This window comes from Dendrobates tinctorius, unplaced genomic scaffold (assembly GCF_039654945.1).
Source record: "Dendrobates tinctorius isolate UK_male_01 unplaced genomic scaffold, ASM3965494v1 ptg000160l, whole genome shotgun sequence".
NCBI lineage: Eukaryota > Metazoa > Chordata > Amphibia > Anura > Dendrobatidae > Dendrobates > Dendrobates tinctorius.
Window position 1 is genome coordinate 1 of NW_027361827.1, and position 144,179 is coordinate 144,179.

The following is a 144,179-nucleotide window of genomic DNA, read 5'->3' on the forward strand; positions in this document are numbered from 1 at the left end:
TCTCTCTTTCTCTCTCTTTCTCTTTCTCTCTCTTTCTCTTTCTCTCTCTCTCTCTCTCTTTCTCTCTCTTTCTCTTTCTCTCTCTCTCTCTCTCTTTCTCTCTCTTTCTCTTTCTCTCTCTCTCTCTTTCTCTCTCTCTTTCTCTTTCTCTTTCTTTCTCTCTTTCTCTCTTTCTTTCTCTCTTTCTTTCTCTCTTCTCTTTCTCTCTCTTTCTCTCTCTCTTTCTCTCTCTCTTTCTCTCTCTCTTTCTCTCTTTCTCTCTCTCTCTCTTTCTCTCTTTCTCTCTCTCTTTCTCTCTTTCTCTCTCTCTCTCTCTCCTTCCTTTTCCAGGCACGGTTTCCTTTAAATTCTACCTTATCCGGATCCATCAAAACAACGGTCCGGTGCCACCCGTTTCTTTCAATCCGCCAACGGATCCGTTTTCCGCCATTTTAGCAGATTTAGACTGACCTAAAAATGGATGTGTGAAACAGGCCTTACTGGGGGTGGTGGCTGCGGTGTAGCGGGGACCCAGGGTCCCTGCTGTAGGAAGCAGGAGTGGATTGATGCCGCAGGCTGGGATGAGGGGGTGTTTCTGATGTGCAGCGCGTTGCTGCGGGTGTCAGGTGCTGCTGCACGGGTGTCTGGCGGTGCTTCCATATGCTGCTGCTCGTGTCTCTGGTGCTGCAGGGGTGTCCAGCGGTGCTACCTGTGTCTCAGGTGCTACTGCGTGTTTCTCCGGTTCCGCTGATGCTCTGCTGACATTTTGGGAAAGGCCAGAGCTCCTGCAGTTCCATGGTTTCCTGTGCGGTGGACTCTGGGGAAAATGGCTGCCTGGGAGAGGCGCATGCGCAGATGGAGATCTCGGCACCAAGATCTCGGGAGATGAGATTGAATTGCTGAGATCTCATTTCCCGAGATCTTGGTGCCGAGATATCCATCTGCTCATGCGTCGGCCCCCAGCGGCCATTTTTCTGGAGTCGACCGCACAGGAAATCATGGAACTGCGGTGGCTCTGGCCTTTTACAAAGTGTCGGCAGCGCCCCCGCGGCACCAGAGACACCTGCAGCAGCAGCACCGGACACTCCCGCATCGCCAAAACACCCCCTCATCCCAGTCTGTGGCCTGCAACAACGGTTTCGGTAAGGTATATCCACATTATAAGACACACCCCCATTCCCCCCCCCCCCCCCCCCCAAAATCCCTGTAGAAAAAGAGAAAAAATCGAGAATGCAAAAAAATAAATTGCGCACTCCTGAAAGGGGTTAGCGGAGATGTGATCATTTGCATTTACTATGTAATCTATTGTAGGATTATTTGCTGTGCGAGGACTGGGGAGTTTTTTATCCGATACCTATGGATCTTCTCATAAACTTATACCACGAGCATCTGTTACATCTACTGGGAAATAAGGACACAGAGGGATCTGTGCAGGTAACTGATCTTCACGTTGTTACGTCTCCTGCAGATAGTTTTCTTTTAGGAGCTTGTAGGGCAGTGTGAGAGCAATGGTAACCTTTCCCTCTTGTGATTTGTCTTTACAGCTGCTGAAGAGAGTTGAGGACCACAATCTCCGTTTATCCATCACAGAGCAAGCACTGCAGCAGAATCCGGGCATATTCGCCAGTCATTTCTTATCAGAGTACTTGATGGCCCATTTTTCAGATAATCTCCTGGAGATGCGTTGTAATGAGATTAGGAATATATTCTTGGGATCTCAGGTAAAGTGATTAGTGTAAAAACGGGAGACTGCTCTATTTTCCCACGACTCTTTGGCCACTGGTTGGGAGCTTGAAGAACCTCCTTGGCTGACGCTTCCTGGCTTCTCTTCTGTCATCATTGCCACATGATACATATGTAACGTTACACCAGGTTGAAGAATCAACAGGATATGTGGGTGCTGTCATTATAGAGGACAGTTTTCAGGGCTTCCATTCAGCGGCCAATAGATTGGGTCCAGTGAACTGATTATCACCTCTACTGACTAATTAATGGGATATATGCACAATCCCGGAAAAATGTTACGTTTTGGTCCACAATCTGGACCTTCTTTAGTCAAAACGGGTTAGTCCCATCACTGATTGGCAGCTTGCTGACAATGTCCACAGGAAGCTGCCAGTCAGGTGTGGGTAGGGCTATACACTTAGGCATGTACTCCCCCTTTGATGCGGGCTCCGGCTTTCAGCATGCACCTTTTCCGGCACATAAGAACTGATCTGATAAGCCGTTATGTGCCCCTGACAGACACTAGTGCAATTTCTGACAGCGGCATGTAACACAAGTTCACAGGAAGCGGGTAACATACCATGCCCATCTATGCCACTGTCACATGATCGCGGGGTGCAAAGGGTCCAAAGACCCGTGTGCTTGTGATTGCAGATTCAGCATCAGGAAACAGGGTGTAAGTTCACCCTGCTTTCCCATATCAGGCGGCTGAGTGAGCAATGTGGTAGTGTCCACATCGCAACTCTCAGGACCGCAGGCAGGACATTTCCCCTATCACCCTCGGGTGCTATGGGCTGATGACGGTGGCCGGTCCTAGCCAGTTCACCTCCTCACCCTTCTCCCGGGACAGGGCTGAGAGGAAGACGACGGTCACCAGCGGTTACATTCCTCCTTCCAGCAAGAAATGGCGCCATCTTCTGCACTATAGGGATATGGTGCGGGTACAGAAGACTTTTCATCTTCGCCACGACAGCACCCACTGAGAGAGGGGATCCGCCCCAGGAACAGGAAACCTACAGAGAGATAAATGGGGCGGTCCCCCTCGCTCCCTCAGTTTGGTTTCCTGTTCCTAGGAAGGAACCCGCAGAAGAGGATACCTGGTCTGGTAGCCGCCTGCGTGCATAATATGAGCAGCAGGGGCCCCAGGACTGGAGGCAGCGTCGGGCGGAGAGGTGATGTTTCCCCCCCCCCCATAGCTGGTAATGCGGGTGAGGCCGGGGGTAAGAAGGTGCCAAGGCTCACTGAGGGGACAGGGGCGTATACCCCCCCCCCAGGAAGGGGACGAACGCATTACACAATGCCATTAGGCATATCAGGGACCCCCCTCCCCCCGAGGGAAGCAGAAGAGCCTGAGCGTTTGTGCCAGGCAGCGCTACCGGAGGTCATACCTGGAGGGGTTAACGTGTGGGCCCGTGGTGTCACTGTCGGGGCCGCTGCATCAGCGCTTCCAGCGGCGCTCCCAGGCAGGCAACCCGGAAGTAAGGGTATGGAGGCCTTCCGGGATCAGTGCAGGAGGCGGCGCTCGCGGGAGAATGCCCGCGCATGCGCAGAAGGGGCTAAAAAAAAAAAATTGGAGGATGAAAAAAAAAAGTGGAAAGGCTATAAAAAGAAGCCACGGAGGCAGCGCCAGTGCGCAGTCATGTCATCCATAGATGACCCAGCTTCGCTCCCGCTAAGTCAGCCAGTGGAATCCCCACATGGCAGCAGACAAAGCGGTGCTACAAGGAGAAGCAGCAGCACCAGAAGAAGTGGAAGCTCCAGGAAGGAATCTAGCGGACCTTCCAGGCAAGTTGAGCCCCTGGAGAAAAAACGGAAGGAGAAGAAATCATCCCACGCCTCGCCTCAGCCTGAGGCGCGGACCCCGCAGCCGGTAGTTTGCTGACGAGACTCACGGGTGAGTGTTTTTAGTCAGAATAAATAGCTGATGGCCTTCTTTTTTCTGGTCCATACCCCCCTTTTTTAGGCCAAAAGAACAGAGAAGGCGAAAAATAGAGAGTGTGCCTTATGTTCTCAGCCCCTCCCAGACGGCCACCCTAAAAGATTATGCCAAGCGTGTATTGAGGAGGCCTTACAGGAGGAATCCTCACGGAAGAAAGAGGATATCCGAGCGATAATTAGGGAAGAGCTACGGGCCTTGGGCAGCTCCAGTAGTCTGGGGGGTCACTCCTCCGTGAGACAGATAAGTTCACCGAGAGGAGGAGCTTCGCCGGCGTCAAAGTCGCCGTCAGAATCCGGGGAACTAGACTCTGATAGATCCCAGGAATACCCTTCCTCAGAGGACGAGGAGCAGGTGTGTTTCCCTACGGACAGCGTCAGTAACTTAGTTAAGTCTGTCCGAAATACCATGGGGCTACCAGAGAGTAAGGACCCCAAGACTCCACAAGACATAATGTTTGCAGGCATTTCCCGTAGAAAGGTCCGAGCATTCCCAGTGGTCCCAGCTATAAAAAAGCTGGTGAAAAGGGAGTGGGAAAAACAGGGGCAGAGAACCTTCCTCCCCTTAACGTCAAAGCGTAAATATCCATTTGACAATGAGGAATTGACAGCTTGGTCGAGAGCCCCCAAAGTGGATGCGGCGGTGGCCTCTACCTCTCGTAGATCCTCCCTGCCAGTAGAGGATTCAGGAACTTTGGCTGACTCATTAGATCGTAAGACCGATATACTCCTTAAACGATCCTGGGAAGCATGTACGGCAGCTTTTAAGCCCGCAATAGCAGCCACGTGCACAGCAAGATCAATGTTGGTATGGCTGAATGACCTAGAGGACAATATGAAAAACGGAGTGGCCAGGAATAAACTCCTGTCCTCTATGCCCCTCATTAAAGGAGCAGCGGCCTTCCTCTCCGATTCCTCAGCGGACTCTCTCCGTTTATCGGCTAGAGCAGCAGGGCTAACCAATGCGGGCCGGCGGGCCTTATGGTTGAAGGGGTGGAAAGGGGACACGCAGACAAAAACTAAACTGTGTGCTATACCCTGCCAGGGTAAGTACCTATTTGGCACGGAACTGGACGAGATTTTAACAAAAGCGGGAGAGAGAAAAAAAGGTTTTCCTAACCCGTATATTCCCTTTAATAGTAGGTCCTACAGAAAGCCGCCGTTTGGCAAAAAGACTTTAAACCCCAGGATTGCTGGGGAAATAAGGACCCCAAACAGAGGGGCAATCTATTTGGGAAGCGTCCCTTCAGAGGAGACAGGTTCCGCTAATACCAGTACACCGGTAGGTGGCAGACTACTGGAATTCAGCCACCAATGGGGGAAGGTAACATCGAACCCATGGGCCATTGATATCGTCTCATCGGGCCTAAAACTAGAATTTGTTCGGCATCCACCGAACTTCTTCCTATTGACTTCCATGAAGTCCCAGATACAGCAGGAAGCACTGGAGATGGAGATTGCAGTATTACTAACTAAACAGGTCCTCATAGAGGTCCCAGAGGACGAAGAAGGAATGGGCTTTTATTCTCCTCTATTTTTAGTCCCAAAACCAGATGGCTCTTTTAGGACCATAATAAATTTAAAGAAGCTTAATACCTTCTTAAGGCTGAGGCCATTTAAGATGGAGTCAATAAATTCTGCAATAAAACTTTTGTTTCCCAGGTGTTACATGGCAGTCTTGGACCTAAAGGATGCCTATTACCATCTACCCATATACCGAGAGCACCAGAAGTTCCTGCGGGTAGCGGTTTGGTTCAAGGGTCGGATTCAGCATTTCCAGTTTGTGGCAATGCCATTCGGGCTATCCATGGCTCCTCGGGTATTTACCAAATTGATGCTGGAAGTGATGTCGTATGTAAGGCTGAATGACACACTAGTGGTCCTTTACTTGGACGACCTGCTCGTAGTAGGGAATTCTGTTTCTCAGTGCAAAACAAGAATGGCTAAGATTATCTCATCCCTACAAACGCTAGGGTGGCTAATCAACTGGGAGAAGTCCAGACTAGAACCAGTTACCTGTCAGAGGTTCCTAGGCCTGCAAGTAGATTCTGTAAGTCAGAAGTGGTTTCTACCAGACGCTAAAGCAGTGGCCATAATCAAGATACAGAATACTACAGGAAGACCCGTAATATCATTGAGACAGGGTATGTCCTTGCTGGGGTCCCTGATATCGTGCATCCCAGCGGTGCAATGGGCCCAGTTCCACTCTAGAACACTACAGTGGGCTATTCTGCAGGAAACAGAGAGACTGCAGGGGTGGTTGGAAGGGAGGATGTCCCTATCGCCAGAAGTTGTTAAATCCCTAAAGTGGTGGTTAAATCCTACCAATTTGTCTAAGGGAGTGCAATGGTGGGTAACTCCCTCCAAGGTGCTCACCACGGATGCTAGCCCCTTGGGTTGGGGGGCCCACCTGGAGGAGCACATGATACAAGGCCAGTGGCGTAAACATGAGATAGAAACCTCCTCTAATGTAAAGGAGCTAAAAGCAATTTACTATGTGATATCTCAATTTCTCCCGCAGTTAAGAGGAACCCACGTGAGAATCCAGACAGACAATACCACCGCAGTGGCCTATATAAACCGACAGGGAGGTACGCGGTCGGGACCGTTGATGTCTATCGCGGAAGAGATCCTAGAGATAGCCGAGGTACATCTTCACTCCTTGTCGGCACTCCACATAAGAGGAGTAGACAACTCTCAAGCAGACTATCTCAGTCGCCAGGTCCTATATCAGGGCGAGTGGGTCCTCAGCAGGCACGTCTTCGAGACAGTAGCGACAGAATGGGGCAGACCAGAGATAGACCTGTTTGCCACCAGAGCCAACAGACGCGTAAAGAAGTTCGCTTCGCTCTACAGGTCAGACAACCCAGACATTCTAAATGCCCTCCAAGCACCCTGGGCATTCAGGCTAGCCTATGCCTTCCCTCCAATGGTTCTACTTCCAACAGTAGTCAGGAAAATAAGACAAGAGAGGGCGAGGGTCATCTTGATAGCCCCGTTTTGGCCCAAAAGGCCGTGGTTTTCATGGCTGAGAGCCATGTCAATAACCGACCCGTGGATCCTGCCGCTGCACCAGGATCTTCTCTCGCAGGGACCCTGCTACCATCCACAGGCCAAATCCCTACACCTAGCGGCCTGGAATTTGAAAGGGAACTATTGAAGCAGAAGGGCTTTTCGGAAAACCTGATTAATACCCTGCTACAAAGTAGGAAAGAGTCTACTACAAGAATATACGCTAAGGTGTGGAGAAAATTCCTGGCCTTTCACCCAGCAGAACTAGCCGGTGAAGTACCCATTACGCCCATCTTAGAGTTTCTTCAAAGAGGCCGAGAATTGGGCCTTTCAGTTAATACTCTAAAGGTCCATATATCGGCCCTAGGAGCCCTATTTAACTATAACGTGGCAGCAAATAGATGGGTAAACCGTTTTGTTTCAGCTTGTCAACGATCAGAACCGGTGCATATTCCTCGGCTTCCGGCATGGAACCTTACTCTGGTTTTGGATGCCTTTACTCAGGCCCCGTTTGAGCCCATAAAGTCGGCATCAGTGAAGTGCCTCTCATTGAAAACTGCTACACTAGTAGCTTTAGTATCAGCTAGAAGAGTAAGTGATCTTCATGCTCTATCAGTAGACCCTCCGTTCCTGTCAATAACACGAGACAGACTGATTTTGAAGACAGACCCGTCCTACCTTCCCAAACGGGCAACTAAATTTCATAGGTCTCAGGAGATATGCCTACCTTCCTTCTATGAGAACCCGTCAAACCAGGACGAGGTGAAATATCACACCTTAGATGTGAGGAGAGCTGTACTAGCCTACCTTGATAGGACCAGTCCCTGGAGGCAGAGTAGGTCTCTTTTTGTCTCCTTCCAGGGCAACAGAAAGGGGTCTGGAGTTACAACAGGCACATTATCCAGGTGGATTAGAGATGCGATCACAATGGCATATTTGGCAAAAGGAGAAGACCCTCCGCTGGGGATTAAGGCACACTCTACCAGAGCCATATCATCCTCCTGGGCCGAGAGAGCAAACGTCCCAATTGAACAAATATGTAAGGCTGCAACCTGGTTTTCTCCATCTACCTTCTATAGTCACTATAGACTAGATTTGTCCTCTACAGAGGATTTGACCTTTGGTAGATCGGTCCTTAACACGGTGTGCCCTCCCAAGTGATTATCTCTGTAAATCTCTCAGTGGGTGCTGTCGTGGCGAAGAGGAAAAACCGGATTACTTACCGGTAATACTCTCTTGTAGAGTCCACGACAGCACCCGCTCACTTCCCTCCCGTAAAAAAATTTTTCACACATGGGTCTCCTTTGGTGGTGGAGATTGTAATTAGAATTTAATATATGATTAAACTTAGCGAATGTAAAGGCTATAGGGGTAAGATATATGAATCGCCCAAACAAAATGACTAAAACATGTATGGCGGTTCCTCCGTTGTTCTCGGTAATACAAACTGAGGGAGCGAGGGTGACCGCCCCATTTATCTCTCTGTAGGTTTCCTGTTCCTGGGGCGGATCCCCTCTCTCAGTGGGTGCTGTCGTGGACTCTACAAAAGAGTATTACCGGTAAGTAATCCGGTTTTCGCGCCCAGCGGCCTGCTCTCTATTCGTGGGCCCCTACGGTCACCATCCTCAGGGACATCAGGTAAGCTGTCTGAATGTCCCCTACAGCCCCGCATTCACCTGGACCTATGCTGACCCCCTCAGTACCGCAGCGTGACACAGGCATCTAGTAGCAGTCACTGGGGGAGCTTGGCCCCTGTTTGAGTCTTCCACCCTGCGTTCTGTTCACATGGCAGTTTTCAGGACTGGCTCCTATAATAGCCGGTTTGAATTTCCCGCCCCCTTGTCCCCCGGGCGCGCGTCTCCCCTGCCATCGCTCTGCTCTGAGGGAGTTCACCGGTGTTTCTTCTCGGCGGGCAGCAGTTACCTTCTTTCATATGTCTGCAGCATCGCGCGCGCCGGGTACGCCGTCCGACATTAGCCTCAGGGGGAGAAGCGCTTTAACTTTCACTTTCACTTTGGCAAAGCTTCTTCCTCCTCTCTGCGCGCGCTTTATTCGCGCCTTTTTCAGCCCATCACGGGGCTGCTTTCTCTTCAGCGCCATCAGTCTCTCCCTCTAGCCGCGCCCCCCCTCTGTCTTCATCCAATCACGCGGCTCAGCCGTTAAGCTCCGCCCACCGCTAGCGTTTTTCTGGCATTTCTGAGATCACTTTCTCTCCCTTCTCCGGATCTCTTCTTGGGGGACACAAGGTGTTTGCTCCGCATCTGAACCTCGGTAGGCTCAGCACTGCTATAGTTTGACGCTAGCTTAGCTTCCCACGGCAGTTCCCTGTTAGCTTAGTGCTACTGCCGCATAGACTTATGCCCAACTCTGCAAGGGCTCTCTGTTCCAGACCCACCGCTATTCACTACGCCTGCGCGCGCTGTAAAAAGAAGTGGGCATCAGGTCAGTCATCTCCTTTCTGCCCGTCTTGCTGCCCTTCCGCCATGTCTGCCCCCCCCCCCCCCCCCCAGGAGCACTCCGAGTCCCGAAATGAGAGCACGCCACCCTCTAAGTGGGCCGTTGCAATATCTCAGTCAGTCTCTGATTTGACTAAAGTCTCTCAGTCTCTGGTCCAGGTCTTAGAACGGTTACCTCAGCTATCTACAGCCACCTGTGCGCCGATCGCCCCTCACAGTGAGTCGCCTGCACCCGACCGCGACCTTCAAGCAGACAGGCCAGGTAGAGATTCTAGGAAGTGGGCTCTGTCTGGCTCTTCTTCCAGCTCGCAAGGTTCTTCTGCTTCACCCAGGCTACGCTCCTCGTCTCCCTCATCAGCAGACCATAGGTCAGACGATGATTCCCAATCCGGATCTGACTCAGAGGCGGACAACATGGCTAGAACTCGGGACATGGTAGATAGTCTCATATCAGCTATCTTCCAAACTCTCAAAATAAAGGAAGATAAGGCACCTCCTCAGGAATGCTCTGTCTCTTTTAAGCGAGCGAGGCCTCCCCCTCGAACCTTTCCTAATCACAAGGAGTTCGACACCTCCTTAACCAATCACTGTGAACACCCTGAGAAACGTTTTTCAGGCCGCAAGTACTTAGATGTGCTATATCCCTTCGAGGCGGATCTAGTCACGAAATGGACCAAAGCTCCTGAGGTACATCCTCCAGTTTCCCATCTTTCCTCTAAGACTGTTCTATCCCTCCCGGACGGAGCTTCGCTTAAAGATCCGATGGACAGGCAAATAGAATCTCTGGCTAAGTCAATTTTTGAGGCATCCTGCGCCTCCCTCTATCCTATTTTCGCCTCCGCCTGGGTGGCCAAGGTTATTTCAGCTTGGGGAAAAATTCTTCTCAAGGGCATCTTAGCGGCAGCACCTCAGGACGAGCTGGCAGATTTGGCAGATCAAATTAATCATTCAGGTAAATACCTTTTGGCCGCCTCCTTGGACGCGGCTGGGTGTGTAGCAAGAGCTAGCAGCATCATAGTAGCCATACGCCGCATCCTTTGGTTGAAGTCGTGGAGTGCGGACACCACCTCTAAAAAGTCGCTCACCAACCTGGCTTTTTACGGCTCTAGGCTCTTTGGCGCCAAGCTGGATCAGATAATTTCGGATGCCACTGGTGGTAAAAGTACCTCTCTTCCTCAGTCCCGGCCTAGAAGGTTTTTCAACAAAAAGGCTGCTCGGCCGTTTAGGTCCTTTCGCCTCTTCGCTTCCACAGAAGGTTCATCCCAGCAGGACCAGCCCTCCGCTTCCAGGGACCGGAGGAAACCATCATATAAACCCGCTCCCCGCTGGAGGTCAAGAGACCAGCCCACCAGGTCTTCAGGCTCCTGGTCCGGCAGATTTTCCTCTAAGTGACGGGTCACCCCCACCTGGAAATTCTTCCAGGGTGGGAGGCAGACTTTCCTTTTTCAAGGACGCTTGGCTGTCTGTTGTCGACGACACTTGGGTCAGGGAAATCACCACTTCCGGTTACAAAATCGAATTTTCTTCCCTCACAAATAGTTGCTTCTTCCTGTCTCGACCCCCAAGACAGCGGTCCCAGATTCCAGGGTTCCTTCAGGCCGTCTCCTCCCTTCTTTCCGCCGGGGTTGTCGTCCCCGTTCCTTCAAACGAGCGGTTTTCATGGTTCTACTCAAATCTCTTCGTAGTCCCGAAAAAAGACGGCTCTCTTCGTCCAATTTTGGTTCTCAAGTTGCTCAACCGCCATGTGAGGGTCCTCCACTTCAAGATGGAGTCCCTGCGCTCGGTAATAGCCTCGATGGAACCCGGAGAGTTCCTCTGCTCTGTCGACATACAGGATGCCTACCTCCACATCCCTATTTGTCTGCAACATAAGAGATTCCTCCGCTTTGCGATTCAGGACAATCACTATCAGTTCGCGGTCCTTCCCTTCGGCCTGGCCTTCGCTCCCCGTGTCTTTACGAAAGTAATGGCAACAGTCATGGCCATCCTTCGATCCAGGGGGATTCTCATCATCCCTTATCTGGACGATCTCCTGATCAAGGGCTCATCCCCCAAGACTGTCTTCAAAGTCTTCAGATAACCCTGGATGCTCTCGGATGGATAGTCAACAAGCAGAAGTCCATCCTGCACCCTACCCAGCGTCTGACCGGGCATGGAATTCGACACGAATGTAGCCCGGGTGTTTCTACCGAGGGACAAGTTTTCAACCCTTTGCAAGGGAATCCGATCCCTAAAACGCTCGAGGATCATGCCCCTTCGGTCCTGCATGAGGGTCCTGGGGAAGATGATAGCTTCCATGGAAGCAGTGCCTTTCGCACAATTTCACTCTCGCCCTCTCCAGCTGTTCCTCCTTTCAGTCTGGGACAAGACTTCGTTTTCTCTGGACCGCCCCATTCTCCTTCCGCTCAGAGTCAGACAATCGCTGACTTGGTGGACTTTGCCGGCGTCAGTCCTTTCTTCTGCCTCAGTGGCAAGTCATCACCACCGATGCCAGTCTCCTGGGATGGGGGGCGGTTTACCATCGGAAAACGGCCCAAGGGAGCTGGAACGCCCAGGAGGCTCTTCTTCCCATCAACCTTCTGGAGATCAGAGCAATCTTCCTTGCTCTCCTTCGTTGGCAGCCTCTCCTCGTAGGCAAACCAGTCCGCATTCAGGCAGACAACGCCACGGCCGTGGCGTACATAAACCACCAGGGCGGTACTCACAGCAGGCAGGTAATGTCTGAAGTGGCAAGGATACTGCGTGGGGCAGAGCGTTACGTTCCGGCGATCTCCGCCATTCACATTCCAGGGGTGGAGAATTGGGCAGCCGACTTCTTAAGTCGCCAGGGTCTAGCGTCAGGCTAATGGTCCCTTCATCCCACAGTCTTCAATCAGATATGCCAGCGTTGGGGCACCCCGAACGTCGATCTCATGGCATCTCGGATGAACAACAAAGTTCCTCTTTGTAGCCAGGTCCAGGGATCCTCTAGCCGTCGGTTGCGACGCCCTGGTAATTCCGTGGTCCCAGTTCCAACTGCCTTACCTGTTTCCTCCCCTTGCCCTAATCCCAAGGGTGGTCAAAAAGATAACGTCAGAGGGCATCCCAGTCATTCTGGTGGCTCCAGACTGGCCAAGACGTCCTTGGTACGTGGAGTTGGTGAACATGCTCGCGGACATCCCCTGGAGGCTTCCAGACCGTCCAGATCTTCTCTCACAAGGCCCCCTTACCACCAGAATTCTCAGTCTCTGAGTTTAATGGCATGGCCGTTGAGGCCGCAATTCTGAGAGAATCAGGGTTTTCCAGCCGGGTCATTCAAACCATGATCAAGAGCTAGGAAGCCAGCCTCCTCCCGCATTTACCATAGGTACTGGAAGGCATTTTTCCGTTGGTGTGATGATAACGATGTTTTTCCATTGTCGTTCTCCATTCCATCCATACTTGGCTTCCTCCAGTCCGGTTTGGATGCGGGCCTGTCTCTCAGTACCCTCAAAGGTCAGGTGTCTGCCCTGGCAATCCTCTTCCAGAAGGATCTGGCTTCCTTACCGCAGGTGAAGACTTTTCTCCAAGGAGTCGCCCATGTGGCTCCTCCTCATCATTCTCCGATAGATCCGTGGGATCTCGTTCTTGGCGCTCTCCAAAAGGCGCCGTTCGAACCAATCTATGACATTCCTCTGTCCCTTCTCTCATGGAAGGTGGCTTTTCTAATCGCCATTACATCCACCAGGAGTGTTTCTGAGCTGGCGGCTTTATCCTGTCGTTCCCCATACCTAATCCTCCACCAAGATAAGGTCGTTCTCAGGCCAGTTCCTTCCTTCCTTCCAAAGGTGGTATCCCCCTTTCACATTAACGAAGATATCGTCCTTCCATCATTTTGTCCTGCGCCTGCTCATCCTCTGGAAAAGTCGCTCCACAAACTGGATGTAGTGAGAGCCTTGTGTGTCTACCTTGCCAGGACCGCTTCTTTTCGCCAATCCGATTCCCTGCTTGTCATCTCTGAAGGTCGCCGGAAAGGGCTTCCGGCATCCAAATCCACGATTGCTCGCTGGATTCGTTCTACCATTCTGAAGGCCTACCGACTTCAGGAAAAACGGCCCCCTCCGGGAGTGAGAGCCCACTCCACCCGGGCCGTAGTGGCTTCTTGGGCTTTGCGACACCAGGCTTCGGCCTTACAACTTTGCAGAGCTGCGACCTGGTCGTCTTTGCACACCTTTGCGAGGTTCTATAGGGTTCATACCCAGGCCTCGTCTGATGCAGCTCTTGGTAGGAAGGTTCTGCAGGCGGCGGTAGCACATCGACCGACATGAGCCCTTCCTTCTTTCGTTCCTTTATGGCTGTTCCCATCCTCGGGACTGCTTTAGAATGTCCCATGGTAATCTGTGTCCACCCAATAAGGCGATAAAAAAAGAGGGATTTTGGGTTCTTACCGTAAAATCTCTTTCTTGGAGCCTTCATTGGGGGACACAGCACCCTCCCTGTTTAAGTTGTACCGTGTTGGGTCTTCGAGTCCCTTGTTGGGTTAGTACATATGTTGATATTTTTTGGTTGCTTCTCCTACTACTTTCTCACCAACTGAGGTACTTGGTGCCTGTCGGTGGGTGTATACTCCCGGGGAGGAGCTAAGTTTTTTGTTTTGCATAGTGTCAGCCTCCTAGCAGCAGCAGCATGCACCTATGGTAATCTGTGTCCCCCAATGAAGGCTCCAAGAAAAAGATTTTACGGTAAGAACCCAAAATCCCTCTTTTGCCCTATTCAGAATAAAAAAAATTAAAAAAAATATATACGTTTGGTATCGCTGGGTTCGGAATCGCCCGATCTATCATAACATAAAGTAAATTAATCCGATCAGTAAACTGCGTAACGAGAAAAAAATCAAAACTCCAGAATTACGTTTTTATTTTGGTCACCGCAACATTGGAATAAAATGAAATAGCAGGAGATCAAAACATATCTATCCCAAATTGGTAGAAATAAAAGGCACCACGGCATGGAAAAATAAGACCTCACCAGATTCTGAAAAATGGAGATGCTACAAGTCTCGGATAATGGTGTGTTTTTGTTTTTTTTGTTTTTTTAACAAACATTATTTTATTTTTTTCACTGCCTAAATTAAAAAGAATATTTAGAATTGAGAGTCCTCAGTGGTTGATACCTTTTAATGGCAAACTGAAAAGATGGTAACAAATTGCAAGCTTTCGAGACTACGCAGGTCTCTTCATCAGGCTGGACCTGCGTAGTCTCGAAAGCTTGCAATTTATTACCGTCTTTTCAGTTAGCCATTAAAAGGTATCAACCACTGAGGACTCTCAATTCTAAATATTCTTCTATCTACTGGCTAACACGGTACAAAGATATATATCTTTCCTGTAAATTGAAAAGAACCTTTTATATGTTTGGTATCTGTGAACTCGTAATGACCTGGGAAATCATAATGTCTGGTCAGTTTTAGCATATAGTGAACATAGGGGGAAAAAAAAATTGTGGAATTGCACTTTGTTTTTGCAATTTAATCGCATCTTTCCCTGTTTTCCAGTGCACGATATAGTAAAATCAATGCTGCTGTTCAAAAGTGCAACTTGTCCTGCAAAAAGCAAGCCCTCACTTATCATTATTGACAGAAAAATAAAAGGTTTTGGCTTTGGGGAAAAAGGGAGGGAAAAGCGAAAACTGAAAATCCCAAGGTCGTGAAGGGGTTAGCCCTAGGACAACCAACAATTAACAGTACAAAGTGAATGATCCCCTCCCTGTATTCTTCTGGCTGATAGGGATTAAAGCTCAATAATGTTTTTTTTTTTTTTTTTTCCCTGGGAAAATCCATTTAAACCAAATATCCAGCTTCTAAAACCATGGCATTTGTAGGTCCAGCACAGTTGTAAATGTTGATTGTAGCTGCTCTTAACTCTGTTGCCTAATATGACTTCTTAAAGGCTAACCACTTTCTTTCAGGTATTACTGGCACTTCCTGAGTTGGCTCATTCGGACTATGAACATCTCATGTCCAGCCCGTTACTGATAGTCGAGCAGTTGCTAATGAACATGAAGATAGAGTGGGTATCGGTTGCCATAAAGACCTTGCAGCAGCTTCTTATTGAGCCAGATTTCACCTTTTCAGTTGAAGATGTGGACACGTTGCTGTGCACTTATGCTAGCAAAGCCTTAGACATCCCGTTCTCTTTCAGAGAAAAACGCACTGGTTAGTTTCTACTTTTGTGAATCATTTGGGAACCCGCTGGGATAAATTATCCTGATGATATACAGTGGCTTGTATTAAGTATTAACCCTCACTTTACATTTTTTGTGTTTTGCTACTGTACAACCTGGAATTTCATATATTTTTTGAGGGTTTGTATCAATTCATGTAAAGAAAATGCCTACAATTGAGAACATTTTGTTTTATTTTTATTGTGAAGCAATAAACAAGTAGGATAAATTTACTGAAAACTTCAGTGTGTATAACTATTCACCCCCTAAACTCAGTACTTTGTAGAGCCTCCTTTTGTGGAAATTACAGCTGCAAGTCACTTTAAATAAGTGTCTATGTTGCTTTCCACATCTTGCCATTGGGATTTTTGCCCATTCATCAAGGCAAAACTGCTCCAGCTCCTTCAAGTTAGAAAGGTTCCTCTGTAACAGCAATCTTCAAGTGTGACCACAGATTCTCAATTGGTTTAAGTTCTGGGCTTTGACTAGGTCACTCCAAAACATTTACAGGTTTCCCCTTAAACCACTCAAGTGTTGCTTTAGCAATATGCTTTGGGTCATTGTCTTATTGGAAGGTGAACCCAGACTCAAATCACTGACAGACTGAAACAAGTTTTGCTCAAATATGTCCCTGTATTTCACACCATCCATTGGCCTTGTATCTGCTGCCAAAAAAAATCTCCACAGCATGATGCTGCCACCACCATGGTTCACTTTGGGGATGGTGTTCTTGGGGTGATGAGCTGTGTTGGTTTTTGCCGTTTTCCTTGTTGGCCAAAATTAAATTTTGGTCTTATTTGACCTCTGCACCTTCCTCCATATGTTTGGGGAGTCTCTCACATGCCAAAACTCAAGACAAGCTTTACATTTTTTTGTGTAAGTAAACACTTTTTCTAGCCACTCTTTCATAAAAGCCATCTCTATGGAGTGTACAGCTTGTGGTTGTATTCACAGATACTCGATTCTGTGCTTGGGAACTCTGCAGCTCCTTCAGCATTACCTTTTGTCTCTGTGTTGCCTCTCCAATTAATGCTCTTCTTGCCCGGGCTAAGCGTTTTGGGGGCGCAATCTCTTAGCAGGTTTGTTGTGTTACCTTGTTCTTTCCATTTGATAATAATGGATTTGATGGTGCTCCTTGGGATCATCAGAGATTGGGATTTTTTTTTATAGCCCAACCCTGACTTGTACTTCTCAACAACTTTATCCCTGACTTGTTTGGGGATCCCCTTGGTCTTCATGGTGGTGTTTGGAGATCCCCTCAGTCTTCATGGTGGTGTTTGGAGATCCCCTCGGTCTTTTATGTTGGTGATTGGAGATCTCCTCCGTCTTCGTGGTGTATTGTGACCAGAGCAGGGCAGTATTGCAAGTGGTACTTGAGGCAAAAAACAGTGTGTTTTGTTATCCTTTTTGGACTCCTTAGATGGAGACCTAGTGTACCCTTGAAAGTTATAGAGAAAGTGTATAGCATGTGCTGAGAAGGGGTTAAGCTCTCAGCTCCAGAGGATTTAGCTTACCCAGGTCCTGCTCGTGTCCCCAGGGAAGGTGTCTGTGTCCTCACTCCATGCAGCGCTTCTGTCAGCGCTGCTGTTCTGTGTGTCCCTGCTGTCAGTAAGCAGGCTCCCCAATCCTGCTCTGAGGTGTAGGAAAATGGCCGCCGAGAGCAGAAGGGGGCCTCTCGTTTAGGACGAGAAGTGCCAGAAGCATGGGTGGTGCCAAGCAAATCGCAGCCTAGGCCTACTGGAAGCCGGGGACTAAATTTATGAAGCCTGTCGGAAATGAACGCAGGCAGGGGCGCAAACCGATAGGGCCCAAAAACGGTGTAAAACACCGCTGGACACCAGGACACCACCCCCCTTCCCCCAAGGACAAGGACCCCTTCTGCATCTGGGTGGTGCCAGCCGCAGTCATACTCACAGACCAGGTGATGTAGCAGAGCTGGAGCTGCGGTGTTGCTGGTCATTGAACGCCCCCTCAATCCACCATCCCCTTAGCCAGGGGGGAGGAGAGGGACTTTTTGCCTCCTTCCATCATCCTCTTTCAATCAGTGGTGATGCAATGGGGGCTGCACGGACACCATGGTGGGGGCCTCTCTATATCCTTGGAACAGGGCACGTTGTCCGGCTATAGGCCTGGCTCCAGGAGAGGATACATAGGGGTGACTCCATGTGCTCGCCTGCTGCTGGTATCTGGGGTATGCTGGGGAGATCGGGACCGTGAAGGAACCGTCGCCCCTAAAGTGAGCTCAGGCATGACCCAGTCGCAGGAGAGGGTACGGGGAGGCGACACTCCGCGTTCTCGCCTGTTGATGATTCGGGGGAGATCGGACCCTTGAAAGGATCTGTCGCTTCCTTCATTCAGTTACAAAATAAAAATTTACAGAAAAATCAAAAGGGAAAATAAAAAAGTTGGGATCTGAAGCCAAAACCAAGTGCCTCCTACAGACACTAAGCAATAACTGGTTCAATTTGATCCAGCAGGAGGGTGTATACTGCAGAGAAAGAGTTAATCTTTCTGTGTTCACTTAGTGTCCTCCTAGTGGCAGCAGCATAACACCCATGGTCCTGTGTCCCCCAATGAGGCATAGGAGAAACTTATTTTCCACCATAATTTGCAAAATTAATCTTGTCTTGCCAAATCAGACAAGGTGATTTTCTAGATTTTTCTCATTTTGACTCATAGTTGTGTTATGATGTCAATTATAGGCCTCTCTCATCTTTTTAAGTGGGAAAACTTGCACAATTGCATGCCTACTACATACCTTTTTCCCCCACTGGTATGCACATGCCAACTTTTTAGTTATTTAAGCCCATAAATGTGATTTATTCCTATATTTTTCTCACTTCACCAACTTAGACTATTTTGTGCTGATGCATTACACACAAATCGGATTACAGAAATATTTACACACAGGATGTAATGTAACAAAATAGCTAAAAAGCCAAGAGAGGGTGAATACTTTCGCAAGCCACTGCAAGTATGGCGGCATACTGGACACGAGCATGTCTGGCGCTAGTTGTACAACTGTGTATTTTATATCTGGCATCTTCTAGGTTTACCTTTCCGTTGCCAATTTGTTCTTTCAATTTTTTCAGTCTCACTTTGTTTTTTTTTATGTTTTAAGCTAAAATATAGAATACCAGGTTGCACCTTTTTTGTTTTCAGGCTTCTCTTCCCTCTGTTAAATTGATTGCATCATGTAGAAAATCCATTATCCATCATACTATTATTGAATTTCGACAAGTCTTTTCTTCCAAATTCTCATTTATAGGCCAACACATTTTACTAGTCAGGTAAATTCACACTTGGAAAAAATTTGATGCAGAAGTTACCATTAATCTGGAAGGAGCTTCAAGGAATGATTCATTTAAATGAAAGAAACTGATTTTCTTGCTGCTATCTTGATGATGTCTTGGAGATCCATAAACAAACTGACGCCCATTGCAGACAGCCATCCTAAAGGGAAATTGTCATCTGACAGACTCTTTTAGTAAAGGACCTCCATAAGCGATTGTTATTGTAACATCTCCCATACGAAATGGCCCAAGAGCTTCCCAAGCTTGACAAAGTATGCACCAATCTGCCGTGGTCTCATTTTACCCGCAAAACTAACTGAATATTCAGATTTATGGAGCTCTGCTTGCCCAAAAAGTTTTCCTTCCTTGAGCAAGGTTACTCTTAAAATTCCTGTTCTCTGCTGAAGCCAGGCCAGCTGCGATTATTGAGCTGCATTGTCGTGATCTTTGGCACAGAACATGTTAAAACTGTCGGTGGATTTGCATGATAACATGTGAGCAGGTTTGTAGAAGTTTGTGTAGGAAATGCTCCATGTAACCCTAACCAAGGAACTGTGTCTACACCATTCAGAACTTGTCATGTTCAGCCTTACAGAAAATTGTATTTTTATTCTTGGCGTAAAATCTCTTTTTCAATGAATACACTTGAGGAAACTCCACCATGGTATAGGCCCCACCACTGAGGCTTACATTAGGTAGAAAAATATTGTTGTTTCTGCACCGTGATGCTATGCTATCTCTTTTGAATGATCATCTCTTCGCTGCTCAGTTTTAGGCCAAAAGCAGTAAGAGTGAGAAAACAAAATATGTAACAAGTAACAAGCATTAACCAACATGACCTAAACCCAGGGAAGACAACTCTGCTGAAAAGCAATCTCAATTGACCTGAGGAAGAAACATAGACAACATGGTGGCTTTTGTGTGTCCCCCCCCAATGTATTCAATGGAAGAGGGATTTCACTAAAAGTACAAAAATTATTTTTTCTTGTTAATAGCATTTGGTTATACAGCACCATGGGATGTCCTACAGTTGTCCCAAAGGGTGGGCAGTAACAAAGACCCACCTAGAATATTTTCAGTTCGCAGCACCTTATAACCCGCACTGGCTTTGAGAGAGGCATTGGCAGTGTTGCTGACCTTACGGATAAATGCCTTAGAACTTAACATCTGAAAGACCACAACCGCCCTTGTGAATAAGTAAAAGTGAGAAGAAGCGGCTCCACCCATGGAGCTGTGAATTTCCTTGCAGACCAAAGTCACTAGAAAAACTTAAAAATACACTGCACCCTGTCGGGGGGGGGGGGGGGGGGTCACAAAACGAGAGCCTGAAAGTTTAATGGCTTCTTTAACTGATAAAATAACTGACAAGCCATGCTCAAACCAGGCTGTGGTGAGAGCTCTCCGAAAGTGGAAAGGAGAACAGAAGAGAAGCATCATGTTATATACGGAATATGAAAAGAACTACCCTTTGGGAAAGAAGGCTTCTTATAACGGTAGATAACCCTGCCTCGATTGAGAACAAGGAACGGAAATCTTCAGAAGAGTGCATGTAACTTGGAGGTCCCGTTAATAGCAGTGGTCCTCACTAGATGGCGACCCACCAGGAAGGAAGTCTGTTAAAGACATTGCAAAGCAACTCGAAGGGAGAATATCAAGCACAAACATAAAAGGATAAGGTTCTAATGTTCCAAAAGGCACTGATAATAAGGTACACTGGTGTCAACCCCTGAATAAATACACAACCTTGAAATTGAGAATCTTGGCTTTCACAGTCACTAAGGATGGGTAGAATCATGGACCCTGAAAATTAGATTAAAAAGGAGAGGTGGAGGCCGCGGAGCACCGGCAATCAAATGAACCAGGTTGGAATACAAGGCTCGGCAATGTCAGTCTGGAGCCAACAGGATCACTAGAATGCCCTCCACAGAACATGAGAGAGAAAGGGGAAGGGAAGAGACCTGAGTTGGAAAATTCTCCCAATGAAATGACCAGTGTGCACCACAAATGATTGCGGGCCTAGGGGGACTGACAGCTAATCTGTATGCTTGAGACTGAGAAGAGACACAAATTGAGGCATGTTGGGAACCCTCCACCAAAATGAAAAAAAGGGCGGAAGGTTACCAAAAACCTGGAAACTACACACAAGTGCGGAAGCCTGGTGACTACAGACATGTCAACAGGAACTTTGCACCTCACCATGTATTTGACAGCCTAGATGAGTTTGGGGGGAAGGGGGGAGCAAGATGGATAGGGCTAGAAAATAAGGAATCCCCCCCCCCCATTCAAGGTAATTGAAATGAAGCTTGACTTTACCTGTATCCATCTCAATCAGTCGACACCTGCCTATTGTAGGGAAGGGCAAGTCAGTTGTGTTGTAGCGGTTTCAACGCCCAAAGTCAGATTATCAGATCACCAGTGAAAGACCAGGCCCACCAAATAACAAGCGCTCGGAAAAAAGAATGCACACTTGTGAGCAAAACAATTCTGTTAATTATTCTGTGACTACATTGTCTGTAAATGGTATAAGAAGCAATTCTCATTTAGATATTTGCACCCACTGCCCCCTCTGTAAACAGGTCATAATGAACACAGTTTATCATGTACCCATAACTCCGTTTTTTGCAGAACCTCAAAACATTGCATATGATGTAAGAAAGTACTGGATCAAGTATGAAACCTTGAATACCAGACTATAAGGCTAGTTAAAAGGGTTGTCCGGGCTTTTCACATAATCTCAGTGCATATCTGGGCTGCAGAATTGTGACAATAAGTAATTTACTTTATGTCACCAGTTTGCACGTTTTTCTAGATATTCTGAACAAAACGTCTAAGGGGGGGTGTTATGGCATTGAAATGAGAACTGGTCGTTTCCTCCTACTCTACTAAAAACATGCCGTCTGTAGCAACAACCCCACCCTCCATAGCTACAGGCCCTCCCCGTCCACATAAAGAAGGCCTCCTCACACAGTAACAAATCCTCCCCGCCACGCCATTCCCCCCCTCCCTGCCGCTCCATTCTCCCCCCACCAAGATGTGGAAGAGAGGTAAAACATTAACCCTTCTATACCAGTTGACAGGAGCTCTTTTGACATGTCTGATGGTAGAACCCCACCTTATGAGAACCGTACAGGTTTAGAACAAGATGCGGATAACTGATTTCACTGACCCAAGTCATAAAGACAGAATTGATTGTAAGATAGAACAAGCATAGAATTGGGAATATGTGGTGATCTCTAAAGCAAAGACCAGGATTAACATGAGAAGGCAGATTTGACATCCTCTCATCTTGGACACTTTAGAGTGAAGGAAGAAGCACTAGCTTGTGGACAGAAAAACATGCAACTCATGAGGATGCCAAGGTGAATGCTAGTAATTCCTTGCTTCGGAATGGTCTCTATATGTGGCCACTACCAGTAGATCGTTGAGATAGACTGTGTTCAGCATATGTGGTATTTAAGTGGAGAATTCTCTTGTGATAGGGACTCTAGGAGTTTTGGCGAGACTGAGGTCAACAAATCTGGCATTGAGTACTGTCCACAGGGAATAGAACAGTGTTTATTTCATGAGAGTTATCAGACGGTAACAAGTCACTCTTCCTGAAGCGCAGCTACCAATACAGTTCTGTATGAAAACTTCTTAACTGTAGCGATCTGTCGAGCCAGCAAGGCCGCCCTTGAGGACATGGATAGATTGGAAGAAATGTGGATGGTCCAGTTGAGTCCTCTGAATAAAAGAGGTAAATAATCTGCTTCAGAGTGTAACCCACATATACTACTTCTCAGACACAGGCTCTGTACTGTCCACAGGCTCTGTCCAAATCTCTCTCCAGGAGGAAAAACTTCCATTCTTAAACTATTTTGAGAGTAAGGCTCTAGTGGGGGTAAAAAACCTGTTGCTGAGGATATCCTCCAGGTGAAGGTCAAAGCTGTTCCGCATGAGAATGCTATGCGAGTCCGTTAGGCTAGAAGGAACTAAAGGACTCTCTTGTCATTCCTGATAGAAATAGATTAATGGAAAGAAACAAGAAAATTCTGGATGGCTGAGAAAATTGATGGTTTTATTATGGCATTTTAACTAATCTGAAGACTTTGTTGAATGTATGGTCCAAGATCTTCGACAAACGAAGCAGCAACTAACAGTCTATTTAGCGATTTTAATTGGCAGCTACTCATGCAGACTCCTAGGAAGTCTCGTAGAGTAGCAAAATTTTGTTGAGAGGTTGAAGAAATTGGGCCACAGTATAGCTGACACACCTGGTAAATAGAAAACCTACCTGTCTTAAGCAGCAGCAAAAATGGGTGTAATTTGTTGTCCGCCACTATGAAATCCGCTTTGAGTAGTGTCAATCTACTTATCCAGTGCGTCACCAAGGGATGCTGCATCAGATAGTAGCAAAGTAGTAGCTCTGGATGATTACTAAGGAATTGGTTCCTCCACAGAGGAAGAAAAGGATCTCTGAGCTTTTTAGAGGCGCTGCATGCTCCTGCTGTTAGCAGTTCAGGGAAGCCTGTGATTAGGAAAGTACATTTGCGGCAATCTACTTGGCCAGCCGAAAGCACAACTGTAGCAATCTACTTACTCACTTCAGGATTCCATGTTGGATAAAGAAAAGGTTGTGACTCTAGTGCACCCCTGAGGAACCATTGGAGGAGGACATGCTTCTCAGAAGCCTCCTATTTCTTTGGCAAGCAGGACAAAATTAAGAAAAAACACCAAGTGCCATCATTGTCAACCATTCTAGACGGTGAGGATGACTCAACGTTAGCGAGGAAAGTATACTTCACTGTCCCTCATTAAGATTTAGCATGCTGGGGGACAGCTTGGCATACTAATAGTGATAAATCCTTCTTCCTCCTGAAAATCAACGTTCGGGACATTATAATGATGCTGCCTCTCTCTGAAGTGACGAGATGATCGTGGGGCCAGGTTAACAGCAGTTGTGGCCAAGTCCCCGCAGAAGCTTGGAACTTCAGTAGACCCTGTTCACATTCGAGACTGCTGGGGGGTATCTAAAAGAATGTTTAAGATTTTGTGACTGGCAATAGTGGCAAGGGAACCCATACAAAAGAAGAAAGTTCTTTAGAAATAATCGTTATCAGCTTCAGAGAAGCGGTGTACTGGAACACTGGAGCAGAGGATTTCCGAGGATTAATATAAAGGAAGCAGAAAACCTAAAACTGAATGCTACCCACAGATCGACTACACATAAAATTTCCACTGTGGAAATTAGAGGGGAGGATGTTGGAATACTCACCTGTCCTTTACCGGAGGGCACTCCAGTGTCACTACCTTTTTGTGGCCTCACGCAGTAGTGGAGATACTGGGATGTTTTACTAATGTGGTGCTCCCCCTGTGGCCTTTCTGGACTATAAAAGAAGAGAAGTAGGGGAAATTGGCACCACCTCACAAAATGAAAGTATAGTGCAAAAATGCAGCAGACCTGATGCAGGCCTATTAAAGAAACTAGACAAAAACTGAGATGTCTAGTGTTTAAGAGGTTATAGCCCGCCATGCAGAGCCAACACTTAATTTTTTTCCTGCCTAGTGGCTGGGCCTATACCATGCTTCTGCATCTCCAATGCTATGAACGAGAAAGAAACATTTATCTGGCCGATTTCCTGTATTACTCCATTCACGTAGCTGTAGCAGGTGGTAGCATTTGCATTGATAAATTGAATTCATTTCTCCAGATTCTGTGAGTCGAGTTCCAGAAAGCAGCAGTCAGCCTGCAGATCCAGAACAAGTAATGCTACCCTCCACTGCGGAGCTGACTAATTCACCTTATGTGGGTAAGAATTTTGGCATTTAATTGATGGTACTTTAAAGGAAATATTTCACCTTGTAAAAGGCTATTTAGCTGCTGTGCTGTTAAATTGCAGGTAAATAAGGTTACAATGCTGACTGGCCACCATTATAAAAGAGCAGCTACTGGGAGAAATTAACTCCCTCCTGAGACTCGCCAGCTTTCAGTCATGGGGGTGATACAGGAAGCGGTTATTGTCATCCCTCACAGCACTGATCGCTACACTGTTATTGGCGTCTGTAAGCATGTCGCAACATTTTTATTTGGCAGCTTGTAGTGCATGGCACATGTGCTTATCAAACTGTCAAAGTGTTGGGGTGTACATACAGCTGCCGTTCACACAGTATTGTGAGCAATTCTGCGAGTGACAATAAGCCCTCTCTGCATCGCCCCATGACTGAAAGCTGGCAGTGCCCGGGAGGGAATAAGTTAATTTTCAGCAGTGTAACGCTTTTTAACATTATATCTGCAGGTAAATAGTGTTTTCTAAGGTGACAGGTTCCCTTTAAGGTCCCCTTACACATTAGGCTAACGTTGAACAAAACCACTGTTTTCGATGGGTTTGACAGACGTTAGCCTAATGTTCATATAGGGCCCCGACAGATCATTGTCGGGGGAGATAAAGATTCGGCATCTCTGTTTTTGAACTGCCTAATCTTTTGTTCCCTGAGGATGTCTGGCGGCTATGCTCTCGTAAAAAACACAGGAGCACTGTGCAGAACGGGTGTTCCTGGGGATAGCAAGGTAAGAGAACTGCCAGTCGAATGATCGACCAAACCATCGTTAGGCCGGCAGCTGTCTAAAGTGTATGGAGGAGGCTTTAGTTTGCAGTCATTGCATAGGTTTGTGCATTTTTACGTGAAGATGCTTTTTAGGCTCAGGGCACGCTAACATTTCTGGCTCAGTATTTCACGGTCCAAGTATCTGACATTTATCATTGTCCTTTCGGGTTCAGATCGATCTCGGTTGCAGTCTCCAGCAGGTCATCCGGATAAAGTCCACAGGAGGAACAGGTCTTCTCCAGAGTTCATACCTCCAGACAAACCTCCAGCAAAAACGCAATGGATACCAGATGAAACTGAAGTCACCTGCATGGTCTGTAAGAATGAGCGCTTCACCATGGTAAGAATGGCCACACTTCTCATTTCTTCACAGAGCGACATTGTTACTCCATCTTGTTTCATGATCACCCAGCCACTGCAGAAACCGGCGGCTGCTGCTGCTACAGTGTGCCTGTTATTAAAGAGAAATGAATATTCACTGCTCCACATGCCCGTAGTCCCTCCCACCTCTCGATGCCGGCTTCAGGGCATAGAGTTGGGAGGGACTATGGGTGCGGGTAGCAGTGAATATTCATTTCTATTTAATATGAGGCACAGGGTTAGCCGCAGCAGCCAGCTCCTGCCTCCTGTGACCCGCTCATCTGCCGCACCCCCACTTCATCCTCATCCACAGCAGAAACATCCAGACTATAAGACACACCCACCAAATTTTTTGGAGGAAAAAGTGCGTCTTAGAAAAGAAAATTACGGTAAATAGTAGCTAGTAGCCAAAACAAATTCAATACAATAATGAATTCACATAAACCTTTTATTCCCAACCCTTTAACACTCCATGATAGATATGTTTGTCATGGAGCATGTCAGGGTGTTTTCAGCAGGCTCAGGAGCTGGGCCTGCTTCAGAGAAGACATTTGCGTACTGTGTTAAGTAGCTGATATCTGTTCTTAAAAAGCTACCACCAATCGCTGCTGTAAGCTTAAACCCTGCTGTCCCTCACTGAAAGCATTTAAACAACACGATCGTGGTGAGCTGATGGGTTACCATGACAGTTATGGACCGGCTGGAGACTCCTGTACCCGCCATGATAATTCTCCTGAGATGTTCAACCATCATAGGAGACCATTATTTTTACTATACACTTCAATATTGCAGAATAAAGTACAAATGATGAAACATCCACAGGATCGACTGGAAAAAAAGGGGAATTTGTTTTAGTTTTTATAAATCTAAAGAAAATCATTTCTAATCACTCCAGTTAAAAATAAAGAAATATAAAATAAAAAAATATACATATTTGGTATCTGTCCAAACTATGTAATAAACTTTTTTTTTTTTTTTTTTTTTTTTTTTAATTTGTTTGGTAAATGTCGTAAATAAAAAAAGATTGCATTGCTTTTTTCTTCCTGTATCAACCACAAAAAAATGGACTAAAGTGATCAGCGTTTATTAAAGGGAAGGTGCCATCCAAAAATTTTTTTTTCAGCAATTGAAAAAATGTAAAGAATTAATGTTTACATTTTCTTAAAAAATATTATCGTTTGTTTTTAATTTTGCAAAATATGAAAAATAATTTTAAAAAGTTTGGCATTTCCACTTGTTAACACTAGGGGGAGCAGCTACTGAAATCTGGCACAAAAACCTATGACATCTATAGACACAGTGAGCAGCCATTTTGATGGGGCTTGCAAAGTTACTGACTGTCTTTGCATGTAAAGTCTGGATCAGAACAGGCCATCAATCAGCAGAAATGTGTCCTGGATTTCTGTGGAGCAGACAAGCAGACGGTCCATCCATGTGTATAAAACACAGCGCTCTTTGTACAATCCCTGGCACCGAACAGGGCGCCCCCCACAGACCAGCACACTGCTCTCCTGAAATACTCTGTGCTGCTGTCGCCCTGCTCCTTCCACCATACATCAGGCCCCTGTCCCCTCGGTTTCACACATCGCCAGGACGGGATCTGAGGAGAGGAATGAGGTCTTCGGTCACCGAGGATGGCAGGCAGCAAGGATTCTGGGAGCAGGGTGACAGCAGCACAGAGTATTTCAGGAGAGCAGTATCACACGGGATAGGATTAGATACACGGCTCAGCAGGCAGCATCACACAGGATAGGATTAGATACACGGCTCAGCAGTCAGTATCACACAGGATAGGATTACATACACGGCTCAGCAGTCAGTATCACACAGGAGAGGATTAGATACACGGCTCAGCAGGCAGTATCACACAGGAGAGGATTAGATACACGGCTCAGCAGGCAGTATCACACAGGAGAGGATTAGATACACGGCTCAGCAGGCAGTATCACACAGAAGAGGATTAGATGCACGGCTCAGCAGGCAGTATCACACAGAAGAGGATTAGATGCACGGCTCAGCAGTCAGTATCACACAGGAGAGGATTAGATACACTGCTCAGAATACAGTATCACACAGGATAGGATTAGATACACGGCTCAGCAGTCAGTATCACACAGGATAGGATTACATACACGGCCCAGCAGTCAGTATCACACAGGAGAGGATTAGATACACGGCTCAGCAGTCAGTATCACACAGGAGAGGATTAGATACACGGCTCAGCAGAAAGTATCACACAGGAGAGGATTAGATACCCGGCTCAGAATACAGTATCACACAGGATAGGATTAGATACACAGCTCAGCAGACAGTATCACACAGGAGAGGATTAGATACACGGCTCAGCAGACAGTATCACACAGGAGAGGATTAGATACACGGCTCAGCAGAAAGTATCACACAGGAGAGGATTAGATACCCGGCTCAGAATACAGTATCACACAGGATAGGATTAGATACACGGCTCAGCAGTCAGTATCACACAGGAGAGGATTAGATACACGGCTCAGCAGTCAGTATCACACAGGAGAGGATTAGATACACGGCTCAGCAGGCAGTATCACACAGGAGAGGATTAGATACACGGCTCAGCAGGCAGTATCACACAGGATAGGGTTAGATACACGGCTCAGCAGGCAGTATCACACAGGAGAGGATTAGATACACGGCTCAGCAGGCAGTATCACACAGGAGAGGATTAGATGCACGGCTCAGCAGGCAGTATCACACAGAAGAGGATTAGATACACGGCTCAGCAGACTGTATTACAGATATGCCCACACTGGTGAAACTTCCAGCCCCCCCAATTATACACAAGACTATGGGCTGTATAAGTCACTGTCCTCCTCAGACAGCCATAAAAGCAAAGGTGTCAGATTACCGGAGATCACTGGGGCTGTGAGTGAGGAGGCGGAGACAGAGCAGGAGGACGCTGGAGCAGGAAGCACAGGGCTGAGCCTGGAGTAAGCAGTACAGAGGAGCATAGATGAAAGTCACCCGCACTCACCACTCTCCATCCTCCGGCTCCAGTGAGCGCTTCTCTCCTCTGCTGACCACCTTCTCCATATCTACAGCCTCTCCTCACAACACAGGACCCGTTATGCCACAAGTGGTCCTGTGATAGAGGGTAAGTGGAGCTCAGCAGATAGCACTGGGCTACAGTAAAATGGCGCCCAGCCACACCTACAGCAGTGAATGGTGCAGCCCACAGGGGCGTGCCCAGTTCACTGCTACTGAGGCTGCAATGTGCGGTCGGAAGCCGACCGCAGTTTCCTATGTCCAGTGACGGCCATATTTGCAGACTGTATGAGTCCTCCACAGATCTGCAAATCAAGATGTCAGCGCCCAGTGGCTACATGAAAACATTATTACAAACAAACCATAAATCCTGGTTAGTACAACATTTGCTGAAACAACATGTTTTGTAACTTACTATTTTTTTGCAAATTATATAAAATTGCGGCACCTTCCCTTTAAGTACCCAAAAATGGTGTAATTTTTTTTTTTTTAAACCACTGAAGTTAAAAAAATAAACTGTGTTTTGATATTGCCGAAATCGTACTGACCTGAAAAATCGTTTCCTACATAGAATTAACAGAAAAATTAGCCCAAAAAACAAAAGCGGAATTTTACTGTAGACACTATGATAATAGGAATGGTGGTCTCAAAGCCACAACTCGTCCCGGAAAGAGACATTTCTATTTCAACAGAAAAATAAAAAAGACGGGTAGACAAAATAAAAATTAACTTTCCATAAGGATACAAAGAAAGTCATCATTCCAAATATTTTCAATTTAATTTATCCACTCACCTATAAAAGAACTACTTGCCATTCCTTCTAATGAACATGCCATGACAAAATATGAAAGAACTGAGGCGAGAGAGCGGGTAACCGCATTGGTGGTGACCTCAGGTAGATAAACCTCCAGGGACTTACAACAACCCTTAGAGATCTAAGCAAATAGCCCACCAAAATTCATTCCTAGGAAGACTCCATCGTGTTGACTATAACCCAGTGTTTTTCTTTCCAAGAAGGGAATTTGTCATTGCAAAGGGAAAGTCATCCCGTTGATACCCATGTGTTGTATCTCCGGTAGTTCAACCGCAGACATCATTGCAGGCGATGCGGAAGACTAGTCTGCAGCTCCTGCTCCATGAAGAAGATGGTGGTTGAAGGCTGCCGGGAAAACCCTGCCCGTGTGTGTGATCAATGTCATAACTATTTTTTTGCAGAGTAAGTATTTAATTTACTAAGGACGAGCATGAAAATTTCATCTTAAGGTCAGTCAATATACTGAAACATTTTTAGGAGCAGTAACAGAGAAATGGCACAAATCATTCTAAGAAGAGATGCTTGAAAATTATCGGTTTGCAAGGAATAAAGTGAGATTTTGAGTACTCACCGTAAAATCTTTCTCGGAGCCTTCATTGGGGGACACCGGAAACCATAGGTTTATGCTGCTGCCACTAGGAGGTTGACACTATGCAAAAAAAAAAGGGTTAGCTCCTCCCCAGCAGTATATACCCACCAACTGGCAGAAAGCTAATCAGATAGTGAGAAAGCAGTTGGAAAAGTAGAGAACATAACACGAATGAAACCGATAATAACAGAACCTGATACAATTGTAACCAAGGGCAGGTGCTGTGTCCCCCATTGAAGGCTCAGAGGAAAAGATTTTACGCTGAGTACCCAAAATCGTACTTTCTCTTTTGCTTCATTGGGGAACACAGGAAACTATGGGACGTCCCAAAGCAGTCCCAAGGGTGGGAAGAAGTATAATATCCTCAAGTCAGAGCTCAGGCCACTGCACCTTGCAGGACCTTTTTACCAAGGTTCGCATCCGATGAAGCATGTGTGGACCCTGTAGAACATGGTAAATGTATGAATGGAAGCCCATGTAGTAGCTTTGCAGAGCTGCAAGGCCGACGCCTGATGCCGAACTGCCCAGAGGCCCCCACCGAACGTGTGGAGTGTGCCCTTATCCTCAAGGGATGTGCTCTACCTCTTAGACGGTAACCTTCCAGAATGGTAGAAGGGATCCAACGCGCAATGGTAGACACAGGGAGACCCTTCTGTGGACCTTCTGGGATGAAGAACAAGAGAATCTGAGTGCCAGAAAGGCTCAGTCCTGGACAGATAAACGAGCTCTCGAAAGGTCCAGTTTGTGTAGTGACTGCTCTCGGGGGTTAGGGGGGGACGGGCAAAAGGATGGAAGTACAATGTCCTCATTTAGATGAAACCCGGAAGCCACCTTGGGAAGAAAGGATGGAACCGGACGAAGGACCACCTTGTCCTGGTGAAAAACCAGGTAAGGAACAGCAAGAGAACACTGCTAGCTCTGAAACCTGTCTAATTGAAGTAATCACTACCAGGAAAACCAGGTAGGAAAGGAATGTGGAAGGGACCTTACACAGTGGTTTAAGCTGAGACTCCTGTAAGACATCAAGCACCAAATTAAGATCCCAGGGATCCACGGGGGGCAGTTAGGGGAGAACGGAGTGTGAAAACTCCCTGGATGAATGTTTTGAGCTGTCGGCAAACTGCCAAATCCCTTTGGAAAAGAATGGACCGAGCCAAAACTTGTCCCTTAATAGAACTAAGGGACAATCCAGACCCGACTGCAGAAAAGACTAAATGGATGGAAGGTGAAAAACCATAGGAGCGATCCGATGAGTCTCTCACCAGCGAATAAATGCTTCCCATGTAAGGACAGCACTGTGGCTCAGTGGATAGCACTGCAGCCTTGCAGCACTAGAGTCCTGGGTTCGAATCCCACAAAAGACAACATCTGCAAGGAGTTTGTATGTTCTCCCCATGTTTGCGTGTTCTCCCCGTGTTTGCGTGGGTTTCCTCCGGGTACTCCGGTTTCCTCCCACATTCCAAAGACATACTGATAGGGAATTTAGATTGTGAGCCCCATTGGGGACAGTGATGATAATGTGTGCAAACTGTAAAGCGATGCGGAATATGTTAGCGCTATATAAAAATAAAGATTATTATTATTATTACGGTGGTAGATGCAAGAGGAAGAAGGCTTCCTCGCTTTAATCATGGTCTGGACAACCTGATCAGAGAACCCAGCTGAATTCAAAACTACGGCTTCAACGGCCATGCTGTTAAATTGAGCGACTGAGAACTTTGGTGGAAGAGGGGCCCCTGCGACAAAAGGTCCAGGAGATCCGGAAGTCTCCATGCCGGGTCCGCTAGAAGGTTGACTAACTCTGCGTACCAGGGTCTTCGTGGCCAATTCGGGGCGAACAGTATGGTGTTTATTCCCTCCGCTTTTATCTTTTTGATTACCCTGGGGATCAGCGGTATATGTGGAAATAGGTATGGAAGGGAGTACTGTGCCCAGGGCATCGTTAGTGCATCGGATCCAATCGTTAGCGGGTCATGAGATCTGGACACAAACTGAGGAACCTTGTGGTTGAGTCTGGATGCCATGAGGTCGACGTCCGTAATCCCCCATCTGAGACAGATCCTGTGAAAGACTGACTGATTTAGTGACCATTCGCCTGCGGCGAGACCCTCTCGGATGAGAAAGTCTGCCGCCCAAGATGGCATTCGAGCGACCTCTGATATCACTGCCGACTTCGAGTTCCCCCTTGATGGTTGACATACGCCACCGCCATGGACTTGTTGGACTAGACTCGAATAGCACATCCGTGAAGTTCCTGCCAATGAAGCAGGGAGAGGAATATTGCTTGGAGTTCAATACTGTCGATCGGAAGGGATGATTCCTGAGTTGACCACCGACACTGGAACGTCAAGACTGGCGTCCGTTATTACTATCTTCCAACGAATGGGAAGGAAAGACCTCCCGAGGTGGAATAAGAATACTCCCACCATTTCAGGGACTGCTTTATCTGCGGGGGATTGAGACAAACCGAACCAGGGAGCGGATCGACTTGTCCCATCTTGCCAGAAGGAAGCGTTGGAGAGGACGCATGTGGAACTGAACAAACGGAACTGCTTCCATTGAAGCAACTATCTTACCTAGAACACTCATAGAATACAGAAGCGGGGAGAGCGACCTCTGAGTGACCAAACTCCACACTAGAGACTTTTTTCCTTGGGCAGGAAACTCTTTGCTTGGGCGGTGTCGAAGAGCATTCCCAGAAAAATAAGATGTTGGACCGGAATCAGAGACGACTTTGCGGTGTTGACAGTCCAGCCCAGACGAGAAAGTGTCCAGAGTGATCTGCAGACTCTCCTGGCGCGTGGAGTTGGTTGTGGCCTTGATGAAGATGTCATCTAGATAGCAAATGACGAGGATGCCCTTGCTGCGTAGAATGGCAATCACTGTTGCCATTACTTTCGTAAAAACTGTGGGGGCAGTGGCTAAGCCAAACGGCAGCGCTGTGAATTGGAAGTGAACACCCTGAATGGAGAAAGGAATCTCTAGTGCGGGGGAAAAATGGGAATGCGCAGGTAGGTGTCTTGAATGTCCACCAAGCAGAGAAATTCCTCTGGCTCCATGGAGGCTATTACGGATCGAAGGGACTCTATCTTGAAGTGATGCAGACGCACATATTTATTTAGTAATTTGAGGTCCAGGGTGGGACGAGCTGAGCTGTACTTTTTTGGGACCACAAACAGGTTTGAATAAAACCTGAGAAGCGCTCTCGTGTGGGAATGGAGACGATAACGCCGGCCTTGAGGAGGGAGTCGACGGCATTGAAAAACCCTGGAATGAGAAAAGCATTCTTCGGTGGATAGGACTCGAAAAAATTAAATCGAGGGAGAGTAGATAACTATCTTGTAACCATAGGAGATGACGTCTCGGATCCAGGCGTTGTCGACTACGGAAAGCCACTCGTCCCAAAACTGAAGGAGACTACCGCCCACCCTGGGAGAGTTCCCAGGTGGAGGTGACCCATCATGCTGAGGAGAATCTATTGGTGCCTGACCTGGGTGGCCAGCGTTGAGCTGGTCTAGAGCGCCAGGTCGGGGTTGGTTTCAAGGAGGGTCTTTTCCTTTGTTGACGCACTGGGGACTTGTCCTGTCGGAGGGTTACTCTGTGGCGGGAACCTCCGAAAGGAACGAAAAGAAACTGTACGACGGGGCGTGCGTTTGACTCTGTTGGGGTAGAGACATACTCTTTCCTCTCATAGAATTGGAGATTATCTTGTCCAGCTCATCTCTGAAGAGACGAGACCCGTGAAAGGGAAGACCTGTGTGGGATTTCTTTGAAGCTGAGTACACGTTCTAAGCCTTCACCCAAAGGACCCTGCGGATGGTGATGATGTTGACGGCTGCTAGGGCTGAACAGGCGGCAGAGTCGAGAGACTCAGACAAGAGGTATTTTCCCGCCTGGCCGATTTGGTCCGCCAGATCTGCCAGCTCATCTGCAGGGGCACCAGCGATGATACGCTGGTGGAGATGTTTCGCCCAGGCCGAGACTGCCTTTGCTACCCAGGTAGCTGCGAAGTACGGGCAGAGGGAAGAACCTGCAGCCTCAATGGCGGACTTGGCCAGGGGGATTCAATGTGTCTGTCAGAGGGTTCCTTTAAGGAGGAACCATTAGAGGACGTATAGTATTTGTGGCCAACTGGGAGACCGGAGGGTCCACCGAGGGAGACGCTGCCCACTTGCTAAGTAGGTCAGGTTCAAAAGGCTACAGGACGCTCATGCAATTTTCTTCTCTGAAAATGCTTGTCTGGGTGCTGCCATTCCACTGCAGAGATCCTGCTGAACTCATTGTGGTTGGCAAAGGCACGGGGAGGCCCCTTCAATTTCCTGAAAGACACTGTCTGATCAGAGGGACAGATCTGAGACTTTTGATAAAAGTCTCGCTAACGGCGACAATTAAAACTATCCACCGCAGTTTGGAGACCTGTGCAGGTCTAGATCTGAATCTGACTCAGAACGAGGGTCTGATTCTAGCAGCTCTGGAGCTTTGGATGAGGGAGATAGGGCGAGAGCTGTAGGATGGTGACGGAGATGATGAGCTGGATGGTGAGCTAATGCAGGCGTGCTTTTTGGAACTTCTGGACTTCCTGCGAGGGGAACCCCTTTGGGTATGCGAGGGGTTAACAGCCGACGCATCCAAGGGGGGTAATTTTGACCCGCTGGCAGGGGTAGGATTCGAAAGCCATTCCAAAACAGAGACCAAAGTATGAGATACCTTGGTTAAGTCAGCTACCAAATGATATAGAGATGTCACCCACTCAGGTGAGGGCGCACTCTTCGTTGCGAGCAGTGGGGGCTCCTGGAAAGATGCGTTAGATGGCTTGCAATTATGGCAGAGGGATGAGGTCTGACCCAAGGGTAACTTCTTGTGACACGAGGAACATGCGAAGTGTACTACAATGGTAGGAGGAAGGGAGTGAGACTCCCTAGAGTTAGACATTGGATAAAGTGGAGGAGTAAGACAAAAAGGGGCAACGGAAAGCTACCGGGGATGAGAGCTGACCCCCCTTCCTAGTGACAGAGCTTACAGATCTTGATACTGACTGAGGGAACTGCTAGGCAGAGCACCAGGGGTAGTAGGCTGGAGTCCAAGCCACAGGGATGAGGCTGCAGTCAGTGTTGAAATGGCACCGAGTCGTGGGCGAAGCATAATAGCACGCACGTATTTCATGCTCAGGGAGCAAAAAGAGCGCGCAGCGTGGCTGGGACTAGGGAGAGAGGACCACTCTAATTGGGTGGGCGGAGTGTCAGTGCGAGTGATTGGATGGCCTTTTGCGGGCGTGGTCTAGCCCTTTGGTAGGTCAAAGTCGGAGACTAAATTTGGGCTGGAAAGCCACAGGGGGGAGAGGGATGGGCGCAGTAGGTGCCGCGGGCCACCTAGTAAGCCAGGGATAGGACCGGAAGGCAGCCGAAGAGTGCCGCTATTTAACCCCTTAATAAATGGAGCTTTTTTCGGTTTTGCATTTTTCGCTCCCCTTCTTCCCAGAGCCATAACTTTTTTATTTTTCCGTCAATATGGCCATGTGAGGACTTATTTTTTGCGGGATGAGTTGTACTGTTGAATGACATAATTGATTTTAGCGTGTCGTGTACTTTAAAACTGGAACAAAACTGGCAAAGTGGCAGCAGCATACACCCATGGTCTCCTGTGTCTCACAATGAAGAGAAAAGTAATTTAGTGAAGATAGTTCTGAATCGATTCATTGGTCCAGGTCAGCATTCTGGGGTTGCTGAACGGAAACCCAGTGTACTGTCTCTTACCTGCCAGTATCTGCTGCTTGTCTTTTGATTAGCTGGCCTGGCACAATGTCACATGTAAAGAATTCCAAGCCGGCTAAAGGAAGGGTCTAGGAAGCTGGGAGTTCTAAGGGCTCAAGTCTGACAACCGCCAAGCACCACAGGACCTGTTTCTGAAATTGATCTCTACTAATTAGTAAAACGGACGTCTAGAGAGGCAACAGATGCTCTTTAAATAAAGGGTGGGCCATGTATATGGCTACACCTAAAAAAAATGGGAATGGTTGGTGTTATCAACTTCCTGTTTTGTGGCACATTAGTATATAGGAGGGGGGAAACGTTTCAAGATGAGTGGTGACCATGGTGGCCATTTTGAAGTCGGCCATTTTGGATCCAACTTTATTTTTTTCAATGGGAAGAGGGTCATGTAACACATCAAACTTATTGAGAATTTCACAAGAAAAACATTGGTGTGCTTGGTTTTAATGTAACTGTATTCTTTCATGAGTTGTTTACAAGTTTATGACCACTTATAAAATGTAATAAATAAAGCCAAGGTTGCACTACATTGTACTAAAGCAAATCAGTGTGTGATGAATGAAATGTGAATAGCATAATGGCTTTAAGAAATGAAAAAGCACATGAGATGCTTAGCACAAGATTTGGCCAAAAATTGTGAGCCCATCTACCAATGTCAAGGGAATCTCTCACTTATAAAATGTGTTCAAAGTGCTGCCCATTTTGTTGGATTGTCAATGCAACCCTCTTCTCCCACTCTTGACACACTAGCAACACCGCAGAAGAAATGTTAGTCTAAGGGGGTCAGATTCCTTGTAGGAATGCTCGGACCTGACACCCATAATGTGGTGGTGCACCATCTTGCTGGAAAAACTCAGGGAATGTGCCATCTTCAGTGCATAAAGAGGGCAATACATCATGTAGCAATTTCAGATGTCCAGTGGCATTGAGGTTTCCATTGATGAAGAATGGCCCCACTATCTTTGTACCCCATATACCACACCTAATCATCAATTATGGGTGTCAGGTCCGAGCATTCCTACATGAACAGTTTCCTGGAAAGTGGATTGGTCGTTGCGGGCCAGTTGAATGGCCATCAAGGTCTCCCGATCTGACCTCCTTAGACTTTTATCTTTGGGGTCATTTGAAGGCAATTGTGTATGCTGTGAAGATACGAGATGTGCAGCATCTGAAACAACGGATACTGGAAGCTTGTGCTAGCATTTCTTCTGCGGTGTTGCCATCAGTGTATCAAGAGTGGGAGAAGAGTGTTGCATTAACAATCCAACACAATGGGCAGCACTTAAAACATATTTTATAATTGGTCATAAACTTGTAAATAACTCATGAAAGAATAAAGTTAAGTTAAAACCAAGCACGCCATTGTTTTTCTTGTGAAATTCTCAATAAGTTTGATGTCACATGACCCTCTTCCCATTGGAAAAAATAAACTTGGATCCAAAATGGCCAACTTCAAAATGGCCGCTATGGTCACCACCCAACTTGAAAAGTTTCTCCCCTCCCATATACTAATGTTCCACAAACAGGAAGTTGATATCGCCAACCATTCCCATTTTATTTAGGTGTATCCATATAAATGGCCTACTCTGTATAATAGATGAACAAAAATCAGAAAAATCATCCCTTACTCAGAGAGGGGGACACTGCAACTCAACTCCAAAGCATGATTGATCCACCCCCATGTTTAATGGTTAGCAAGATGTTGTTTTCCTGAAATTTTGTGCCCTTTTTTCTCCACACATACCTTTAATCATTGTGGCAAAGAGTTCTATTTTAACCTCATCAGTCCACAGTACTTGTTTCTAAAATGCACCAGGCTTGTTTAGATGTACTTTTGCATACTTCTTATGATGAATTTTATGATGAGGATGCAGGAGAGGTTTCCTTCTCATGACGCCTTCCGTGAATGACATATTGTGTAGGTGTCTCTGAGCAGTAGAGCAATGTACCACAACTCCAGACTCTAAGTCTTTTTGAAGGTCTTTTGCAGTTAAACGGGGGTTCTGATTTGCCTCTATGGTAATCATACAAGTAGCTCTCACTGAAATTTTGCTTGGTCTTCCAGACCTTTTCTTGACCTCCACTGTTCTGGTTACTGTCGTTTCTTAATTAAAATTGGAACTGAAGAGAGGGCAACTTGAAAACGCTTTGCTGTCTACTTATAGCCTTTTCCTGCTTTGTGGGCCTCCAACATTTTCAGAGTGTTAGGCTGCTGCTTAGAAGAACCCATGGCTGTTGTTTTTTGTCACAAGGTTAAAGAAGGCTGGGTTTTTCTAAAGCTTGGAAATCTGCTTCTCCTGGCCTTAACTAATAATGAATATCCGATAATTTGGCAAGAAAGGTATTGTGTCTTCTAACTAATAGATGACTGTGGAGACCTGTGTGTGGTAAGCAGTGCCTTCACCCCCCTTTCCACCAATCCCGTAAAGAATACACAGCAAGACCTAGATGGTTTGAACAGGTTGGTCACAGTTTATTAGTTACCTAAGCAGAGAAGGGCAATTACATTTCGTAACGGGAAGCTCATGGCTGAGATCCTGTCGACAGGCAATTTTTGCCAACGAGCGGTCACGAACCTTTGCCCTCCTCTACTTCTTACGCTGTGACTTAATTTAGTTAACAAAGATTAGTTATATATACATAATTTTTTTTTTAATGCATAATACACATATTTACATATCTTTGTCACAGTTCGTCTGTCAATTTACACCCCATCGAAATATGTAAGGGACGGAGGGTGGGACAAAAGCTTCCAAGTGAGTGACCGCCGGAGGGATAAGGAAGTTGCTGACCTGGGCACCTAGATTTAGCCCCTGTAGGTGTGGCAGTAGATACCATCCCCTCTAAGGACCATTGGACAGCAGGGCATCCCAATTAGCACATCACCGAGGGGAGTGTTGGGAGGGGGGCTAGGTGAATTGGGCACTGTCTGTATTTTTTTAGCTTTTGTCTATGGGGCTCCAACGTGGAGCCGATCGGGAGGCGGGAGGAACGTGCGGAGCACCGGCCTACCCGCACCGCATCATGACCGGTGGGGCGAGCAGTGAAAAGCCCAGGGCCCTCCTCGGGAGCTCCGGGTCCGACGAGGAAAGCCGGGACAACGAACCCAGGAGTTCTGCCAAGAGAAGGGGGCGCCACATGGGACAGATCCGACGCTGACTCACCGGGAGGTGAGCTGGCAGGTGGCGGCATTGGCAGAGGAGAGGCAACGGGATCACGGGAGGTGAGGCCTGGGGAGAGGTCGGGGATTACCGGGGTGGATGGAGCCTCGGGGGGAGTTGAGGGAGCCTGAGAGAGGAACCAGGGAGGGTGAATACCCAGGCCATTAATAAGTGTGATTCCAAGCCTCACCTTCCTGTGCCTCTCTCTACAAAAGCTTCAAAGTGAGTGACCGCCGGAGGGGAGTGGTGCGAGGGGGGGCTGGGTGAATTGGGCACTTTCCGTATTTTATTAGCTTTTGCCTATGGGGCTCCACAGTCAGAGGCACATTCCTTATGCAGTACTGTGCCTGCCAGTCATCCTATCAAAAAAAAACTGGAAACCTCTGTTTAAAATAATGAACAAATCTTTATTACACACAATATCAATTCATTAAAACATAGGGATTGTAAGGTAGTACATGATTGGACAACACATGGTACATTTAGGTAAAAAGTGGTAACAGTAATATCAACATACTCTTTATTGCATGATTATTCTTAAAAAAGTAGTCTTAAATATATAAATGTGGAATTTCGCATAATATTTCCCAAGCTGGAATCAAAATAAAATTATCTAATAACACCACAAATAGTTTAAATTAAAGCGGATGTATTTATAAATCTCTATTATTAAGCTTAAAAAAAAAAATGCTCAATGCTGCATATAATTTATTATTACACTGCCATCTAGTGGCAAAGGAAGGAATGGTATCCTCTCAACAATTTTCAGAACAATTCTTACTATCCAATTCCTCACAAAGGTTCCTTATGTGCATTGAGGGGAATGTCAAGCACTATTTATTAATTATACTACAAAAATCAAAAAAGTGCATACATAAAAGGGTTAATTCAAAGTGCAAAGTTGTTCTAATAATGCTAGGCAGCCCTCATATCAAAAACACACAAGGCTTTTAAGACGACATACCACCAATACAGTACCGATGGACCACGTGTAGGAAACCACCGATTGCGTTCTTGCTTCTTCCGAAGAATGATGGTGAAGAAGCCATAACCCTAACAGGCTGCCATATTTTTCGGACTATAATTAAAAAATTTTTGGGGAAAATGGGGGTGCGTCTTATAGTCGGAATATACTTGCATGTAGTGTGGCGTCGGCAGGTGTCGGGCAATTCTGCGGCAGTCTGCTGCAGGACGATGATCACACTCCTTTCCCAGGCTGGTGCGGCAGTATTTTGCGGTGCGCAGTGGTGCGAGGCTCTGCTGACAGTTTCTGAAATCGTGGAGCCACCGCACTTCCATTGCTGTGATGGGTGGCCTCTGGGAAAATGGCTGCCGGAGATTGAGATCTCAATGCCGAGATCTCAGTCTGCGCATGTGCCGACCCAGTGGCCATTTTCCCGGAGGCCACCTCATCGCAGCAGTGAGGATGTGCGGGGCTCCGGCCTTTGACAAAATGTCAGCGGAGCACCCCGCACCACAAGCACCGCAGAACCTGCCGCACCAATATATTATAACAAATTAATATTTTTATGAAAAAAAAAATAATGTACACATTTGGTATCACCGCCTCGAACGACCTGACATAAAATTATTCCGAAAATTTGGAAGGGGAAAGGGAAATTTGTGCTCACCAAAATAGTCCTGTAAGCCGGTCGTGCCTAGGGATCAAATGGCTGACCACCATGTGTTGCAAACATGAAGAGAGAAGGAAGATCCGGCACTGGAGACTTAATAAAATCCACGATAAGTTTTATTCACATAATTTCATGATAAAACCATAAAGGGGAAAACAGACCCCCCACGCCTGACGCGTTTCGAACCTTACACCAGGTTCTTCCTCAGAGACATGAAACAAAACAGTTCACAAAATGATTATAAACATTCCTAATCAGCAGAGGGACTCCACACATGTGTATAATCAAAGAGGCAGACAACTAAGCCCTCAAATCACTGATGAATTATTTGGCATTTCCTCTGATAATGAGGATAAGATTAGTATGGACATGCATTCACTTTTCTCTGAGTTGGAGAGAAAGATGACTTCTCACCTTAAAACCTGGTGTGACTCTTGAGAAATACGTTAGTCATAAGATGATACCGCGAGGTTTGAGATTAAAAAAGGTACCGACTGTGATTTATAATGATACCTTTCTACAGAAGTGGAATGATATTTTGAGTGAATGCTCTTTGAATCTAATGTCTCTTATTGTGGAGGAAGAATCTGTCAAATTGACCAACATTGAAGCTTCCATCAAAGATTTGGAGTCTAAGTTGGATGTATTTTCTGATCATATGACATTTTCTAAGAGCTATGAACGATTACATGCTAATATTGATCATTTGGAAAGCGGCATTACCAAGTCCAAGAAAAATAAGTTCCTGCGATTAGACTATGACTCTAATATGGTTTATGCTTGGAAACAATTCACTCCGTATAAGCCTAGATCTATTCTCAAGAGGAATCAATCATTCCGTAGTAACAACGTCAGTTTTTCCTCATGTGAACAGTCTTTTAATTCACCTACTACTTCTGAGGGTTCAATGGACTCTAATCGGGTGTTACCTTTAACATCACATGCAAAAAACGATCAAAGAAAACAAGGCGAGGTGGACGCCGACGTAAGAAGAAAGCATCAATATGGTCTGCGGAATGTGAATCATTGGAGGAAATAAACGGTAACATTGCTGCGTCTGATGAGTTTACAGTTATAAACATTTCAGCTACCATACTGAGTGAAGCTCAGCTGAGCGTTTTGAAGAGAGGACTTTCCTTTGTTCCTACATGTAGAGGGGATTTGTTTCAAACATTATGTGATGTCAATCGATTCGTGCGATTATTAACAGTTAAGAGACATTTCTTTACTCCTGATTCTGGTATTGGTAATCAATTTTCTGATATATCATCCTTGAGTTCAAACAATGTTGATTTGTTGCCACTTGCTGCTCCTGTTAGAGATCAGATTTTGTTTGACATGTTGTCTAGTTTGGAGAACACAAATCAACATACAGCAGTACAATGTGACACAAATGTACAGATATCTAACCCCACTTTTTATCCCCTGATATCTAGAGTGCCCATTATGGATACTTTCCAGAGGGCAATAGAACGTGATGTTAAATCTCTGTTGGATTCAGATGTGCAGTCTTGTATGAATTTATCTGTAATTGAGCAGCATGCGCTTCATTTACTAAGTAAGAACCAACATATAGTAGTCCGCCAATCAGACAAGGGGGGGTCAGTGGAGATTCTAGACTCACTACTATATCGCAATGAAATTTTATCCATGTTATCTGATATTAATACATATCATCCTCTCAACAATGATCCTACAAGCTGTATTCAGCAGGGTTTATCTGTGATTTTGCAGGAGGGTCTTGCTTTGGGAGTATTGGACAAGCGCATGGCTGATTTTTTATATGTGGATAAACCAGTGTGTCCTGTATTTCACGCCTTACCCAAAATTCATAAAGGCGTGTTTCCTCCACCTTTCAGGCCCATAGTGGCCGGTATTGGAGGGGTTAATGAAAAACTCTCCGAGTGGATAGACAGAAAATTACAACCTTTGGTTTTGAAAACACCAGGTCACATTAGAGACACCAAACAGCTTCTGCAGGCACTTCAGGAGGTTGCATGGGGGCCTCACCACACATGGATAACATGTGATGTTGTTGCTCTATATTCATGTATACCTCATGATTTGGCATTATCTGCTGTTTCCACCATTTTGACTGAAGAAAGTAATTTCAGTTCTGATCTTAAAAAATTTATCATTATGGCGTTACAACATCTTTTGAACACCAATTTTTTCAAATTTGACACTAAGTACTATCTTCAGGTGTGTGGCTGCCCGATGGGGTCAAAATTCTCTCCTACTCTGGCCAACTTATATATGTCCTTTTGGGAGAACAAATATATATATACTATGGATAATCCCTATTTAGACAATGTATTGTGGTGGGGGAGATACATTGATGACGTGATCCTATTGTGGTTTGATCGTTGTGATGTATCTCCCTCTCCTGGCATGCTTAAGTTTTTTGAGTATATTGGGACTAATTCTTTGAATATTAAATTCACCCACGAAATACATGGCATTTGTGCCACATATCTGGATGTTAAAATTATGGGAGATGTCAAAACGGGGAATATATATACTTCCCTATATAGAAAAGATACCAGTGGTAATGCCATATTGCATGCGGATAGTTGTCACCCGCCACATGTGATACGAAATTTACCGTTGGGTGAATTAATCCGTGCCAAAAGATCATGCTCTAATGACGCTCTTTATGAATCCGAGCGTCGTAAAATTTGCACCAGGCTATCAAAAAGGGGTTATAAGAACTGGATGTTAAATAGGGCTATTAAGAAAGTGGATAACAAAACTAGGAGTAGTTTATTGCAGACTGACATGGTACACACTAATCAAAATAAAAATATTCCCACTTTTTCTACCGCTTTCAGTTCAGATTACAAGGGTGTTATTAAAATCATAAATAAACATCTTCCCTTACTGCATCAAGATCCAGTCTTATCGCAGATATTGGCTGGTGGACATAGGTGTGTTCCAAAGAGAGCTAAAAATTTGAGTCATTTTTTGTCCCCCTCATTGTATTTGTCTGATTGCACTAAACCTACGTGGTTAAATTACTTGGGCAATTATAAGTGTGGTGAAAAATTGTGTGGTTTGTGCCGCTATATGGATATTACAGATAGATTTGTTAATTTTAGTACACAACAAACCTACAAAATTAAAACCTACATGAATTGTAACACCACACACTTAGTGTATATGGCAGAGTGCACATTGTGCAGTTTATATTACATTGGCTGCACTACACGCAGCCTGAAGAGACTAAGTGAGCACATCACCGCTTCTAATCCAGAGTCTATGTCCAGTCGTAGGAATGTGTCTGGCTTGTCCAAACATTTCCTTGAAATACACAAGGGTAATTTATGCAGTCTTAAAGTTAAGGGAATAGAACGGGTATTGAAACCCCCCAGAGGGGGTGACTGGGAACATTTACTGCACTGTCGGGAAGCCTTCTGGATACTTGCGCTTGATGCACGATATCCGCAAGGTCTAAATTATAGAAATGATCTTATGTATTTCTATTGAGTGCTGAGATTTTTGGTGTTTTTTATTTTTTATTTATTTATTTTTTTTTGTTGTTTGTCATTTGATAGTTGCTATGTATTTATGCATTTATACGTGTGTATTGCACATGTTTTTATTTATTCTATGTCTTGTCCATTGTCGTATTGGTTTTTTCCTTTTTTTTTTTTTTCTCTTTCTTCTTGCAAGGGAGTGACTCCACCAGTGATTTGAGGGCTTAGTTGTCTGCCTCTTTGATTATACACATGTGTGGAGTCCCTCTGCTGATTAGGAATGTTTATAATCATTTTGTGAACTGTTTTGTTTCATGTCTCTGAGGAAGAACCTGGTGTAAGGTTCGAAACGCGTCAGGCGTGGGGGGTCTGTTTTCCCCCTTATGGTTTTATCATGAAATTATGTGAATAAAACTTATCGTGGATTTTATCAAGTCTCCAGTGCCGGATCTTCCTTCTCTCTTCATAAAATTATTCCACCATTTAACTCCTTCAGTAAACACCGTAAAAAAAAGAGGCACAAAAGCGGCAATCAAAAAGTGGAATAAAACGCTATGAAAAAGGCAAATGTAAATAAAAATATCGATGAAAACGTTACTTTGTCCCTGAAAAAGCAAGCCACCACACAGCTCAATCAGCGGAAAAATAAGTTATGGAATGCGAAAATATTTATTTATTTTAATAAATTGTTTGTATTGTGTAAAAGCGCAAAAACGTTAAAAAAAAAATAAATATCACTGTAATCATACTGACCAGAAGAATAAAACTGCCTTATCAATTTTACCAAACGGGTAACGACATTAAAAACGAAATTAAAAAAAGTAATTCCTGTATTGCTGGTTTTTGTTCATTCTGCCTCCACAAAAATCGGAATAGAAAGCGATCAAAAATTGTCATGTGCCCGAAAATGGTACCAATAAAAAAATGTTAACAACTCATCCTGCTAAAAAGAAGCAGTCATATGACTGTCATCCGACATATGAAAAAAAACTAGTTTTTGCAAAAAAAAAGTCTTGGTGTGTTACAGCAGCCAGACATAAAAACCCGATATAAATCTGGTATCGCTGTAATCGCACCAACCTGAAGAATAGTCACCTACCGCACGAGGAACAGTGTAAAAACAAAATAAAACCAGTTCATCACCTTCTGTATGTTTGTTCATTCTGCCTCCCAAACATTGCAGTAAGGCTTGGCGCACATTTATCCTGCGCTTTGCGTTGAACATTTACATCAGTGTTTCCGTGTAAATCTCTGAAATATGTGACTCAGACGGAACCCCCGGTGGGCTGAAGATTCTCTATAATGAGGCACATGGAAGCACTGCAGTCTGGCCTATGATATGGCAGTGTCCATCTTTTTATTAGGCGTGCATAAAGGCGTGCTTGCGACAGTTTTGTGCACTTCTGAACACTGGTCAGACTGAGTCCAGAGTAAATCTGTTGCCTCATTGTAGTGAATGGATCCCTCGGGGGGTTTCATCGGAATAACGCCACTCTGAGATTTAGATGGAAACCATAAAGAAAGTGCTCGGATACGTGTGATCCTAAATGTTATGTAAATTGTTTTCAATAAAATCTTCATCTGTCAGTTGTTTCCAGTTACAAGCAGCAGGTAACTATGACTTAGTGGGAATAACCGAGACATGGTTAGATGAAAGCTATGACTGGGCTGTTAACTTACAGGGTTACAGTCTGTTTAGAAAGGATCGTAAAAATCGGAGAGGAGGAGGGGTTTGTCTTTATGTAAAGTCTTGTCTAAAGTCCACTTTAAGGGAAGATATTAGCGAAGGGAATGAGGAAACAGAGACCTGCGAAACCCATAAAGGCAACAGGTTTCTGCTAATAGCCAAGAATAATTATCTTTCACAATTGGTGCAGAATCCAACCAGAGGAGCAGCACTTTTAGACCTAATACTATCTAACAGACCTGACAGAATAATAAATCTGCATGTTGTTTGGCTTCTAGGAAATAGCGACCACAATATTGTACAGTTTCACTTGTCTTTCGCTAGGGGGACATGTCAGGGAGTCACAAAAACACTGAGCTTTAGGAAGGCAAAGTTTGACCAGCTTAGAGATGCCCTTAATCTGGTTGACTGAGACAATGTCCTCAGAAATAAGAATACAGAAAATAAATGGGAAATGTTTAAGAACATCCTTAATAGGCACTGTAAGCGGTTTATACCTTGTGGGAATAAAAGGACAAGAAATAGGAAAAACCCAATGTGGCTAAGCAAAAATGTAAGAGGGGCAATTAACAGTAAAAAGAAAGCATTTAAACTACTAAAGCAGGATGGCACCGTTGAAGCTCTAAAGAACTATAAGGAGAAAAATTCTTTATCTAAAAAAATAATTAAAGCTGCCAAAAAGGAAATAGAGAAGCACATTGCTAAGGAGAGTAAAACGAATCCCAAACTGTTCTTCAACTATATCAATAGTAAAAGAATCAAAAGTGAAAGTGTAGGCCCATTGAAAAATTGTGAGGAAAGTATGGTTGTAGATGATGAGGAAAAAGCTAATATATTAAACACCTTCTCCACGGTATTCACGGTGGAAAATGAAATGCTAGGTGAAATGCCGAGAGACAAAGAAAACCCTATATTAAGGGTCACCAATCTAACCCAAGAAGAGGTGCAAAACCGGCTAAATAAGATTAAAATAGATAAATCTCCGGGTCTGGATGGCATACACCCACGAGTACTAAGAGAACTACGTAATGTAATAGACAAACCATTATTTCTTATATTTAGAGACTCTATAGCGACGGGGTCTGTTCCACAGGACTGGCGCATAGCAAATGTGGTACCAATATTCAAAATGGGTGCTAAAAGTGAACCTGGAAATTATAGGCCAGTAAGTCTAACCTCTATTGTTGGTAAAATATTTGAAGGGTTTCTGAGGGATGTTATTCTGGATTATCTCAATGAGAATAACTGTCTAACGCCATATCAGCATGGGTTTATGAGGAATCGCTCCTGTCAAACCAATCTAATTAGTTTTTATGAAGTAAGCTATAGACTGGACCAAGGTGAGTCATTGGATGTGGTATATCTTGATTTTTCCAAAGCGTTTGATACCGTGCCACACAAAATGAGAATGCTGGGTCTGGGGGAAAATCTGTGTAAATAGGTAAGTAACTGGCTTAGTGATAGAAAGCAGAGGGTGGTTATAAATGGTATATTCTCTAACTGGGTCGCTGTGACCAGTGGGGTACCGCAGGGGTCGGTGTTGGGACCTATTCTCTTCAACATATTTATTAACGATCTGGTAGAAGGTTTGCACAGTAAAATATCGATATTTGCAGATGATACAAAACTATGTAAAGCAGTCAATACAAGAGAAGATAGTATTCTGCTACAGATGGATCTGGATAAGTTGGGAACTTGGGCTGAAAGGTGGCAGATGCAGTTAAACAATGATAAATGTAAGGTTATACACATGGGAAGAAGGAATCAATATCATCATTACACACTGAACGGTAAACCACTGGGTAAATCTGACATGGAGAAGGACTTGGGGATCCTAGTTAATTATAAACTTACCTGAAGCAGCCAGTGCCAGGCAGCGGCTGCCAAGGCAAACAGGATCATGGGGTGCATTAAAAGAGGTCTGTATACACATGATGAGAGTATTATACTGCCTCTGTACAAATCTCTGGTTAGACCGCACATGGAGTACTGTGTACAGTTTTGGGCACCGGTGCTCAGGAAGGATATAATGGAACTAGAGCGGGTACAAAGGAGGGCAACAAAATTAATAAAGGGGATGGGGGAACTACAATACCCAGAGAGATTAGCAAAATTAGGATTATTTAGTCTAGAAAAGACAACTGAGGGGCGATCTAATAATAATCTATAAGTATATAAGGGGACAATACAAATATCTCTCCGAGGATCTGTTCATACCAAGGAAGGTGACGGTCACAAGGGGGTATTCTCTGCGTCTGGAGGAGAGAAGGTTTTTCCACCAACATAGAAGAGGATTCTTTACTGTTAGGGCAGTGAGAATCTGGAATTCCCTGCCTGAGGAGGTGGTGATGGCGAACTCAGTCGAAGGGTTCAAGAGAGGCCTGGATGTCTTCCTGGAGCGTAACAATATTTTATCTTACAGTTATTGATAGGTTCTTTAGAAGGATGTAGATTTGGGGATTTATTCTGACAGAATTTTATAGGCTGAACTGGATGGACTAATGTCTTTTACTCTGTCGCCTCATTGGGGGGGACACAGAACCATGGGTGTTATGCTGCTGTCCACTAGGAGGCAAAACTATGCATAATCTGAAAAAGATTAACTTTGGCTCCTCCTCTGCAGTATACACCCCTGGACGGCATCAGCCTTCTCCAGTTTTTGCTTAGTGTCGCATAGGAGGCACACCTAAAGATTTTTTACTCCGTTTTTTTTTTTCCAACGGATTACAGATGAAGAAAAGTGGGTCTCATGCGAGACTCCCGGCATGGCTCCTTCCTCGGTCCCCTATTATGGAGTGCCCGGTTGAAGTTGAGATGGATATTCCCCATTTCGCTCCTGCAGTCCCTCGGGTACTGGTTCGAAGTCGAGACCCCTCCTTTCCCAATTCCTTTGGGTTCTGGGTTGAGGTCGAGGCGAGGATGACTCCTGATGGTGACGAAAGCACCCTCCCTAATCCCCCTCTGGGGGCATTAGGTTGAGACGCCTCAGGTAGGGTCTGAACAAGGCAGCATTCTGCAGCTCCGAAAGCCAGGGACCCCAGCCCGCTGCGGGCTCCTTTTTGGGGCCGGGGGAGAGTGCGCCCCTGTCTCTGCGGCAGCACCAGCTCCATAGCGTCTCAGGGGGACCTCTCCCAGGGCCCCGTTCCGGCTTCTAGCCCCACTGCTATCCTGCCTCTTAATCCGGGGGGGTCTGGTTCAGATCCGACCCCCTCCCAGACATCCGCGCCGGCCTGGAGCCCTTCTGGGTATCAGGCTTCTAATTTAGACAGCAGCTTGGCCTAGCTAAAGCCGCCGCCTCCTTCCCTCCCCCGGCCCGCCCCCCGGATAACGAATATGACACTCTACAGTGTCATAGAAGGGGTGGATCGAGACAGAAAGGGCGCGCTTTTACATGGCACTGCGCGCTCTTTTCAGCTCCGCCCCCTTCTCCCTCCTCGTCCTCTTGGCGGCCATTTTTGCTGCAGCAGAAGGCGTCTGTGACATCAGCAGCGTCAGTCAGTCTCCGGGGGGCACAGGACTGTGAATCGTCGGCGCTGGACCTAGGGGCACACTGGTGGGGTAAGATCACAGCTGGGTTTTCTTTACTCAGCTGTGAATCCATATTACCTATAAGGCTCTCCTATAGGTTTCCTCTGCGTAGCCACCCCTGTAGGGCCCTCGGCATAGCCAGCCCTTCTGCACTCTGTGCACTATGCTGGGCTCAAGGAAGAGAACCAGGCACTGCCGGGATTGTATCCGAAATACTGGGTCAGAACCCCAAGAGGCCCCTACCAATGCTTCAGCGTCTGCTACCACGCTGGAATGGGCTACTCAGATGTCGCAGTCTATGACGCAGTTCATAGATAACTTAACCTCCACACTACTCCAGGCACTGCAGGGTCATGTCTCAGCTATGAGCGTTACCCAGCAAAGGGACAGCTCGACTCAGGGACATGCTGCTTCCGACACTCACAGACGTAAGCGGACCCACAGGTCGCGTTCATCTGCGTCATCCTATAGCACACGGTCATCCCCCTCTAGGGACAGACACCGTGGTTCCAGGTCACCTAGACCGTCCCCTAAGGCCTGTTTCACACTTCCGTTTTTGTGTCCGCCAAACGGATCCGTTTCCGTTTTTTTGACGGAAACTGATGCAAACGGATCCGTTTTTTTAAAAACGGATCCGTTTTTTTGACGGATCCGCGGTAACCGTAATGGAAGTCTATGGGACAAAAAAAACGGATCCTGCAAAAAATGGCGGATCCGTTTTTTTACGGAAAACAACGGATTTTGACGGATTTGAAAAAACGGAAGTGTGAAACAGGCCTAACAGAGACAGATAACGCAGATCTCCACAGAGATCCCCGACCACAGAAGTCCTCTGCCCCAGTTCGCCCACCAGGGAACGCCTTAGCGATACACAGGATTCAGAAGGCATCTGTGACTCCAACTCAGACAACGAAACGGAGAGGTCTCTGGTCCCTGGCCCCCCTAGCAATACATCGCTAGTTGAGGACATAATTTATTTCATCCATCGGGTGCTGGACATTTCTGACCCACCCCCGGAAGCCCCAGAAACCAAGATTTGGTTTGAAGGTGTTCTGAAACCACCTAAGGTCTTCTCTAATCACCCGGAATTTCAGGCGATACTAAGCAGTTTTCGCAGCCTGAGAAGAAATTCACCAATTGCAAATATTTGGAGGCAAGGTACCCCTTCCCACAGAAGGACACCAAGGAGTGGACAGATCCACCCGAAGTGGACCCCCCAGTCTCTAGGCTAGCAGCACAGACCCTCCTCTCACTGCCAGATAGCTCAACCCTCAGGGACGCAGCAGACCGGCAGGTAGAATGCATGGCTCGTTCAATCTTCGAAGCGGCAGGGGCCTCTCTCGCTCCCGCGTTCGCTTCTGTCTGGGCGGCCAAGGCCATTTTGGCTTGGGCCAAAAAATTGCAGGCTGGCCTCCAAGCTTCAAATCCTGAGCTGTTGGACCAAGCGGTTCAAATAGCAGTGGTAGTAGATTACATGCTTCATGCAGCCCTGGATTCCGCAAGAGGTGTAGCGGGAATAGCATCAATCACCATCACGATCCGGCGTATCCTCTGGCTGCGGGAATGGAAAGCAGACGCGGCCTCAAAGTCCCTCACGCATCTCCCATAACTCAGTGGGCGGCTTTTTGGTGAAAAGTTGGACACAATGATATCCAACGCCACTGGGGGTAAGAGTACCTCTCTCCCTCAACTAAAGCCTAAACGCGCATTCAAAAGGCGTAACCAAACTCTATTCCGATCCTTTCGGAATTCTGGCTGGTTTGTCTCGCGTCCAGCACAAAACCGTAACCGCTCTCCGCGCGGGGACAACCCATGGGCGGCGCAGAGGCCGAACAGTACCTGGCAGTCGAAAGCGGGCCAGACAAAGCCCAAAGGAGGAAAACCTCAGCCTTTCTCCCCATCATGACTCACGAATTCCGGAAGACACCCCATCCATATATGGACGACTTCTACTCTTTCAGCAAGTCTGGCTGCCTATTACAGAAGACAGGTGGGTCAAAGAAAGTGTCTTCTGGATACAAGATAGAGTTCACTTCCAGCCCACCGAACCGGTTCTTCCTCTCTGTTCCCCCAAAACCGCCAGACAAGGCTCGTGCCTTCCTCCAAGCGGTTTCCTCCCTCCTTCAAGCAGGAGTCATAGTATCGGTTCCCGCGGCCGAGCGCTTCCGAGGGTTCTACTCCAATCTGTTCGTAGTCCCCAAAAAAAGGAGGCAGCGTCCGGCCCATACTGGACCTAAAACAACTCAACAAGTATGTACGGGTTCGTCATTTTCGCATGGAGTCCCTTCGGGCAATCATTGCGTCCATGGAGAAGGGAGAATATCTCGCCTCCTTAGACATACAAGACGCATACTTGCATATACCGATTGCTCCCGCCAATCAGAGATTTTTCAGGTTCGCAATCAACCAGGACCACTACCAGTTCGTGGCTCTCCCGTTCGGACTCGCCACGGCTCCAAGAACGTTTACCAAGATCATGGCAGCCACCATGGACGTTCTACACTCCAGAGGCATAGTAGTCGTTCCATACCTGGACGACCTTCTCATCAAGGCTTCCACCTTCAAGGACTTGCGAGGTCAGCGTCACAATCGACACTGGGTCGCCTGGGCTGGCTAGTCAACTTGCAAAAGTCATCGACTGCCCCGAATCAGTCTCTGACCTTCCTGGGGATGCTATTCGACACCTCCAGGGGTCTGGTGCTCCTTCCTAGGGACAAGGCACTGGCTCTCCGTCTAGGAGTTCGCATACTCCTCCGCAATCCCCCCTGATCTCTCCGGTTTGCCATGAGAGTCCTTGGCAGGATGGCAGCAGAAATGGGGGCGGTACCATTTGCCCAGTTTCACCTCAGGCCTCTTCAACTAGCCATCCTCAAGTCCTGGGACAGGAATCCTTTCTCCCTCGACACGGAGTTCCGGCTAACATCGGCAACCAGGAGGTCCCTGCACTGATGGCTCAAGCCAACCTCGCTTGCAACGAGAAAATCTTTTCTCTCAGGTCAATGGAAGGTCCTGACCACCGGCGCGAGCCTGACAGGTTGGGGTGCGGTGCACCTACATCACAGAGCACAGGGCAAGTGGTCACCAGTGGAAGCGAGCATGCCCATCATCATCCTGGAAATTCGGGCCATCTTCCTGGCATTGAGAGCCTTTTGTCACTTACTGGCAGCCTCTCGTATCAGGATACAGTCAGACAATGCCACGGCGGTGGCATATGTGAACCACCAAGGCGGGACCCGCAGTACCCAGGTGATGAGAGAAGTGGCACATATCCTCCACTGGGCAGAAGACACGAGATCTGTACTCTCTGCGGTCCACATTCCGTGTGTGGACAACTGGGAAGCCGACTTTCTCAGCAGACAAGGAATGGACTCGGAGTGGTCCCTCCATCCCGAAATTTTTTGCCAGATCTGCCATCGCTGGGGGACCCCGGACGTGGATATAATGGCATCCCATCTCAATGCCAAGGTCTCCAATTTCATGGCCAGGACCCGCGACCCGCGGTCGCTCGGAGCGGATGCCCTGGTTCAGGACTAGACCCAGTTCCAGCTTCTGTACATTTTTCCACCTCTCCCCCTGATATCCAAAGTTGTAAGGAAGATCAAACAAGAGGGAGTTCCAACATCCTGATCGCACCAGACTGGCCCAGACGTACATGGTACGCCGACATTGTGCAACTTGCAACAGACGCCCCCTGGCGTCTTCCCGACCGTCCCGATCTTTTGTAACAAGGCCCGTTCTACCACCAGAACTCGGGGGCTCTCGATTTGACGGCGAGGCCTTTGAGACCTGGGTTCTAACCCAGGCAGGGCTCTCAGCGGACATCATTAGAACCATGATCAGGGCACGGAAGCCAGCCTCCGCCAAGATCTTTTACCGTACCTGGAGAGCTTTCTTTACTTGGTGCGAATCTCGCGGCCAGATCCCACTCCCTTATTCCCTCCCAAAGGTACTTGGCTTTCTCCAATCGGGCCTGGACGCTAGGCTATCCTTGGGCTCCCTTAAGAGCCAGGTGTCAGCGCTCAGTGTTTTTTCAAAGACGCATTGCTAACAAGCCGCAAGTAAGGACTTTTCTCCAGGGGGTTTCCCGATTTGGTTTTCCCCTACAGACATCCACTGGAAACGTGAGACCTCAACCTGGTCCTGACAGCATTGCAGGCACCACCTTTCAAACCCCTTAAGGAAGTCCCACTCTGCCTTCTATCACAGAAGGTGGTCTTTCTGGTGGCAATCACCTCGCTACGTAGGGTGTCTGAGCTGTCGGCACTCTCCTGCAGATGGCCCTTCCTGGCTTTTCACCAGGACAAGGTGGTTCTCAGTACAGTCCCGTCCTTCCTTCCGAAGGTGTGTCCAACTTCCACCTCAATGAGGAAATTTCACTGCCATCCCTTTGCCCGGTTCCGGTTCATAGAGTGGCTCTGCATACGCTTGACCTCGTAAGGGCATTGCGTATATATGTGTCTAGGACTGCACCCTTCCGGAAGTCTGATTCCCTTTTCCTTCTTCCGGAAGGTGTTCGCAATGGTCTGCCGGTTTCCAAAGCTACCCTTGCCAGGTGGATCAAGTCCACCATACAAGAGGCTTACCGCCTTACCAATTCTCTTCCGGCCGGTATCACGGCACAGTCTACGCGGGCGGTAGGGGCCTCCTGGGTCATTCGGCACAAGTGTGTAATGCAGCCACTTGGACCAGCCTACACACGTTTACAAAACACTACAGAGTTCATACTCGGTCCTCAGCGGACACGAGCCTGGGTAGACTGGTTCTGCAGGCGGCTCTGCTCCTAGTTTGGGGACCAGTCAGCACAATATTCATCCATTGCTTCTCACCCAGGGACTGCTTTGGGACGTCCCATGGTTCTGTGTCCCCCCAATGAGGTGACAGAGTAAAGGAGATTTTTGTGTACTCACCGTAAAATCTCTTTCTCTTAGCCTCTAATTGGGGGACACAGCTCCCACCCTGTTGCCCTTACGGGCCGTTGTTACGGTTCAGTTCTCATATTGTTCTTTGAGCTCGTGCATAGTAGCCTTCTTACAGGCATGGTTATGTTGTTTCTGTTATGTTCCTCCTAATGCTTTTGCACAAAACTGGAGAAGGCTGACGCCGTCCAGGGGTGTATACTGCAGAGGAGGAGCAAAAGTTAATCTTTTTCAGATTATGCATAGTGTCGCCTCCTTGTGGACATCAGCATAACACCCATGGTTCTGTGTCCCCCAATTAGAGGCTAAGAGAAAGAGATTTTACGGTGAGTACACAAAAATCTTTTTCGGCCTTACTAACTGTTACTATGTTACTGAGTGAAAATTGTAAACTGTCGTCGTGGTGCCCAGTACGTTATGCTCGTCTTGTGCTTCTGGAGACATGCATCTAAAACTTGGCGTGCTCTCATCACTACAGAAATGCCCAACATGTAGACGCTAAATGTGATTTGGGTACACTGTGGGGCTCAGAATTGGTGAGGGGGGCATTTGGATTTGGGAGTGCAGAATTTGCTGAATATTTTTTTTTGGAGGGGGGGAGAGAGGAGCCATTCAGCTTTTCCAGAGCCTTTGTGTTACCAGTAACGAGGAAGCCCACTATATTTCCATTGACAGATGATGTACCTAAGTGTGGGCTTGTTTTTGTGTGGATTGAGTGGAAGCTTTTATTGGGAATGTTTTACATAACATTTAAAATCACATTTATCCAACGTTCTACGCTGAGCACTTGGGTGAAACTTGGGGTTTGTATCTAAATCTCTGAGTGACATGATTAAAGATGAAACCTCCAGGGATCCATTCACTATAATGAGGCAGCAGAGTTACTCTGGACTCCATCTGGCCCCTGTTCAGCATTGTCCTTCTTTTCAGAAGTGAACAAAGCAGTGGCGCACCCCACTTTTATACACGGAAACAATAATACCTTTATAAAATACAAAGATACAGGGAGTGTATAAGAATATATCAAAATTTTTTTTAATTAATTTACACAACAATAATACATGTCAAAATTAATGGATGCTAGTTTCTCAACCAGAAAAAATGGACAGAGACTTGACACACAACCAAAGGCAAAATTCTCATTATATAGCTCAGTGGTCTAAACATAATTGTAGCTAGCAGTAGGCAAACCCATTACCAATAGCAGCAAATAAACCCGTAAAAAATTAATCCAATAAGCAACCACATATATAATAAGGCATATTATATTAAAGGGGTTGTCCGGGCTTTTCACATAATCTCAGTGCATATCTGGGCTGCAGAATGGTGAAAATAAGTAATTTACCTTCCGTCACCGGTTTGCAGGCATTTGTAGATATCTTCAGATGCTCCTGCACAGAACGTCCAGGGGGGAGGGGGGTATTCTGGCATTGAAATGAGAACTGGTCGTTTCCTCTTCACTAGTTTCACTTTCCATAGATCACTGTTCAGCGTGTGTCTGGGGGAGGAGCAGGTGGGTGGTCCTGCTCTCTGCACTGAGGCTGCTAGAGGGGGAGGATTTGTTACTTTGTGAGGAGGGATTGGCTTGTTCATGTGGTCGGGTAGGGCCTGTTGCTATGGAGGGTGGGGTTGTTGCTTTAGAGGGCATGTTTTTAGTAGAGTAGGAGGAAACGACCAGTTCTCATTTCAGTGCCAGAACACCCCCCCCCGGACGTTCTGTGCAGAAGCATCTGAAGATATCTACAAAACCGTGCAAACTGGTGACAAGGTAAATTACATATTTTCACCATTCTGCAGCCCAGATATAAGAAATAAATAGAAAATTAGCCAGCTCACCAGCAACCACCGCAGAACCTCAGAACTCCGTGCAGACAGACGTCAGAACCAACAATGGGAAAAAAATCTTGGATAGCTCCAGCTGCGTAAGATTTCTTCTTTATTGAATCATGTTAAAATCAGATAAATAGACAAACTCTCCACATGATAGCCAAACGCTTGACAGAGCCCATATATGCACTGAGATTATGTGAAAAGCCCGGACAACCCCTTTAAGGCATAGACGGCGTTGTTTTGAAACGCGCGTCTGGGGGAGATGTGGCAGGTCTTGACACATTAAACAGGTATTATAATATTCTAAGCACTTATGGTGGTTTATTATGAATCGCAGTATTCAGGGTTAAATATTTAGGCAGTAAAAATTCCATTGAGTAGCACCATTGGTACTTTATTATTAGTTGCACATAAACACTTTGTTCATTAGACATTAGACAGCTCCTCATTTGGAGTATAGGACATTTTTTCTGAATATTATTGCGTTCATTATGCTGTTGATGGCACTATGCCTTATTATATATGTGGTTGCTTATTGGCTGCATTTTTTATGGGTTTACTTCCTGCTATTGGCAATGGGTTTGCCTGCTGCAGCCAGTTGCCTCCCAGCAATTGGCTGGGAGCCAACTTGTAGGTGAACGCTCATTTTAAATGCCTCCCAGTAGTCGGCTGTGGGCATTATTTTATGTGCACGCGCTGCCCCTTTAAGAACGGGGGAGCATGCACGCACAGTAGGCAGTGGTATGTCGGCGTCCCTGTGTTAAATAATTTTTAAATATTGCATACTTGTAAGACACTTACTGATCCTCAAAGGCCTAATTGTCATAGAGATCATTATATTTCAGTCTTTTTTTTTTTTTTTTTTTTTTTTTAAATCAAATATTTTTTATTAAAATTATTTTCATAACACCGGAGTACAAAACAACAACTCAACCATAAAAGGGACCGAGTCCATGTTCTATCCCTCCTGCAACGTCACCCTTTTAAACGTATATATTTGGACAGAGACAACATTTGACCAAATGTTTCCTTCACAGCAAAACCTTCCAAATGCAAGCACCACACCTCAAATCAACTCCAGGCCTTTTATCTGCTTAATTGAGAATGACACAACGAAGGGATTGCCCACACCTGTCCATGAAATAGCCTTGGAGTCAATTGTCCAATTACTTTTGGTCCCTCTAAAAACAGGGTGGCACATGTTAAGGAGCTGAAACTCCTAAACCCTTCATCCAATTTTAACGTGGATACCCTCAAATGAAAGCTGAAAGTCTGAACTTCAACTGCATCTGAATTGTTTTGTTTAAAATTCATTGTGGTAATGTCTAGAACCAAAATTAGAAAAATGTTGTCTCTGTCCAAATATATATGGACCTAACTGTAACAACTTGAGATAAATATTTAACAGTTCTTTCTACAGCAGATTAGGAGTCTTGCAATTTGAATAATCACTTTCATAATAATATTAATGGGGAATCCAGATCTTAGTTTGGCACAGTCACATACGTGGCTAAAGCTGCCCAATGTGAGATATATAGTCTATCATTAAAGCTATATATAACTCAAAACACCTAGTTGAAATCTTTCCAGTTCTCTGGATGCTAGGTCGGAGCCCTCAATCCATGGAACCCATATTTTTTCGAATTTGGGGATGGCCTTCCTTTTTATATATATATGCTTTGTTCCAGATTTAATAACCAATTAATTTTATTTATAAAATCTGGTACTGTGGGCGCCTGCTCTGATAACCAATGCTAGGCTATCAGTTTCCTGGCCATGTATAAAATGTGTGCCACCGCTATTTTGCCATGTTCACCAGTGCTCAGATATTCTATATATGCCAGTATACATACTAATGGTGAGGGATCTGTATCGAATGAGTATGTGCTATTAATGATCGCTATTACATCTCTCCAGAAAGTTTCCAAAGCGGAACATGTCCACATCATATGAAGCATGTTAGCTGAGGATGTTTTGCATCTAGCACATAGGGAGTCTGGTTGAAACCCTATATCGTGGAGAAATTGGGGAATTTTATATGACTGGTGAAGTACCTGTAAGTGGGAGAATCTGTGGGATTTACTCAGACAACTGTGGAACTCTTTCCAGTATTTCCACTCTATTGTATGTCAGCAAGTATTTCCAATGGTATTTAGCTCATTCAACTCACTCTGCTTGTCCCTTAATGCTGTGAGGCTGTGTGCACACGTTGCGTTTTTTTGCGTTTTCCTGCTGTGGAATCGCCGCGAAAACGCAAAGAAAATGCATCCCATGCAATCCTATGGGATTCCGCAATGCTGTGCTAATATTGCGGATTTTTCCGCTGCAGAATCGCATTCTTTTTGCAGAATTGCAGAAATTCCGCACCCATTTGATTGCATTGAAACGCTCACTTTACGCATGTATGCCCACCATGCGTAAAGTGAGCACTTAATGTGCATATGGTACCCAGGGTCTGGAGAAGAGGAGACTGTCCTCCAGGCCCTGGGTTCCATAATCCTTTAAAATATAGAATAAAAATAAAAAATAGTGATATACTCACCTTCCAGCGGCCCCCCGAAGTCCTTCTCGCCTTTCACCACGCTCCTGGCATCTTTCGGTCCCAGTAATGCTTTGCGCGAATGACCGCTGATGACGTTGCGCTCTGGCGAGCGTCGTGACATCATCTCAGGTCCTTCGTGCAAAGCATTACTGGGACCGTAAGATACCGGGAGCGCCGCAGAGCAGATTGGGAGCCGTCTGGAGGTGAGAATAACAATATTTTTTTTTTTTCTATCAATAGTAAAAAAGTTGGTCACACTTGTCAAGCACTATGCTTGACAAGTATTACCAACCTGAGAATCACATTTCCAAGCAATGCTTGGAATGCGCAAGCGAAAAATGCTTGCAAAATGCTTGTTTTTTCACGCGAAAAACGCATGCAAATTCGCATGCGTTTTACCCGCGGCGGGAGTTGTGGAAATGCTGTAGACATTTCTGCAGCATTTCTGCACGTGTGCACATAGCCTGAATTGTCATGTAACCTTCTCAAATAAGTTTCTGATCATTTATTGTCTCCTGTTGTCTTAGTTGATTTGCTAACGAGGTAAAATAGTGAGAGATCTAAGAGCAAGCCTCCTATATACTCAGACATAACTTGGGGAGGCATTTATGTACATTTATTCTAAGTACATTTTTCAAAGTATTTTTTGCAGTTAAACATGGCACTTAGAGCAGGAGACAGGTGAGACATTTAAACAAACTTATTCCCAGTATTTTTGGACTGCAACAAATATTCACCATATGCATTTGTATCATTTATATCCTGGTTACTACATTCACTCACATCCGCATCCTTGCGCCAACTCTTTACATAGGAGAGGATAGGACTGAGGGGCCAATATGAATGGAGTGTATAGTACTTATGCTCTTTTCACATTGCTAAACTGCACAGATCCATTCAGTCCCACCATCCAACACAAGAGACGCTCTCACAAATCACTTAACCATCTGCTCATTCTTTCTATCCTCCTTCTCCTAGTCGCAGGAGATATCACCCAATCCCGGCCCCTCATGTTATAGCAAGTCAAACCTCCCAACTGCTACACTCAGAAACCCCTCTAATCTTATTAATATTCCCTGCATGCCTTCTGTCTCCTTTACTTGTGCCCTTTGGAATAATGCCTCAGTGTGTAATAAACTCTCCTTCATAGATGACTTCTTCATTTCTGATTCTCTTAACCTACTGTCACTTACTGAATCTGGATCCAGCAGTCAGACACTACCGCTGCTGCTGCTCTTTCATATGGTGGACTACACTTCTCTCATACCCCAAGATCGGACAACAGTACAGGTGGAGGCGTTTGTCTGCTTCTATCACCCAAATGTACCTTTCAGGTTATCCTTCAATTACCCTCACTTGTCTTCCCTTCTTTTGAGGTCCATGCTGTCAGACTCTACATCCCCTTCTCCATGCGAGTGGCAGTGGTGTATCGTCCACCGGGCCCCTCCCATCAGTTCCTGAATCACTTTGCCACCTGGCTTCCACATTTTCTCCTGTGACATCCCCACTTTATCCTGGGAGACTTCAACATCCCCATTGCTTTTCCCTTCTCCCCATCTACTGCTCACCTTTTATCTCTAACCTCCTCCTTCGGCCTTTCACAGCTTACTAACTCTCCCCGCATGAAGAAGGAAGCTCCCTCGATTTGGTCTTCTCCCAGCTTTGCTCAGTGGATGATTTCAAAAACTCCCCCCTCCCGCTCTCTGACCACAGCCTTCTTTCATTCTCTATCAAGAACTACCATCCCTCTCAGGTCACCCTCACTTTCCATACTTATAGAAATATACAGGCCATTAACACCCAGAAACTTAAGGGGCCAATGATGAATGCAAGTCCTTCTATCTCCTCACTCTCGTGTCCTGATTCTGCACTGAAGCATTATAATGAAACACACTGCAAAGTGCCCTGGATGATGCTGCACCTCCTATACATAGAACAACTCTGCACACGGCGACAACCCTGGCACACGCTGCAAACACGTTTCCTACAGTGGTACTCCAGGTGCGCCGAATGCCTGTGGAGAATATCCAATCTACCAGAAGATTTCATCCATTATAAGTTTATGCTTAAAACAGACAACACTGCCCTTCACCTCTTCAAACAAACCTATTCCAACACCCTCATCACCTCACAATCCAATAACCCTAAACGTCTCTTTGACACTTTTTATTTCCTGCTCAACCCAAGAGTGCAGCCGCAACCACGGATCTTCGAGTTGAGAATCTGGCCAATTACTTCAAAGCAAAAATTGACAATCTCCGAAAAAAAAATTTCTCCCAATCCCCTCGTGCCATGCACTGTCCTCCCTCCCCCACTGCAGCTAGTTCACTCTCTGATTTTGAACCAGCCACAGAAGAAGTGATCAGGTTCCTCGCATCTTCTTGCCCTACTACTTGCACCAGTGACCCTATTCCCTCACACCTCCTCCAGTCCCTTTTCCCTGCTGTCACTACTCACCTAACAAAAATATTCAACCTCTCTCTTGTATCTTTCCCTCTTCATTTAAGCATGCCATCATACATCCATTACTTAAAAGAAAACATTCCTCTGCCAAAACTGTTCTGCTAACTATAGACCTGTCTCTAATCTTCCCTTCATCTCTAAACTCCTCGAACTCCTGGTCCACTCCCGTCTTACCCGCTATCTCTCAGATAACTCTTCTCAACCTGCTGCAATCCGATTTCTGCTCTATCCACTCAACTGAAACTGCCCTCACTAAAGTCTCTAATGATCTACTAACAACTAAATCTAATGATCACTATTCTATGCTAATTCTCCTAAATCTCTCTGTAGCATTTGACACACCAGCTCCTCACTATGCTCCTCTCCATTGGCCTCAAGGACACCGTTCTCTCCTGGTTCTCCTCCTACCTCTCTGACCGCTCCTTCACTGTATCTTTTGCTGGCTCCTCCTTTTCTCATCTTCCCTTTTACTGTTGGGGTTCCTCAAGGATCGGTCCTAGTCCCCCTCCTCTTCTCTTTGTATGCTGCCCCTGTTGGACAAACAATCAGTAGGTTTGGCTTCCAGTACCATCTCTATTCTGATGACACCCAATTATACACTTCCTATCCTGATATCACACCTGCCTTTTTAGAAAACACCAGTGATTGTCTTACCACTGTCTCCATCATCATGTCCTCCCTCTATCTGAAACTGAACCTGTCAAAAACTGAACACGTGTTTTCTCCCTCTACAAATGTACCTATGTCCAACATTGCCATTTCCATGTGTGGTTCTACCATTACTCCCCAGCAACACGCCCGATGTCTTGGGGTCATACTTGATTCAGAGCTTTTTTTCACCCCCCACATCCGATCACTGGCTCATTCTTGTTATCTGCACCTCAAAAACATTTCTAGAATTCTTCGACCCTTTCTTACTTTCGAGTCTGCAAAAACACTTTTGTTTCTCTTATTCATTCTAGTCTGGACTATTGTAATTCTCTACTAATTCTCTACTTATCGGTCTCCCTCTTACCAGACTCTCACCACTCCAGTCTGTCTTGAATGCTACAGCCAGGATCATATTCCTCACCAACCGTTACACCGATGCCTCTACCTTGTGCCAGTTATTACACTGGTTACCCATCTGTGAAGGAAGACCGGTTCCTTCCACGTCACCAATGTGACGTAACTACACAGGCACAGCTCTACGATGCCCCCTTTGTCTCAGGTCAGTAAGGGAACTGCACCTAGAGCAAATGGCCACCTGGGAGGATGTCCTGTTATCCGCTGGGTATTCTAAAATCCGTAATCAGAGTAAAACCATCAGCCCAAGATTAATTTTATGGTTTAATTGTCTTAAGGGCGCACTAGATAATTACAGAAATATACAGTAAGCTATACAACGGAATTACAGTGGATTTGCAGTCAGAGTAAAATATAACAATAATGGTACAAGACTTAGAGATATTAAGCTGGAGGTCAATTTACCAGGTTGCAGGTTGCATGTGGATGCCTGGAGCTCTGCAGTCCACAGGTACAAGAATCTTAGTTGCCGGACAGACCCCAAAGCGCGTGCCGCTGCTCTCTTGGCAGAACTGTTCCCAGTTCCTTCTTAGATCATCATCACCTGGTTCTTCTGTGAGAGAGAGAGAGAGAGTCTCTGCCATGTGCTCCCAGTTCTTAAGCATGCTGGGTTCCTCCCCCCTGTGTCAGAGGGTGGGCTAATAATCTCCACCCTTTAGCTCCCTGCAGAACTTATTCCCAATATCTAAGAAAGGTACCAGTGAATGCGGTTTGTTTTGCCTGTCCTGTGCAGAGCAAACATGGCCCAATTGGGTCGCTGTGGAGGGTCAATCTCTATATCTCAGGTCCCAGAGCCCTCACCGACTCCGGAGTCGCACTGCCAGATGCGTGATTTCCTCAGGGTCACGCTGATATTTTTTATGAGTCTATAACTCGAAAGGTGTGCTCATAATCAATGATCCTAGGATGGAGTCGGAGTGGCTGGGAGAGACAATGGATGTGTATTTCTGTGTCCAGCTGACAGGTATATTCTAATTGAAGCCCCCAGGAACCTTCATGCCCCATGCTGGCGTGGCTCCTACTCAAGCTCTGAAGTTCTGTTTTGGCCTTATCTCATTATCATAATAAAAGACCTTGCTATTCAACATTGGAGCACTAAATCCTGCTTTCTTCAATATGCTTACAGGCCATGGGGGGTAGGAGCAGTTAGCTGTCAGACAAACTGGCGTCACTGGGACAGGCCAAGCTCAAACTTGAGGCGAGCATTATGCCCCATACCTGAGATGGCGGCTGCTCCTTCATCACACCATCTGCTTCAGAATTCACTATAAACTTATTACCCTCACCCACAAAGCACTCCATGGCTCAGCACCACTGTACATCTCCTCCCTCATCTCAGTCTACCACCCTACCCATGCCCTCCATTCTGCTAACGACCTGAGGTTAACATCCTCAATAATATGAATCTCCCACTCACGTCTCCAAAGACTTTTCACATGCTGCTCCAATTTTTTGGAATGCACTACCCAAGTTAATTTGATTAATCCTCAATACCCACAATTTTAAGCGTGCACTAAAACCGCATTTCTTCAGACTGGCCTACTGCCTCAACACATTAACCTAACTATAACCAGGTTCCTCGTATCATGTTCTCATACACCTTATGCATTTAATAGCCCTCTGTGTCTGTACTTTTACATTTTCTGGCTGATAACCGGTTCATGCAGCATTACATGAACATCTGATTCTTACGCTATGGCTGGTCCGAACAATGAAAGCAATTGTTACCATCCACCTTTTGTGTCTCCCCTGTTAACTCATAGATTGTAAGCTTGCGAGGAGGGCCTTCATTCCTGTTGGTATCTGTTGATCTATGTGTTTATTATTATGCTTAAAGGGGGTTTTACACATAGCGATATCGCTAACAATATCGCTAAAGCATCACCGATTTGGTGACGCAGCAGCGATATTGCTAGCGATATCGCTATGTGTGATACTTGCCTCCGACCGGCTGTCCATCGCTGATCGCGCCGCTCCATTTCTCGTCGGGCGCTTCCTGCTGGCACCGACGAGCGACGCGTTGAAGCGGACGGGAGGACGTCAGGATCGCCGCATCAGAAAGGTAAGTAACGACCGCTAGATCGCTGCTGCATCACTGTGAGATTTGCCTGTCTGGCAGCTCACTAGCGACCATTTAGCGATGCACCAGCGATCCTGACCGGGTCGTATCGTGGTCGGGATCGCTGGTGCATCGCTAAATGTAAAGGGGCTTTAATGTCTATTGTCTGTACAAGTCCCCTCTAAAATGAAAAGTGCTGCGGAATATGTTGGCGCTATAGAAATAAAATTATTATTATTTCAGACCAATGGCCCTCTTCAATAGGGCCTATCATGCCCTCCCATTTTTCTTTTGACCGTATGGGGTGTTTTGTTAATACAAGGTCCAACAGATATCTATAAAGTAATGAGATTAGTCCTCCAGAGTTATCTGAGCTGGCTATTCTCTGTATTACATCATTTTTGGTCACTCTGTTATTTAGTACGGGGCTCTCTGCCTGATATGCATGTCGTAACTGAAGATACTTATAAAATGTCATGTTGGGCAGTCCATATTCATTCTGTATTTGTTAGAACTCCTTGAGTGCATTTCCCTCTAAAACATGTGTAAATCTTTCTGCTCCTTTTAGACTCCAGTTTTTAAACCCTTCCAAATTATACAGATTAGGGAGCCATGGCGTTTCCCACAGTGATGTACATTGTGAAATTCCTTGTATGCCTTGTTGTTTCTTCACCGTCCCCCAAAGTTTGTGTATTAACAGCGTAGTTGGGGTTCTACAAGTGTGTATTTTAAATTTGTCAGCCTCAAATGCTTCATAGAGTCCGAGTGATTCAAAATGTGATTGGAGTAGTTTATCTTTAAAATATAATGTAATCGTTTGTCACCAATCTGGAAATTGTTAATGACTACTTTTTTTTTTTTTTTTTTTTTTCTTCCTTTTAAGAATTAACAAAACAGAAGATGAATTTGTGCATACTGAAGGTAATTCTTCTTTTTGCTCAGGACTAGCCTGGTTTGGGTAGTACTACTTACTTGGATTGCCAAGTGTAGTCTGTTTCCAAGTTAAAAATATTTGTAAGCTTTATTTCAAAAATGGTAAAAAGACAATCCCAGAACATCCCAAAAATAGTGAGATTTTCTTGCGCGTTTCAGACTAAAACAAAGGACTGAATAAGGACTTGGCTTTAGTCTGAAACCTGTAAGAAAATCTATATTTTTTTTGGGGGGGATATCCTGGGATTCTCATTTTTGCTTGTTTTTGGAATAAAGCTTACAAATATCTTGAATTTGGAAACTGTCTAGAAAACTGTATCTTGAATCGATGCTTCACCACATTGGGCTGGAGTGATGTTTCTGTGCTGAGGACTGTTGGAGGCCTCGTCTGGGGTGCGTTGGGTCACAAATGGTTTGTAGATTGGCGAGTGGCTTTTCCATAGGATTACTCAGTAGAGTTGGTGTGAATAGACTCCTACGCCTCCTACATCCCAGAATCCCTGACTCTTCTTTTGATCAGTCATACTGGCTCTGCATATTCGTTGTGGTGTGATGATTGATTTTTTTTCTTTTTTGTATCTCTTGTTGTTTGCTACAGAACAAACAGCTGGTACTCTGAATCTGTCTGAAGTCCTCAGGCTTTCTAAAGCTGCTGAGGTGCAGTGGTGGCTGACACTTACTGAAGCTGAAAATAAAGTTGAGAGGAATGAATTTTATTATGAGCAGGTATGTGTGTTTCATTCTTTTGTGTATTCCAAAAAAAAAAAAAAAGAAAAGTTCCAACTTATGTTGAACTGAATGTGTAAACAGGACCTGTCGCCAGGACAAAAGTGCACTTTTTTTTTTTATTAATGTCATTTTATTTAGTGCTAATTTTTTTGGTCTTTAACAAGGGAACGTGGCTTACAAGATCCTCTGGGCCATGTCCTTTGGCTGCTCTGTATTATAATTAGGTGAGCAGCACCTCCTTGTAAAGACCATAAAAATTAGGATATTAGGCACCCTAAATAAAAAGTCTCATCTCTGGAACCCTATGTCGCTTTACAAATAAAAAATGGAATACTCAGGGCTGCAGCGGGAATAAAATAAGGCAAAAAAATATTTACTTTTGACAGATCGTCTAAATGCACATAAGATATATTTAAATTCAGTGGATTGGATGACATTCTAATGTGCACAGGGTCTTGACATCTATCATGATAGAAGAGAACTGTTGCTCAGTGCTTGGTTACTTCTCTCCATGCCCAATGTACAATCAGATAAGATGTAAACTAAAAAATGTTGCCTGATTTGACCTCACTTCTTCATACTTTGCAGGCCCCGAGTGCATCGCTGTGCTCGGCTATTCTGAATCTGCATTCAAAAAGCGACGAGTGCGGCTATCAGCTGATAGAGCGCTGCTGCCTCCTGTCCAAGGGGCTGACAAACCCTGAGATGGACAGCCGGCTTCTGCTGGATATCATGAAAAATTTGCTGTTCAGCGCCAAAATGATTTTCGTCAAAGCTGCTAGAAGTCACGACCTTGCACTGTGTGACAGGTAAGTAGTTCACGCCTGAAGAGCAGGATTACCACTTCCTGATGGAATATTCCTTCCAGTTATGGCAGTGAGAAATATTCCTTTCAGATGCAGGAGCAAGGTTGATCAGATTTTAATAAAATATTCCTTCCAGTTACAGCAGTAAGGTGGATCTGCTGAAGATTTTAGTTGCAGCCTCCTACCAGGACATCCCTTCTCTGGATGAGATTGTTAGACCTGCCGCTGTCGTACGGTTAAGAAATCAACTTTTGGAAGCAGAATACTACAACTTGGCAATTGAGGTACAGTATGCTTCACTTTTAACCTTCCCACTGCAGCCAGTTTTCATTTTTGTTCTTGTTGAGTTTTTTCCCACAACTTATTCCAAGAGCTATCATTTATTTTTCATCGACGTAGCTATGTTAGGGCTTAGTTCTTGAGGATCTATTGTAGTTTTAAGTGACACCATTCACTTTACCATAAACAATACTGACAAAACAGAGAAAAATTCCATGTGAGGAGGAATATTGATGATAACCACAATCCCACCATTTTTTTTTTTTTTTTTGGAGGGCAGGGTGGTTATAATTTTTATGGTGCTCATAGTGTCAGATCAGTTCATCGGTGCCAAACTTCTAAATGAAGCGGGTTGGGAGGTCAAGCTGGCTCCGTACAGCGCAGGCGCTCTCTCCATTATACAACAAACTCCCAAGTCTTATTAGCAGTGACTATGCCCCTTTAATTACTTAATTTACAGCATGTTGCAAAGATTTGCTGGTCATACAATGCTTTCAAATTAGGTATCTACGAAGACTGGACTCGACCCTTCTGGGGTATGGCACGCCTGGGGCATGGCCTGCCTCAAGTCTGATAATTTATCGGGAGCCAGGGAGAAGTTCAGCAGATGTATAAAAGCACCTTTTGATCTGAACCAAAAGAATATTGGGTCGAAGCTTCTTGAAGATATTGTCCAACACTTGGAGTCTGCCGCTAAACCCATCCTGCTGGTGGTAAGTTTGCGTTTAGGCCTATTGAGACAACTTAAGAAAGGTCCAAAAAATGTTTTAGACACGTTATATTTTAGATCCAAAATTCTCTACTGATTAATTTAGAATATTATTATTATGTTTTGAGCTCCAAACCTCTGCCAGTTACTTAAGAGTGAACATGGGCTTTCAAGTGCAAGTATTGTTTTATTAAAGTTTCAACAATTCCTAGATGCATACGCTGGTAAAAAGTATTGCCACACATGTTTTGAAGGGAATATGTCAGCAGGTTTTGCTATGTAATCTGACAGCAGCATGATGTAGGGACAGGGAAACCAATTCCAGCGATGTATCACTTAGTTTACTGGGTGTAGCAGTTGTGATTGAATCCCTGTATTCCAGGACTTCCCTCCTGACAGCACCATCAGGAGGTTGTCCTTCAATATCCTTGATAGGGACAGGAACAAACAAGAGGTTAAAAGGCCCCTCCCTCCAAAACCCCTCAGTGTTTTCCTGTCCCTATCAGGCACAGACACAGAAGAGGTGTACTCGCATCTTCCAGTCGAGCAGGAGCTCAGGATGCAGGAGGATCGGGATGGGGTCCTTACATCTCTCCCCTTCCTCCTGCCGGAGGCCGAGACCCTGCTGATCAAACGAGTCTCTCAGCCTGTCTAGTTGAGTGGTGGCTCCTGGGGTGAGCCGCTTCCCCTTCAGGGCCTACCCTGCGCGTGGCTCCTGTGCACGCCGAAGCTTGATACGGCACTTCTGGTTACAGGGGATGATGAGCAGACCTCTAGTACTCAGCGTGCGTTCCAGCATGGCATGCGCTTACAGTAATTTAGAAAAAAAAGGCTGCAAATCCTAAATTAGAAGGAAGGAACCACCTTTTGGTGATTCAGGTGGAAGACAGGTGAGACAATACTATTTAAAGTATGTGCAGAGATGATTTGAGGTTCTAGTGCATCTAGACTGCCGGCAATGGAAGGACAAGCCACTGGCCGGTCTGATACCCCTGCTGAAACCCTGTTATCCTGTTTTTGTTTTCTTTCTCACATACTTTCACGCTGTCCACCATCTGAAGTATATTTCATAGTATGATAATTTGTTCCTTTATAAGACAAGGAAGCTCCTAAAAAGTCCATGACACCATCCACACCTAAAAAGAAAGGGAAGAGATATGCCATGTGTAATGCTAAACTACCTGACACCTATGGGAAGCAGCGTTGCCCAGAGTGTATTGCCAAGGTGGGTATTATGACCGATATAAAGGACCATAATAAGAGAGGAGGTTCAGAATTCCATTATGGAGTAAGTTAGCCCCTAATCCTCCCGGATGGCTCCCAGGCAAAAGAGACTATAATGGGAGATGGAATCCAGTTCATCAGTTTACACTGACCCTGAACAGGAAGAAAGGGAATAATTTGTTGCAATTCCCCCAGAAGAGAAAAATAAATACCTTTTCTGTTAGGAAGATACTGACACACTCTTATTTGTCAGAAATACTATGAAGGTGGAGTATTTTCACCAGCTCTTCTCAATACAGGATGAAATGTTTGGAGGTTTAAGGAGTCGTGTGAACTGAGTATTTCCTGTTAATAGACACATTGAAACTATGTTCCTGGAGGAGTGGGAAGATATAGAAAAGAGACTAATAATCTCATGAAGTTTCAGGTCACGTCTACCCTTCGAGTCAGAGGAAATGAAATTATGGGATGAAATCCCTAAAGTTGTTATCCCTATAGCTAGGGTTGCAAAGAAAACTGTTATCCCTTTTGAGGACTCGTCATGTCCAAAAGAAAAGATGCACAGAAAGGCAGATAGTCTTCTCAAGAAAACATGGGAGGACCTTTACAGCTTTTATTATTTGCCTGTGTCAAGATCCATGAGGATTTGGATAGAAGAGTTGGAGGCTTATCTAAGGAAGAGGACATCCAGAGAAGAGATCCTGGAATCTATGCCTTTACTCAAAATAGCAACAGGATTTATGGCCGATGCCTCAGTCGAGTCCATTAGATAAGCCGAAAGGAATGGGGCACTGTCCAACACTGCTAAGACGGGCAATCTGGCTAAGAACGTGATCAGAGGATTGTCACTCTAAAAACAAATAGTACTCCATCCCCTTTTCTGGCCTTTGAATGTTTGGTTTTGTTCTAGACGACATGTTAGAAAGGGCACGAGATGAGAAAACCGGGTTTCCGGAAGAAAAACCTTAGTTTCGTTCTTTCAGAGGCCTGGTTCCAGGGGTGGGATTCAAATTTTTAACAACAGGTTCTGTGTTTGTGTGTAGGAAAGCCACACCCATTTTAAGCCACACCCATTTACACAACCTTTTCCTCAAATATATACAACTAGGGGCGCAGTCAAACAGTTGAAAAAAAAATAAATTGGAATGAGATAAAAACACTGCACATTCTGGCCAGCGGCTCTCCTGACCCGAGTGTGACAGCTGCATATATTTCTATCATGCACAACCTATGGACAAGTGGGGGGCTGTTATTGGAAGAACAAAGTAGTCTACACAACTCTTAAGGCCATGTAAAAATGGGAAATTCCTCAAACAAGACCATTATGCATCAGCTGCAAAGACCCAAATTATGGGCAACTGACCAATGTCACCCAGAGAGAACTTCGTCTACAGTACTATACTACATCCCTACTATCCTAAAATATTGGGCAGATTTCTGAATGGTGGGAGTTCCCTGCCAATCTTTCATTTGCTCAACCTGGGCATCACCACAGTGTGGCATAAGAGACAGGTCAGACTGCAGCAAAATGCTTTAGCCCCACAGCATCATAGCCACAAGATTTTTCACCTGGGGTTGAGGCGCAACAGCCAGGCATTATTGTTGGGGTCATGGGGCCCGGAATAACAGCCACTGACTTGTTTTCAATGGAGTACATCGAAGCCATTTGCCACTTACCCAGAGAAGGCATTATGGCCAGCTGCCGGGGGGGGGGGGGGGGGGGGGTGCCTCTCTGCCAACCACTACTTGCCTATATGGTGCGCCCACTACTTGTCTAGGATGTGCGTCACAGTCAAGCACTGCTTGCCCAGGATGTGCAGCACTACCAGTCACTACTTGCCCAGTACGTGCATCATTGCCAGTCTCTACTTACCAAGGAAATGTATCCACTACTTTTCTATGGTGTGCAACACAGTCAACCACTACTTGTCCAGGGTGTGTGTCTGTCAGTGACTACTTGCTAGGTGGTGCATCTACTACTTGCCCAGCGGGTGAATCACAGTCAGTCGCTACTTGCCCAAGGTGTGAGTCACTGGCAGCCACTAATTGCCCAGGGGTGCGTCACAGTCAACTACTACTTTCCCAGGGCATACATGACTGCCAGCCACTACTTGCCCAGGGTGTGCATCCAATACTTGACTAGGGAGTTCAACAGTCAACTACTACTTGCCCAAGAGGTTCGTGACTGACTGCCACTACTTTCCCAGGGGGTGCGTCACTGTCCGCTACTACTTACCCAAGGGGTGCATCAGTGCCAGCCATTATTTTCCCTGGCAATGCATCAGTGCCAGTCACTATTTGCTCATGGCATGCAACACTGGCAGCCACTAATTGCTCAGGAGGTGCTTCACCGCCAATCACTATGTACCCATGGAGTGCGTCACAGTCACTAATTGTCCAGGATATGCATCACTACCAGCCACTACTTGCCCAAGGCATGCATCAGTGCCAGCCACTATTTGTCCAGGGCATGCATCACTACTAGCCCCAGGTATGCATCCCCTACTTGCCTAGGACGTATGTCACAGTCAGCTGCTACTTGCTCAGGGGTGCGCCACTGCCAGTTACTACTTGCCCAGTTACTACTTCCCTAGTTCAAAGCCAGTCACTACTTCCCCGGGGGTGGAGGGGGGCATCTTCTACATGCGTAGGGTGTGCGTCACGGTCAGTAACTACATGCTCAAGGGGGGTGCGTCACTGTCAGTCACTACATGCCCAGGGGGGTGCGTCACTGTCAGTCACCATATGCCCAAGGGGGGGTGCGTCACTGTCAGTTACTACATGCCCAGCGGGGGGTGCGTCACTGTCAGTCACTACATGCCTAGGGGTGCATTGCAACCATCTATTTATGCCAAGGGGACACAACAGACAGTGAGCAGGTTGGGCATCACAGCCAGCAGTGTTTGACCCATGGAAGGGCATCTCAGTCCGCAGAGCTCCCCTGCACAGGGCACTGCTTTCTTCATTGTGTAGGGTGCCCACCATACCAGGTGCCCCAGCTGACACTTGTGATGTGACATGTCAGGCATCATGCCCATCAGCACCCACCTGCCAGGCTGTTGTAACAGTCCACCTTGATGCCCTCCACCCACCTCCCGCAGCCGCCGGATAGGTGGAGCGGTAATGATGCGGTCAGATCAGCCCGGGCTGCCTGTATTGGGCGCAGGTATCAGTGCTCGGGGCCCGGCGGAGTGCAGGTATCAGTGCGCAGTATCTGGAGGAGTGCAGGCTAGGAAGCAAAGCCCTCCGTGGTGGTGGTGTTGCGCTCAGGGGTGGATTAAGGGTAGCCAGGGCCCCGGGCTGTTCAGACTCTGTGGGCCCAGGGTCATGTGACAAACTGCATACTACAGTCCAGTGCGCACTCACCAAACGACAGTATGTTCCCTTCTTTGTCAAATTTCATCTGTGAGTAGGAAAGTACAACCTTCACTGACATTAGTATTAAAGACAATATTGTATAAAAGTAATAAACTAAAAGCCCTATGTTAAGACACAAATTAATTCCAGTGCAGATTTTCCTGTGGATTTTCCCTCTAGCAGACTGCACGTGGTAAAGGGATTATATACACAGGGGATTATCTGGGAAACTTACCACGGAGAACACTGGAGCCACACTGGCCAACGTGGCCTGAGACGTGTCAGACTGCGTGTGCCGGGATAACGGACCTTAAACACACAGGTTGGGAGTTACTGAACAAACACTGGTATTTGAACATCCATCGTTAGGTGTGGGCTGAGACGTCGCTTGTTTCTAATGCTGGATCAATAAAGGATATTTGGATTTTAACACCAGAATACATTTTTTTCACCTATGATTTATGGATTGGATCCAAAGAGGACTTGGGATTGTGAACCCCGATTTTATGCCTTGTAATGGCAATTTCATTCATCCAACTTTCACAGTTCAAACAGGTGGCAATGTCTGGACCAGGAGTGACAACCTCAGATTATGTGAGTGTACACTGTAGTCGGCGAGAACGAGCGCCTATAGTGCAGACGCTACCGATAGCACAACGCGTCATTACAGGGCACACAGGCATTCCTTCAGTGCTATGCATCACCATCCCTTTACTCCGGCCAGGTATTGGAAAGTACGATACTAAAGTTGCTTGTTTATCCCCACCAGACCGGACAACCTCTTTAAACAGCCGGCCGACTTGTTGCTGGTGGTCTAACACTGCGCAGCGTAAGCGCTTTATAAGAACCAGTGCTGGGCTTCCTCCTGTGTACACAGATTACTGGATGCAGGGATGCGGCCAAATGTGTACAAAACAGAGAAGACACTCGTGCCGCAAGGGGTTAACCGTCACCCAGGAGAAACCAATAGAAGCCAGCAGATAAAGTCTGTGGGTTTTACACAGGACGGTTCCCCTGTATGGGAGCAGCTGTACACTTGTAGGAAATGTAATTCAGTTTACAGACTCGCGCTAACTGGAAGTGGCTGATAACAGAGAGCGAACTAGAGAGTAGAGCGGCCACTCACTGCTGTGCGGACAGAGCCAGCGCCGCCGACCACATGTCAGCCAGTGGCTCTGGAGGAGGCAGCTGGGGTAACTGGGGAGAGTCCTCGCCTGCTAGAAGTGCACACAGTGTACGTGCATCCTCAAGCCAGCCGCCGCCAGCTTGTGAGCTGCTCTGCCAACATCCATGTCTGTCAGGCACACCGCCAATCACTTCAGGAGTAGCGCATGACCCTCCTCGCACACGGTAGTCGTTCAGCTGCTCTTCAGAAACTCCACATGGGTCTCTCTCAACTGGAAATTGTTACTGCGGTCTCTCATTAGTTGCAGCCACTAGGGGGAAAGTCATACACACAGTGTCTCCTCTGTTCTGCATAAGTACCGGATTACGGCTCTGAATCTACCCGGTTCGGGGAACCAGCTGCTTTTTTAACAAGCGGTTCCATCGAACCTGGGAGAACCGGCCGATTCCCACCCCTGGTGGTGATATGTCTTACGGAGGCAGACGAGCGCACACGCAGAGAGGTGGATACGGAGGCAGACGGAGGCACACCCAGAGGCGGATACCGAGGTAGACAGAGGCACACGCAGAGGCGGATACGGAAGCAGGCAGAGGCGGATACGGAGGTAGAGAGGCACATGCAGAGGCGGATACGGAGGCAGAGGCACACGCAGAGGCGGATACGGAGGGAGACTGTGGCAGTGGCGGATACGGAGGAAGACAGGCACATGCAGAGGCGGCTACGGAGGGAGACAGACACGCAGAGGCGGATACGGAGGCAGATGAGCGCAGACGGAGGCACACGCAGAAGCAGATACGAAGACTGTCGGAGGCACACGCAGAAGGGGATACGGAGACAGACGGAGGCACAAGCAGATACAGAGGCACAGACAGGCGGATACGGAGGCAGACGCAGATTAGATACACAGACCTACACACACAGAGACATAGACACAGATCTCTGGTGCCGTCACATGGTCGGAGATGTATCACTTTACTTTATGTGGGTCATAACTAGACATGGTTATGGGGGCATAGTTGGACATAGTAACGGGGTCCATCACTGAATGGACATAGCTATGGGGGCATCTGTAGACATGGTTATAGGATCATAACTAGACATGGTTATAGGGCTACAAGAAGACATGGTTTTGGGGGCATTGCTAGACATGGTTACGGGGTCGACTATCATTGGATGAACATGGTAATGGGGGAATCTCTAGATATGGTTATAGACGTTATACAAGTAGTCATGGTTATGGGATCCATCACTGGATGGATATGGTTTCAAGGCATCGCTAGACATGGTTATGGGGGTCCATCACATGGTTACGGGGGCGGGGGGCATTCCTCATCAAATTTATGGGGACATAATTAGACCTTGTTATGCGGCATCACTAGAGAGCAGTGACTGACAACCCTTCAGTAGGTGTAGCAGTGGCTGTCACCCACCTTTCCCAGTGCCAGGTCCCAGGAGAGCTTTCCGGTCTGCAGAGGCTATTCTCGGCTCTGCTACATCTCACACTTCACACCGCTCTGAGTACCAGCTGTAAGTAACGTGCCTGTGGCTCTCAGCAAGTCCTTTCATGCAGAAAGCCCTGAGGGAGGGTGGAGAGAGAGGGGAGGAAGGAGTGTGTGTCTCTCGCAGCTTGCACCGCACACAGCCTACCACATCCTCTCCCGGTGCAGGTCTCGGTGTCTCTCTCACCTCCAGGCTCCCGCAGCCGCCGGACAAGTGGAGCGTTGATGTGGTCACTCAGAGATCAGCCGGGCTGTATGCCGCGCCGCAGGTATCAGTGCACCGCGCGGGGTGTAGGCTGGGAAGCAGTCAGACCGTGGTGGTGGTGTTGCGCAACACTGCAAAAGTACCGGATCGCAGCTCTGAATCTCCCTGGTTCGGGGAACCGGCTGCTTTTTTTAACAAGCGGTTCCACCGAACCGGGGAGAACCGTCTGAATCCCACCCCTGCCTGGTTCCCATCAGAAACCGAAATATAAAGGTAAAGGGAAAACAGGTAGATGGAGCTACCCGAAGGGAGGTAGAGGAAGTTAAACCTTTTCCAGTTCAGCAAATAGCTCAAGTAGGCAATGACACCAAGAAAGTGGTTGGGGGGGGGGGACTCCAGAATTTTCCCATAGTCTGGATAAGGTAACTAGAAGAAATATAGAGCGCAGATAGGGTCTTATCCGAGATAAAGGGAATATTCGTGAGAGAGAAATCAAATTCACTCACCTATTATGTACTGCACTTGGTATTGGCGGCTGCTGCAAGCACCAAAACAATGATAACAGGAGAAATTGTCCCCAAAAGATGTTGTCCAGTTTGTCCTGAGTACACTGGTACCCCATATGTAGGGGGGAACCAATGTTTGGGCACACGTCAGGGCTCGGAAGGGAAGTAGTGACGTTTTGAAATGCCAAATTGATGGAATGGTCTGCGGGCGTCATGTTACGTTTGCAGATACCTTGATGTGCCTAATCAGTAGAAACCCCACACAAGTGACCCCATTTTGGAAACTAGACCCCCCAAGGAAGGTATCTAGATGTGTGGTGAGCACTTTGAAAACCCCCAAGTGCTTCACAGAAGTTTATAACGCAGAGCCGTGAAAATAAAAAATCATTTTTTTCCTCAAAAATTTTTTATTTTTACAAGGGTAACAGGAGAAATTGGACCACAAAAGTTGTCCAGTTTGTCCTGAATACGGTGGTACCCCATATGTAGGGGGAACCACTGTTTGGGCACACGCCGGGGCTCGGAAGGGAGGGAGCAACGTTTGACTTTTTGAAAGCAAAATTGGCTGGAATCAATGGTGAAGAGAATGGGACATTAGACTGAACTGCTTGCCTGTCAGAATAGTGTACCAGAGGGGTTCAAGTGGATATAATAGAAAAATAGACTTTATTTCTACGTGTTTCGTGGTGATCACACCACTTTCTCTAGTCAGTCTTTCTCACTGCAAGGCAAAGCAATGACAAAAGACTGTCCTGAGGAAGTGGTGTGATCACCACGAAATGCGTAGAAATAAAGTCTATTTTTCCATTATATCCACTTGGACTCTTCTAGCATACTATTCTGACAGGCGAGAAGTGCAGCCTGATGCCCCATTCTCTTCACCTAGCATAGCATCATAGCCTGGATAGAAATGTCCAAGAACCCATGGATACTTCAGACAATAGTAGGGGGATACAAGTAACAATTTGTGCAGATCCCCCAGGGAAAATTCTACCTGACAGCTATTGAGTCCCCAGAGGTCGCAAGAAGGCTACTGGCAGACATATAAAAGTTGGCGGATTCAGGAGCAGTGGTTCCAGTGCCAGAGTCAGAATGGTTTCTGGGATACTAATAGTGTGTTCTCAATATAGAAACCGGGGGCCAATTATTACACAATAATAAATCTAAAGTCTCTAAACAGATGAGTATCCTACAAGAAATTCAAGATGGAGTCTATAGGATCTACAATTCCATTGATCAAGGAAAATATGGTAATGTGCACGTTAGATCTCAAAGAAGCGTATTATCACATGCCTATTCATCCTCACAGCCAGATGTATCTAAGGTTTGTGTTCAAAGATGAAGAGAAGATTCACCATCACCAATTCAAATGCCTCTTATCTGGTCTTTCCTCAGCACCACACATTTTCATCAAGCTGGTAGCAGAGGTTATGACTTTCCTCAGGGAACAAAAAATATTGATTGTCCAGTATCTGAGCGACTTCCTGTTGATTGAAGAGTCCCCCCAGCAACTATCTACCAGTTTAACGTCAATCATCTTAGGCTGGGGTCACAGTGCGTTATGACAGTCCGTTAGACTGACTGTTACACCGCGGCATAGCTCAAGTGTGTGTATGTATGTGTGTGTGTATGTCCAGGATTGGCATCCGCACCGTCGCAGCTACAGCCACAAAATTTGGCACAGTCACACGTCTGGACCCCGAGAGTGTCCTAAGCGATGTTGAGGCGAAATTTTAAACCCGCGAGTTCCAATTTACCAAACAATTTTGCCCCTATCTACATAATTGGAAAAGTGTGTGTGTCATGCCCCGCCTCTCATTATGATGTCACAATGGTTGCCATGGCGACGCTGAGGCCATCATAGGTTGCAAGCCCCGCCGCTCATTAAGATGTCATAATGGTTGACTATGGGATGGAGGATGTATGACGGGTATATGGGCACGGAACTATGGGATGGAAGATGTATGATGGGTATATGGGCACTGGACTATGGGATGGAGGATATGTATGACGGGTATATGGGCACGGGACTATGGGATGGCGGATATGTATGATGGGTATATGGGCTCGGGACTATGGGATGAAGGATATGTATGATGGGTATATGGGCATGGGACTATGAGATGAAGGATGTGTGATGGGTTTATGGGTACTCGACTATGGGATGGCGAATATGTATGATGGGTATATGGGCATGGGACTATGGGATGGAGAATATGTATGATGGGTATATGGGCATGGGACTATGGGATGGAGGATGTGTGATGGGTATATGGGCACTCGACTATGGGATGGAGGATATGTGTAATGGGTATATGGGCACGGGCCTATGGGATTGTGGATATGTATGATGGGTATATGGGCACGGGACTATGGGATGGAGGATAATTATAACTTGCTATAACTAACCACAGTTAGTTACTATGCCTGGGCAGCGCCGGGCTCTTCAGCTAGTATATATATATAATTATAGTTCATAGGGTTATACATAGCATAATAGCCACTAAATTAATTGCCGGCATCCGTAAAATCATTCCTGAACCCGACATGATATGACACATGGTTTTCATATAGTAAACCATGCCATAGCAAAACAATTTATATATGTCAGTGTTTAACCCCTTAATGTCCAATGACGGACACAGTCCGTCATTGGACATCTCCCCTGCTTTGATGAGGGCTCCGGCGCTGAGCCCGCATCAAAGCCGGGACATGTCAGCTGTTATGAACAACTGACATGTGCCCGCAATAGGCGCCAGCGGAATCGCCGTCCGCCCGCGCCTATTGTTAAATCCCGCTGTCAAAGCTGACAGGGGGCATTTAAATAGCATTTCCGGCCGCCGGGCCGGAAATGACGTCATCGCCGACCCCCGTCACGTGATCGGGGGTCGGCGTCATGTTGCCTGGACAACCAGAGGTCTCTATGAGACGTCTATGGTTGTTCCAGACATATGGCTTTCAGCACCACTCGGTGGTCGGCGCTGAAAGCACAGCAGTAAATCTGCTACATATGGGCGATCTGCTCATCGCCCATATGTAGCAGAGCCGATCGGGTTGCGCATACTTCTAGCCTCCTATGGAGGCTAATGAAGCATGCCAAAAGTAAAAAAAATAAAAAAAAAAAAGTTTAAAAATAAAAAAAAATTAAACCTAAAAGTTCAAATCGTCTCCCTTTCGCCCTAATCAAAATAAAACAGTAAAAAAAAAAAATCACACATACACATATTAGGTATTGCTGCGTTCAGAATTGCCCGATCTATCAATAAAAAAAAGCATTAACCCGATCGCTAAACGGCGTAGCGAGAAAAAAAATTCAAAACGACAGAATTACGTTTTTTTGGTCGCCAAGACATTGCATTAAAATGCAATAACGGGCGATCAAAAGAACGTATCTGCACAAAAGTGGTATCATTAAAAACATCAGCCTGGCACGGAAAAAATAAGCCCTCACCCGACCCAAGATCATGAAAAATGGAGATGCTACGGGTCTCGGAAAATTGCGCACTTTTTTTTTTTTTTTTTAAGCAAACTTTGGAATTTTTTTCACCACTTAGATAAGAGGACATAGACATGTTTGGTGTCTATGAATTCGTAATGACCTGGAGAATCATAATGGCTGGTCAGATTTTTTTTCCCATTTTCGAGTACACGACATGGTAAAACCAATGGTGTCATTTAAAAGTACAACTCGTCCCGCAAAAAATAAGCCCTCACATGGCCATATAGATGGAAAAATAAAAAAGTTATGGCTCTGGAAAGAAGGGGAGGGAAAAATGAAAATGCAAAACCAAAAATACCCCTGGTCATTAAGGGGTTAAGCAATTTAGTAGTTTGTGTGAGGAAAAATTTGGAACGCTAGGGGTTAAATTCAGGGCTGTGGAGTCGGAGTCGTGGAGTCGGAGTTAGTTTTGGCTGGAGTCGGAGTCGGTAGAAATGTTCCGACTCCAGCTTTAAAAAAAATGTATTAATATTTCATAATTGACCTTTCATATGAATTTTATAAATGTTACTCAAATATATATGTTCTATCAAACTATGAACAACAGTGATAAGCAGTTCTGCTGGAGATAGAGACATTTCTTACTTCTTGTGTGTCACTGTTCTCCACTGCCCTTATCTAATCTTATACTTGGTTAACCTCATGCTGCCCCAACCCCCCTACTTACAATGCATGAAACTGAAAGTGAAAATGTGTTGCAAATTCTTAGTAGTAAAGCTCCTCCTCTAGACTAGATCATACTAGGTGTGCATCTTCAAAGCATCTCACAGCTGCCTGCTACTCAGAAGAGGAAGACTGTAAGAAGTATTATCCTTTCAACAAACTTTGCATCAGTTAACTGTGAGTACATGAGGAATAATAACAGTATTACTGACCACTATATCAGTTGTACGACCTGGCAATAATTTTGTACAATTGTTTTTAGGAAAAACAATTGTCATTTGGATTGTGAATGCAGAATTAAAAACCTGAGAATGTCAAAGAAGCATCACATTAAATCAGCTGTATTTGAACATTTCACCATCACTCAAGATAGAAAACATTATGTCTGTCAGTGTATGACAAATGATCCAGACGAAAACAAATGCTGTAAAGCCAAGATGAGTGCATATTCAGGCAAAGAAAAATGCTCCTACCAGAGCTTCTAATCTAACGAGACATTTACAGCGCTTTCATCCAGAAGTACTGAAAGCAGTGGATGAGAAAGACTGTGTAACGGTCAACGTGTGACTGGACACAGCGCCTCCAGCAGGGCGAATTTAGGACACACGTGACCCTGGATACAGCGCCTCCAGCAGGGCGAATTTAAATAATACCGGGACGTGCAGCCGGATACACCGCCTCCAGCTGGCGAATTTAAAGTACACGTAAAACTGGATACCCCGCCTCCAGCTGGCGAATTTAAACAAGGGGAAACACAGGAACAATTACAGTGGTGGGCCCTGTAATAGGGAATAGGGACATGGAGACCTCCTGAGCTCCCCTGAGGCAGCGTCCCTGCACTCCTTACATTCCCTATACAGGCTCCGAACCTGTCGCCGCACGCGAACCTTATGCCCTGACTCGCCCTGAACCTAGTCCCTCGCTAGGGCATTGGCCGGTGCGGAAACTAATCCCACCACTGCACTAAATCACACATAAGGAAAGTCACAAACAGGGGAAATAGAAAACTTAGCTCTCTCTGTGCAAATGCTCCAGCACAGAGTCCAGCAACCGACTGCAGCCTTCCTCCTGAATAGCTGCCACCAAGTTCAGTCAGCGCTGCAAAGAACTCCCTTCTGTGACTCCTTCCACACCAGGACTCAGATTGAGCTGAGCAATCTCTCCAGCTCCTTCCACCACCAAGGTTGGGTGCCAATGAACAACTATCACCAACGATGATTGCACACACTGAGACTAATTTATAGAGCCTCGCACCTGAATTATAATTAAGTGCACATAACCTAAAACTAAGGTGCGATACCACTCACCACCACCGGGGCAACTCAGAATGAATGACACCACGTGTGATAATTCTAATGGCCACCGGGGGCAATCACGTCACACTTTGCACTTGACAAAGTAAAAAAAGTTCACCCTGTGCAATTTAAAACTGTCAGATCATGACAGACTGCATCCAAACCAATGAACCAGTGCCCAGCTCTTCCAGCCAAACAAAGGAGCAGAGAACTTTGCAGCCATCAGTTGCAAGATATTTTGTCAGTGACAAAGTTACTGTGACAATGACAGTAGATACATTTAAAAAACAGATCATAGAGCTTGTTGTAAAGGATAGTGTGCCTATTTCATTATTTTCACGACCAGCTTTTATGTGTCTGAATGGGGAAATGGCCCGCAAGCTTGGTGTTTCTCTGGAGAGATAGAGTATTAGAAAATTAGTAATCGAAGAAGCTTTTAAACAAAAGGAAGAACTTAAAAAAACTCTCAAGGGACGCTTTCTGTTTCTTAAAATGGATGCCTGCACACGTCACAGAGTGAACTATTTTGCCATCAATGTCTGATTTGTTTGTGACAAAAATGAAATAGTTACCAAGACATTGGCAGTAAAAGACACCAAAGCTCATCACACCAGTGAGTTTCTCCAGGTCTTGGTGGAAAAAGGTTCTGCAAGACTATGAACTTAAAAAAGAGCAAGTTCTTTCTGTCGTAACTGACAGTGCTTCAAATATGATAAGTACTATTAAGCTAATGAATGAGAGTAATGATGGTGACCAGCAGCTAGAAGAACATTCTGGGTCCACAGACACAGAAATGTTTGAAATAGAGGAACACAGTATTGTAACTGAGGAGCAAACTGAAGTTGCTTCAGATGAACAGCAACATGATAGTTTAGATGATCTTGTTGAAACTGTGTCAATATGTTCTTTCATTCATCACATGTGCTGTGTTGTGTATACGCTACAGCTGGCTATAAGACAGTCTGCAAGAAGGACATGCTGCTGCACTGATTGGCAAGGTGAGAAAATTGGCTACTGTTGCCAGAACCCCTAAAGTTGACTCAATTTTGAAGAGACGTGCTGGAAAAGGGGCAATTATTGATCAAGCCACACGATGGGGCAGTACTTACTTAATGATTCAGCGCTTGGTTGAACTGAAAACCTTTCTTGTAGACATGGCTAACCCTCAACTGACGCTAAATGAAAGTCAGTGGAATCAGGTGACTGAGCTGGAAAAATTGCTAGAGCACCCATTTACAGTGACTAAAAAATTACAAGCAGAGGACTTAACTCCAGGTATTTTCTTAAAGGAGTGGAAGAACCTGATGTTTCGCCTGTCCCAAAGAGGAGGGTTAATTGCAAGTGGCATTGCTACATCAATGAAACGGAGAGAGGAGCTACTATTACAAAATAACATTCTTTTGGCAGCTGTTTATGTAGACCCAATGCATCGGATTCTTCTAGATGATCAACAGCTAAGTAAAGGAAAAGAAGCTCTGTTTGAAATAGCAGTAAGGATGAAAGGGTTGCAGAACAGTCAGGAGGAACAAGAAGAATTTGGTCGTCCTGCCACATCTTCACCCTCATCATCAACTGATGAAGAAATTAATTTCGAAAAATATTTGGATCACAAGGACCGTGCAAAGCGTTCCCGCATAGAAGAAGAGTCATCCCCATCAAGGAACACAGCCAGTACATTTCAGCAGAATTTTTCATGTGCACTAAAAGAAATTGAGAAATTTGACCGTTCATCAAAAATAACAGTGCAACAAGCGATTCCTCTGTATCCTGACATTGTCAGAGATGTTGCCCGAGTGGTTACTGCTTTGCCACCAACACAAGTTAGTGTAGAGAGGTTGTTCTCTGCTCTCAAAATAATTAGATCAGATTTGAGGGCATCCATGAAGGAGGATCTGACAGAGGCAATACTTTTTCTGAGGACAAATTTATAGATTTCTTCTTATTAACTGCATAAAAGTGTTTATTGCATATTTACTTACAGTTTAGAAAAGTTTATAAAAGTTATTTGCTATATTCTAATTGTATTCTAATAAATGTAGTTTTTGCTCTAAGTGGTCTGATTACTTATATGATGGTGAGAAACTGAATAAGCACGATGTTTAATATTTTACAACAGTAAATTTTTTGTTATGAATTGGCCATTTATGAAGGAGTCGGAGCCGGAGCCTGATAAAATCCAGGAGTCGGAGTCGCAACTGTGGCTTACCGACTCCACAGCCCTGGTTAAATTTAGGGCTATAATCGCGGAAAAAAATTGCGTGGGCTCCCGCACAATTTTCTCCACCAGAGAGGGAAAGCCAGTGAGTGAGGGCAGATATTAATAGCCTAGAGAGGGACCATTATTTTTGGGGCCCCCCCGGGCAAAAAATTAAAAAAAAAAAAAATTACCCCAGAAAATGTGCATCTATATGATGCTCCATTTCTGTCACTTAGCCTCTCTATTCCCATTGCCTTTAGTGGTGGCTCATGGGTTAATAATAATGGGTTAATGTCACCATGCTGTTGAAAGGTCAAATTAAGCCGGGTTAATAATGGAGAGGTTTCAATAAGACGCCTATCCATTATCAATCCTGTAGTAAAGGGTAAAAAAAAAAAGACACACATTAATTAAAAATTATCTTAATGAAATATATACAGAAAGTTTTTGACTAAATTTATTATTCTGCCCATCCTTGTTCTGTAAAAAATAAATAAAAAAAACCAACAATATCCATACCTCTCCGCCATTCAGACAGGTCCCCCACTGCAATCCATCACAAGGGGTTAACTAGTTTACAACAGGGATCGGTGCTAATGCTACCGGCCCTGCTGTAAACCACTGCAGAATGAATGAAATCATGTCTGCACAGGCGCCCCGGCTGACCGTAGATGAACTGATTAGCGTGGGAAAGTTTCTGAACATTTTTCCAAGCTCCTGAGTTCACCTCAGGTCAGCCTGGGACTCTGCGCAGCCTCACTGACTACCACTGACGTCAGTGAGTCTGCATGGAGTTCCTGGCTGACCTGAAGTGAACTCGATAGAGTGGGAAAGTTTCTGAACTTTTTCCCACGCTGTCAGATCACCTCAGGTCAACCGGGGACTGCGCAGCCTTAGTGACTACCGCTGACGTTAGTGAGGCTGCGCGGAGTCCCTGGCTGATCTGAAGTGAACTCGATGGCGTGGTAAAGTTTCTGAACGCGTCAGGGTGGGCGCATCCGAAGGACCATCTGCTCACTGTCGAGGTATGTATGGAGGGTTCATTTATTTATATGGTATTTTGAATGTACAGTGGTCTTTCAGGATTATTTATGCACTAGCACTTTATATATATTCTTCCTGAGGTCTCACTGTATCCTCGCATTTGGCCCATTAGTTCCAGTCAAAAGAAATTTTAATCCTGCAGCAGAAGACATTGTGGATAATTGTAACTATCAATTTTGTGGGAACAGTTTGGGGAAGGTCCTTTTCTGTTCCCCATGACTGTTCTCAGTGCAGAAGGGTCATAAATACACCGATGTGGGAGTTTGGTGGATGAAATGGGCCGTCTGCATAGATCCTGGACATCACCCCCATCCAACACCTTTTGACATATATTACAATAGGTTTCATTTTGATCTCTTCCTGTACCCTTCTTGTTTTTGATGTGTTTATATTCTACTAGAGGCCATGTTTTCTTTTTTATTGCAGAAAGATGATGAATATTTTGCCACCTTGAAAGAACTGGAAGTGACTTTAAAAGCTCGTTGTCTGTGGTACGAGATGATGCCGGAGGGCAAGATCCAAAATAATACGTACTACCAGGAGTGCCTGTATTACCTGCACACGTATGGCACACACCTGGGCATCATACAGTTCTACATGAGACATGACTTGATGCGTGACGCTTTGCTGCACTTACTGAATAAGGTAGCGTTCAATGATGTGCCGGTAGATGCCCAGTAGATTTTTATTCAGATCCACAAGAATGGCACAAACATTAGAGTTGAGCTAAAAGCACTCTGGTCTAGTGGCCCCAATGGTCATGTTTTTACTAAGCCTCACCTGATGTTTGATGTCATTGGATTAAAATCCTAGAATGTTAGAGTTGGAAGGGACCTCAAGGGTCATCGTGTCCAACCCCCCTGCTCAATGCAGGAGTCACTAAAATATTTCAGACAGATGTCTGTCCAACCTCTGTTTGAAGACTTCCATTGAAGGAGAACTCACCACCTCCCTTGGCCACCTGTTCCATTCAGTGATCACCCTCACTGTCAAAAAGTTTTTTCTAATATCTAATCTGTATCTTCTCCCTTTCAGTTTCATTCCATTGCTTCTCGTGTTTCTATGTGCAAATAATGATGATCCCTCTACACTGTGACATCCCTTCGATATTTGTAGACAGCTATTAAGTCTCCTCTTAACCTTATTTTTTGCAGGCTAAACATTCCCAGATCCTTCAGCTGTTTCTTGTAGAACACACTATGCAGTCTGCTCACCATCCCGGTAGCTTTTCTCTGAACTTGTTCCAGTTATTCAATGCCTTTTTTTAAAATGTGATGCCCAGAATTGGACACAGTATTCCAGATGAGGCCTGACCAAGGAGGTGTAAAGGGGGATAATTACACATGATCTAGACTCTATGCTTCTCTTAATACAGTGGTCCCCAACCTTTCTGACCTTGAGAGCCACATTCAGCACTGAGAGAGGGTCGCGAGCCACATTCAGCACTGACCCCCTTCAAAGTAGCGTGAACCAACGCCCCCATTATATATACAAGTATAATGATAACCAAAGCTTTTTCACAGTAATCACTCCGAAGCAGTACACTGAGATCCAGGGGTTCCCACAACACCCCCATTCAGTATTCTCCCATCAAGGTCTCCCAGCACACTGTCATATCCAGCTTTGGGCACCTCCTCTAACAGGTTGTACCATCCTCCAGCGTACCATACCTAAAACATCTCTAAACCCCTAAGACCAGTGTATGTGCATCCAGATCTGCTCTTCTGTGCAGGGCTACTCACAAAATTCACCATTTTGATATGTACTCTTCATACCTGTTTGCCAGCTTGGTGCATTAGGTCCAGGTCTAGCAGACAGTCGCGAGCCACAGTTCATAGGACCGCGAGCCACATCTGGCTCCCGAGCTGCAGGTTGGGGACCCCTGTCTTAATACATCCTAGAACTGTTTGCCTTTTTTGCTGTTGCATCACACTATTGACTCACGTACAGTCTGTGATTTATTAGTATACCCAAGTCTTTTTCACATGTGCTGTTGCTTAGTTCTGTTCCTCCAATTTTATACATTTATTTTACTCATTTATATAGTGCCATTAATTCCACATCGCTTTACAGACATTATTGGCACTGTCCTTGATGGGGCTCACAATCTAAATTCCCTATCAGTATGTCTTTGAAATGTGGGAGGAAACCGCAGTACCCAGAGGAAACCCATGCAAGCATGGGAAGAACATACAAACTCCTTGCAGATGTTGGCCTTGGTGGAATTTGAACCCAGGACTCCAGTGCTGCAAGGCTACAGTACTAACCACTGAGCCACCATGCATATTTTTTTTTGCCCAGATGTAGAATCTTGCATTTCTTCCTGTTAAATACCATTTTATTAGTCCCTTTGTTCAAGCTTATCTACATCATTCTTTTGCTCGTTTCGTCTAGGAATGTCCCGGAGACATTTTTATAGAAGGCATCTTTGTGTCCAGCTATGAAAGCGGCAAGCTGCAAACACTGGAAACCATGTTGGAATCTATCGACTCTTCTCTGGAGAGTTGGAGCACCTACCTGATTGAAGCCTGCAAACATCTCCAGCAGAAGAGCTACTATAATATCTTGTATGAGCTGCAGCTGTTTATGAAGGTGAGATTGTAGCCGCCATCAATGCAGTCGCCCAAGTGGCAGCCTGTATTCTGTTAAAGACTGTAAGAAAGGCAATGACTTGGGGGTCTTTCAGCAAGGCTGCATACATGGTGATAACCGGAGGGGGAGGGGTGCATATGTAATCCGAGGGGGAGGGGTGTATACGAAATCAGATGGGAGGTGAGGGGTCTGTACATATGCACCCCTCCCACCCCCCATCTGAATACGTTGCATCCCCCCATCTGATTACGTTATCGGATGGCATGTATACGTAATCCGGGAGGGAGAGGGGTGTATACGTAATACGGAGGGGTGTAACTTGACACTGTACAATCAAAGATGAAGGGGAATAGACCCAATCCTCCAATTAGGGAATTGGTAACGTCTAGTTTTTAACACACCGGTACTCATACATTTTCAGAAGAAGAATTTGACGTATGAAAAACAATGCCAAGTGAGATGAAATGGTGAAAGTGCAATTCCACCAAGCCGTAAAAATGAAATCTTTGATAGTTCATTATGGTTACGGCAGTATAGAAAAAAAATTGTCACCATTTTTGTGTCTAAGGAGCGGCGTGAGGGATTTTTTTTTTTTTGCGCGCCAACCTGTAGTTTTTATTGATACAATTATGGGTTAATATGAGAGTTTTGATCACTTTTTTTTTTTTTTTTTTTACATTTTGGTAGGGGTCAGAATGACTGCAAGTCTGTCATTTCAACATTTTTGTTGTCTTTACAGTGTTTACATGTTAAATAATTTTGTTTTAACCCCTTAGTGACAAAACCAATTTGGTACTTAATGACCAGGCCAATTTTTACAATTCTGACCACTGTCACTTTATGGAGTTATAATTCTTGAAAGCTTCAACGTATCCCACTGATTCTGAGATTGTTTTTTCGTGACATATTGTGCTTCATGTTAGTGGTAACATTTCTTATCTATAACTTGTGTTTATTTATGAAAAAAATGGAAATTTGGCAAAAAAATTTAAAACTTTGCAATTTTCAAACTTTTATTTTTTGTGCCCTTAAATCAGTCATACCACACAAAATAGTTAATAAATGACATTTCCCATATGTCTACTTTACATCAGCACAATTTTGGAAATAATTTTTTTTAGCATGTTATAAGGGTTAAAAGTTGACTAGTGATTTCTCATTTTTCCAACAAAATTTACAAAACCATTTTTTTAAGGACCACATCATATTTGAAGTGAGTTTGGGGGGGGGTCAATATACAGAAAATACCCAAAAGTGACACAATTCTAAAAACTGCACCCCTCAAGGTGCGCAAAACCACATTCAAGAAGTTTATTAACCCTTCAGGTGCTTCACGGGAACTAAAGCAATGTGGAAGGAAAAAATGAAACATGAACATTTTTACTTTTTTCCCCAAAAAATTTCACAAGGGTATTAGGAGAAATTGCACAAAAATTTTTTGGTCCACTTTCTCCTGAGTACGCTGGTGCGCCATATGTGGGCGAAAGCCACTGTTTGGGCGCATGGCAGGGAGCACAGTTTAACTTTTTTAATTTCAAAATTGGTTGGAATCAATGGTGGTGCCATGTCCTGTTTGGAGACCCCCTGATGTACCCAAACAGTGGAACCCCCCCCAATTCTAACTCCAACCCTAGCCCCAACCCTAGCTCTAGCCCCAACCCTAGCTTTAGCCCCAACCCTAAAGAGCAGGAACATGCTGTCTGGAAAGGTCAACCTTCAAACACGAGACAGCTGGAGCAGTTTGCTCTTCAGGAGTGGACCAAAATACCTGTCGAGAGATGCAGAAGTGTCATTGACAATTACAGGAATCATTTGAGTGCAGTGTTTGCCTCAAGAGGTTGTGCAACAAAATATTAAGTAAAGGGTACCATCATTTCTGAACTGGGCTATTTCATGAGTTTCATTTTTTAAGAATTCTGTGGGAGCATGGTTGAAAAGCAATGTCTGACTTTCATTTGTTATTTTCATAGATTTTTTTTTTTATTTATCATTACTTCTGTCAGATTCAAAATATTTCTGTCACCAATGTGGGTTTTTCTCTCATTAAACGAGGGGTACCAACATTTTGACCACGTGTGTATATGTTCAGTTTGTCTGATTTTTCTCTTTTTAGGTACCGTATACACCCGTGTATAAGCCGAGATTTTCAGCCCATTTTTTTGGGCTGAAAGTCCCCTACCCCCCCCCCCCACACACACACACACACACACACACACACACACACACACACACACACACACACACACTCGGCTTATACACGAGTCATATACCTGGGGGTCGGCGGGGGAGTGGGGGTGTCAGATCATACGGACTCCCCCCTGGGCACGGTCAGCCCCCCGCTTCTCCCACGGTCTCCCTTCCTTCCTTCAGCGGTCACGTGGTACTGCTCGTTAAACTCATGAATATGCGCATATTCATGAGAGAAGATGAAATGGGAGAAGCGAGGGGCTGCAGAGACTGCGCCAGGAGGGGGTAAGTATATCCAATATTCACCTGTCCCGGGTCCATCGCTGCGTGACGTTTAGGCAGCAAAGGGCGCGATGATGTGATTAGTGCGCGCCGCGCTCTGCAGGCTGAACAGTCACTATGAGGCAGCATATGGGGGCATATTCTATGGAGCAGCATATGGGGGCATATTCTATGGGGCAGCATATGGGGGCATATTGTTTGGGGCAGCATTTTGAGGGCATAGTCTATGGAGCAGCATTTGTTGGCAGCATATGAGGGCATATTCTATGGGGCAGCATATGGGGGCATATTCTATGGAGCAGCATATGGGGGCATATTCTATGGAGCAGCATATGGGGGCATATTCTATGGAGCAGCATATGGGGGCATATTCTATGGAGCAGCATATGGGGGCATAGTCTATGGAGCAGCATATGGGGGCATAGTCTATGGAGCAGCATATGGAAGCAGCATATGGGGGCATAGTCTATGGAGCAGCATATGGAAGCACCATATGGGGACATAATATTCTATGGAGCATCATATGAGGGCATAGTCTATGGGGCAGTATATGGGGGCATAGTCTATGGGGCAGCATATGAGGGCATAGTCTTTGGAGCAGCATATGAGGGCATATTCTATGGGGCAGCATATGGGGGCATATTCTATGGAAAAGCATATGGGGGCATAGTCTATGGAGCAGCATATGGGAGCATAGTCTATGGAGCAGCATATGGGAGCATAGTCTATGGAGCAGCATATGGGAGCATAGCCTATGGAGCAGCATATGGAAGCAGCATATGGGGGCATATTCTATGGGGCAGCATATGGGGGCATATTCTATGGGGCAGCATATGAGGGCATAGTCTATGGAGCAGGATATGTGGGCAGCATATGGGGGCATATTCTATGGGGCAGCATATGGGGGCATAGTCTATGGAGCAGCATATGGAAGCAGCATATGGGGGCATAATATTCTGTGGAGCATCATATGAGGGCATATACTATGGGGAAGCATATGGGGGAATAGTTTATGGGGCAGCATATGAGGGCATAGTTTATGGGGCAGCATATGGGGGCATATTCTATGGGGCAGCATATGGGGGCATAGTCTATGGAGCAGCATATGGGAGCATAGTCTATGGAGCAGCATATGGGAGCATAGCCTATGGAGCAGCATATGGGGTCATATTCTATGGGGCAGCATATGGGGGAATATTCTATGGGGCAGCATATGAGGGCATAGTCTATGGAGCAGGATATGTGGGCAGCATATGGGGGTATATTCTATGGGGCAGCATATGGGGGTATATTCTATGGGGCAGCATATGGGGGCATAGTCTATGGGGCAGCATATGGGGGCATAGTCTATGGGGCAGCATATGGAAGCAGCATATGGGGGCATAATATTCTATGGAGCATCATATGAGGGCATATTCTATGGGGCAGCATATGGGGGCATATTCTATGGGGCAGCATATGAGGGCATAGTCTATGGAGCAGCATATGAGGGCATATTCTATGGGGCAGCATATGGGGGCATATTCTATGGAGCAGCATATGGGGGCATAATCTATGGAGCAGCATATGGGAGCATAGTCTATGGAGCAGAATATGGGGGCATAGTCTATGGAGCAGCATATGGGGGCATAGTCTATGGAGCAGCATATGGGGGCATAGTCTATGGAGCAGCATATGGGGGCATAGTCTATGGAGCAGCATATGGGGGCATAGTCTATGGAGCAGCATATGGAAGCAGCATATGGGGGCATAATATTCTATGGAGCATCATATGAGGGCATATTCTATGGGGCAGCATATGGGGGCATATTCTATGGGGCAGCATATGAGGGCATAGTCTATGGAGCAGCATATGAGGGCATATTCTATGGGGCAGCATATGGGGGCATAGTCAATGGAGCAGCATATGGGAGCATAGTCTATGGAGCAGAATATGGGGGCATCGTCTATAGAGCAGCATATGGGGGTATAGTCTATGGGGCAGCATATGGGGGTATAGTCTATGGGGCAGCATATGGGGGCATAGTCTATGGGGCAGCATATGGGGGCATAGTCTATGGGGCAGCATATGGGGGCATAGTCTATGGAGCAGCATATGGGGGCATAGTCTATGGAGCAGCATATGGGGGCATAGTCTATGGAGCAGCATATGGGGGCATAGTCTATGGAGCAGCATATGGGGGCATAGTCTATGGGGCAGCATATGGGGGCATAGTCTATGGAAGCAGCATATGGGGGCATATTCTATGGAGCATCATATGAGGGCATATTCTATGGAGCATCATATGAGGGCATATTCTATGGGGCAGCATATGGGGGCATATTCTATGGGGCAGCATATGAGGACATAGTCTATGGAGCAGCATATTGAGGGCATATTCTATGGAGCAGCATATGGGGGCATAGTCTATGGAGCAGCTTATGGGAGCATAGTCTATGGAGCAGAATATGGGAGCGTAGACTATGGAGCAGCATATGGAAGCAGCATATGGGGGCATAGTCTATGGATCAGCATATGGGGGCATATTCTATGGAGCAGCATATGGGGGCATATTCTATGGAGCAGCATATGGGGGCATATTCCATGGAGCAACATATGGGGGCATATTCCATGGAGCAGCATATGGGGGCATATTCTATGGAGCAGCATATGGGGGCATAGTCTATGGAGCAGCATATGGGGGCATAGTCTATGGAGCAGCATATGGGGGCATAGTCTATGGAGCAGCATATGGGGGCATAGTCTATGGAGCAGCATATGGGGGCATAGTCTATGGAGCAGCATATGGGGTCATACTCTATGGAGCAGCATATGGAAGCAGCATATGGGGGCATAGTCTTTGGAGCAGCATATGGAAGCAGCATATGGGGGCATAATATTCTATGGAGCATCATGAGGGCATATTCTATGGAGCAGCATATGGGGGCATATTCTATTTGGCAGCATATGAGGGTATAGTCTATGGAGCAGGATATGTGGGCAGCATATGAGGTCATATTCTATGGGGCAGCATATGGGGGTATATTCTATGGGGCAGCATATGGGGGCATAGTCTATGGGGCAGCATATGTGGGCATAGTCTATGGGGAAGCATATGTGGGCATAGTCTATGGGGCAGCATATGGGGGCATATTCTATGGAGCAGCATATGGGGGCATAGTCTATGGAGCAGCATATGGGGGCATAGTCTATGGAGCAGCATATGGGGGCATAGTCTATGGAGCAGCATATGGGGGCATAGTCTATGGAGCAGCATATGGGGGCATAGTCTATGGAGCAGCATATGGGGGCATAGTCTATGGAGCAGCATATGGGGGCATATTCTATGGAGCAGCATATGGGGGCATATTCTATGGAGCAGCATATGGGGGCATATTCTATGGAGCAGCATATGGGGGCATATTCTATGGAGCAGCATATGGGGGCATAGTCTATGGAGCAGCATATGGGGGCATATTCTATGGAGCAGCATATGGGGGCATAGTCTATGGAGCAGCATATGGGGGCATAGTCTATGGAGCAGCATATGGAAGCAGCATATGGGGGCATAATATTCTATGGAGCATCATATGAGGGCATATTCTATGCGGCAGCATATGGGGGCATAGTCTATGGGGCAGTATATAGGGGCATAGTCTATGGGGCAGCATATGAGGGCATAGTCTTTGGAGCAGCATATGAGGGCATATTCTATGGGGCAGCATATGGGGGCATATTCTATGGAGCAGCATATGGGGGCATAGTCTATGGAGCAGCATATGGGAGCATTGTCTATGGAGCAGCATATGGGAGCATAGCCTATGGAGCAGCATATGGAAGCAGCATATGGGGGCATATTCTATGGGGCAGCATATGGGGGCATATTCTATGGGGCAGCATATGGGGGCATATTCTATGGGGCAGCATACGAGGGCATAGTCTATGGAGCAGGATATGTGGGCAGCATATGGGGGCATATTCTATGGGGCAGCATATGGGGGCATATTCTATGGGGCAGCATATGGGGGTATATTCTATGGGGCAGCATATGGGGGCATAGTCTATGGGGCAGCATATGGGGGCATATTCTATGGAGCAGCATATGGGGGCATATTCTATGGGGGCAGCATGTGGGGGCATATTCTATGGAGCAGCATATGGGGGCATAGTCTATGGAGCAGCATATGGGGGCATAGTCTATGGAGTAGGAGCAGCATATGGGGGCATAATCTTTGGAGCATTTTATGGGGCATAATCTATGGAGCATTTTATGGAGCATCTTATGGGGGAATAATCTATGGAGCATCTTATGGGGCCATAACCTTTATGGAGCATTATATGGGGCATATTATTCTATGGAGCATCTTATGGGGCCATTATTAACCTTTGTGCAGCATTATATGGAGTGTATTTTGTATGGAGCATCTTATGGGGCCATCATGAACATTAATAGAGCATTATATGGGGCTCCTGATTCAATTTCGATATTCAAAAGCATTTAACCTACTGATGTTTCAATTAATTTTACTTTTATTGGTATCTATTTTTATTTTTGAAATTTACCAGTAGCTGCGGCATTTTCCACCCTAGGCTTATACGCGAGTAAATAAGTTTTCACAGTTTTTTTGTGGCAAAATTAGGGGTTCAGCTTATACTCGGGTCGGCTTATACATGAGTATATACGGTATATTTTTGAGTAAAATGTAAATTGATCTTTTAGTCTATAAACTTCTAACGTCTCCGAATTTCCAAATAAATTTTGTTTGTTTTTTTTAAAAGAAAAATAGTCAAAGTTAAAAATAAAAAAAACAATGCTTTCAGACCTCAAGTAATGCAAAGAAAGCAAGTTCATAATCATTTAGAAACAACAATACTAAGGTTTTAACTCAGGAAGAGTTCAGAAATCAAGATTTTGTGGAATAACCATAATTTTTAAAACCCGCTTTCATGCATCTTAGCATGCTTGCCACCAGTTTTTTACACTGCTTCTGGCACAAAAATGTAAGCAGTTCTTCTTTGTTTGATGGCTTGTGACTATCCATCATCCTCTTGATTACATTCCAGAGGTTTTCAATGGGGTTCATGTCTGGAGAATGGGCTGCCTATGGCAGGGTTTTGATGTGATGGTCTCTTAATTTTTGCCATAGCTGTGTGTATATTATTATTATTTTTAAAGATAGTAGGTATGGAGGTCTTCAGCAGGCCCCCAGATGACAGGACAAATCATTGGCACCCTGCGATCCCATAATGGGAGGTGGGGAAAGCAATTGGCATATTTTCTGGAAAAAAATTTTTTTAAAAAATCACAGAACGGGGGATTATCACTAGAAGAAGCCCAGGTTAGGCACATTATACCAGGAGACTTGAGACATACCAGGAAGAGACCTAGGACATTATACCAGGAAATGGAGACCTACCAAGAGGGGATCCATGCTACATGACATTATACCAGGATGTAGTATGGAGACCTTATACAAGGATATGAAACATTATTATTGGAATGGACCCAGGATAGTGGAAATTATACCAGGATAGAGTACATCATACCTCGAAGGGGCTAGGATGTATGATATTAGTAAATGAAGGGGAGCCTTGTTACATGAGAGGTCGCACAGGATCTGAAATGCTACACGGGCCTGTGCATCTGCCGAACATATGGGGGTGCGGGTGGGTTCAAGTTAGAGTCTAGATACACCCCTCTATGACCCAGTCTAACTCTGCTCTGGAATCCTGACTTGTACTTCTTCTGATCTGTGACTTTATTTATCACAGGACCATGTACGCGCTGCCATGACGTGCATTCGATTTTTCACACACAAAGCTAAAAACTACCGGGACTTGGGTAGTAATCAGACATGGCTGGTAAAATCCAAGGACCACCTAAAAATCTATTTACAAGAAGTGTCCCGAAGCAACCGGAAAAAATCGTTCGACACTTTTCGGAAAAAAATGTCTGCTAGTGACGTGTCCAGGTAATTCCTCCAGAACGTTAGTACCTTGTATGTATGTATGTATATGCTGCCGATGGTTACGTGTACCGATACTTAAGAGAAATGAATATTCATGGAATGGGGTGAGTATTCATTTCTCAAGTATTGGCACACGTGACCACCGGCAGCAGCAGGAAGTCTCCGCTGACACTGCTCGCTAGAGAGCAATGAATGCTCACTGCTTTGTGCACACACAGTCCCGGCGTACTGTGCATTGAGTATTCCGGCAGCTGACCTTCGGCTTTCAAGCATGACACACCTGCCATGCTCTGCTTACAAGCATAAAGCAGTTGCTGGCATTGGAACAGGACGCTGCGAGGGAGCGCCGGGAAGGTAAGTGTAGTTTTGTTTTTTTAAATGTTTTATGATGGGGCCATGCATAACAGGATTGGCGTGGGGGCCAATCATACTAGGATAAGGATGGGACCATGCATACCAGGGCCGGGATGGAGACCAATTATACCAGGTTAATGATGGGGTCCTGCATACTAAGATAAGGATAAGGGTCGATTCCTGCCAGGATAGGGATGTTGGGGACCATTCCTACCAGGATAGGGATGAGGGGGACCATTCCTACCAGGATAGGGAGGAGGGTGCCATGTATACCATGCTAGGGATGAGGGGGGCCATGCATACCAGGGTAGGGATGGGGGGGTCATGCATACCAGGGTACGGTTGAGGAGGGCCATGCATACCAAGGTAGGGATGAGGGGGGCCATGTATAACAAGATAGGGGATATTAAGTAAAGAATTGACTGCATTTTGCTTCATTTTTTCTCCCTAATATCCTATATAATTTCCTATATAGGTCCTCAGTAACACATTAGCCGATCATCTTGTGATAATGAGACTACTGCAAAGTTGTTGTTTTTTTTGTTTTTTTTTATGGATAGAAATATGAAGATTTTTTTTTTTAAATTTCATCTCTAAATATTCTTATGCACCATGTTTAACATTAACAGCTGATATAAATAGATGAATATCCCAGGATAGAAGTAATGAACTCTCTCTGCAGTGAAGACCGCTTCTCATTGTCTTCCAGGCACATCAACACTGTTGAACTTCAGATGGAAATCACCAAGTTCCTGCAGAGATGTGAGAGTTTGCAGAGCCCTCCAGTGTATGACAAGCCGTTGCCCACTCTGTTTGGACACAGTGCCATGATGTTAGATGTGGCCAGCAGGGTAGGAAAATTTGCACACGAAACGATTGTAATGTGAACGCACACTTGTAGGCTCTTTTCTAGTAGATCTGACTCATGCCCATACTTGTTAACCGCCGTCCAGGATGTAATTCAGTTTATTATTTTTTTACTTTATTTTTCAAGGTTATATTGGGTGGGAAGAATGTAGAAGAAGGGTTTGGAATTGCTTTTCGAGTAATTCAGGTGAGATTACTTATTTTCTTAACTCTTTCACATCAGCATCTACATGTAGCCTTGTTTTGTTTTGTTTTTTTTCAGTGAAACCTGGACAAGCCATCAGCATGCCACAATTGCATCACAGGCAGGGCTGACGGTTGTTTGACTCAACCCATCCCATTCCTAACTTCTTAAATGCTGTTATCCCAATTGGCAGCTGCATCTAAGAGGATAGCATTTACTTTTACTGGGCAGGTTTATAGCCTAACTGGCAGAACATGCCCAGCTCCTGAGCCAGCAGATGTCGCTTAGAGGATAGCATTTACTCTTACGGGACGTCTTTATAGCCAATCTGGCAGAACATGCCCAGCTCCTGAGCCAGCAGATGTCACTAAGAGGATAAAAATAGCTGAAAAAAATGATACACGGTAGCAGGAAAAAGTCCTTTTTTGACGGGTGAAAAAATAAATACATGAATGTGATCGCTCGGCATCTGCTATAGTTTTGATTGTCGTGTGTTTTTATTTCAACCAATTTCCAGGATTTCCAGCTCGACGCTTTCAAGGTTTACAGCAAAGTTTGCAAGCAGCTGGTGCAACAGGAGTATTACCCGGAAATTCTGCAGCTTGTGAAGTGTGTGAGCGAGTCTGGGATCGCTGCAGAGAAGGACTGCGATAAGATTTTGCTAAGATGCGTTGAAGAAATGGCTGATGTTCCTTCTGATGTAAGATGCTGTTTATAGTGTATCTCAATCCTGAGCAGAGTTAGAGGCTCATAGGATGGAAAGGATCGGCAGCCACGTTGTATTAAAGGGGGGTGTTGCCTCGTCAGGACAGCCTAATTTTAAACAGCATTCAATGTGACTTCACGTTTTCTTGTAGCTGCTTCTTAAAGGGAACCAGGTGTAAAGTGGCCAGTTTCTGGTATTTTATTCCCTCTGCTCTCTTGTGTCTTCCATTTTTCTATTTTTTTTTTTTTTTAAATTCTCCATACTTTTCCAGAGATTTGGGCCTTTTTGTTACTTGCTGCTAATTTTTGTAGACTTTACTGAGGAGGGCAGAGCTCATAGTTTCACAACTCGGAGCATCCCAAAGACACGCTTCGGAGGATCCTATGAGCCACAACCCTCTTGGTAAAGACTATAACAAATTAACACTAAATGGAAAAAGCCCATATCTCTGGAACAATAAGGCAGATAAAAAAAAAACGGAATGACCATGGGAAGCAATGGCCGTAAAATAAGAGCAAATACTGGACATTCTTGACATGGACATTTTATAAAGTCTGGGAATAGGGGCCACAATTTATCCTGAAGACGTTTAAGTCAGAAATGGCACCATAGATGATCAATCTGATCAATAACAAACTGTAAGATAACTTTTTCCGCCATGTGTTCTTCTAGTTTACTCGTGTGTTTTCTTCTTTTTTACGATTTGATTTCAGGAGCTGGAAAAGCTGATTCAAGGCATGAAAAGTGATGAGACAAAAGTAAGTGTTTATATAACTGTAAGGGAGAAAATAATGTCCCTTTAATACGGACTTTGAGCATTACTCTTAGCACTGTGCAGCCAGTCGTGGTTCCTTTTGTCTGATAATGGCTTTTTTTTTTTTTTTTTTTACAGATCAAGGCCTTTCTGGCTTGCCGGATGATGCGCTCCGCCTACCTGACCGCTGTTAAGCAGGAGCACGAGAAAGCAATCCAGCTAGTACAGGAAGTCTGGCAAGCTGCGCACAACTTGAATGACAGTGTGGTGCAAGGCATCTGCTCTAAATGGCTTGTAGAGCACCCTCTAGTATCCAAGCCAGCACAGCGCCATACCTCCCACAAGTAAACCTGGTACTGGAGCTGATTAACATGGATTTGCTGGACCTAGTGGCCAAGTCAGTGATCTGCAGCCTGTAGATAGGAGTCTTACACAGTTAGCGGCTCTTGTTTTGATTAGCCGGCCTGGTGCGGCGTCACTTGTTCATCACCACAACAATGATATTGTACCAGGAAGAAGAAGAGCCGCGGATGCCTGGACATTGTCAGCGGTTCTTAGGGCTCCCGTTTTACAACAACTGGTTACTGATATGGCTACTGGTCCTGGGAATCGCATCTTTAACAGGCACCCAGGATGAAAGGGAGCAGCTTCTGTATATTTCATGGTGAATCAGCAGCACACTTTTCAGGATGGTTTACTCCAGAGATCTCCAACCTGCGGCTCTCCAGCTATTGTATAATTATCACTCTCATCTGTTCGGGGCACAATGGGAGCTGATGATTAGCCACAAGTTGAAGACCAGTGGTCTATATGGTAAACATTCACTATAGGACAAGTATCTACCTCACTGCTTAACTGTAGATGCCCTACTTTTATACTAGTGTTTTATAATGTGTGATGTATCATGTGCACCATGTGATGTGCAATATAAGTAGATCATCCAGGGTTTATTCATTACTGACGTTATACTGTTTACAACAAATGATAAAAGCTAATGGAGTCTTCCCAGGCTCAGAAAAAAGCATGCTTTGGCCATGAAGTAGTGGAAAACATCTTTTAGGATTGTTCTGGACAGTGATTTATGCAGCGACACAAGTCACACAGACAAAAATGACTCTGTGCAACTGTGGCATTGCAGCATAACGCAGTTGAGTACACCATACGGTTGGAAGGAAGCAAGCCTCCAAAAAGTCAGAATCTGTTACATTGCGCCTCGATGCATCTGATTTATCTGCATTACTCTGCGACGTAGCGGCTGCACTGAGCCAACTTTGGCCACTGTCACGAAGTTACTGTCTAGCTCAGCTGTAAGTGACTCATAGGCAGAGTAGCAATGAGTTCTATGGATTTCAGTTTTCGCCAGGGCTTCACGGTCACAGCTTCATAGATATAGTACAGGCTGCATTGTGCTGGTGGACTGACAATGTATTAGTTCATAAAGGGAGTGATTCTGATAATAGGAGTATTATGGGAATTTGTTTATTTACTAATAAATTAGTGCAATAAGATTATGTGTAACAGATCAATATGACGCAATGAAATGTTTTGTAGACTTTCAGTTTCATGAAGTTAGAATGCCTCGGATTATCTTTATTAAAGGAGTTGTATGAGATTATTATAAAGGATCTTAACATTCCAGAATTTGGCTGAGCAGCAATAGGAGGCCCAGTTTAAGGTCATAGTGAACATCTGTCTGCTGAGAAAATGACTCTACAAACCATAAATAATTTTCATAGAAAATATATGGCATCATGACGGGGTCCAGCGGAATCCTCCTAATGCCAGAAGCCAAGGCCCTGGCACTGGGTGCTATGGGAGAAATCTCCATAAACATCAGTACTGGGATCTCTGCTGTTTGCATCCCAGCTGCCATACAGTAACTATTGTCACTGGTGTGATTTATCATGCCTTTACATGAACTTAGATTTCTTTTTTAAAAGGGTATTTTTAGTTTATTATTAATTTGACCATTACATGTAGCTGGTGTTTTTATGTGTATAGCAAATATATTTATTGTATGTGCTGCACCTTATTTTTGGTAATAAAATCGTAACCTCCGTTACAATATGATTGGTGGATCGCGAAAAAATAGCAATCAGCCTAATGAGTTACCAGTACCAAGTACACCTTTCTCCCATCTGTGCTGGGAATTACCTTGGAAAAACCCCTGTATTAATGAAAAAAATCAGTTTTAGAAAATGCAAACAGGTATTCGGACCTTTTGTAGTTTTGGGAATTTATTCTGTGCAGCTGCCTAGAAGTTTCAGTATTAATGTGGTTATATGTTGTCATTGGTAATGTTATGGCCGTGACAGTCGTACTGCATTGTCTGTTCACCGCAGTCATCTTATGGCTGGTCACATGTGGCCAATGCCCATAACATAAGTAATCTGTGGCCTTCGACTGGGAGACCTGTGAAACGACTCCCACATGCCAGCGTTTGCAGTCCTCCTTTTGCATATGAAAAGCGGAGACAGGTAGGAGGTGGATTTGCAGGGCTCTCATCCAGAGAGCGTAGGTTGCTGATATGGCCCCTGCACCAGGTCCTTCTAATCAATTTGCACCTCCACTAATGAAAAATGAATTAAAGTCCTTCAGTTCTTTGATTTTAAGTTGCTCAATTACCAATAAATGTGGAAAACACAGAAGTGTAAGACTAAGATCCCCAAAATCCTTCATTCAATATACTTTTGAATCCTGTGCAGTAAAATCTGTGAGATATGTATAGAAACATGTTTGTATGTGCCCCCTTTTTCTATCTCACAATCTTGAGTCAAGCTGTAAGGCAACTGCACCAGGAGCCCCCCCATGGCCATACCCATATTGGAAAAGACAGAAGTCGGGCCTTCATTCGTCTTTAGCATTGGTTCATTTTTAGGTTTCGTATTTCTAGGAAAATCGATGTAACAAGTAATGTTACAGTTCACATAAAGTTGGTCAAATGGCTTCTGATAATGAAATACAGAATTGCGTAGATACACTGCAGCATGATGACTTATGAGTTGACTTCTACATTCAGGGATTAAGGAAACTAGCCATCCACGTGGATGCTTGTAATGGTAATAATGGAAGCTGGCCATCCTCGTGGAGGTTTGTAGTGGTAACAATGGAAGCTGGCGATCCCAGTGGGGTTTGTAATGGTAACAATGGGGGAAGCTGGCCATCCCAATGGGGTTTGTAATGGTAATAATGGGGAAGCTGGCCATCCAAATGGGTTTTTTTTTATGGAAAAATAGCCATCCCAGTGGGGTTTGTAATAGGAAAATGGCCATCCCAGTGGGGTTTGTAATGGTAACAATTGAAGCGGGCCATCACAGTGGAGGTTTGTAATCCTAACAATGGAAGCTAGCCATCCCAATGAGGTTTGTAATCCTAACAATGATAACACCTAATTATCCCAGAAATAAGCAACTTTGACCTTGACTTTAATGCTTGTAATGTAGATAGGACACTCAACACTTTTTTGTTTTATAAAGTTGAATGGAAAACATTTTACAACTGGATCCCCTATTCATTTAAGGAGTTTTCTGCTTTGTTATTAAAGTTACAAGTTGGAAGTAATCCTTGTAAAAAAGGGGAAGAAAACTCATACTTACAACCGGGATCCTTTCTATGCTCTTTTGCTGTTGAACTGGAAGTGATGACATTCTGACCAGCCAATCACTGGCTTCGGCTTTACGATCACCAGTTGTCATGTCATTTTCAGATCAATAGTTCTGGGGTGGGGCACTCTGGCGGTAAGTATGTTTTTTTTTTCTTTGTTTTCGAAGGATGATTTCCCTCTGGTAACTTTAGTAGCAGACAGGAAAATATTCAGTTGTATATGAAGGCTGCCTGATTATTTTCTCCGTCTGTAAGTTTGCTGGAACACGTACGAACCTCTGTTGTAATATCCATGTTACTTTAGCGTATGTACCACCGGATGCCCACTGGAACATGTTCTGATCTATGCAACATTTGTAAATGTAATGAGAAATGTAAGGAGAATCTGATTTGCACTGTGATCCTTGCACTTTATAATTGTGGATTTTGTACAATTGTAATTTTTTTTTTGTCAAGTCTGTGTCTTGAAGTTGTTTGGAGGCTTTTATCTAACAAAAAAAATGTCAATGAATCAATAAAATATTGCTCAGAATGATTGTTTTCCAGTTTTATTGAATGCTAGCTGTACTACCCGGCTTCGCCCGAGTTAATAACTGCTGTTAGCAAAATAGAATGTGTTAACAAAATTTTATTCTGCACACAAAAACCACAAAACAAATAGAAGCTGAGCTGTGATTGGTTGCTATTGGCAGCCTGATAAATCCCCAGCCAACAGGAAGCCCTCCCCCCCTGGCAGTATATATTAGCTCACACATACACATAATAGGTCATGTGACTGGCAGCTGCTGTATTTCCTATATGGTACATTTGTTGCTCTTTTAGTTTGTCTGCTTATTAATCAGATTTTTATTTTTGAAGGATAATACCAGACTTGTGTGTGTTTTAGGGCGAGTTTCATGTGTCAAGTTGTGTGTGTTGAGTTGCGTGTGGCGACATGCATGTAGCGACTTTTGTGAGATGAGTTTTGTGTGGCGACATGCGTGTAGCAACTTTTTGTGTGTCGAGTTGCATGTGTAGGCAAGTTGTGTGCAGCAAGTTTTGCGCGTGGCGAGTTTTAAGTGTGGTGCGTTTTGAGTATGTGCAAGTTTTGTGTGAGGCAACTTTTGCATGTGTTGCAACTTTTGTGCATGTGGCAATTTTTTTCGCGTGTGGCGAGTTTTCCATGAGGTGAGTTTTGCACGTGTGTCGAGTTTTGCATGCGGCGAGTTTTGCGCTTGGCGATTTTAGAGTGGCGACTTTTGTGTTTCGACTTTTATGTGGCGAGGTTGGTGTATGTGTGGTATATGTGTTGAAGCACGTGGTAGTGTGTGGCGCATTTTGTGTGTGTGTTCATATCCCCGTGTGTGGTGAGTATCCCATGTCAGGGCCCCACCTTAGTAACTGTACGGTATGTTCTCTTTGGCGCCATCGCTCTCATTCTTTAAGTCCCCCTTGTTCACATCTGACAGCTGTCAATTTGCCTCCAACACTTTTCCTTTCACTTTTTCCCCATTATGTAGATAGGGGCAAAATTGTTTGGTGAATTGGAACGTGCGGGGTTAAAATTTCACCTCACAACATAGCCTAGGACGCTCTCGGGGTCCAGACGTGTGACTGTGCCAAATTTTGTGGCTGTAGCTGCGACAGTGCAGATGCCAATCCCGGACATACACACATACATACACACACATTCAGCTTTATATATTAGATATAAGTACGAACACGTCATTCAGAGGAGCAGATTTTTTTTTTTTTTTTTTACTATTCCCAGACTATGGGGATCCAGGAGTTACGCAAGCTTTGTCTTTCCTGCATTAATCTGTACAATATCTCAGTAATAAAACAAAATCTAAATTTGTAGTGATTTGTATATTGTTCTCCAAGGCACCAGAAAATGAAAAATCCATAGTCTACAGCCTCATTTATTTTCTTCCCAATTTTACGGCTGTGTCTCAAGATTTGATGCTTTACAGTCGTGGCCAAAACCTTTTATACTGTCAATTTTGGTTATCATAAAGTTTGCTGCTTCACTGTTTTCAGATTTAATGATAAGCTTTTTATAAATGTTTACATTTTTATAGATCAATCCAGCAAGTTTATGCAAAGACCCAATATTTACAGTGTTGACCCTTATTTTTCCAGACTTCTGCCCTCCTTCCTAGCAGCTGGATATCTACTTCTGGGCCAAAATCCTGACCCATTCTTGTCTAATTAGTGCTTAGAGTTTAGAGTTTATCACAATTTCTGTGTTTTTTTTTGTTTTTTTTTTGTCCATCCTCTTTTTGAGGGTTGACCTCCAATGAAATTTGGGGAGTTTCCGGACCATGGACCCAAAATGTCAATGTTTTGTTCACTGAGCCTAATGTCACTTTTGCCTTGGCCTCCATCATGGCATGTGACATGGCCTCCATCATGTTGGAAAAAGCAGAGAAGTTCCTTTTAAAAAAAAATAAAATTGAACATTTTCAAAACCAGAATAGTTTGAGCCAATCTTCTGGATTACAGCATATTATTCCACTACTTATGACCATCGTAAACCAATAAGGCACGTGTTATTAATAAAGAAAACAGGCGTTTGCAAGTCGCGGGTCTTTTTGTTATTTCTTCTGGGTAAATAAGTCATTATATTTGTCAAAACTCAGGTCTAGCCTAAACTACCTCTAATTAAACTTTAACCCCTTCATGACCAAGCCTATTTTGACCTTAATGACCAGGCCATTTTTTGCAATTCTGACCAGTGTCCCTTTATGAGGTAATAACTCAGGAACGCTTCAACGGATCCTAGCGATTCTGAGATTGTTTTTTCCTGACATATAGGGCTTCATATTATTGGTAAATTTAGGTCGATAATTTTTGCATTAATGAAAAAATCAGAAATTTGGCTAAAATTTAGAAAATTTCGCAATTTTCATATTTTGAATTTTTAATCTGTTAAACCAGAGAGATTTATGTCCCAAAATAGTTACTAAATAACATTTCCCACATGTCTACTTTACATCAGCCCAGTTTTGGAAACAAAATATTTTTTTGTTAGGAAGTTATAAGGGTTAAAAGTTGACCAGCGATTTCTCATTTTTACAATAAAATTTACAAAACCATTTTTTTTTAGGGACCACCTCACATTTGAAGTCACTTTGAGGGGTCTATATGGCAAAAAATACCCAAAAGTGACACCATTCTAAAAACTGCACCCCTCAAGCTACTCAAAACTACATTCAAGAAGATTATTAACCCTTCAGGTGTTTCACAGGAACTAAAGCAATGTGGAAAGAAAAAATGGACATTTTAATTTTTCCAACAAAAATTTTCTTTTAGCATCAATTTTTTCATTTTCACATGGGAAACAGGATAAATTGGATCCTAAAATTTGTTGGGCAATTTCTCCTGAGTACACCGATACCTCATATGTGGTCATAAACCACTGTTTGGGCGCACGGCAGGGCTCAGAAGGGAAGGAGCGCCATTTGACTTTTTGAATGGAAAATATGCTGGAATATTTTGCGGTTGCCATGTCATGTTTGGAGAGCCCCTGTGTGCATAAACATTGGAGCTCCTCCACAAGTGACCCCATTTTGGAAACTAGACCCCCCAAGGAACTTATCGAGATGCATAGTGATCACTTTGAACCCCCAGGTACTTCACAAATTGATCTGTAAAAAAAAAAAAAAAAAATACTTTTTTTTCACAAAAATTTTCTTTTAGCCTCAGTTTTTTTATTTTAACATTGGCAACAGGATAAAATGGATCCTAAAATTTGTTAAAAAATTTCTCCTGTGTACACCGATACCTCATATGTGGTCATATGTTTGAGCGCACAGCAGGGTCCAGAAGGGAAGGAGCACCATTTGACTTTTTGAATGGAAAATTAGCTCCAATCGTTATCGGACACCATGTCTCGTTTGGAGCCCTGTGTACCTAAACATTGGAGCTCCCCCACAAGTGACCCCATTTTGGAAACTAGATCCTCTAAGGAACTTATCTAGATGTGTAGTGAGCACTTTGAACCCCCAAGTGCTTCACAAAAGTTTATAACACAGAGCAGTGAAAATAAAAAATAATTTTTTTTCCTCAAAAATGATTTTTAGCACACTATTTTTTAATTTTCACAAGGCTAACAGGAGAAATTGGACCACAAAAGTTGTCCAGTTTGTCCTGAGTACGCTGGTACCCCATATGAGGGGGGAACCACTGTTTGGGCACACGGCAGGGCTCAGAAGGGAAGGAGCGCCAATTGACTTTTTGAAATGCAAATTACTTCTAATCGTTAGCGGACACCATGTCGTGTTTGGAGAGCCCCTGTGTACCTAAACATTGGAGCTCCCCACAAGTGACCCCATTTTGGAAACTAGACCCCCTAAGGAACTTATCTAGATGCATAGTGAGCACTTTGAACCCCCAAGTGCTTCACAAAAGTTTATAAAGCAGAGCCGTGAAAATAAAAAAAAATTTTTTTCCTCAAAAAATTATTTTTTAGTGTGCAATTTTTTATTTTCACAAGGTTACCAGGATAAGTTAGACCCCAAAAGTTGTCCAGTTTGTCCTGAGTACGCTGGTACCCCATATGTGGGGGGGAACCACTGTTTGGGCACATGTCGGGGCTCGGAAGGGAAGTGACATTTTGAGATGCTGACTTTGATGGAATGGTCTGCGGGCATCATGTTATATTTAATTCAGGGAATTACACAGAACGGGTAGTGGGGAACATGTGTACAGAAATAGCAAAGTGCAAGAGGACTCGTGGCCTGGCCCTGGCCATATATATCACTATATACACAAAACTCTGAGTAAAAAATGGCGTTATTACCAACTCCACAATAGGCAGAAAAATAGCCAAGCAGCCTAGAGTTAAACAAGGGAAATATGTTATACACAAGATCCCTTGTTAATATGTATGCTTATGCTAATTAGCAAAGGAACAATTGTTTGTAGCAAACATGTACTAAAACTACATCACAACAGTGATTAGTTACGCATACGTAGGCAGTAGAATCTGCCAAAGACTGCAATGGGATGACTACCCCTGTGTGAGACCATAATCTGCCCACCCACATATGAGTGAGCAATGCTGGGGCAGAACATACCTCGGAGTGGGAAAAACCAGGATGGCCGGGCAGTCCACGCGTCACCCCGACGCGCGTTTCGGAGGGATTCTCCTTCATCAGGGGGCGTGTGGACTAATATACCGGGGTGTTTAAATACCGCCGGACCGGAAGTACCCTTGTCGCGGACCGGAAGTGATGCAGGTGTAGTCATGGAGCCGGGAACGCTGGACGGCCGCGGCGTCATGGGGTGGGGAGGGGCTCGCACGTAAGCCAGCCCCACACCACATGAAGACGCCGAGAGCCGACCAGCGCATCGGGACATGGCTCACCCACGTGGAAAGTCCGTGGCACGTCAGCTCCGCTGTCACAGAATCATGGAAGAATTGTCATGGGACATCGTATAATGATCTGCATTGCAAAACGGGATCTGCTATATCCCAACAACCAAATACATGAATGCAAGTATTATAACATATTGCCATAATAATATCAGAGCCTCATAACATACATATTATTTTTTGATAATTGGATCTATTGGTCGTAATTCATGTGGTTTCCACATCCCCTTGCTATATATCATGTATGACTGATCCCATGACTATCCTATATTATCAGCTTGTACCATACAGAATGCTGTTCTACACCTTAGCCTGCTTTTTCTATCATGTTATATTTGCAGAGCCCCTGATGTACCTAAACTATGGAACCCCCCCACAAGTGACCCCATTTTGGAGACTAGACCCCCCAAGGAACTTATCTAGATGTGTGTTGAGCACCTTGAACCCCCAAGCACTTCACAGAAGTTTATAACGCAGAGCCGTGAAAATAAAAAATTTTTCCTCAAAAAAATTTTTAGTGTGCAATTTTTTATTTTCACAAGGGTAGCAGGATAAATTAGACCCCAAAAGTTGTTGTCCAGTTTGTCTTGAGTACGCTGGTAGCCCATATGTGGGTGGGGACCACTGTTTGGGTACACGTGGGGGCTCGGAAGGGAAGTAGTGACATTATGAAATGCTGACTTTGATGGAATGGTCTGCGGGCATCATGTAACATTTGCAGAGCCCCTGATGTACCTAAACTGTGGAACCCCCCCACAAGTGACCCCATTTTGGAAACGACCCCCAAGGAACTTATCTAGATGTGTGGTGAGCACCTTGAACCCCCAAGCGCGTCACAGAAGTTTATAATGCAGAGCCGTGAAAATAAAAAATAATTTGTTTTCCTCAAAAAAATTATTTTCAGCCAGCAATTTTTTTATTTTCACAGGGGTAGCAGGATAAATTGGACCCCAAAAGTTGTTGTACAGTTTGTCCTGAGTACGCTGGTGCCCCATATATGGGCGGGAACCATTGTTTGGGCACACGTAAGGGCTCGGAATGGAAGTAGTGACATTTTGAAATGCAGACTTTGATGGAATGGTCTGCGGTCGTCGTTACGTTTGCAGAGCCCCTGATGTGCCTAAACAATAGAAACCCCCCACAAGTGACCCCATTTTGGAAACTAGACCTCCCAAGGAACTTATCTAGATGCCTGATGAGCACTTTGAACCCCCAAGTGCTTCACAGAAGTTTATAACGCAGAGACGTGAAAATCAAAAAAAAAAATTTCCACAAATTTTTTTAGCCCACAATTTTTTATTTTCCCAAGGGTACCAGGAGAAATTAGACCCCCAATGTTGTTGTGCAATTTTTCCTGAGTACGCTGATACCACATATGTTGGGGTAAACCACTGTTTGGGCACACGTTGGGGCTTGGAAGGGAGGGAGCACGTTTAACTTTTTGAACGCATAATTGGCTAGAATCAATGGTTGCACCATGTCACGTTTGGAGACCCCCTGATGTGCCTAAACGGTGGAAACCCAACAATTCTAACTTCAACCCTAACCCCAACACAGCCCTAATCCTAATCCCAACCCTAACCTCAACCCTAATTCCAACCCTAACCCTCTTTCCAACCCTAACCCTCTTTCCAACCCTAACCCTTTTTCCAACCCTAACCCTTTTTCCAACCCTAACCCTCTTTCCAACCCTAACCCTCTTTCCAATCCTAACCCTTACCCTCTTTCCAACCCTAACCCTAATGGAAAAATAAAAATAATTTATTTTATTAGTTGTTCCTGCCTATGGGGGTGATAAACGGGGGGTTTATTTACTTTTCATCCTATTTTGATCACTGTGAGAGTTTATCACAGTGATCAAAATGAATGAATGGAAATTGCAGCCGGCGGGTGCACTGTCCAGGACCGCGGGACACCGGGAGCCATAACGGCACTTGGTGAGTACTGGGGGGTAGGAGGGGGGCGATTGGAAACCGGGGGGAGCGGAGGGAAGGCAGGGGGGAGATAATGACAGCGGCGGCACATCGCCGCTGTCATTCAGTGGCGGGGGGCAAATCGCCCCCGTTAACAGGTGGGGGGGGGTCGGATCGCTGTCACCAGCCATGTGCGATGCTACAGCTGTGTCGGACATGGCTGGATTGTAATATTTCATCAATTTTCATTGATGAAATATTACTATCGCTCTGATTGGCTGCTAAAAGTGAAACAGCCAATCAGAGTGATCGTAGTCACGTGGGGGCAAAGCCACGCCCCCTATGCTGAAGAACAAAGCCCCCTGTATCTGCGGGTCGGGTGACCTTTCAGTGACCTAGGTCACCCCACCCGCAGGGGGGCTTTAAAGTCATGACACCACATAGGCATCACTGGTCAGAATTGCACCAGTTTTCATGACGCCTATGTGGCGTCATTGGTCGTGAAGGGGTTAAAGAAAAGGAGTAAAGAAAACTTATGATGAATAGCAGGAAATGTTTATACACCTGTTCACTTTATCTCCTGGTAATTGCGCAAACCATTAACATATCACTCCATCCAAATCAATACTTGTCCAGTATCCACAAATTTGTTAAAGTGCAGAGATTGTAAGATGTGAGGTGTTCCAAAAAATTCCATATTTTAGAAAATTAATAAACATCCTCTATTTTGATATACTGTTTTTTTGTATCAAATTATTGAGTAAACTAAAGTAATACACGAGCGTACAGTCGGCTGTGAGTCACCCATCCACCGTATTGCCAATAATTTCCAAGCCAGAACAAAGTTTTGCATAAGACGGTCTTAATATAGTGATCCCACATATCCTCCCCTAGTACCCCAAATAAGCAGATTAATGGATTACATGGTATTCGGATGGAAATTTAAAGTAGATAAGAGATTAATCACTTCTTGCCAAAAGGAGAGAACCACTGGGCAAGCCCAGATCATGTGTAAGAAATTTGCATCCTGAGAATGACCTCTTGATTTCTGAGGTAGGAGAAAGTCCCATACAAAATAATGTAGGAAGAGTGAGGTATGACAGATAAAATGAATCCGCTGTATATCATTTAATTATTGAGAGTGGGGGATTGCAAAACGTCCTCCCACTTCTCCTGAATATTTGGAAATAAGAGTTTCCATCTATGTTTTACTGACAATTGATTTCAATTCAAACCTGTTGATAATAGATGTGGGTATAAGTTGGAGATGAGGCCTTGTGGCCCTGAGACCTAAGAATACCAGAAGAAAAGAAGACATGGATCTGTCCACATCCAGACCGGGCAAATGAGATTGGAGCTCTGACCTGAGTTTAACACACCTGAAGAACTGGGATCTAGAATGTAATATGTGTTTGCTCAAATTAACTTTAAAAATATCTTTCAATGTAAGAACACTGTCCTCCAGTAACAGTTGAAAATATGGATTCTCCCACAGCGGCATTTCAGCAATGACTTGGGTAAAAATGACCTTATTCTTAGCGTGCTGATACTCCGAATGTGCCAATCTGAGCAAAGGTAATTGTTCGGGGAGATAGATTTGTTCAATTTTGGGAAGCATAACAACCCATTCCAGCTCCATAAGCCAAATGACTCTGAATTTGGTCATAAAGCATCAGACATCCAACTTATTTTGACCCGACAGATAATATAAGGAAAAATCAGGTAGAGCCTCACTTCCCATATTTTTTTGCCTTTGAAAAATAGACAATTTAAGTTTTTGCCTGGATCCTTCCCAAACAAACCCAGATATCAACGAGTTGAGAGATTTAAAGCAAGATTTGGGGATTAGAACTGCACTATGTTGTAAAATATAACTAGATTTGAGGAGTAAAATTAGTTTAATTGGATTTATCCGCCCTGACACGTATGGCGGCAGTTTCCCCCACGTGGAAAATATAAGTTTTGCATAATCTAATAAAGGAGAAACATTGGTAAGGAGATCCTTTCTATAGTCCTTTTGAATAATAATTCATAAATATTTAAAGTGGGACACCACAGTAGAGGTGATAATGTGTCAGGCTCATCAATCAGTGTATGAGACAGACATAAGCGATGATTTATCCCAGTTTATGTATATCCCAGAGTATTCACTAAATTTATGGTGGATATTGCAAATGGCACGGTGTCTCTTACTTGATCCATAAAATCTATCAAGTCATCTGCATATAAAGCAATGTCATCTGTTCTATCCTTTGTGATGCTTTAATGTTTGGTGTCACACACATATCTATTTTCTCTATTTCTAGTGCTTCAATTGCAAGAGCAATCAGAGCAGGGGATAGAGAACATCCCTGACCCCTACCCAAAGGGAAAGGAGCAGATGGAGATTATATGAATTACAATTTTAGCTTTAGGGGCAGCGTATATACCAATCCAATTACAGAATTTGGGGCCAAACCCAACTTTCTCCAGACAGGCCATTCTAAAGAATCAAAAGCCAGTGCCCAACTATTTTCTGGTACCAATGAGCTATACTGTACCACGGACTGTACTCTTCTGATATTAATGGAAGTATTTTTCCCAGGAATAAAGCCAGTTTGATCTTGGTGTGTAATAGAGATTACTTTTAGCCTCATGGCCAGATTTTTAATCAATATTTTATAGTGTATGTTTAATAGGGAAATAGGGCGGTAAGACCCATTTTCCAATGGGTTCTTTCAATCTTTCCTTAGAACAATAATATTGGCATCATAAAAGGAATCAGGGAGAGAGAATATCACCTTGTAAAGCATCAGAAAAAAACTAAGCGATGTGGTAGTAGGACATCTCGGTACTTCTGATGCAGTTTTACTGGTAGACCATCCGCTTCGGGAGCCTTGCCCAAGGCCAAATCTGCCACATCCCAATTTATTTCCTCCAGCGTAATATTTGCATCTAAAGAAGTTTATGATGAGGTTAATTGGAGAAATGTCAGACCTGATAGATGTGAACAACAGTCTGATTCGTCATTTGTGCTTTTGGAACAGTACAATGATTTGTAATAACTATAAAAACAGTCAAGAATATCCTTTGCCAAAGTATCTACCTCACCCTCCAAGGTCTTACTCTTAAGAATATTATTCTAATCATGCCTGCGAACCATAAAGGCCAGTAACTTAATTGATTCCTCAGTTTAAAGTATGATTGGCGAGTGAAAAAAAAAAAGTTTGTTTAGATTTATAATCTATATGTTGATTGAATAGTCTGTGTTTACAACCAGGATGCTCTGTTCCCACCAAAGAGGTTAGCTATATAATCTGTTGTGAGTTCGTTTTCCCCTTCACCATTCAGGTCTGATGAACTCCCTCTTCTGGTGAAGGAAGGTAGTGATGCTGATTATTAAGCACCTGAGCAGGATGATGATGACTGGGTGACGGGAATTACTGACTGGATATAAGGCAGACGACGCCCTTCTGTCTTGCTGGTGATCTCTCTGAGGGATTCTAGGAGACCAGTCTGATTCCTGCTCCTCAAAAGCTAAGTTTTCTGCTCTACTTTTTGCATTTGTGTTTTGGTTTTGTTTTGCATTGTTTTCCTTGATTTCTGCCATTCCCTGTTGGGGTGAGCTGAATTCCTTTTTGCTCTGTCTTCAGAAAATACCTGAGTACTGATAGTCTTTTTGAAGCCTAGCATCTTCAGGGCTTTTTTCCCTATCAGCTGTTGGCTCTTGTTTTGAGAGGGCTTTGGCAGATTACAGACAGCAGCTTTTCTATCCTGTCCTATCTAGTTAGCTTGGGCCCCATCATTTGCTCAGCCTATCTTTCTATCTGTGTGAGTGTATTTTCATCTTGCTTCACCGCCATTATATGTTGGGGGCTGCCTATTGCTTTGGGGTCTGCTCTGGGGCAGTTTAGATTTCCCTTTCTGTCTTTAGGCTATGTAGTTCTCCGGCTGTGATCGAGGGGTCTAGGGCACCGTAGGAACCCCCCACGGCTACTGCTAGTTGTTGATAGGTTCAGGGGTCTGCAATCCGATAGCTGCCAACTTCTCTGGTTTTCTGGACTTAGCTAGTATTTCTGTTTTTGCCTCCTACGGTGACTCATTCATAACAGAATCACCAGCCATACTGCAGATCCAAGGGTACTCAATAGCAGGAAAGAATTGTAAAAAAAAAAGAAAAAAAAGTGTGTATATTTTTTCCTCTATATCTCTGAGGCCGTAGGGGGAATTTTTTTTTCTCTCAATGGAGATAAAGCAATTGTCTGATCGTGTGGAGCAGCTCGCTGCGGAAGTGCGGGGAATTTCCGCCTACCTTGCTCATTCACATGCTGCTGAACCAAAGATCCCTACTCCTGATGTGTTTTTTGGGGATCGGTCTAAAGTTTTGAATTTCAAAAATAATTGCAAATTATTTTTTGCCTTGAAGCCGAACTCGTCAGGGAGCTCTGCGCAGCAGGTTAAAATTGTAATCTCTTTGCTGCATGGTGATCCCCAGGATTGGGCGTTTTCTTTGAAACCAGATGATCCTATTCTGACTAATGTGAATGCATTTTTTCAAGCCTTGGGGTTGTTGTATGATGAACCTAATGCTATTGATCAGGCTGAAAAGACCCTGTTGGCATTGAGCCAGGGTCGAGATTCTGCAGAATTGTACTGTCAAAAATTCCAAAAGTGGGCGGTCCTTACTACCTGGAATGATAATGCCTTGGCAGCTCTCTTTCGGAAGGGTTTGTCAGAAGCCGTAAAAGATACTATGGTGGGATTTCCTGTTCCCTCTGGTCTTGACGATTCTATGTCATTAGCCATTCAGGTTGATTGGCGTTTATGTGAACGCAGGACTGCACGAGAGGTGTTGCCACCTGTTGAACAAATGTCTGAACCTATGCAATGTGATAGAGTTTTGTCCAGGGAGCAACATCAGGAGTTCAGAAGGCCTAATAAGCTGTGTTTTTTTTGTGGAGATGCCTTGCATATTATTTCTGTCTGTCCTAAACGAGAGAAACGTTTTGCACACACGTTTTCTGTGGGTGGTGTTCAACCTAAGTTTCTTCTGGCAATTACTCTGATCTGCTCCCTGTCCACATTTTCTGCCAAGGCTTTTGTGGATTCGGGAGCAGCCCTGAACCTAATGGACTAGGATTTTGCTAAACGTTGTGGATTTCCTATGACACCTCTACGGACGCCTATCCCTTTGAGGGGGATTGATGCTACTCCTTTGGCGAAAAATAAACCTCAGTTTTGGACCCAGGTGATAATGCGGGTCCCCCCAGACCATCAAGAAAATTGCAGATTTTTGGTGTTGCATAATTTGCATGATACCATTGTTCTGGGGTTTCCCTGGTTGCAAATTCATAATCCAGTTTTGGATTGGAAATCTGTGTCTGTGGTGAGTTGGGGTTGTCGGTGTGCCCTTAGTGAGGCTCCGTTTTTTTCCACCTCTCCTCAGTCGCATGATGTTCCTGACTATTTGGCGGATTTTTATGAAGTATTTAGTGAGAATGAGTCTGCATCTTTGCCTCCTCATAGGAGTTATGACTGTGCAATTGAACTGAGCCTGGGGTGTAAATTTCCCAAGGGTCGGCTCTTCAATTTATCTGTACCCGAGCACGAGGCTATGCGATCCTATATTAAGGAGACGTTGCAGAAGGGTCATATTAGACCATCCTCTTCACCATTAGGTGCTGGGTCTTTTTTCGTGGACAAAAAGGATGGTTCATTAAGGCCTTGTATTGATTATCGTGCCCTCAACAAAATTACTATTAAATATCAGTATCCGTTACCCCTGATTTTGGATCTATTCTCCAGAGTTAAAGGTGCTTGCTGGTTTACCAAGCTTGACCTCAGGGGGGCGTATAATCTTATCCGCATTAAGCATGGGGATGAATGGAAGACGGCGTTTAATACTCCGGAGGGACATTTTGAGTACATGGTGATGCCTTTTGGGCTCACTAATGCCCCTTCTGTCTTCCAGTGCTTCATGAACGATATTTTCCGAGACTTTGTGGATAAATTTTTGATTATCTATCTGGATGATATTTTGATCTTCTCCAAGGATTGGGATTCTCATGTGGAACATGTTCGGACTGTGTTCCGGATCTTGAGGGAGAATTCCCTGTATGTCAAAGGATCTAAATGCCTTTTTGGGGTACAGAGGATTTCTTTTTTGGGATTTATTTTGTCTCCGTCAACTATTGAAATGGACCCGGCCAAGGTACAGGCCATTTATGATTGGGTTCAGCCCACTTCTTTGAAGGCCCTCCAGAAGTTTTTGGGTTTTGCTAATTTTTATCGGAAATTTATAGCAAAATTTTCTAGTATTGCCAAGCCATTGACTGATCTGACTAAGAAGGGAGCTGATGTGTTGAATTAGTCTCCGGAGGCTGTTTCTTCCTTTCAGGAGCTGAAGCGAAGATTCACTTCTGCCCCGGTTTTGCGGCAACCTGATGTCTCACTCCCGTTCCAGGTAGAGGTGGGCGCTTCTGAGATTGGTGCAGGAGCTGTTTTGTCCCAAAAGGATCCTGTAACATCTAAAATGAATCCCTGTGCTTTCTTTTCCCGAAAGTTCTCTCCATCTGAACGTAACTATGATGTGGGGAATCGGGAACTGTTAGCCATGAAATGGGCATTTGAGGAGTGGAGACATTGGTTGGAGGGAGCTAAACATCAAGTCGTGGTCCTCACTGACCACAAGAATTTGATTTACCTGGAGTCGGCCAAACGCTTGAACCCTAGACAGGCTAGGTGGGCCTTGTTTTTTACACATTTTGATTTTGTGGTCTCTTTTCTTCCTGGCACTAAGAATGTCAAGGCTGACGCTCTCTCTAGGAGCTTCTTTGCTGATTCTCCTGTGGTGACCAAGCCTGCTACCATCTTAGGTGAAGGGGTAGTTCTTTCCCCCATCTCGCACAATTTGAGACATGCTCTGGAAGAGTTCCAGGAGGACAAAACTGAGCGTTGTCCCAGTGGAAAGTTGTATGTTCCTGACCAGTGGAAGAAGAGAGTGATGTCTGAAGTTCATTGCTCTGCATTGGCTGGTCATCCAGGTATTTTTGGTACTAGAGATCTGGTGAGTCGGTCTTTTTGGTGGCCCGCCTTGTCTCGTGATGTCAGGAATTTTGTGCAGTCCTGTGGGACTTGCTCCCGGTCTAAACCTTGTTCTCGCTCTAGTGGGTTGTTGATGCCTTTGCCATGGACCCATATTTCAATGGATTTCATCTCTGATATGCCTGTCTCTCAGAGAATGACTGTTATTTGGGTGATTTGTGATAGGTTCTCTAAGATGGTTCATCTTGTACCACTCCCTAAGTTGCCATCTTCCTCTGAGTTGGTGCCCCTGTTTTTGCAACAGGTGGTTCGCTTGCACGGGATTCCTGAGAACATTGTATCTGACAGAGGAGTTCAGTTTGTGTCTAGATTTTGGAGGACTTTCTGTTCCAAGCTGGGAATTCAGTTGTCCTTCTCTGCTTTTCACCCTCAGACCAATGGGCAGACGGAGAGAACAAACCAGACCTTGGAGTCGTATTTGAGATGTTTTATTTCCGCTGATCAGGATGATTGGGTTTCATTTTTGCCCTTGGCCGAATTTGCTTTAAATAATAGAGCTAGTTCTGCCACTTTGATGTCACCTTTTTTTGTAACTTTGGGTTTCATCCTCGATTTTCTTTAGGGCAGGTGGAACCTTCTGCCTGCCCAGATGTTGACACTGTGGTGGAGAGAATGCACCAGATCTGGGACCAAGTGGTGGATAAGTTATCTCTCTCCCAAGAAAAGGCCCAGCAGTTTTCCAACCGACATAGGACCATTGGTCCCCAGTTTAAGGTGGGTGATATGGTTTGGTTATCATCAAAAAATATCGCTATGAAGGTGGTTTCTCCTAAGTTTAAGCCTAGATTTATTGGACCTTACAAGATTTTGGAGATTATTAATCCGGTCTCTTTTCGTTTGGCTCTTCCTGTTACATTTAAAATCCATAATGTGTTTCATAAGTCCTTGTTGAAGAGGTTTGTTGAACCAGTAGTTCCTGGGGTGGCACCTCCGGACCCTGTATTGGTTGAAGGTAACATGGAATATGAGGTAGAGAAAATACTGGATTCCCGTCTGGCTAGACGGAGACTCCAGTATTTGGTTAAGTGGAAGGGTTATGGTCAGGAGGATAATTCCTGGGTCTCTGCCTCTGATATTGATGCCAAAAGATTGGTGCGTGCCTTTCATCGGGCTCACCCTGATCGCCCTGGTGGCGTGGATGAGGGTTCGGTGACCCCTCCTCAAGGGGGAGGTACTGTTGTGAGTTCATTTTCCCCTTCACCATTGAGGTCTGATGAACTCCCTCTTCTGGTGAAGGAAGGTAGTGAGGCTGATTACCAAGCACCTGGGAAGGATGATGATGACTGGGTGACGGGAATTACTGACTGGATATAAGGCAGACGACGCCCTTCTGCCTTGCTGGTGATCTCTCTGAGGGATTCTAGGAGGCCAGTCTGATTCCTGCTCCTCAAAAGCTAAGTTTTCTGCTCTACTTTTTGCATTTGTGTTTTGGTTTTGTTTTGCATTGTTTTCCTTGATTTCTGCCATTCCCTGTTGGGGTGAGCTGAATTCCTTTTTGCTCTGTCTTCAGAAAATACCTGAGTACTGATATAGTCTTTTTGAAGCCTAGCGTCTTCAGGGCTTTTTTCCCTATCAGCTGTTGGCTCTTTTTTTGAGAGGGTTTTGGCGGATTACAGACAGCAGCTTTTCTATCCTGTCCTATCTAGTTAGCTTGGGCCCCATAATTTACTCAGCCTATCTTTCTATCTGTGTGAGTGTTTTTTCATCTTGCTTCACCGCCATTATATTTTGGGGGCTGCCTATTGCTTTGGGGTCTGCTCTGGGGCAGTTTAGATTTCCCTTTCTGTCTTTAGGCTATGTTGTTCTCCGGCTGTGATCGAGGGGTCTAGGGCACCGTAGGAACCCCCCACGGCTACTGCTAGTTGTTGTTGATAGGTTCAGGGGTCTGCAATCCGATAGCTGCCAACTTCTCTGGTTTTCTGGACTTAGCTAGTATTTCTGTTTTTGCCTCCTACGGTGACTCATTCATAACAATAATCCTATTCAGCTTCATTTAATTTGTTTTTCAACTTCAATATCCTCCAGGGAAGTTATTCTTTTAATATAAGATATGGTCGATGATGGACAACCTCTGAGGAAAGAATTTAACATCTCTAGGGGCTACATGACCCTCTGCAAAACATTCCAGTTGATCCGGGATCCTGTCATTAGAGCCTGTCCATTTTAGCCAGAAAGGATTAAGCTTCCAAGGGGGCCTACCCACTGTTTGATCTAATCGGAGATTCAACACCACCGCGCTATAATCTGAGATTCCTCTAATCCCATGCTCTATAGTGTCTACTCACATCGCCAAATATATCTCTACTTTGTAAACCTTGTTGATGAATGACATGTATGTTCTTTATCGTCTGGATGGTGTAGCCTCCACAGAACCTCACAGCTATTACTCTCCATGTATAAGGAAAAAGCACTAGAGGGAAAAATAGACCCCTGGTGATGGCCATCCAAATGTAGTCTATCGGGGTTATCACTAATTTAGATTCCCATGCATACAACATGAGCATCAGGGTTTTTTAGTGCAAAACTTTATGCATTTTGAAGAATTGCTAGGTTAGCCGGGGGCGGAATATAGACACACAGTCACACATATTCAAATTTATCATGGCATTGACTAAGACAATCTACCCATCTGGATCCATCTGAGCTACTCTAACCTCCCATCTAGTGGCCTTATGGTTAAGGACCAATATGTCTCTCGAGTAACTTGTGTAGAAGGAGTGTATGGAACATTGTTTATTTAACCATTTAGCTGAATCTCTAGTGAGATGTGTTTCCACCAATGCCACAATGTGGAGGTGATCGCTTTTGATCTGTGAAAATACCTGAACCCGTTTTCCAGGGGGATTTTAGACCTCTTACTTTCCAAGTCATACATTTTAATTGTGCAGCCATTTACCTAGACAAAAAAGGGAGAGAAGGCAATGGGCCACTGCATAATTGCAGTACACATCCCAATTCAAAAAATGCCCAACATAATTCCCACTCACCTTCTGCCACATATAGTACAGTAGAAAGACCCGCAGTGTAGCTAAATCTGTACTACAAACCCACATGAGGAAGAAGTCTCAGTGACTTTTAAAAGCGTTGAGAATAAACCATCATCTTTATCTCCAATACGCCTGGACATTCATTCTTCACAGCAGCGCGGATGATATCCAGAAAAACCTTATTTTGAATTAACCCACAAGAAGAAATTTGCATGTAAGAACAGTAACAATATAAGGCAATTCTGGCAGCATTAAACTTAAGAACAAGAACACTCAAAACCATTGAAAGGGGAAGGAAACCAAGCATTCCTTGGGCTTCTTCATCTTGGTGGTTACCACCACTATACACAGTGTAAGGAATCATTGGGCCTATCTATATTTGCCAAGAAAATAAAAGCAGTCTCGTTGATATAAAATTGATATTTCTCAATTTAAAACCTGATGTTCAATATGAGAAGAGCAGCGCAATTGATAGCAGTTATCCTTTTCCTGACTCTGGGTGCATCTGGAGCCATTCCTGAGCCTCTTTCAGGGGGAGAAAAATATAGCAGAATTGTTGAAGACAATTCAGAGATGGGCAGGGAATGTCATTGAGTAAACAGTTCCCCTGTCTTTAAGTTTCTTCTTTGCTTCCAGAATTGAATTCTATTTCTGCAGTTCCATTCAAAAATCTGGAAAGATGGAAATCGTAGAGTTGTATTTGATGTGGTCCTTTAGCCTGTCCAGTCGTAAAGTAGTATCCTGTCTTTGCAATTCAACATTATAGCAAGGAAGGGGCATCAGGAGGAGGGGGATGGCTGGGACTCTAAGCCCTTTTCACTGCGAATACTGGAGGGTACTCGTCTCCTAAAGGGAATTTAGCCAGTTTTGCAAGAAACTTTCTGGTTGCTGTCCTTCAGCACGTTCTGGTAGACCTATGATCTGGATATTGTTCCTCTGCATCCTATTTTCAATGTCATCAGCTTTTTGTCACCATGCATTTATAGATCCATCAACTTTGGTTAATTTTGCTACCATTAGTGGAATTTTGTCATTCAGGTCTGAGACCCTCAACTCGGCCTCAGCGACATGACTGCTCATGGCCTGCATGTCCTTCTGAAGCAAACCCACCACAGACTGGACCTCCTTTATTTTACCAGTCAGGGAGGTTTTCCAAGAAGAGATTGTTAGTGGAAGTAGATCAGCCATTTGGCTTAATGTCATTTCCTCCTGTCCCCTTCCTTCCTCGTCATCAGGTATATGTCCCTGGTGGTGGTCAGCCATCTTGGCTGTTGAAAGTACTATTCCCTTTCAGCTGATTCTGGGGGGTCCTCTCTAGCAAAATCCTTTTATTTTTCAACTACAGTCCTGTGCAAATTAATTGGGACAAAGCATTTTTTTAAGTAAAATCGTAAGTTGGTTACCAGTGATTCAAACCAGTTTTAACCGCTTTTAACAGGCACTCACACCTGTTCAAAGCAGTTAAAACTGTTTTGAATCACTGACTGGCAACCAACTTACGATTTTACTTAAAAAAAAAAATGCTTTGTCCCAATTAATTTGCACAGCACTATATATTGGATTGCTTCCCTTGATTCCTCCCTGCAGCAATGTAGGTAGGATATTAGAAAAGAGAAATTGCAGAAAAATTTCAGGAGAATATACGTGCACTGTTATTGTGATATCTTATATGGATTACCAGTTAAGTGTGTTAGTTGGGCAATGCTGCCACCTGATGTCCTTACCATGTACAATAATAAGATGATTTATGTGTGGTGGGTCACTGGAGAGGCACCAGATGTTGCTGAAGGGCCAGCTGTGGCATGTAGTCCCATTGGCAGCAGATAATTATGTCACGGTAGCTGAAGTGGGTTGCTTGACCCCTCAACACTTCCCTCGTGTTAATAATTGTCAATAGTGGGAAGTGACACTTGTAGATAGTATAGGACCCCCCCAGGGGCATTCCTCTAGCGGTGGTGTCTGGGTGCAGGTTTTGAATCCCCGGTGGTGTTTGTGCAATCTCAAACAGCCAGACACACAGGTGAACTTGTAAACATAAGTTTACTGAAATAGAAAACCGGGTACAATCTCGCTTTTAAAGGCAAAGTTGTCAGTATATTGTGCATATGAAAGTAATGGTTCTCTTCATGAGACAAGCGAGGTTATGGCGTCTCAGAATTCTCTTCACTTGTTATTAGAGGAAGTGCTATGCGCAGTCCAAAAAATATTACACTGATGTAGGAACCTTTGCAGATTGGCTCCCTGTGAACCACACTAAAGTGTGGAAGTACTTACAGTTTTGAGCCTACTGTTCCCTTTAGGTTAAACAAAGTCCGTGGCGTGGCACCCACGTGGATCTGGTCCTGGCTAGAAGCAAACAGGATAACCAGCATACAGGAGAGCACATGTGCAGCTTTATATCTCCTGACTGGATGAGGCTTCACTCCTTTGGGGAGGAGATTATGAGGAGAAAAATTTCAGTGTGGACTTGCATGAAAACTATGCTGGGAGCAGTAGTGTCTGCTTTTCCTGCCTTCCTAGGCAACTTGTAACTGTGGAACCTCCGGAACTGTTTGAGCCCTGAGCTTGGAGGTTTCTCCCAGCCATTTCTATGGCACCTTGTGAGAATAATCCCTTGACTTTCATATACACACATTGGCCAGTTATGAATCGTCAGTATACAGTGCAATGTATTACTTTTCCTATCTCACAGTGCCCAAACTAATTCTGACACTGGAACAAATCTACTGCCACAAGGCAACTGTCTCATTCAGCAGCAGTAGAACTGGTACTGGGAAACCACATATGGACCACAAGTTCTTAAGTAGATGTAAGGGAGTGAGATATGATGTCTTTCTTGCTTCCCTTCCTAGGATTGTCCCTCCTATGTTATTGTGTATATATTGCTAAGTTAATGTTTATGATTAACGTCTGCGGTACTGCTACATAGAAATATGTATTATCGCTAGTCTTTAATGGTATTGCCACATGTATGTGTTACCATTGTGTAGAAAGTTGTAACATATGGTCTTGTGTTTATGTATTATATTATTGCATAATATAATGTGCCTGTTGTGCATGTACAGTTAGGGTAAGGCCCCTTTCACATATCAGTTTTTTGCCATCAGTCACAATCTGTCGTTTTTTGAAAAAAAACTGATCCGGCGACTGATGCTGCTGGATCTGTTTTTTTCTCATAGACCCGTATTTGCGACGGATGGCAGCACATTTCATCTGTCGTTCGACGGATCCGCCGGACATAGGAACGTTTTTTGTCTACGTAAAAAAATCGGAAAGCGACGGATCCGTCGCTCTCCGATTTTTGCTAGAATGGAAGCTTATCGGCGCAGGATCCGTCGCTGTCCGACAAATGATCCGGTGATGGATTCCGTTTTTTAAACTGCGCATGCTCTGACACTGTGTGCATGTATGGTATGCAGGCTATGTGTGTGTGCATGTGTGGGGGGGTCTGTGGGGCTGTGTGGAGGTATGCGGGGGTCTGTGGAGCTGTGCGGGGGTATGTGGAGCTGGGCGGGGGTCTGTGCGGAGGTGTGCACGGGTATGCGGGTCTATGCGGTGGGTGTGCGGGGGTCTGGGCGGAGGTATGCGGGTGTGTGTGGAGCTGTGCGGGAGTCTGCGGGGGTATGCGCGAGTTTATGCGGGGCTATGCGGTGGTGTGCGGGGATATGCGGGTGTAAGGAGGTCAGGGCCTCGCCCTGTAAATATTGACGTTATTGTATATTATCTGTATTTCTGACATGCCTGTGTGCTGTATGTATGTCGTGTGTGTGTTTGCAGCCACATGATAGTTAGAGATTTAGAGTTAGTTGTAATACCAGAAAAGTGACACTAGATGGGGCACTGAGCAAAACTAGATAAAGCCTTTGGAAGGGTTAATTTAGCTGAGTGGCTAGCCAGGAGCAAAAATGAGATAGTTTTCCCTCTTGAGCTAGTTGAGCCGGGGGTAGCGTTACTGGACAGTGGAGTACAGCAGATGCCTACAGCAGTAGCGAGTGAGGAAGGTCACTGGAGGTCCTTCAGTTAGAGACTGGGAACTGGAGGACTAGGGAGACTAACGGAGGAGTCTCAGTAGTCAAGTCAGCTAGCAACGAATAGCTGAAGTGACAACAAAGCCAGTCTGAGGAAACCAGCCCGTGTCTGGAATTGTCAAGCCAGGGAGGTCAGTGGGTGAGCCCGCAGTAGAAGTGGCAGCTGGAGTACGGGAGCTGTGCCTGAAGTCTAGTGAGCTGCAAACCTAGGACATGTACAGGAGCAACAGTGCCATAAAGGGGTGAGCTTAAACGGACTAGACAGGTACCTTCAAGGGCTGAAGTCGGTCTCAGGAAGAAGAGTCAAAGTGCCGTGTTCTTTGTGGCGTGTCCGCTTGCTTGTGTGGTTCATACGTGTGTAACAGAGGAAGAGATGAAGATGTATTGCTGGTACTGATTAAATAGTCCTGTAGCCATTGTGGATGTGCTGTGCCCTGACGAGTGAGTGAGTACTGGAGTGACCAAAGAAGCTACCCCCCGGCGGCTGTGGTATTACATGGGTCTGTGCGGGGGTATGAGGGGCTGTGCGGGAGTCTGTGCGGGGTTGTATGTGTTTGTTTATTACAGGCATGGTCTGTAGTTTTTTTTTTTTTTTTTTTGTTTGCCACAGATTGTGAAAAACTGATGCGACGGATCCATTTTTTCAGCAGATCTGACTGACGGAACCATCAAAAAAACGGATCGGTCGTGTCCGTTTTTTCATCCGTTTCGTCCGTTTTTTGACGGATCCGTTTTTTAAAATAGAGATAGAAAGAATAGAATAGATACATTACCTGCGTTGACCTCTTCCCTTGCATTTTCCCATGCTTCAGAGTTCACTCCAGGTCAGGCTGTGAGGGGGCGGAGCTTCAGTGACGTCAGCGCTAGTCACTGAACCTCCGCTCTCAGCATCTCATTCCTCCGTGCATTACAGCCGGAGTGGTCGCATTAGCACCACTCCCAGTTGTAAAGTATTTACCCCCCAGATATGGATTACACCGTGGGACTTGACTTTTTGCCATACAGGTATGGGTATATTGTTGTTTTTTTATTTCTTTCTTTCAGGAGCTTGAGGGCTTCAATTGGATAAGGAGAACAGTAAAGATGGAAAACCTGTGTGTTTATTTATTTCATTAAAAGACTTTATTATTGTTTGTGTGTTTATTTAATCCTTGAATAACTCTAAAATTAGTAATGGATAGGTGTCTTATTGTCTTACAATAGCAAGGATACATTAACCCCTTATTACCCCACTTGCCACTGCTGCAGGGCAAGTAGGGAAGAGCTGGGCAAAACGCCAGAATTTGCACATTTAACAGATGCGCCTTTTCTGGGCAGCTGCTGGCAGCTATTTTTAGGCCGAGGGAGGCCAAGATAAATGGCCCCTTACCAGCCTGAGAAAACCAGCGTGGGATCCCCTCTATTCTTGATAACTAGCCTTGCTGAAGCTGACAGCTGAGGGTTGCAGCCCCCAGCTGTGAGTTTCGTCTGGCTGGTGATCAAAAATAGGGGGAGACCCATATTTTTTTTTTTATTTTTATTATTTTATATTCATTTTATATTCAGCGCAGGAGCGGCAGAGGAATACTCCCATCCGCCACTCCTCTCACTGCAATTAGTGGTAGTAGGTGTCGGATGATTGGATCAGTTGTCCCATCAGATGACACCAGTGACCAGAGGTAAACTGAGCATGCTCAGTTAAAAAAAAACGAATCCGTCGCTGGATTCCATCATTTGACTTACTAGGGATCCGTCGCCCATAGGCGTCCATTCTAGCGACGGATCCGTCGCTGTACGACTTTTCGACGGAGACAAAAAACGTTGCTTTGCGCCTTGTCTCCAGCCAATGGACATAGAATTTCCGATGGATCCATCGAACGACGAATGAAATGTGCGGCTACCTGTCGCTAATACAAGTCTGAGAAAAAAATGGATCCAGCGGCATCAGTCGCCGAATCCGTTTTTTTCAAAAAACGACGGATTGCAACTGATGGCAAAAAACTGATGTGTGAAAGAGGCCTAAGTAGCTGTTGGGTGAGTGAAGCAGTCCTTTAGCTGCGTAAGGTGTGCACCCCACTGTTCAAGGCCCAAGATGGCCACTGTGCTTTTCCAGCATAAAAGATTATTACAGCCCTCAGTGAACCACGGGGTAGCTCTATTCCGTGCAGTCACCGCCGTGCTCCCAAGGAAGCCGGCTGCAACCTGAGCATTCTTATGGAAGACTACCCACTGTGCAGATGTCTCCTGCAGTGTCTATCCTCACCACCACCACCTTCAGGGGATAGCAAGATGGCTACCGCTGCTTCTCACTGATGATCTTGTTCCCCTGTGTCTACAAGCCCTAGCAGACTGGAGCCCTCACCGCAGCAGCTCCTCTGAAGTCGAGGGGACTCTACGTCACCGGAGCTGCTGTTACAGGCACAAGGCGCCAGCAGGAGCCAGGTACAACTCAGGATACTTATCAGGATGGTGAACGCTTCTACTACCTCTCAGCTCCACATCATCGTCACGTTCCCCTGGAGAAGATGCCTTTGGAGGAGATTTAGATGCCATTCTTCAGTAATCGCAGTGTCCTTGTGAGTAAGCCCCCTCCATGGATGAAGAGCCTCCGCACATGAATGGCCTCAGGATGCTTTACTGTTGGTATGACTCAGGACAATGATTCTTCCAAATGTTCTATACCATTTTAAGGGTGCTTCATGAGAGAAAATAACTTTACCTTGGTCCTCTGCTGTCAAATTCCTGTACTATCTGTAGAATTTCAGTTTTTACTTGATGTTTTTTCTTGGAGATAGTGGCTTTTCTTATACATGGAGAAAAAAAGTTTGTCCAACTGAAGGTCAGTGAAAATCTGATGTCATCCAAGGGCAGTCTGATTTTTTTTCACATGCACATAGACTTGCATTACCAATTTTGATCCGAACTTCAGATCAAAATTGAACATGTCTCCATGATTTACCGCAGACCACTCAGTCTGCAAAATATAAAGGACATGTAAATGGGGTCGATTCACATCGGGCATAGACTATCATGTGTATGAGTGTTGTCCATGAAAACAATGGATAGTACTCGTACGCAAAAATTATATGTTTTAATGAAGCCATAATGCATTAACATTTGCTTGCTGCCATTTCAGAGCAAGATCTGGACTGGCGTTGAACCGATCCCATAACAGTCCTCATTAGGGATTGGTCCTAGAACTTGCTTAATTTTATTGGTCGCTCTGACGCATTCTTAACAACAATTAAACCTTTTTCTTAGAATTGGGTTTTAGTGATTACATTACATTTTAATGTCAAGGAACGATTTTGGTTAAGTTTAGATTGCTCTGAAAAGTGATCAGAACAATCGCAAAAGAAATGCAAATTGATACTATGAAAAGGGAAGCTGCAAACTTTGTGGAAACTACAGTAACATTTGTGTCAGTCTCAACCTTTGGCCACGACCATATAAAATGTCTGTAGTCTTTATTCAAAAGAGCCTCATTTATTGGCAGAACTCCCCTTTAATTCTTGCGCTCTCTGTTATGCCCTGAAGTCCTAGGTAGTACATTATGTTTCTGACATGTTCTTGGTGGGCTTGTTTTTTTTTTTGTACATTTTTGCACAGAGAATTGTAAGTACACAAGACCTGTTTGGACAGGTTTAATGTTCAGCCAGGTTAGAAATGCAAGACCCTGACTGGGAGTGATCAGTGTGAGAGTCTACAGCGCAGGAATGGCCGCAAGATTTTGGCTGGTACATTTAGCCTGTGTCGCGTTGTTGATCATTTTACCTTTCGGGTCCTTCAGACCAATTTCTGTAGAAATAGTAGACGATTCCTCCACCAACGTATCATCGGCAGAAATTAATGCACCGGTCTATCCTGTCATGCAGCCTCGTGGAAGGCAACCAGAAGCTCCGGTCCAAATCAGTTTAGAACAATTCAAACTTGCAGCGGTAAGAATTTTTTACATTTTGCTTTTCTAGCTGATTTATATAATGCATAATGTGGAAAGCAGGAGGCATGGATGTAGGGGGCCACACTGACATAGCAAAGCTGAATTTTTCATAACCTTTTGGAATAACTCAATGATCAGACTAAAATATTTTTCTCTATTTCACCATACAGTCATTCTGACATTTGGATTTTCTTAGTGAGCACACCATCTTCATCAGGTCTGGTTTGATCAAGTTAACAAATGCATTTTTTTATTGTAAAAACTGTTGATAGGTCCCCTTTAACCTCTTACCGACAGTTACAGTTAAGGAGACTAATAAATACAGTGAAAAATGAAAAAAAAATTTTTAAAGTTTAAATTGCCAACCTTTTCCTGATTAAAAATAAAAAATACACATTTGGTATTGCTACTTCAGTAAAAGTCAGATCTATGAAAATATAAAATTAATCTAATTGGTAAGTAGCGTAACTAGAAAAAAAACTAAACACCAAAATGTTTTTTCGGCCACCGCAACATTGCAATAAAGAGGCTATCAAATATGTATGTACTCCAAGATGGTACTGATAAAAATGTCAGCTCAGGGTGCAAAAACCGCTTTCATATAGCCGTTAAAGTCAAACATGTTACGAGTCTTGAAAATGGTAATCGAAATGTTTATCTTTTTTTACTTTGTACAAATATGACTTAATTCTCTGGTTAAAAAAAAACCAAAACCCTGTGAATGTTTTGATAATCATATTGTCAGGTCATTTTACCATATAATTAACTTGGTAAATAAAAAATCCTAAAAACAAATGTGGCATTGCACATTTTTTTTTTTTGCTATTTTTTCACACTAAATTGTTTGCCGGCTTTCCAGTGTATCACATGATAAAATGAATGGAGTCATTCAAAAGTACATTTTGTCATACAAAACCCCTCATACAGTGGGTCCAGAAAGTATTCAGACCCCTTTAAATTTTTCACTCTTTGTTTCATTGCAGCCATTTGGTAAATTCAAAAAAATTCATTTTTTTTCTCATTAATGTACACTCTGAACCCCATCTTGACTGAAAAAAACCCCAGAAATGTAGAAAATTTTGCAAACTTATTTAAAAAGAAATACTAAAATATAACATGGTCATAAGTATTCAGACCCTTTGCTCAGTATTGAGTAGAAGCACCCTTTTGAACTAGCACAGCCATGAGTCTTCTTGGGAATGATGCCACAAGTTTTTCACACCTGGATTTGGGGATCTTCTGCCATTCTTCCTTGCAGATCCTCTCCAGTTCCATCAGGATGGATGGTGAAAGTTGGTTGACAGCCATTTTCAGGTCTCTTCAGGGATGCTCAATTGAGTTAAGGTCAGAGCTCTGGCTGGGCCAGTCTAGAATGGTCATAGAGTTGTTCTGAAGCCACTTCTTTGTTATTTTAGCTGTGTTCTTAGGGTCATTGTCTTATTGGAAGGTGAACCTTCGGCCAAGTCTGAGGTCCAAAGCACTCTGGAAGAAGTTTTCATCCAGGATATCGCTGTACTCCCTACAGCTGAAAAACACCCCCATAGCACGATGCTGCCACCACCATGTTTCACTGTTGGAATTGTACTGGGTATGTGATGAGCAGTGCCTGGTTTTCTCCACAGATACCACTTTGAATTATCTCCAAAAAGTTCTATCTTCATCTCATCAGACCACAGAATCTTATTTCTCATTGTCTAGAAGTCCTTCATGTGTTTTTTAGCAAACTCTATGTGGGCTTTCATATGTCTGGCACTGAGGAGAGGCTTCTGTTGAGCCACTGTTGGAGGGCTGCAGTGATAGTTAACTTTGTGGAACTTTCTCCCATCTCCCTACTGCATCTGTGGAGCTCAGCCATAGTGATCTTGGGGTTCTTCCTTACCTCTCTCATCAAGGCTCTTCTCCCATGATTGCTCAGTTTGACTGGACGGTCAGGTGTAGGAAGACTTTTGGTGGTCCCAAACTTCTTCCATTTAAGGATTATGGAGGCCACTGTGCTCTTAGGAACCATGAATACTGCAGAAATTCTTTTGTAACCTTGGCCAGATCTGTGCCTTGCCACAATTCTGTCTCTGAGCTCCTCGGCCAGTTTCTTTGACCTCATGATTCTCATTTGGTCTGACATGCACTGTGAGCTGTGAGCTCTTATATAGACAGGTTTGTGCCTTTACAAATCAAGTCCTATCAGTTTAATTAAACACAGCTGGACTCCATTGAAGGAGTAGAATCATCTCTAGGAGGATCACAAGGAAATGGACAGCATGTGACTTAAATGAGTGTCTAAGCAAAGGGTCTGAATACTTATGACCATATGATATTTCAGTTTTTCTTTTTTAATAAATTTGCAAAAATTTCTACATTTCCGTTTTTTTCAAGTCAAGATGGGGTGCAGAATGTACATTAATGAGAAAAAATGAACTTTTTTGAATTTACCAAATGGATGCAATGAAACAAAGATTGAAAAATTGAAAGGGGTCTGAATACTTTCTGTACCCACTGTATGGCTATGAGGACACAAAAATAATTAAAAAAAAAAGTTATGGCTCCTGGAAAAAGAAGCAGAAATAACAAAAACCCCAAAAATGAAAAATAGTCAGTAATAACAGGAAGGAGTTGAGGCTGAGTTAACCCGTAATTTACCTGCGGTGCAGATTTTAAAATCTGCAGTATGTCTAGTGTTCTGTATGGATTTTAAACTTTATATTGGCCATGCAATGACTTGACTTGTGGTGTCACATGTCACTGCAGCCGATGAACATTGGAGCGAACATGTGACGCTAATATTCCTTCATTACGGAAAGAAACTGGGAAAGAAAAAGCACAATAGGGTATTATCCGATGACAATGGGATGTCAGGAAAAGGGGAGATACACTTACCTTTTAGGTTGCTGTATGGCAACACAAAACAGGAATATAACAGCTGCTGCACAGATACCGGTCAAGGAAACGACCATGGATACAGAGAGGAAGATGGAGGTATCACTCATAGTGGAATATCGGTAAAATTAAAACATTTTCAACAGGTTTTAAAAGTCAACGCATTTCGAGGTCATGCAGGACCTCTTCATCAGGACAACACCTTTTGTCCTCCTAAAGGTCTTGCGTGACCTCAAAATGCGTTGACTTTTAAAACCGGTTTTAATTTTACCGGTATTCTGCTATCAGCAGCGCATGAATGATACCTCAGTCTTCCTCTCTATATTCCTTCATAGCAGACATCTGCTATGATATAATAGTAAAGGCTGCAATTGACGATGCAACATGCTGTGTGCCCCTCCTTTTCGGATAAGGTGCCGGAATATCCCTTTATGGTTACGTTCAATACCATATTTCTTTGTCACCCACCAGGACTACCTGATAGAGTTTGGCTACCTCCCTGATGAGAACTTTACAGATTATCTTGTTCCTGACATGCCATTTATCCCAGAGGACGAGTTGCCAGAGGAGTTCATCAGTGGACTAGAATGGTTCCAGAGACAGAATGGACTCACAGTCACCGGTAAGCATAAAAACAAACTGCGAAACCTTACTGGGGTGAACAATCAAAATTGCAGTAAAAACTGGATGATTTCTAAGGTTCACTTTTTGGATTTTGCCTTTAACTATTTTCTGAGAAAATGTAGAATGCAGACGAGTGTCCTACATTAACTGTGAAGGAGCAGTCTCACTGCCATTGCTGCTGTTTAACCATTTAGCATTTAGATGCATGCATTTAGGCGAAGATTGCCGAAGAATTTTTTTTTAGTCTGATACATTCCACCACAGAAAAAAAATACACTGACTTTCTTTTGTGTCCTCTAGGAAGATTGGATGATGAAACCAGTGATACAATGAAGCTGCCCCGTTGTGGAAAGCATGAGCAGCGCTTGTCTTATAATGTGGGCGCCAAGTGGAAAACAGATCGTTTAACGTACAAGATCATTAATACTACCGCTCTCTTACCAGACAAACTTGTCCGTGAAGAATTAATTAAAACCTTGACGGTATGGATAACAACCTTATGGTTCATTTGGAATTACTTTAGGTAGAGGATATGTCATAACACCATGATAACTGGAGGCCAACCCGTTTCATTCCAAAGCCAAAATGGTCCTTTTAGCTATTTCCTTGCATAGTTGTACAATCAAGGGAAAGATTGAGATCTCTTGATAATTGGAGGCATAGTAAAACAAAACTTGGGCTGTAGCCCCTTCAGTCTGATGTTTTGGTTTCTTGCCAGTCAGATCCTCACCAATCATATATCCTAGATCTGATGCTATCAGTTTTTCCAATATTTTTCCATAGGATTCTCTATAGGACTAAAACAAAACAAAATCCAGAAAATATATATGTACTGTATGTCGTAAATGTAACTATATAAAACACCACGAAGTATAAAAGTGCAGTAAAAAAGAAAAGTCTGTTCATTCACAGCACTAAACCACCGGGCATTCGACTAACTAAAGAAACCCATATTAGGAAAGTTAGTTCCATCAACAGCAGATTGTTGACAGTTTCATCTATAGAGTAGACATGTCCCCACGTATATTCTTAAATGTTATTACTGTTTGTTTACAGGTCTGGGAGAGCGTGTCTCCTCTGAAATTTGTTGAAGTAGGTATCAATCAGACAGCTGACATCGATATGTTCTTTGTGTCTGGACAACACAACGATGGAGAACGAAATGCCTTTGATGGCCCCGGTCGTGTTCTTGGCCATGCCTTCATGCCCCCTTTCAGCAAAACTAAGAAAGACTTAGATGGAGACTTACATCTAGATAATGATGAGAAGTGGTCAATTAATGAAAAAAAAGGTATCTATCTTTTAGCAACATCAAAGAAGCTTTATTGGCAGGACCACATACTGATTAGCATTGTCAAAGCAAGACTAGGGATAGGAACTGTGAACGTGATGGATAGAAGCTGTTGGGATAGGGATAGGAACAGCGGGGCTCATGGATAAGAGGCTGTCAGGACGGGGATAGGGACAGTGACTGTGATAGAAAAAGGTTGTTGGCACGGGGATAGAGACTATGGGTGATGACTAGAAGATGTCGGGATGGAGATGGGGACTGTGAGGGTTATGGCTAGAGGCTGTCAGGAAGGGGATAGGAACTGTGAGGGAGATGGCTAGAAGGTGTATGGACGGGGATAGGGACAGAAGGGGGTGGCGGATGGCTGAAGGCTGCCTGGAAGGGGATAGGGTCTGTGGGGCTGAAGGATAGAAGCTGTTTTGTGAGGATGATGGATAGATGTTGTTGGGACAAAGATAGGGCATGAGGAGGAGGGTGGTGGCTACAAAAAGTCCATGGCAAATCCTGTTTTCACAGTCTAGTTCATGCACTCACATACTGCAATGCTGTGTTTATCGTGCTTTAATCTTCCCCCAGCAGCATATCTCCTCATGGAGCTGAATTCCGGGAAGATATCAGAGAGTCAACTGAATTGTGTCCCCCATTTGGTGCAGTGTAGCAGAAAGTTGGTCTCATCTTCCATGGCCTCCAGATCTGGTCTTGTATGTATGTGCAGGTTGGATTCAACAGCAAACTGTGGATACAGAGGTTTCTTGGGTTAGGTAGTCTCTCCAGTCTTTGTGTATGATCATTTTCTGTGATGTGGTTATATCGTTCCTCATGGTGTAGAATATATCCTTTGGGTTCATCTTATACACATGGTGGTGGAAGTGATGGAGTGCCTGCTGAGAACCTCTTTATACTGTAGTTTATGGCCATTGTATGACCATTTTTAGGAGGGGTGACAGTTTGAAGTGACCATTCAACACTGGGGTATATGGTGTCCTAAAATTTCCATCACTACCAAACAGACTGAACTTGGATTCATCCGACCACAACACCTTAGACCAATCTGACTTTCTCCATTGGTTGGTGTTCTTTGGCTAATTCAAGTTGGACCTTCCGGTTCTTTGCTGAAATGAATGGCTTCTTGACTGGAACTTGTGCATTCAACCCTACTGCTCTTAGCCATCGCCCCTCAGTTTGGTGGTTCACTTTGACCCTATGTTATTTGATCATTTCGTTCGAAATCTGTAGAGCACTTTTATGGACATCAGAGACTGACTTTTTCTTAATAATGTGATCAACTTTGGAGGAAGTTTACTGTGGTCATCCACTTCTAGTTTTGTCAGCTGTTCCATAACGTTCTCTCTCTTTCTTTATTGTATGTGACACTTGTCTCTGAGAACAGATTAATTCCATAGCTCCTCTTTTTGGCTTTTGCCTGACGTTATTCTCAGAATAATAAGCTTCTTGACATCTGGTGATAAATTTGGCTTTATCTTATCCGTGTTTTGACCTAAAAACACACAAACAAACAACAAACATTCAGCTACCCATGACTAACACGTAAAGGAATAAAACAATGTCAAACACAATCTTTATAACTGACTCACAACAACCTTGCAGAAGCTAAACTTTTGGTTGCTACTGTAGTATAAACAGTCCCTAGTAGGCTCTATAGAGCAATTAGCCTACCTAACCATGGAGGTTGGCACCCTAAAAAACATTGGACATAGCGCCCACACTCGACGTCAGCTGTCCCTGGTGTTAGCTAAAGTAAATACACACAATTGCAATAACACATACATCCAAATAACGGGATTGCTAGATTAGTGCTTCTAGACCTTTTGGCAGATAGATATGTAAATATTTGTTGATTGATTTATTTGCCAACTATCAATTATCATTGAACGAGTTATATCTTCTAGGAATATCACACAAAGTGATTTAAATAGATGAATTGTAAAATTGTTAATATAGCAATTCAAAGTGCACAAAGGAGCTAAACAGCTAGATGTTGTGCCCCTGGCACTCTACGTAGGTCAGTTCATTAACAGATCATAGGTATATAGTGTATAGAGCTTCAAAGTGCCAGGGCCGACTCCAGGTTTTTGTGGGCATCACATAGTGCTACATACAGAATAATGAGCCCCATATATTGCTCTGTACAGTATTATGGGCACCAGAAAGTGCTCCATATAGAATACTGAGCACCATATATTGCTCAATACAATATATAATGGGCGCCAAGTATTGCGCCACACAGAATAATGAGCCCCATATATATTGCTCCATACAGTATTATGGACACCACATAGCGCTCCAAATAGTATTATTAGCATCACATAGTGCTACATACAGAATAATGAGCCCTGTATGTTACTCCATACAGAGTAATAAGCCCCATATGTTGCTCCATACAGTATTATTACACCACATAGTGCTCCGTACAGAATAATGAGCCCCATTTATTGCTCCATACAGTATTATGGACACCACAATGCGCTCCATATAGTATTATGGGCATCACATAGTGCTCCATGCAGAATAATGAGCCCCATATACTGCTCCATACAGTATTAAGGACACCACGTAGTGCTACATACAGAATAATGAGCCCTGTATGTTACTCCATACAGAGTAATGAGCCCCATATACTGCTCCATACAGAAGAATGAGCCCCATATATTGCTCCATACAGTATTATGGACACCACATAGTGCTCCATACAGAATAATGAGCCTCATATATTGCTCCATATAGAGTAATGAGCCCCATATATTGCTCAATACAATATATAATGAGCACCATGTATTGCTCCACACAGAATAATGGGCCCCATATATTGCTCCATACATAATAATGAACCCGATATATTGCTCCATACAGAATAATGAGCCCCATATATTGCTCCATACATAATAATGAACCCCATATATTTCTTCATACAGAATAATGAGCCCCATATATTGCTCCTTATAGAATAATGATCCCCATATAATGCTCAATACAGAATGAGCCCCACATAATGCTCCATACAGAATAATGAGCACAATATATTGCTCAATAGAAGATTTAATGGGCACCATGTATTGCTCCATACAGAATAATGAGCCCCATATAATGCTCCATACAGAATAATGAGCCCCATATATTGCTCCATAGAGAGTAATGAGCCCCATATATTGCTCCATACAGTATTATGGACACAGCATAATGCTCCATACAGTATTATGGGCATCACATAATGCTCCGTACAGAAAAATGAGCACCATATATTGTTCCATACAGTATTATGGGCACCACATAGTGCTCCGTACAGAATAATGAGCACCATATATTGTTCCATACAGTATTATGGGCACCACATAGTGCTCCATACAGAATAATGAACACCATATATTGCTCAATACAATATATAATGGGCACCATGTATTGCTCCATACAGAATAATGAGCCCCATATATTGCTCCATACAACATTATGGGCACCACATATTGCTCCATACAGAATAATGAGCACCATATATTGCTCTATAGAGAGTAATGAGCCCCATATATTGCTCCATATAATGCTCCATACAGAATGAGCCCCGCATAATGCTCCATACAGAGTAATGAGCACCATATATTGTTCCATACAGTATTATGGGCACCACATATTGCTCCATACAGAATAATGAGGACAATATATTGCTCAATACAATATATAATGGGCACCATGTATTGCTCCATGCAGAATAATGAACCCCATTGCTCCATACAGTGTTATGGACACCACGTAGTGCTCCATACAGAATAATGAGCCCCATATGTTGCTCCATAGAGAGTAATGAGCCCCATATATTGCTCCATACAGAATAATGAGCCCCATATATTGTTCCATACAGTATTTGTCACGTGCTGCTGGATACACCGCCTCCAGCAGGGCGAATTTCGACAGGGACACGTGTAACTGGATACACTGCCTCCAGCAGGGCGAATTTACAGAGTAAAGGGGAACACCGGGGAAACAGTTACAGTGGTGGGCCCTGCAATAGGGAACGGGGACGTGGAGACATCCTGCACTCCTCTGAGGCAGTGTCCCTAAACTCCTACCGATCCCTATACAGGTTCCTCACCTGTTGCCGAGCTGGATACCTCAATCCCTAGCTCGCCCTGCACCTATCCCTTACTAGTGCATTGGACGGTGCAGAAACTAATCCCACCACTGCACTAATACACACACAAGGAAAATATAACAAACAGGGAAAACACCACTTACCTTTGCTCTGTTGCTATTGCTCCCAGCAACAGAGTACGACACCCGAATTCAGCTTCCACCTGAAGCTACTACACCAGACCACTGACTGAGCTGCAAGGAACTCCTCTCTATAGCTCCTTCCTTCACCAAACTTGGTTGGAAATGACCAATATCAACAACAGTGATTGTGAACACCTGACACTCCTTTATAGATAGGAGCCAGGGTAATCACCTGCTTGGTAATTACATGTAATAACGCTAGTGACCACCGGGGGGCAAAACTAGAACTAAAGAAACCACAGTGTAATGACCCTAACGGCCACTGGGTGCAAAACTAACTTTAAGCCAACAGCTTAAAGAAAAAAAAGGTTATTTGTGCAAAATCTGTCACAATCCAACCTGGATCGTGACAGTATTATGGACACCACGTAGTTAGTGCTCCATACAGAATAATGAGCCCCATATATTGCTCCACACAGAATAATGGGCCCCATATATTGCTCCATACAGTATTATGGGCACCACGTAGTGCTCCATATAGAATAATGAGCAGCATATATTGCTCAATACAATATATAATGGGCACCATGTATTGCACCATACAGAATAATGAGCCCCATATATTGCTCCATACGGTATTATGGACACCACATAGTGCTCCACACTAGAGATGAGCGACTTTGCCTTTTTTTGGGTCGAGTCAGGTTTCATGAAACTTGACTTTCTCAAATGTCGGGTCGAATGAAATCGGCCGATTATCGTGAAAAGTCGAAGGCTGACTGAAACACGAAACCCAATACAAGTCAATGGGGAAGAAAAGTCGGCAGTGAGTGGAGGACAGGAAACACACCTACAGTGCCCATTTTAATGCCAAAAACATCAATTCTTATTACTTAAGCTTGTCAACCTTAATTTACTTTATAATAATAGTTAGGCATTGAAAACTGGGGGTTATTTGGCTAAAGTTGTGGGGGGGTAGGGCTAGTTCCAGATTTTCGTGGGCCCTGGGCCAAAGAGTGTCACTGGGCTCTTTTAACACATGCCACAATTCATGATCCTCTGATACGGCAGAGAAATAGCGGTATAGTACAATGAAAAATAATTCACTTCTTACATCTCATGACTGATATCCATTTTAAATTCTCCAATAGCTCCAAAAACAGACAGTATATTACTCCATACAGTATTATGGCCACTGCATAGTGCGCTATACAGAGTAATGAGGCCCATATATTTCTCCATACAGAATCATTGGTCCCATGTAATGTTTGAAACAGTATATGATGAGCTCCACATAATGCTACAGTATATGATGGGCCCCATGGATGAAGCTCCACTGTGTTATGGGCCCAAATAATGCTCCATATATAATGGGCCCCATTTCTAATGCTCCAGTGCATAATGGGCCCTGTAAATGCTGCTCCAGTGTCTGATGTCCACCTTTGCAATGCTCCAGTGTATGGTGGTCCTCATATATCTTTCTCCAGAGTATAGTGCTCCCCAAAAATAGCTGTCCCAACATTGAAAACAATTAAATCTCCTCGCTAGGGAATCCCTGTACTAGTCTGGACTCCTCGTCGTCTCCATCTTCCATCTCACTGCACTTGGACTGTTTAGGCAGAGGGCGTACAGACGTGATGTCATCGCGCACTCTGACCAGAATGTCACTGTCAGGAAACGCGGAAGACGTCACGGCGGTGGAGCAGGGAGAGGTAAGTATTTCAACTTTGCAAGTGCTGTGATCCTGAGCGAGCAGGGTGGGCCCACTCGTTGGCGACGGCACTGGCACAGGGCCCCTCATAGTACGGCGGTGTGTCTGATGGCGGGTGGGCCCTCCCACCGGCAGAGACACTTTTGCGTACTATGAGGGGCACTGTGCCAGAGCCGTCGCCCATGAGTATGCCCCCCCACCTGCTCAAGGAACCTGCACTTTCATCTGCACCTTCCTCTTTGTCACCGTGTAAGGTGGTATAGTATGCAGGAAGGGGAACCTGAGTTTCATCAGGGTCAGATTCTGGCTGTGTAGAGTGCGAGGGGAATGTAGTGGTCTGGGTCAATGTACCAGCAGAATCATCTAGCAGTGGCTGGGCATCAGTGCACTTGTGGTGCCCCCAGGAGTACGGTTGCAACAGTGGCATTACCTTCCTCCTAGTGAGTGTGATGTCATGCTTGGGAGCAACGAAGGATCTCTCTAGCAGTTAAAACAGGGAGACCTCTGAACCTGACTGCTGAGGAGCTGCTCTTTATGGTCGGGAGGAGGTAAGTTAGGGCAGTCTGTGAAGGGAAGGGGAAGTGTGTGGACGTGAGAAGGGGAGCTGGAGGATGAACAGAGTTAAGGCTCACTCCTAGCTGGAGCGCATGGTCGGGATCCCGGTCTCCGAGTTTGTAGGGACACTGACGGTCCTGCAGCAGAAACCGGAGGAAGTAGCAGCTGTAAATGCTCTGTTCCCAACTAAGGCTCGGAAGCCCCAACAGTGACATGTGTGAGCCAAAAGTAAAAGGCTATGGCTGCCTGCCATACGAGAAAGTTCCAAAAGAGAGTCAACAGGGGGAACTTCAGTCAACTCAGTATTGCGAGTACCTCAGATAAGCGCTAGAACGGAGGCCACACTATCTATCTGCAGAGAGAGAATTCCTAATTTGCTTCCAGGCTGACCAACTCCTTCTCCATTTGTACTCTGGGTCCTGGACAGCACTTACCAAGTACAGGTAAAGGAACTGCATGACTGTGTCTGTCATCTTTCTCCTGCGCCTGGCGCATGGCTCTGCTACATCCTGCACTGCACACCATCTACCAACTCTTTCATCTGCCCTGCGACTACGGCCCTACCTGTGCAGGGCTTCTACATCTTAGCTGCACCCCAACATCTGTCCCAGAGAAGCGACACTGCAGCGTGGGTCAATCTGATCAGAAACCACAGGTGGCGTCATGTATCATTCACCTATAAATGTTAATCACCCCTTTGCATGGACGCCCAGGGCCACGGAACGGGTCATCACCACCAACGTGACACATCCTTCTGAGACACCGGCCCGGTACCGATTAACCCAACTGCCTTGGCTGGCCACCCACACTCCATGTCAGATTCATCTTGGACTGGGGAATTCACGATTTGACTTGCTAACCCAGGCATGGTATGTGAAAAGAGCTCCATGGAGTAATCGGTAGTGTGGCCTGCCACATCCTTCACTTTTGGTAGGGGTGAAGGACACAAGGAAAGGTTTTGCTCCTGACCAGGAGCCTCCACTGATGACTCAGTGCTTTTATTTTTTGAAACTTCAGAAGAGGAGGCGAAAGAGCTGGAGGCTGTGTCAGCAATGTAAGCCAAAACTTGTTCCTGAAGCTCCGGCTTTAAAAGTGGTTTACCTACTCCCAGAAAAGAGAGCCTTTGAGGCCTTGTGGAGCCAGATGATGACGCAGGCTCAACACCTCCTGCCTTAGGTGCTATTATGTTTTGCCACTACCAACAGATGCAACACCACCACCACCACCATCAGGACCAGCTGGCAACCCCCGCCCACTTCCATGGCGTCTTCCACTATAGTTCCTCATTTTTGCGAAAATGTAACTAAAATACCACCAGCTATATGGTACTGTAAAACAAGGTAGAAGGTGTATCTACTATTGGTGAGAATTTGAATCTCACTAGAGATTTGAGGACGCAGAACTATTGTCTCAGGCCCAGTAGAGATTACACCTCAATGTAACAGGCTGAAATTGGATGGTGTATGACAAGGTGGAGGGTGTCTATAGGATTGGTGAGAATTTGAATCTCACTAGAGATTTGAGGACGCAGAACTATTGTCTCAGGCCCAGTAGAGATTACACCTCAGTGTAACAGGCTGAAATTGGATGGTGTATGACAAGGTGGAGGGTGTCTATAGGATTGGTGAGAATTTGGATCTCACTAGAGATTTGAGGACGCTGACAATGATGCTCTCAGTCCAAGTATGGACGCAGGCAGCCTAATAAGCAGGACTGCGGCACAGTGCACACACAAAAGGGTGGAAAAATGAACGCTTGGTAACTGTGCAGAAAAGAGGAAGAAAAGTATTTTTGCTTTTAAAAAAGCAGCTGGCACAGCAGTGTGCAAACAGCAATGCAGCTATCAGGGAGCCTTATAAGAGCCTAATAACCAACAGAGCTGATGCACAAAAATAGAGCCTCCCCTGTCACTGCACACAAAGTGTTGTGTTGTAAGTGGAAATCGCTAACGGCAGAAGCAGTTTTTTTGTTCTTCCCTGCCTAACGCTCTCCCTACAGAATCAGCAGCAGCAGCTCTCCCTATGCTAAGATCGGCATAAGTAAGATGGCGGTCAGCGTTCACGCCCTCTTATAGCTCCTGTGACGCCACACAAAGCCAGCCAATCACTTGCATGCCCTTCTCAAAGATGGTGGTGACCGATGCCTATGTCATCGCAGTGCCCACAGTGTGCGTCCTCCATCATTGGCTGAAAAAGGGCGCTTGAAGCATCTTTTGAAATGCGACTTTGGCGCTCTGGTCGCCGACCTCATGGCCGACCTCACGCTGTGGTCGGGTTTCGTTTCATGAAAACCGACTTCAGCGAAAGTCGCCGACTTTTGAATATGACTGACCCGTTTCGCTCAACTCTACTCCACACAGTATTATGGGCATCACATAGTGCTCCATACAGAATAATGAGCCCCATATATTGCTCCATGTAGAATGAGCCCCATATATTGCTACATACAGTATTATGGACACCACGTAGTGCTCCTTACGGAATAATGAGCCCCATATGTTGCTCCATACAGAGTAATGAGCCGAATATAATGCTCCATACATAATAATAATCCCCATGTATTGCTCCATACAGAATAATAAGCCTCATATATTGCTCCATATAGAATAATGAGCCCCATATATTGCTCAATACAATATATAATGGGCACCATGTATTGCTCCATACAGAATAATGAGCCCCATATATTTCTCCATGCAATATTATGGACACCACATAATACTTCATACAGTATTATTGACACCACATAGTGCTCCATACATAATAATGAGCCCAATTGTTGCTCCATACAGAATAATGAGCACCATATATTGCTCCATACAGTATTATGGGCATCACATAGTGCTCCATACAGAATAATGAGCCCCATATATTGCTCCATATATAATAATGAACCCCATATATTGCTCCATACAGAATGAGCCCCATATAATGCTCCATACATAATAATGAGCCCCATATATTGCTCCATACAGAATAATGAGCCTCATATATTGCTCCATATAGAATAAAGAGCCTCATATATTGCTCAATACAATATATATAATGGGCAGCATGTATTGCTCCATACAGAATAATGAGCACCATATATTGCTCCACACAGAATAATGGGCCCCATATATTGCTCCATACAGTATTATGTGTTGTGAGTTTGCTTTCTGGCCTACCTCTGGTTACTACTGAAGGTAGTGGAGCTGGTCATATTGACAGAGGGGTTGTGAGTTCTCTTTCTGAGCTCCCTCTGGTGGTTACTGGAGGTAATGGAGCTGATCTGATTAACAGAGGCTTGCCACCTGATAATGAGGAGGACGATTGGAGATCTGGGGGTTCAGACTGGATTTAAGACAGCCGACTCCCTCTATCCCTGCTGGTGATTTTTTCCTGCCTCCTGAGGTCTTTGCTGAGCATGCAGGGACTGAGCTGGAAACTAAGTGTTCTTTTGCTATTGTTCACATTTCATCTGGTTTTGTCTATTTCAGTTTTTGTGTGGGTCAACCAGCTCCGGCTGTTGTGCCAGTTTGTTTTTGTCCCTTATTAGATTGGCCTCTTTTTGCTCTGCTTTCAGAATATAACAGAGTGCTGATATAGTGGGCGAAGTCGTGCGACTTCAGTATTTTTCTATCAGACATGTTGGACTTTTTTGCAGGGTTTTTTGCGTGATTGCAGACAGTGTCTTTCCTGTCCTTTCTAGTCAGTGTGGGCTCCATCGTTTGCTCAGTCTATTTTCCTACCTGTGTTTGTGTTTTCATCTTGTCTCACTGACAATATATGTTTGGGGGCTATCTATTCCTTTGCGGTCTGCTCTGGGGCAGTTTAGATTTCCCCTTTCTTGCTTTAGGCTTATTTAGCTCTCCGGCTGTGCCGAGGTGTCTAGGATCATCGTAGGCACGCTCCACGGCTACTGCTTGTTGTGTGGATAGGATCAGGGGTCTGCAATCCGCTTAGTTACCAATGTCTCTGGTTTTCTGTGGCTTTCGTGGTCTTGCTCTTCTCCTTGGTGACCCAATCATAACAATTATGGGCACCACATAGTACTCCATATAGAATAGTGAGCAGCATAAATTGCTCAATACAATATATAATGGGCACCATGTATTGCTCCACACAGAATAAGGAGCCCCATATATTGCCCCTTACAGTTTTATGGACACCACATAGTGCTCCATACAGAATAATGAGCCCCATATGTTGCTCCATACAGAATAATGAGCACCATTTATTGCTCCATACAGTATTATGGTCACCACATAGTGCTCCATACAGAATAATGAGCCTCATATAATGCTTTATATATAATGGGCCCCATAACATGCTCCATATATAATGGGCTCCATATATGATGCTTTAGTCTATGATGAGCCTATATAATGCTCAATATATAATGGGCCCCATATATGATGCTCCAGTGTATGATGAGCCCATATAATGCTCCATATATAATGGGCTCCATATATGATGCTCCAGTGTATGATGAGCCCATATAATGCTCCATATATAATGGGCTCCATATATGATGCTCCAATGTATGATCAGCCCATATAAAGCTCCATATATAGAATCATAGAATCGTAGAGTTGGAAGGGACCTCCTGGGCCATCTGGTCCAACCCCCTAACCCCCTGCTCAAAGCAGGATTCACTAAATCATCCCAGTTAGATGTCTGTCCAGCCTCTGTTTGAAGACTTCCATTGAAGGAGAACTCACCACTTCTCGTGGCAGCCTGTTCCACTCATTGATCACTCTAACTGTCAAAAAGTTTTTTCTAATATCTAATCTGTGCCCCATAAGATGCTTCATATATAATGGGCCCCATATATGATGCTCCAGTCTATGATGGGTACTATATAATGCTCCATATCTATTGAGCCCCCATATATGATGCTCCTGTGTATAATGCTCCATATATAAGGGGCTCCATATACTCCATTGTTGCTCCATTGTATGGTGGGGGCCATATATTGCTCAAAAAAGCAAAAAATGAAATACCTTTCATAGCTGGCCGCTGCTCTGCTCCAGAATCCTCAGCGTCGGCGTCTTCCAGCTCTCTGCACTGTGACTGCTCAGGCAGAGGGCACACAGACGTGATATCAATAGGTCAAAGGACCAAGTAATTTCCAGCTCTGTTCTTCCCACTGATTGATGTATCTTAGTGATGAGTGAACGTCCTCAGATAAGGTGTTATTCCAGCATGCTTGAGGGCTAACCGAGTGACTTCAACGTGCTCGAAAAATATGTTCGTGTCCCTGCGGCTGCATGTCTCTTGGCTTTTAGACAGCCGCAACACATGCAGGGATTGCCTAACAAACAGCTCATTACTGATGTCTAAGTCCCCTCAAAGTCACTAAATGTGGTCCCTAAAAAAATTGTTTTGCAAATTTTGTTGAACAAATTAGATCATTGGTCAACTTTTAACCCTTCTAACTTCCTAACAAAAAAATGTTTCAAAGATTGTTCTGATGTAAATTAGACATGTGGGAAATGTTATTTATTAACTATTTTGTGTCACATATCTTGCTGATTTAAGAGCGTAAAAATTAAAAGTTTGAAAATTGTTAAGTTTTCACAATCTAATGGTCATATTGAACAAATGTTACCAGTATCATAAAGTACAATATGTCCCAAGAAAACAGTCTCCGAATCAGTGGGATCTGCTGAAGCATTCCAGAGTTATTACCACATAAAGTGACACTGGTCAGAATTCTAGAAACTTGGCTCATCAGGAAGGTGAAAACAGGCGCGGCGGGAGTGAAGGAGGTGAAAGGGTTAGATAGCTGTATAAATGGGTTGGCAGGTAGAATTTACTGACAGGCTCCCTTTGCATATATACCTCTTGTCTGACTCTTCCAAGGAGGTACTGTATGTAGTGCTGCACTGAGCTTGGTGCTTCTGGGGAGGTATGTAGTGCTGTGTTATGGTGCTTGGTGCTTCTGAGGAAGTATGTAGTGCTGCACTATTGTGCTTGGTGCTTCTGGGGAGGTATGTAATGCTG

The 144,179-nt window shown here is 44.7% G+C and overlaps 2 protein-coding genes across 3 annotated transcripts in view; both read left to right on the plus strand.

Moving 5' to 3' along the window:
• The first annotated feature begins 1,268 nt into the window (after nt 1-1,268).
• On the plus strand, nt 1,269-102,156 carry LOC141052407 (zinc finger FYVE domain-containing protein 26-like). Of its 2 annotated transcripts, XM_073549635.1 has the most exons (19): nt 1,270-1,413; nt 1,524-1,700; nt 15,033-15,279; nt 24,271-24,369; nt 25,339-25,505; nt 29,623-29,759; nt 64,959-64,996; nt 65,607-65,734; nt 66,326-66,546; nt 66,680-66,827; nt 67,326-67,535; nt 84,573-84,791; nt 86,541-86,738; nt 94,960-95,159; nt 96,220-96,361; nt 96,505-96,564; nt 97,079-97,261; nt 97,981-98,025; nt 98,160-102,156. In XM_073549635.1, exons 1-19 carry the CDS (start codon nt 1,336-1,338, stop codon nt 98,367-98,369), a joined length of 2,907 nt encoding a protein of 968 aa, XP_073405736.1. In that variant the 5' UTR covers nt 1,270-1,335; the 3' UTR covers nt 98,370-102,156. The 2 variants fall into 2 exon arrangements, with proteins under 2 accessions (XP_073405737.1, XP_073405736.1); XM_073549636.1 differs by lacking the exon at nt 67,326-67,535 and having other exon boundaries at nt 1,269-1,413.
• A 29,266-nt stretch (nt 102,157-131,422) lies between these two features.
• Nucleotides 131,423-144,179, plus strand: part of LOC141052377 (stromelysin-2-like) — a 17,538-nt gene continuing 4,781 nt past the window's right edge. The window contains exon 1 of the mRNA XM_073549621.1: nt 131,423-131,702. Coding sequence (XP_073405722.1) covers nt 131,423-131,702 — 280 coding nt within the window. The remainder of the gene's footprint in view (nt 131,703-144,179) is intronic.

What these genes read in the sequence shown, in the direction of transcription:
- LOC141052407 (XM_073549635.1), top strand. Translation starts at nt 1,336, where the DNA reads ATGGATCTTCTCATAAACTTATACCACGAGCATCTGTTACATCTACTG. An exon ending in CTAAACCCATCCTGCTGGTG is followed by an intron (nt 67,536 to 84,572) that starts GTAAGTTTGCGT and finishes TTTTTATTGCAG; the next exon opens with AAAGATGATGAATATTTTGC. An exon ending in AGCTGCAGCTGTTTATGAAG is followed by an intron (nt 86,739 to 94,959) that starts GTGAGATTGTAG and finishes TATTTATCACAG; the next exon opens with GACCATGTACGCGCTGCCAT.